Source organism: Phoenix dactylifera, chromosome 13 (genome assembly GCF_051530095.1).
Source record: "Phoenix dactylifera cultivar Ajwa chromosome 13, Ajwa_hap1_PhDact_Kaust_v1.1, whole genome shotgun sequence".
Lineage (NCBI taxonomy): Eukaryota > Viridiplantae > Streptophyta > Magnoliopsida > Arecales > Arecaceae > Phoenix > Phoenix dactylifera.
In genome coordinates this window covers 19,980,440-20,124,618 of record NC_143202.1, presented here as the reverse complement: position 1 = coordinate 20,124,618, position 144,179 = coordinate 19,980,440, and the positions used below count along the sequence as shown (strand labels likewise).

The 144,179-nt window shown below is 43.7% G+C and overlaps 6 protein-coding genes and 1 long non-coding RNA gene across 13 annotated transcripts; 4 read left to right on the top strand and 3 right to left on the bottom strand.

Moving 5' to 3' along the window:
* The first annotated feature begins 13,868 nt into the window (after window positions 1-13,868).
* Window positions 13,869-15,073, top strand: LOC103715855 (arabinogalactan O-methyltransferase 1-like). The gene has a single exon (XM_089927014.1). It carries the CDS (start codon window positions 14,050-14,052, stop codon window positions 14,899-14,901), a length of 852 nt encoding a protein of 283 aa, XP_089783140.1. The 5' UTR covers window positions 13,869-14,049; the 3' UTR covers window positions 14,902-15,073.
* Window positions 15,074-53,003: 37,930 nt separating this feature from the next.
* Window positions 53,004-57,900, top strand: LOC149751465 (uncharacterized). The gene is made up of 3 exons (XR_016398242.1): window positions 53,004-55,832; window positions 56,425-56,515; window positions 57,641-57,900. It is a non-coding gene; the product is annotated as an uncharacterized LOC149751465 (long non-coding RNA).
* Window positions 57,901-69,112: 11,212 nt separating this feature from the next.
* LOC103715842 (uncharacterized) lies at window positions 69,113-81,941 on the bottom strand. 5 transcript variants are annotated; one of them, XR_005513702.3, is made up of 6 exons: window positions 81,679-81,941; window positions 79,049-79,152; window positions 77,939-78,052; window positions 73,979-74,062; window positions 73,650-73,826; window positions 69,113-70,105 (listed from the first exon to the last, which is right to left on the bottom strand). XR_005513702.3 is itself a non-coding variant. In XM_026807995.4 (5 exons), exons 1-5 carry the CDS (start codon window positions 81,920-81,922, stop codon window positions 73,770-73,772), a joined length of 603 nt encoding a protein of 200 aa, XP_026663796.3. In that variant the 5' UTR covers window positions 81,923-81,941; the 3' UTR covers window positions 73,194-73,769. The 5 variants fall into 5 exon arrangements, 1 of the variants encoding a protein (XP_026663796.3); XR_003387316.4 differs by lacking the exon at window positions 69,113-70,105 and adding an exon at window positions 72,608-73,535; XR_003387317.4 differs by lacking the exon at window positions 69,113-70,105 and adding an exon at window positions 72,608-72,814.
* LOC103715843 (arabinogalactan O-methyltransferase 1-like) lies at window positions 71,363-72,618 on the top strand. Its single transcript, XM_008803610.6, has one exon. It carries the CDS (start codon window positions 71,702-71,704, stop codon window positions 72,536-72,538), a length of 837 nt encoding a protein of 278 aa, XP_008801832.3. The 5' UTR covers window positions 71,363-71,701; the 3' UTR covers window positions 72,539-72,618.
* Window positions 81,942-87,397: 5,456 nt separating the features above from the next.
* Window positions 87,398-109,474, top strand: LOC103715844 (oxidoreductase, 2OG-Fe(II) oxygenase family protein). The gene is made up of 7 exons (XM_008803611.6): window positions 87,398-87,733; window positions 87,826-87,983; window positions 89,909-90,267; window positions 106,216-106,354; window positions 106,495-106,561; window positions 106,647-106,768; window positions 108,354-109,474. The coding sequence occupies exons 1-7, from the start codon at window positions 87,639-87,641 to the stop codon at window positions 108,491-108,493; spliced, it is 1,080 nt and encodes a 359-aa protein (XP_008801833.3). The 5' UTR covers window positions 87,398-87,638; the 3' UTR covers window positions 108,494-109,474.
* A 3,296-nt stretch (window positions 109,475-112,770) lies between these two features.
* Window positions 112,771-126,785, bottom strand: LOC103715845 (uncharacterized). 3 transcript variants are annotated; one of them, XM_089927042.1, is made up of 7 exons: window positions 126,549-126,785; window positions 126,406-126,446; window positions 124,309-124,366; window positions 118,174-118,267; window positions 113,531-113,615; window positions 113,246-113,456; window positions 112,771-113,128 (listed from the first exon to the last, which is right to left on the bottom strand). In XM_089927042.1, exons 1-7 carry the CDS (start codon window positions 126,655-126,657, stop codon window positions 113,103-113,105), a joined length of 624 nt encoding a protein of 207 aa, XP_089783168.1. In that variant the 5' UTR covers window positions 126,658-126,785; the 3' UTR covers window positions 112,771-113,102. The 3 variants fall into 3 exon arrangements, with proteins under 3 accessions (XP_089783168.1, XP_088566151.2, XP_008801834.3); XM_088710025.2 differs by having other exon boundaries at window positions 113,391-113,435; XM_008803612.6 differs by having other exon boundaries at window positions 113,391-113,456; window positions 126,549-126,778.
* An 8,796-nt stretch (window positions 126,786-135,581) lies between these two features.
* On the bottom strand, window positions 135,582-136,915 carry LOC103715846 (ribonucleoside-diphosphate reductase small chain-like). Its single transcript, XM_008803613.6, has one exon. The coding sequence runs from the start codon at window positions 136,727-136,729 to the stop codon at window positions 135,698-135,700; it is 1,032 nt and encodes a 343-aa protein (XP_008801835.2). The 5' UTR covers window positions 136,730-136,915; the 3' UTR covers window positions 135,582-135,697.
* Between the last annotated feature and the right edge of the window lie 7,264 nt (window positions 136,916-144,179).

Genomic DNA, 144,179 nt, shown 5'->3' with positions numbered 1-144,179 from the left:
TTCTCGGAGATCACGTGCCCCAGGAATGCCACGCTGCTCAACCAGAACTCGCATTTGCTCAGCTTGGCATATAACTTTTTCTTCTGAAGGGTTTGCAGTACCATTCTCAAATGAATTTCGTGCTCTTCCCTGCTCCTTGAGTAAATCAGTATATCATCAATGAAGACTATCATGAACTGATCTAAATTCTGCTTGAAGACTCTGTTCATTAAGTCCATAAAAGCAGCTGGAGCATTGGTTAGTCCAAATGGCATAACCAGAAATTCATAATGTCCATACCTGGTTCGAAATGCAGTCTTTGGCACGTCATCAGGCTTGATTTTTAACTGATGGTAACCGGACCGCAAATCTATCTTGGAGAAGACTTGGGCACCTTGCAGCTGGTCAAACAGGTCGTCGATCCGGGGCAGAGGATATTTGTTCTTTATAGTTATCTTATTCAGTTCCCGATAATCGATGCACAGTCGCATGCTCCCATCCTTCTTTTTCACAAATAGTACTGGGGCTCCCCATGGAGACACACTGGGTTGAATAAACTTTTTATCCAAAAGTTCTTGTAATTGTGTCTTTAATTCTCTGAGCTCAGCAGGGGCCATTCGATAAGGAGCCTTGGAAATAGGTCCTGCTCCTGGTGTGAGGTCAATAGTGAATTCGACCTCGCGATTAGGAGGTAGTCCTGGTAATTCCTCAGAAAAAACATCCGGATATTCCCTGACTACCGGAATATCTTCTAGTTTGATCTCCTTTTGGGTATCCACCACACATGCTAGATAAGCCGTACACCCCTTTTTTAGTGCTTTGGCGGCTTGCAAGGCAGAAATGAAATGCAGTGTTGAATTACATTGAGGAGGTGTATCGTCATTCAGAAAGAAGAACTCCGGTTCCCCTGGCATCCGAAATACCACTTTCTTATGGTAACAGTCAATATGGGCGTGGTATTGGGACATCCAGTCCATTCCCAAAATAATGTCGAAATCATGCATGTCAAGCTGTAGAAGATTTGCCTCTAACTCCTTTCCTCCCAACTGAATTATGCAGTTCTTGTATTTAGTGTCGACTATTACTGTTTCTTGGAGGGGTGTGGCAAGATGCAATGGTTCTATTTTCTCAGATGTGCAATGTAACTGTTTGGAAAAACTAACCGACACAAAGGAATGTGTAGAACCAGAATCAAACAGAATAGAAGCATCAATCAAATTAACTGGCAGTGTACCTATCACCACTTGGTCGCTCGCACTGGCATCCTGGCGAGTCAGCGCAAATACTCGGGGGTTGTTCCTTAGCCTCTGGCCCTCGGGTGCAGGAAGTCTGGGGGCTCTCCTTGAGCAGTCACGTGCTATATGTCCGAGCTGCCCGCATGTAAAACAGGCCCCAATTTTCTTCAGACAGGGCCCACTGTGATGCTTGCCGCAGCTAGGGCAACCTCGGTTCTGTCTTTTCTTAATCATAGACCCCTTGATGCCCCTGGGCCTACTGCTCTGTCCTCCTGCTGGCCTGGCCTTCATCAGATCATTTCTTTCTATGTCAGGCCTCATCAAGTCGGCCTCAACCTTCAAGGCCCGGTCCAGTATGTCTCTGTAGCAGGTGAATAGGTGAGAAGATATCCGGGATCTGATCCTGTACCTCAGCCCCCGCTCAAACCGGCTTGCCTTACTCCTTTCATTGTCCATGAACTGGGGGCAAAACCGGCCCAGTTCGTTGAATTTGTTGGCATACTCTAGGACGGACATCTGCTCGGACTGCATCAGTGTCAAGAATTCATCTTGTTTCATCTGGCTAACCGAGTCCGGGAAATACTCTGTATAGAACAGCCTCGTGAAGTCCCTCCAAGTTATACTGCTGGCAGGGTATGCTGGTTCCATGGTTGTCCACCAAAATTCGGCACTTCCTATTAGCTGGGGAATGGCTAATCGGACCTTTGTTTCTTCAGGGAACTGGAGTGCTTGGAACATCTTCTCCATTTTCCGAATCCATGTCTCACCTGCTATCGGGTCCGGTCATAATAGGAGTTAGCTGGTGGGTTCAACCGTCGGAACCTCTCATAATAGGAGTTAGCTGGTTGTATTGCAGCCAGCTGCATCTGCTGCTGCTGCTGGAGTAACTGCGCCATCAACTGGTATACCCCAGCTAGATCTGCGTTGCCTGCCGCAACGCGTGGCGTATCCGGAGAGTCTGAGAGGTAGCCAGGATGTGGGGATGCTGACGGTACCCTCCTATCGTCATCCATATCTTACAGTGGTTACTGCAGTCAAAGTTTAAAGTAAGATCAACATATCTTGATAAGCCATAATATTCTTAACTACCCATTAACCCAGATGTTTACAGTTATAATCTTGTTAAACCTAGAGCTCTGATACCACGAGATGTCACGCCCCGAACCCGGATCCGTGACATGGCCGTGCTATTGCCGACTACCGCCCACAATAGCACGCAGCCTCATACATGAGTAACAGGGTAGTAAAAAGCAGTCAAACTTGCATATATCAAAATATGTGCATTACAACAGAGGCTATATATAAGGTACAGAGCTTCTACATAGTTTATATGCATAAAAGTATATTCATATCACCCCAAAAATAAAGAAGCCCTGTTGCAAAAGAAAAATGCTTCTAGCAACTGTCACTGGTGGTGATCTGAAAAAAAATGTAAATGAACAGGCATGAGCTACACGGCTCAGTAAGTAATCCTGCATAATTTTGTCGAATCAACTAAAAAAATGCTAAACATGCTTATCAGGGTTTGAGAAGCTGACATGTATACTATCTAATAAATCATCGTGATAAAATATCCATGCTGAGTAAATAATTCAGTGTCCTATATCAACAGGAAATCTCATAACATGAAATGCACATATAGAACCGTGCCTCCGGCATGCCGTGGTCATACTCTCAGATGCTACTGCGAAGTCATTATCGGCCACTGGCGGGGCCCGCTCAGTTATTAGGCGGCTACTGGCGGGGCTGGCTCAGTCATTCTCGGCCACTGGCAAGGCCGGCTCAGTTGCATTCGATCAGTAGCTCTTAAGAGTCCGTAAACAACACTTCTTGTAGGTAGTACCTCATGGATGCTACGGTGAATTCATTATCGGTCACTGGCAAGGCCTGCTCAGTTATTAGTCGGCCACTGGCGAGGCTGGCTCGGTCATTACCGGCCACTGGCAAGGCCGGCTCAGTTGCATTCAGCCCGTAGCAATATAAACCCATAAGTACCCTTTGCAAGCAGTGCACATAACTAGATGTAATTCATTATCTTATTTCATATGGATATCACAATTATATAGCAATGTAACCCAATTCATCTTGCATGCATAATAAAACTGCATAAGCTCAATACATGCATAATCATGCATTATATGGCTAAAACATACCACTTATATACATGATGCATAATTCATAACTCAAGATACATAATTCACAATAAAATTATGACAGATTAATTACATGCGTGATTCATAGAAGGTTAGGATAAGTTACTTACATACATGATCCACAACAAGATTAAAACAAGTTACTTACTGTGATTCGCTTTTTCCCAGGTCTCTCAGGTCCTGGTGATAGATCCTGGGTCACCTAAAATCATATCATAACAAGCATGTTATTTCCTTTTTATTTGTTTGGATCCTATCCTAAATTTAGCCCAAGTCTAATGCGTCCATATTGGAGCCTTGATTGGGTTCATATGGGTTAATTGGCCTTCTAATTGGTCAATAAGCTTAATTCCCAACTTAATTGGGTTTAATTCCGGGTTTAGGGTCACTGTGGTCTATTTGGGCCTGTGTTAGGGTCAGCCCGAGGTCAATTTGACCTACATCTATTAAATCGGGGTTTGAACTAGGCTTTCTTTATGATTAATTGGGCCTGCTGAGACCCACATACTCAATTGGGTTTGGACCTGGTTTAAATTGGGCTCGTTCAGACTTAGCCCAATCTGATTGGGCTCGGGTTCAGGTTCAATTGGCTAAACCAATTTCTTATTATTGGGCTTAACGGGTTTCGGACCCGAACCCGATTCCGACCCGTTAACCCACTCTTTTCTTTTCTCTCTTTTTTTTCTTTTCTTTTCTTTTCTTTTCTTTTTCTTTCTCTTTTTCTTTCTTTTTCTTCACTCTTTCTTTTCTTCTCCTTCCTGAAGCTTCTTTTCCTTCTCTCTTTTCCTTTCTTTCTTCCCTTCTCCTGATCCCTCTTTTCCTTCCCCCTTTCTTCTCCTGCAAAGGGAGAAAGGTGATCTCCGGAGGGGCCGAGCCACGGCCGGCGGTACCTGCGGCCGATGCCCGAGGCCGAGCCCACGGCGTCTCCGGCTGAGCCCGCGGTCGGAGCCGACGACTCCCTCGTTCCAACTGTGGTGGGGAAAAGAAACCCACCACCGCGGCCATGGCTGCGGTCGAACTCGCCGCGACCAAGGAAGGTGGCGGCCGAGCTCACCGTGCCCGAGGGAGGGGAGGAAGGGCCTCCGGCCGTCGATGCTGCGACCACGACTGCGGCCAAGGTCACCGCACCGGATCCATGGTCGAAACACCAGTAGGCTCCCCTCTCCTTTTTCTCCTTTTCTTTCTTTTTCTTTTCTTCGGTCCTTCCCTCCGGCACCACCACCTCTTGCCGGAGAGGAGGTGGTGGTCCGGCCAGGGCTGGCGGCCCTGTGGCCATGCCGGTTGCCAGCTCGGCCAGACCGGCGGCCCGGGGCTGCCCCCGAGCCCTAGGGTAGCCGCAGCCGAAGCTGCGGTGCCCTGCTCATCTGCAGCCGGGCTCGGCCCGAGTGGTTGTCGGGCCTGGGCCTGGGCCGCGGCCGTTCTCAGGCCGGCCTGCGGCCTGTGAGTCCGGCCCGGCCCGCGGCCGGTGGGCCCTACCTGTGGCCCTTTCTTCCTTCTGCCGATCTCCTCCTCTCTGTTTCACTGTTGAAATAGAGGGGAGAATACCCCACAGAGGGTTTCTCTACTACTTATAATTTCATTAACAGGGTCCTTACCTGGCTTTGGCCGGTTGCAGTCGGGCAGTACCACCCCTTGGTAGTCCCTCCTTCCTCTCCTAGAGCTTCAGGGCTTCTTCCGCCTCTAGCTCCAGGGTTTCGGCTCTCTGGTTTTTGTGTTCTAAGGGGTCAGGGAATAGAGGGCACAGTACTGGGGCTTAAATACTTTTTTTAAGGGATGAGGCCCCCTTCTGAGAGGTCCCATCCTCTCTTCCCCCTTGCTCCGGGGGCTTCCAGCTGCCCCCCCTATCTCAGGCCCGCCGGAATCGGCTGCCAGCAAGGGGGTGAGGTGGCGGCCCCCAGTTTTGCATGGGTGAGGGTCCCTCAGTGAGGTCCCATCTTTCCCTGTTCTCTGGTCCGGGAGCTCCCAGCTGCCCCCCTTGTCTCAAGGGCGTGCGGTGGCTCTCCCTCTGCCGGCCAGCTATGGCCCTGTCACTTCCCTTCTCAGCAGGAGGTGGCAACCCTTTCACGGTTGCCCCCTCTCAGTACTGCCCCTACAGTGAAATCGGGCCCCACTCCCCCCGTAACTGGGCCTTAAAATATTGGGCCCAGTTGGTAGTGGGCCCGACATTACACATTGGGTGTGGGCCTTACATGGGTTCAACTCAAACAAAACATGAGATGCTCAAGTTGACCAGGATCCAAATCTCATAGCTTACCTGATATATAAAATGGACTTTTATCTATAAATCTCTTACATATTTGTAAAACTTATTAATTATATAAATTGAAGCAAAGATATTAAAAATATAGATCTTAAGAGTAAGAAAAGAATCAAACTTTCCAAATAATAGTATTTGCTTTCAACTAGGCTAATCCTGATCAAACTCAAATCGGATCTCAAGCCATTCCTAATCCACCCGATAACTGCTATTCCGGCTGCTGCCTACACTTGAGTTGCATGCACCAAAAGCAGGCCTTGATCATACTTAATCCACATTCCCCTGGGTCATCCTTACCTTAATGTTTAGATTTTGGAACTTCAACCATTTCATGATGAAAGTCTCCATAAGCAAATCTGGTCGAAGGCATCGAGAATTTGGTATGCTAATGTAAATTTGGTTCCTCTAGAACATTGGGTGGAGTAAAGGCAACAAGTATACAAACAAGTAGTATGATGTAACTCTTGTTCAAGGAGGTGGCTTTTTTATTCCTAAGAGGAAAAGCTGATGCTCAATCGATCATAAAGCTCAATGTCCAAGTCAAATATGAGCTTAACATGTTTCATGAATCATACTTACAAAAATATAGGGTAGGCCAAGTTTAGTCAATATCAAATAACCAATATCATTCTCGAGTTTTTATCGCTAAAACAAAATATTAGGAGATTTTTAAAATTTTTATAGTTTATGGGCTCTTCTTGGGATATCTCAAATCAAAATTATCCATTAATTCTTCCAAGTGAAAAAAAAAATGATCAACAGTTGAAGTTTATTGTGATTGAGTCTATTAGAAATATAATCATACTGTGGTAAACCTAATGTGACTGATTCAATTATAATTATATGTTATTTGTAAAAATAATAATTGCTGTATACATTTTGCAACACTTCTCTGACAACATTTGGGTTTTAATTCTCTTGCAAAATCTTTCAATTTATCAGGATATATCTTTAATGAATTTGTAACTAATGGCTTCGGCAGAGATAAGGTTCAACCCAATGTAACCGGCAATTCGATCGGACCAGTCACCTGGTCTCAGTTCAACTTGACACTCCCAACTCAGCTGCTTTTAGCTCAAACCAACCACTTTGGAGAAAACCCCAAGCATAATCCTGCTTGCATTTATCCTGACCTCATGGAATTTAACTGACTGCGAAAGCCAAGAGTTGCCGACTCTGGAGATACGTGGGCTGGGCTCCACTGAAATGTAACCAGCCCAACTTGCAAGTTGGGTAGGGCCCAAGATTTTAGGAACGTGGGTGGGCTTGGGCTTAATATTCCTAAGGTCGAGATTCCTAAATTGGCTTATTGTTGAGTTTACAACTAACCAAAACTGCAACTCGGCTAAGCCCAACACTACACGGCCCAACTAGACCCAACCCGGAATAACCGAAATTATACTACTACTCATTTATAGTTTGCAGAAAAAGAAGAGAAAAAGTAGAGTTAACGAAAAAATGAAAAAATACCTTATATTTGATTGAAGTTTTTAAAGAAAGAAGATGGAAAAATAGCTATCCCATGGGAAGGGGGGATATGGAAAAGTCCAATTTCCCTCGGCTGGAATATTTTTTTTTTTTTTTGGCAAAAGTGCCCCTATGTTTTTAGATATAATGGGATAAGATTTTTTTCTTTATTGAGAGCAGGTATTTTACACAACTTCTAGAAAAATAGGTGCTCCACTAAACATAAGCCATATTGAAATGTGCCGCTTTTACATAATCAACCAAATATGCAAGACCACTTTTTCCAGCATCTACATATCAGCTTCCTAAGAAAATATTCTAGTGAAGAAAAAAATTTTCTATGAACCAAATGAACCTTTAATATTTTGGCTATACTTATATATGGCTCATTTAGTTATATACAAGGCAAAGAACTGTGCCATGCATGGGAATAACATAAAAGATAAACTTAATAGATAGATGTTGGATGTTTATATATCTTTAGTCCCTATGGATAGTTAGATCTATTCTTTTCATCAAGTTTTATCTATTTATGTGTACGATGATATATATTTTGTACATAGACAAAGGATTAAACACAAAATAGCCATCCGAAAACGAAGATCGGGATCTTCGATCAATCGGGACTCAATATACAGCGACAATGATTCTAGGCAAAGTTCGGATCAATTATTAACTACCAAACTGTTACAAAAGAATCTTATTGATGATTACTTTTAATCTTAATTAGTTCTCAATTTTTAGATTGCAACTGAACTAAAAAATAGTGGAGCGAACCTAACCCAAGTCAATCACGGTTGGATTAGCTCAAGCTGGTTCTCAAGATACCCAAAACTTTTAAGAAATAAATAGCAACAAATTCTTCTTATCTTTTTAATCTTAATTTCTTCTGAATTATTGGAAATGCCATTCAAACCATTTAATAATGGAACCAACGTTACCAGATCCAATCAAGATTGAGTTCGTTTGGCTCGTTATTGAGTTACATATTTGGAAAAAGAGAAAAAATAGAAAGAAACAACGAACGGCGCCCTATCCTCACATCGCCATCTCAAACCCATGCATAAGGACCATGGGAGCCACAACACTAGGTAATTTATAAATAGACCCAGCATCTTCTATAGTGCGATTTTTGCATTGCAGAGTACTGTATCACTATAGATATCCACCGTCACCTACCATAGAGATAGACGGGTCTTCTACATCTTCACGATACATCGTGTATCATATGGACGGCATTTACTTATATTTTTAAGATGAATGAGAGTCGTTTGTCTCCAAAATAAATAACATAGTGGTTAACGGATACGAATATGAATGTTAGTCGGATACAAAGATTCATATTTATATTTGTTTTAAATGAATACAGATACAAATCATATATCGAAAGTCTGGATATAAATATAGATATAAATCGAATAATTAAACTTTATAACCATAGAATCAAAGATATTACTAAGTGGATAATAAATCAAGTTAATAGCATGTTAATATAGTCATTTATTTTTCTTAACAGCTCATAAGTGCTATATAAAATTAAATAAGATTACAAATGAAATCGAATTTTCTGATATAAATCGGATAGTTATTTATTTATATTCAAATTCATTTTGCATTGATGGATACAGATACGGATACAAGATATTAGTTGAATGCTCAAATTTCTATCCATATCCAGATAGTTTCGAATATGAAAATGAATTTGGATAAATATTATCCGATCCACTTTTATCCCTAAATACTATTGGGACCATAAAAACCATGCATCTAATATTATCTTACATGACCAATTTAACCAAGCCCCTTGGTTGGGTTTATACTCAGCTTTTAGTTTATAGTTCTCATCTTATTGTAAATATGATTTTGATTATATATATAAAATTTTGATCATACAACATAAATGCCAGGTGTTATTCACTATATTTTTATCCATCTAAGGACCATATTTTTTGAATCAAATCTCTATGTTTAAATGTGAATAATTGTTCTTTTATTTGACCCATAATGACTAATGCAAGGAACAATCTTTTTATTATAATCCTTTTGGGTGGAAAATACCAACTATTATCCGCAACTTCCAGTTATAAACAATAACAACTATTATAAAAGCTAATATCAATTCTCAAAATGAACTCTAAGGTTGAGCTGGGTTTTTTTTTTCACATTGTTGCTTCTCTCACTACTAATTCACCGCAAATGATGGTGTAGGTGGGGGTCCATCAATAAAGGTTACTGGCATTGCAACCGTGGCTGTCCTTCACTTGCCCATTTCTTTTATTCGCCCTAAACCTCATCAAGCAGCCACAGTTCTCAATATTGGGAAGCCCAAACTCCAAAGCAGTAATGCCTGGACATACATGAAATCAGTACACAATATTGGTCATTGTCAGTGCCTGTTGATCTGTCCATTCATTTGTTTAATCTCATTGGATTTCATTATGGGTCACCTAACAACTAAAGTAATGACTCTATTTAATAATCCAACAACCTTGTTGACGCCCACATGAAATTACAAATATATATATAATAATGCATAATTTGCCTCGAAGTCCATGCTATCTACTTAATTAGGAGATGAAAGGCCATATGTCTAGGTGCAACACCTTTCATACCAGCAAAACAAGTAGGCTGGTGTAACCAAACAAGTAAAAAAAAGAAAGTTATTAAAGTATCAAACTAACAGAGAACAGCATAAGAAAGTTATTAACGGAGAGTTGTATTAGGTGTTGTAATTCATTCAATACTATATATATATATATATATATATATATATATATATATATATATATATATATGATATCGGAAGACAGACAGAACTACAGATTAAATGGTTTTTTATATTATAGAATATTTCAATAATGCTATATAAGAAAATTATTAATGGAGAGCTGTGTTAAGTGTTGTATTTCATTCAATACAATATATATATATATATATATTATCGAAAGACAGGCAGAGCTATAGATCAAATGGTTTCTTATGTTTTAGAATATTTCAATGATGCTACATAAGAAAGTTATTAACGGAGAGTTGTATTAGGAGTTATATTTCATTCAATACTATATATATATATATATATATATATATATATATATATATATATATATATATATTATATCGAAAAACAAGCAAAGCTACAGATCAAATGACTTTTATATTATAGAATATTTCAATAATGCTACATGAGGGGATGGTATCGATTGCAGTCTCATAATATTTTATTTTCTGATTTTGTCAAATATGATTCATCAGTTTGGCAATTTCTAGCTGTGGCTGATTCCCGTTGGCTCTGGACCGGAAATTAGGTTTGGAAGGAGCGTAGAAATCAACGAGTTTGAATATTTTTTCGAGCATGTGTCATACTTTGACTACTGCCACTAGCTTTGGCCGGCAACATAACATATTTTTTTTCTGTCTTAGGGCGGTACAAACGTAGTACAAAAACGTCGCAGTGGAAGGCCACCTAAATTTATATTTCATTCTTCCCTGCTCCCATTTGGCACCACAGAAGCTGCCAAACGAAGGACCATGCAAGTTGTTATTTTACTTCCATTGAGCGTGGGAATCTTGTGGTTTGTTTAGTTGGAATATATCAGATTATTTTCTAATCTGTTTTTAAAAAAAATTATTTATCTAAAATGATAATTATAAAAAAATAAATTTATTATATTTCGTTGATAAAAAAATAATAGGGGCGAAATAGATCGTTCAGCTCATAACAAAAGAGCCACCCAATTTCGGCCCAGTAAATGCTAACACCAATCAGATGGGTTCTCAGTCCGGCCTCGGACTCTGCCAAAAGCTCCTTCAACTTCGGATATTCTTTGACTCGCCCGATCAAGTTCAGGACATCTCCCATGTTCGCCGACCCACCCCGACCTAGCTCGGAGAGCCTCCGGCACTCGCCGACTCACCCCGACCAAGCTCGGGGCACCCTCTTCAGCAATACATCCCGACCCAAAAGCTCGGGGCGCTCCACCAAGCACACTTCGGAACTCGAAAAGCTGAGCTGATCTTACCAAACGTATGATGCGGCCTCTCAACGAGTTCGGCCTCACCAGCGACCGCACCAACATACGTGCTCATGCCCTCCTACGTTGCCGTATATTGCAACATCACACACCATGCTTTATTAGGTGGCCCTTGACAGTCAAAGGACAGCATCGTGACTATTCCAGCCATGCCCTGCTACGACTGTCAACATCTTACCACTCTCAAGAGCGAACAGTACCACGCGCCACTGGCCAGCTCGAGCTGCGCGCCATTCGACTTAGAGCCTTTCATGATGAGGGCGGACAATGCCTTTGCTACTTGGGCCATTCCACCGAGGCTATAAATAGCCTGACCAGGTAATTTCTAAAAACTTTTTGGCTGGACAAAAGATCCCCACTCTAATTTGATTGTCGGAGGACCCTCACCAGAAATACCGGTGAGGTTTTGTGCACGTCCGCCGCTGCCACGCAGGAGGTGACTCCAGTTTTCTTCCTCCACCAACCGACAGCTCTCTCGACTCCTCCGGCGTGGCCACCCTTGGGCCAAATTTGAACCACAACAAAAAATATTTTCAAAAATAATATAAAAATTATTTTATTTGATTAAGATAATTTTATATAAAAATATTGTCAAATTTTAATAATATTTTTAAATAAATAATTTAAATAATAATATTTTTTAATCTATTTGCTTGTTATTATTTATGACCCATTTACATAAATACCGTCAATATTAACTGGGGATTGATAACCTACTGTCTGTTATGGTAGGTTATCAATCTACCCATTTTTTATTGGACAAAAAGTACCCTTACTTTTTATATGTATATAGAGAGATGTATGTATATATATATAGATAGATATATGTATCTTTATATGTGTACGTGTGTGTGGATACCGAAGAGAGAGAGAAAGTATTAATTGGGAGTTGAGAGGGTGAGTTAATATGGGATTTTAAAAAGATATAAAATATCCTTAAGAGTTATAAAAAGTAAGAATATTTTTGTCTACGAAAATATGGGTAGATTGATAACTTACCATAATAGAGAGTGGGTTAGCAATCCCCATATTAACTATTTACATCATTAAAAAAATATAAATAAATTAAACATAAAAAATATTTATCTTATTATAAATAAATTTTATATATTTTGGTATATAAATAAATATATTAATGATTAATAAATTCTATTATAAATTTATTAATAAGAAACAAATGTCCATTGTTTTTTTTCAAAAACCTATGGTGCAACAACTTGCACTACTAGGAGTTGGCCACCCAGAGCCTTGTCTTGTTGCTCAAGACTGCTTTACTCGATTCAGTATTTTAATAGAACAAATGCATCCTGTGGTAACTTAATAGTAGCCCTTCCACTCTAGTTTATATCATTTCTGGAAAAAAAAAAAAAAATGAAAACTTTCTTGCATTCCCATCTGCACTGAGCATTTGTATTTCAATTTTTTTTTTTTTTGCTAAAAAGAATTTGTATTACTGATTTGTACCATACTCTCCACCTGCACTCGACTCCAGAACCCCCGAGTATCACCATCGTCGCTACCGTGTAGGGCCCAGTTCATAAGTGGGTGAGAATATGGGTGCGGATACAATAGGTGTCATGTACTGTCCTAGTTTTTTTACTTTTAATCGTGTTCCTTTCTCTAATAGAATCCCGGCACGTGGCTTTCCTTGATTCGTCGCCTTTTTTTTGGCTGGATCCCACTATCCGCCTTGAACAATTATCGGCCGACAAGTTACCTAAATCGGCCGTCCCAAATTTAGCACCGCGTGAGCTGTCGGAACACGTGTTACCATCTTGTCCTTCGACAGGATCCCCTGAAGTCCTTCCCCAATGACCATTTGGCCCAGTCCCCAAAATCTATTGTGCCTCCATTCAGATCTTTCTCAAAAATACCCTCTACCTCTAGTGGTGAAATATCTAGTACACCTGATAAGACAATTATTGAATTCTTATTCACATATTTAATTCTATTAGTAACTTTATTTAATTTTATATAATATTTATAATTTTAAAAAATTAAATGACTACACTAATATTCTATTCATTTGATTTACCTTTCACTTGCGATCATAAAGGTAAGCAAATATATGCAACCCTATCTTATTCTTATTGAAAGCAAAAAAAACTCCAAAAGGAGTAAACTCATCAAAGCATATTATTGAATTACATAAATAATAAAAACTTTCTGAAATTAGGTAGTGATTTATAGAAAACAATTCATCCAACTACATTAAACCCTAATTTCAGCACATCTCAATATTAAGACTGAAATCGAATCATATATGGATTGAATACCAGTATATCCATATCCATATTTATTTTATTTAAAGAAAAAGATACATAATAGATTCAAATATTTATTTTCATAATTATTTTAAATGAATACAGATATAAATTGGATACTATGAATATAAATATAAATATAAAATAATTAATTAAACTTTATGATTATAAGATCATAAAAATTACTAAATAAAAGATAAATTAAATTAACAATATATTAATATGATTAATTATTTTTTTAAAAAAATTATAAGTACTATATAAAATTAAATAAAATTATACATAAAATTAAATATTTAAATATAAATTAGATAGTTGTCTGTCTATATATATATATATATATATATATATATATATATATATATATATATATATATATATATATATATATATATATATATATATTAGATGCGGGTATTAATTGGATCCTTAAATTTTTATTGGTGTTTGAACCGATGGGTTCATCTCCTCCCATCCCATGGGGAGGGGCATTTTCGTTATTCAGAGATAAAATGTGACATCGTGCGGGCACCCTCGCTTATTTGTCTTCCATGGGAAGCTTTTTAGAACGGCGAAGAGAGAGCGAAATCACTGCTTGATAGTTTGAAGCTGAGGAGGGGTGAAAGAACTCGGCAAAAGATCGGCGAAGAGGAAAACGAAGCGATGCGGGCGGCGCTGGAGAAACCCCTAGTCGTCGCCGCCGCGGCTACGGCGCTGGTGGTGGGTGCCCTTCTCGTCTCGAGCTTCATCCGTGCCGGCGACCGCGCCCTCCTCTGCTCCTCCATCTTCTCCTCCTCCTCTTCCTCCTTCTCCTCCTCCTCCTCTTCGGAGCTCGCGGAGGCGCTCCTCCACTACGCCACCACCAACGTCGTACCCCAGCAGTCCCGCGCCGAGATGCGCATATCCTTCGACGTCCTCCGCCGCCGCGCCCCCTGCAACTTCCTCGTCTTCGGCCTCGGCCACGACTCCCTCATGTGGTCCGCCTTCAACGCCGGCGGCACCACCGTCTTCCTCGAAGAAGATCCCAAATGGTTCCAATCCGTCACCAAGGCCTCCCCGGCCCTCCGCGCCCACAACGTCCGCTACCGCACCCAACTCATCGAGGCCGACGATCTCATCAAATCCTACCGATCCGAGCCCTCCTGCCTCCCGCCGGCGGCGGCGCCACTCAAGAACAACCACCGGTGCCGGTTGGCCCTCGCCGACCTCCCCGCCGAGATCTTCGATCGGGAGTGGGATCTCATCATGATCGATGCTCCAAAGGGGTACTACAACGAGGCGCCGGGCCGGATGGCGGCGATCTTCTCGGCGGCGGTGATGGCGAGGAGCCGGCGGGGAGAGGGCGAGACCGATATCTTCCTCCATGACGTCAATCGGAAGGTCGAGAAGATGTTTGCGATGGAGTTTCTCTGCAAAAAACACCTCGTCGGCGGGACTGGCCGGCTGTGGCACTTCCGGATCCCGCCGGTGAGGGGAAACGAGTCCTCCGCCTCCGGCGAGAAGAGCTTCTGCTGAAGTTTTGAAATTTTAGATTTCCGAGGGGCTTTCTTGTTACTTTATTTTTGGGCTTGTACTTAATCTCTATTTTTGAATTTTACTTATACCCCTACTCTATCCGTTTGCATGGATTTGTGAATTTTGATTAAATTATAACAAATGAGCAGGGTGGAAATGGTAGTGGAGGCAATAACACAGAGTAAGTAATGGACTAGTATGTAAATTTTGTTGTTTATCTTTGATAGGGTAATACGAAGGAAGGTAAGGAAAATGTGATAAATTAGGATGAAAATTTAATTGGATTGGTAGTAGGGTGCTGGAATGAAAAATAACGTATGGTACTCTCATTCATGTTATGGATAGCTAGCTGGAATACAATAAAATCGCATTTTTGGCTAAATTGGAGATCATTACAAAACAGTTCGGGTTAAAATCCCATTTTTATTCTTGTTAATCATATGTGTGTATGTATAAATGTATGTATGTATAGATATAAATATGTGTGTGTGTGATATGTGTAGCTTTGTGTGCATGCCCGCGTGCATATTTACATGAATGTTTGTCCATATATATATATATATATATATATATATATATATATATATATATACACACACACATATATATATATACACACACACATATATATATACACACACATATATACACACACATATATATCTATATTTATATATATGCGGGTATATTATCTCCATCAGAGGACCGAAAGAAGCCTAAAGAAATAAATAATATTAAGAAATGAGCAAGGTAGTGAGTCTAGTTTGTAGGTGGTTTGGTGGAAGGGGTGCTGATCGGATCAAATCAAATCGGATGATATAAAAATCAGATCTGATGCGGAATAGATCAAAAATCTACCAATTTGAATCTCACCTATTAATAGACAATTTAACTCAATCTATAATAAGTTAAAACAAGCTAAATGGATTAAATGATTAAGCCCGTTTTCTATAGTTTAATTAAAGTGATTGTTAGTGGAGAGCACACGCCTATTGAATATTTTTTAATTTCTTAATAACATAATCTATTATCTCATTGGATATAGGTGAACTATAATACATAAACGGTGCATTGTGAGTAAATTAAGGTGTATGGCGGTGTGCCATTTAAAAGTATTTGGCTGGACTTCAAACCATGTGACTTCCACGGAATCAATCAAATGCCGTGAAGAGGGGCCGTGGTTGGAAGGTCAAGTATCTATTTAGAAATGAATCTTGGTTGCCCCTGCCTTCACGCCATGGATCTATCCATTCCTTTTATCACCAAGCTATAGAAGGGAATTTTGCATGAAAAATATTCTCATTTCCAAGTTGATATAGTTATTATTTTTTTCTTTTAAGGACTTTGTTTTTGTCATGAAAAAAATTAAACGATCCTATCCTAACTCTTATCTTCCGGTCTGATCGGTGATATCAAACTACATGAGCGTAGAAAAATCTAAAAAAAAAAAGAATTTGATGAGGTGTCCATTGTTTATCAGAGCATATTGTAAAAATCTTTGATATCAATGGTGGCCAAGGTTTTTAATTGGTAGCTAACAAGGTTTTTCTTTTTATTGGTTGTAAAGGTTGACAAGGTTCATTTTAATTTAGGTGCTGATATCCTCTTAGAAGTTGGCAGCTTGACTACTTGATGTGGCAATGGAAAGCCTGTGGCAATGGAAAGCCAAGTAGTGTCCCTTTGGGTCTGTCAAAGTATACTCTGATGACTTCAAATGCAAGTTGGTTCAGTAAATTAAAGTACAAGTAGATCTTTCTGAGTTAATTGCACCTCAATGGACAATCAAGTTATCTTTATAATAATTGGTGGTTGAACAACTTCTATGAGGTTCTTAATGAAAAGATATGCAGGCAAGCCCTTAGATACAAAGATTCATTTCTTTTTTACCTGCAGGGTAAAATCTGAGGTATTACTTAAAAAACAGAAATGAAGACTGGTAAATATATGCGACATGTTACATGCAATACATCGGGTCACAAACTATGGAATTCAGCATCATGATTTCATCAAATTAATCTTATTTGATGGGTGAAATCAAAATCATTAATTAAAAATTTTGCAAAAAAGGAGGAAATATAATAATCAAATTTGCAAAAGAATTATCATCTTTTTGGGATAGAGCATTTGTTTTCAATTTTTGTTCGCTGATTAGAAAATAACCTACGCTACGCGACAGTATTAAATTGAGTGACAAAGAAAGAAAATAGCAAGGAGATAGAGATAAGAAAGAGTTATAGTGGCATTGAACATTAGATGATATACAAATATAAAACTTAATTATGACTCCTATCTAGCTCAGACTCTTCAGCATGAACTGGTTAATTTCTGTTAATCTACCTTTCAATTGCTATAAGAGGTAGTTCAAACCACACATATGAGCAGCTTGCAAACATAAATTATAACTTAATTAACAAAATCCCATCAATATAAGAAAGAAGAAATCACTCGATTAGCCTGCTCTCTATGTGACAAAAATCAGATCATCAACACAACATATTTGAAGTCCATTAGCGGCATCCAATAAAGCATAACCAAATAAACATTGAAGAACAAATAACACAACAAAATAAATTTTAAGAAAACAAAAACAAACAAATCACAGAAAGTTTATTTATGAGTAGGGATCTGTTGGTGAAAAAATGGACCACCCCACAAATGTAATTATAGCACCCAAATCCGTCAGCAAGATCGAGCTCATCCAGGCCGAGCTTATGCAAGCTCATCTAAGTGCCCGGGCTCTTCCGCTCTCGAGCTCATCTAAGTGATCGGGCTCTTCCGCTCTCGAGCTCATCTAAGTGCTCGAGCTCATAGGCCGAGCCGAGCACAGAAGGCCGAGCACAGCAGGCCGAGCACAGAAGGCCGAGCACAGAAGGCTCAGACCAGAAGGCCGAGCTCCGAAGGCTGCGGAGCTCAGAAGGCCGAGCACAGCAGGCCGAGCTCAGAAGGCTGCCGAGCTCCGAAGGCTGCCAAGCTCAGAAGGCCGAGCACAGAAGACCGAGCTCAGAAGGCTGCCGAGCTCAGAAGGCCGAGCACAGCAGGCCGAGCTCCGAAGGCTGCCAAGCACAGAAGGCTGCCGAGCTCAGGAGGCCGAGCACAGCAGGCCGAGCACAGCAGGACGAGACCAGAAGGCTGAGCTGACCTCATAAGGCCGACCTCGTCGTCTATATGCTGCGGCCATGCCCTGCAGCAGCCTTACCGCACCATGTTATACTTGCCGGCCACGCCATGACATATTAATCAGGAACCATACTCTGCTATGACTGTCAACGCCTCATCATTCCCAAGAATGTACTGCACTGCGCGCCTCAAGCAAGCTCTGGCTGCACGCCATCTCCTCTCATGATGGGAACGGGCCATCCACGGCAACTCATTACTTCCACGCCCACGTCCAATCGTGACGGTAACCCATTAATTCGCCCAGTCACATCACAGGTAACCCTGCCACTCTCCCTATAAAAGGGGAGCTTCTCCCTCTAAAAAGGGGGAGGCTTCTTCCTCCCAAGGGGATTTTTCGGACTTCACATACAGTCCCTCTCTCTTCTCCAAAATTAAGCCCCCCTCTGACTTAGGCATCGGAGGGCCGGCGCCGGAAAAGCCCGGCCACCGGCTTCTTGCAGGTCCCCCGGAGGACGCTGCTCGCCGACGGATCGTCGTCCGCCAGTGTTCGCCGGAGCTCCTCCTCCTCGGTTCGCGGCCGCCCCCGGGTCCAATTTCCAGCAACAGTTGGCGCTAGAGGAAAGGCCCGAGTTGCGGCCATGAAACTAAGGAGCAGAGGAGTCTTTAACGCCTCTCAGCATCATGCTCCAAGTCCCAAACGCTCAGTCCAGAATTCACCACCAAGATCTCCGGTAGATCAAGTTCCACAAGTCCAACTCGAGCACTTCGATGCGCTAGTGTAGCAAGTCCAAGCGCTAGCCATTGCAGCCCAAAGCCTGCAACATGTAGAGGCCCCTCCTGTGCCGCCTCCACGGGATCATGTTAAGCAGAGGAAGAAACTTTCTCCCGACTCCCGAGCCATCTCGAATCAGGCATGGCTCCCGCTGCAACGACGTATGTGGGGGCAACCAGTGAGAAGTAATAGTCTAAGTCTCACGTCAACGAGTTGGGAGGAAAGAGAAATAAAAGCTGAGGTCTGGAGAAGGAGAGTTATGGAGCTTTAAAATGGGATTGTAAGCCTCTGTGACAAAGGGTACAGCCCCATTAAATCCCATTGTCTTTCCAAGTCTTCTGTCTTCCGGCAGCAAGCAAGAAACCAGCATGTACTCCCTCCTCACGGGCGTAAGTCCTTAGGATAGCGCCCGCGACGTTGCTCCCCTTCAGAGCGTCGCCATCACAGAAGCCCCCGCCGAGCTCATACAGGCCGAGCTCATGCAGACCGAGCTTAGAAGACCGAGCTCATGCAGGCTACTGAGCTCAGAAGGCCGCCGAGCTCATCCAGGCCGAGCTCATGCAGGCTGCCGAGGTCAGAATGCTGAGCTCAGAAGGCCGCCGAGCACAGAAGGCCAAGCTCAGCAGGCCGTCGAGCTCAGAAGCCCGAGCGCAGAACACCTCCCAGAAAATCGAGCCAAAGAAGGCCTGTGCTAAGCCAAGTCCTGAGGGACTTTGGAGCTCGGGAGCCATCAAAATATCTCCAAAAGGTACAGGACGCCACTTTGGCTTCAAATAATTTCAATATTTTATCTATTTTTAGGTCGGAGAATCCAAAAAACGACCTACGGGTATCTCTATCTCCAACGTCGCCCCGCTCCGAATAAGGGCGCACGATCGCCAACGAATGAAGTCCATCTCCCGTATGTCTCCAAGATCGGATTCCCGACCAAGCTCGGATCCCCCAGTTAAAGGGTTAACGTCATGCTACATCAACTATCGAGCTCGGCTCGATCTCCATCGGCTAATCGAGCTCGGCTCGATCTCCATCGGCTAATCGAGCTCGGCTCGATCTCCATCGGCTATCGAGCTCGGCTCGATCTCCATCGGCTAATCGAGCTCGGCTCGATCTCCATCGGCTAATCGAGCTCGGCTCGATCTCCATCGGCTAATCGAGCTCGGCTCGATCTCCATCGACTATCGAGCTCGGCTCGATCTCCATCGACTATTCGAGCTCGGCTCGATCTCCATCGACTAATCGAGCTCGGCTCGATCTCCATCGACCAATCGACTAATCGAGCTCGGCTCGATCTCCATCGACTATCGAGCTCGGCTCGATCTCCATCGACTATCGAGCTCGGCTCGATCTCCATCGACTAATCGAGCTCGGCTCGATCTCCATCGACTATCGAGCTCGGCTCGATTTCGGCTTGATCGCCAACAGACAAGGCCAAAGAAGGCCGCTGAGTCAACCTGGAGCACTTAATTCCAACTGCATGAGAGGTACACCCTACTTGGCACGTACATCTCTATACATATTTGGCTATATTACAGGATGATCGACGACTGGACTACTTCCTTCGTCCGAGCCAAAAAGCAGCTCGAACTCGGAAGTCGGGGGGTAGTGTTGGTGGAAAAATGGACCATCCCACAAATGCAATTATAGCACCCAAATCCGTCAGCAAGATCGAGCTCATCCAGGCCGAGCTTATGCAAGCTCATCTAAGTGCTCGGGCTCTTCCGCTCTCGAGCTCATCTAAGTGCTCGGGCTCTTCCGCTCTCGAGCTCATCTAAGTGATCGGGCTCTTCCGCTCTCGAGCTCATCTAAGTGATCGGGCTCTTCCGCTCTCGTGCTCATCTAAGTGCTCGAGCTCATAGGCCGAGCCGAGCACAGAAGGCCGAGCACAGCAGGCCGAGCACAGAAGGCCGAGCACAGAAGGCTAAGACCAGAAGGCCGAGCTCCAAAGGCCGAGCACAGCAGGCCGAGCTCCGAAGGCTGCCAAGCTCAGAAGGCCGAGCACAGAAGGCCGAGCTCAGAAGGCTGCCGAGCTCAGAAGGCCGAGCACAGCATGCCGAGCTCAGAAGGCTGCCGAGCTCAGCAGGCCGAGCTCCGAAGGCTGCCAAGCACAGAAGGCTGCCGAGCTCAGGAGGCCGAGCACAGCAGGACGAGACCAGAAGGCTGAGCTGACCTCATAAGGCTGACCTCGTCGTCTATATGCTGCGGCCATGCCCTGCAGCAGCCTTACCGCACCATGTTTTACTTGCCGGCCACGCCATGACATATTAATCAGGAACCATACTCTGCTATGACTGTCAACGCCTCATCATTCTCAAGAATGTACTGCACTGCGCGCCTCAAGCAAGCTCTGGCTGCACGCCATCTCCTCCCATGATGGGAACGGGCCATCCACGGCAACTCATTACTTCCACGCCCACGTCCAATCGTGACGGTAACCCATTAATTCGCCCAGTCACATCACAGGTAACCCTGCCACTCTCCCTATAAAAGGGGAGCTTCTTCCTCTAAAAAGGGGGAGGCTTCTTCCTCCCAAGGAAATTTTTCGGACTTCACATACAGTCCCTCTCTCTTCTCCAAAATTAAGCCCCCCTCTGACTTAGGCATCGGAGGGCCGGCGCCGGAAAAGCCCGGCCACCGGCTTCTTGCAGGTCCCCCGGAGGACGCTGCTCGCCGACGGATCGTCGTCCGCCAGTGTTCGCTGGAGCTCCTCCTCCTCGGTTCGCGGCCGCCCCCGGGTCCAATTTCCAGCAATAGGATCCATAATGAGAAGTGTGTGGTATGACTTTGAATATTTAATTTTTCCTCAAGGTGTTACTTTTGTCTTTCTCCATATAGTAAATGGAGGGAAAATTTACTTAGCTTTTATAAGCCATTTTCTCTATCTCAAAAAATTTATTAGCTATTTAACAAGTAACAAAGGCTAATCAGTAACCTTATTTCATTACATAACCTAGACTCTGATAGCATGCACCGGTAAGGCGCCGTTTTAGATCTTGATGTTCTCTCACTAAAATTTAAATCCAAACCAGCCCATTGTTCTCCAGTTTTTTGATCCCTCTCCCCTCTCCATCCATGGCGATGACCGCAGTGCAGGACGCAGAGGACGGGAGAAAAAAGAAGGTTGACTCTATGCTAGTCAGGGGTGCAAATTGATCGGATCGGATCAGATCCTGATTGATCCTGATCTAATCTGATTTTTTGTTCGGATCCTAATTTTATATCCAGATCCGATCTGATTGAAGATTGGATCGGATCGGGGCGGGTCCAAATCGAGTCCGGTTCTGAGTCGGATCGGGTTCGGTTCCGAATCGTGGGGAACAGAAAGAGATTGTGGGGAGACAAGATCCGACCATGTCAGTCATAAAGAAATCCAATCCGGCCCCGGAGTCAAGGATCCAGGAGGGCCCAGAAATACCTGATAAGGAATTAGGCAGCTTAGGGACTGATTTCCTTTCTTATCTTATTGTTGAGACAGGAAAGCAGGCAAAGTCAAGCAGTCAAGCGGGTCGGCATCTATCTGCAGTAGGAGTAGGACGTAGCGCATAAGAGGGTCTTAGGAATCGATCTAGATGCCCAGAAGACGGTCTCACTAAGGGTACTCAATCCTACACATGCTACTACTAAAAAGGCGAGTGTAGTTGCCCTGGCCTTACCTACTCTACTCTTATTCAACTGGAGTGGGTCGAAGTCCTGAATGAAACTCTCTCCTTCTACTAGCGCGAGGGACCGCCTGTCCCTCCGTGCACATGATCCTGCCCCCCGACGGGGGAAATGCATTCGGCTTCTATCAAACGAAGCACTCGGCTCCCACTTTGTTAACATAAGGAAGTTCTTTCAAACGGAAGGAACTCCCACTTCCTTCCTCAATTTGTTTTGTCCCACTTTTTTTTGCGCTTTTGGGAAAGAATTTGGGCAAACCTAATTTAGTCATATTATAACATTGAGGTGCTGGGTGACCCATGACTCGAAAGACTTGCAATTGACCTCCAGTCAGAACAGATGACCCATGACTTACTAACTAAGTCGGGCTACAAGCCAAATTTCATATCACACTATTTTTTATCTATATGACTGATTGGACGGAACTTGGTGTCTCCCTACTCCCCTCTCAGGAGGACAAAAAAAATTCCAGACCTTCTTCCAAAATCCAATTCCATTGCAGAAAACTGGCACATGACCCATATTCAGTTCCCGTGTTCCCTCACTTTCTCCCTTCAAAAGTTAAAAGAAATAAAAACCAAAAAACAGAAGGAAAAAAAAAAGCCAGCTACCGAGGCACCAGAGGTATCAACAGTGTAAGAGATCCAGAGAGAATCCTGACGGGCCGAGGTTCCTTTGGATTCTGTGCACCTATGCTTGTTGCCATCCTTCCACGCTTGAACCCTACTCCCCCTCCACCCCCCCCCCCCCCCCCCCCCACACACACACAAACTCTTTTTTGCTTTTCCCCTATCTCTCTCTCTATCTCTCTCTTTGGATCTATTCGGATCGGGTCGGATCTGTTCGGTAAATTCAGGCCTGACCCAAAAAATGATTTAGGTCCAATTTTAGGATCCAACCCGAACCCACAGATCTTAAAATTTAGAGCGGGTCGAGTCTATGCGGATCGGGTCGGGTTGGGTCACAGGTCGACCCGACTGATTTGTAGCCTTAGTGCTAACCATTTGAGTGCGAGGGAACGAGAACTAAGCTGAAGAAATAGAATTCACCCTAAGATGGATAATTAGGCCGAATGATTAATTCCAATCAATCTGATAAAGACCGAGGCAAATATACTAGTTTCAGATTTCCAAAAATGGAAAACTATTTTGTAGGCAAAATGAAAGGCCAACGAAACATGATTATTAACTTAGTAGTTGCAGAATATTTGTACTTGTACATAGTGGAGAGACGGTTAACGACAGTTATCAGAATCGTTTTAAGTGAAGAATCAGACGTAAGAAGCAACCGTCGGAATGTATAATTATTGTATTTGTGGGCAATTAGTATGTATCATTATACAAAAGTGAAGTTGTATTTTGTAAAGTACTCTTCGACAATCAATCGAGTCAATTTATTTTTATCTTTACCTCGGTCATATGTCATACAAGAAGTTATAACTTATTTTTTTACTGCAGCCCAGTGCTATACTCTTAGCATAGTCTAGTGTTGCATCTTTTTCACCATAGTCTATGCTAACCCACATCCATATCCATCTACTTCAAACAGTGATGAGATGATGATGAAATTTTTTGAATATTAAGATATTTAAATTCACACTATTCTTTATCCTCCATTTGGGCTATACTTTTCTGGCTAATTCAATACCGATGTCACATCTATGTACATACCCAAATCTTTTTCGATCAAAACAATTGATGATTCATTTTTCACCTCGACCAATCGAGTTTTTCGGAGATTTTGAGATTTCTAGCTAGATGCGAACACCAGTGAATCTGCGTATTCTCAAGCTCGTTGGTGGAGTTGGGGCCACAAGTGCGTGGATGATTGTTGATGGTTTTCCAAAGCTCGAAGGATTGTACGTCCATGCCGACGGCGTGGGCACATACAACCACAGGAGGTCCCCAAGGCCCTGCGCAAGGCCAAAAGTGGATTGTCTTCAAGCTGTCGTTAATGGAAGTCACGACACCCTGCCTAAAATTTCACTGTAGTGACGGAAACTCTCTCGAATACGTGCTCTTTGAATAAGACTGATGTGAAGTATCACCAAAGCTTGTTTTAAAGCTTCAAACTTTTCCGGTTGGTGCTAGCTTACCATTAGTGATAAAAGAGTTGCATTAGTGCTCCAATGTGGCATACATCTGTTTCATTAATTGCTCTCTAGTTTTATGCATGGTGTGGCATTTGTTGTACCAAGTTGGAGAGTTGTTGCTGGTTTAGATCGTTTCTTTTCTTGTTTTGAAGACAATGGTTGGTGTTTAGAGGGTTTAGTTTATAGCCATCTTATCTTGTATGTTTTTTTTTTGACATCCTTGACAATTAGTGTCTAACTTGTCGCATCTGAAATAAAATTAATGGTGGAGCAGCCAAAGAAACAAAAAGTATCTTTTCTTGTTAGGATTTAAAAAACTAGCAACCAATAGTTCATTTGATAAGGTTATGATATCGTGGATTATTGAAGATAATGGTTCTAGCATTATTTCTAGCTTTGAGCGGTTTACACTTGCATCTATTTCTTCAGAGCTAAAATGAAAGAGCGATATAACTTCTAGGGTTATCACACAACAAAAGGCTGTCAACTTGATCCGCGTCAAAGGATGATTCTAGCTCTAAAACTAGTTGTTTTTAGCTACCTAATGGCACCTGCATGGAGTGAGGGGAACTTGGGGGAAAGGAATCACCAGCCATGTCTTGCCCAAGGGAGAAACATGGGATATAAAATTGAATGAAATGACGTATCTAATTTTAAATTATATTCAACCAAGAGATGGGTAAAAGTGCCTCCCTTTATGACCTCCAGGTCCATCCTTAACAAAAGACTCTCTACTATTTTGATCCTTTAAAAATACAAGTAACATCTTAAATGAAAGCAAGATTTATGGATTTAGATGAGAGGCTTTGCTAGATGATGATTGTTGCTGGTGGTCCAAACCGAGAACGATTGGCACAGCGGTGTGAACGGGATTCCGTCTGAGCTGCCTTGGTTGATGTTGATTGTGCTCCACCTTCCACCGAGAAACCTGCAAGCAAGCCTCGCACCACCACTGGGGTAGTGGGGGCCCTCCGACGATCAAGTCAGAGGAGATTGGAGGAGGAAGAGAGATGATAATAGCAAGCAAGAGAGTGCTCTGGAAGATATTGCTTACCCCCCCTTCTCCCCCCAGCCGCATATATACCTGGCTGGGGGGTCTCTCAGGGGGGTTTGCCATCGTGGGGCGCGATGGAGTGGCCACTGACATGGCCGTTACAGGGCGTCGTGGAGCAGCGCTGGGTACGGCCATGACAGGGCGTAGTGGAGTTCCGCTTTGTACGGCTGATACAGGAGATCGTGGAACAGCATCGGATACAGCCGTTGCAGGGAGTAGTGGAGAAGGAGGCCTCGGCGTGCCTCTGGGAAGCAGCCTGTCGTTATCAAGAGATCTCCGACTCGGGGTCGGAGTGCTGGATCAGGGGGCAGCCGACTCGGGGTCGGGCTGCGGTGCTGAGGATATCCGACTTGGGGTCGGATTGCTAGATTAAGGGGCAGCCAACTCGAGGTCGGGCTGTGGAGCCGAAGATGTCCGACTCGGGGTCGGATTGCTGGATCAAAGGACAGCCGTAGTCTTCATGGGCGCGCGTGCCGGTCACGTGGAGCATGGCGGCTTAGTTCCCCCGTAACAGTAGCCCCCCACTTCCGAGCCTGGAACCAGAAGGGGAACGGGTGAAGGGAGTGATGCTTCGAGATTGCCGCCATCCCTCGGAGAGGTGCGCGCGCTTCGAGCTTCCCGCCTTCTTTATGGCGTATGGCGGTTGTTGCTGACCTGGCAGTCTGAGGATTTCGGCGGACATCCTTCCTTAATGGTGTCGATTCGCCTTTGGGGCGCGAGCGACCCTTCGGCGGCCAGACGTCCTCTGGCGTCATCGAGGCATCACCCGCCTTTCCGCCTATTTAACCGGGGGCCCTCCCCCGTCCGTCTTCCTCTTTTTTTTTCTTTTTAACTCTTGGCAGCGTCTTGCCGACTCCTGACTCTCGAAGTTCTTCCGGCCCTAAGCCAGGCATCCGAGGGTTAGGCCTCAGGAAATTCTTCCGGCACTAAGCCAGGCGTCCGAGGGTTAGGCCTCAGGAAATTCTTCCGGCGCTAAGCCAGGCATCCGAGGGTTAGGCCTCAGGAAATTCTTCCGGCACTAAGCCAGGCATCCGAGGGTTAGGCCTCAGGAAATTCTTCCGGCACTAAGCCAGGCGTCCGAGGGTTAGGCCTCAGAAAATTCTTCCGGCGCTAAGCCAGGCATCCGAGGGTTAGGCCTCAGGAAATTCTTCCGGCACTAAGCCAGGCGTCCGAGGGTTAGGCCTCAGGAAATTCTTCCGGCGCTAAGCCAGGCATCCGAGGGTTAGGCCTCAGAAAATTCTTCCGGCACTAAGCCAGGCATCCGAGGGTTAGGCCTCAGGAAATTCTTCCGGCACTAAGCCAGGCATCCGAGGGTTAGGCCTCAGGAAATTCTTCCGGCACTAAGCCAGGCATCCGAGGGTTAGGCCTCAGAAAATTCCTCCGGCACTAAGCCAGGCATCCGAGGGTTAGGCCTCAGGAAATTTCGCTCGTCGGTCGGCCAAGGCTGGCGCAAGCCGAGGCGACCGGTCGGGGCTTCAGGCTAGTCTGGTCCCGGGATGGTCATCGGGTTAGCCTGGCATCCGAGGGCCGAGCCTCGGGAGATTCCGCTCGTTGGTCGGCCGAGGCTGGCGCAAGCCAAGGCGACCGGTCGGGGCTTCAGGCTAGTCTGCTTCCGGGATGATCATCGGGTTAGCCTGGCATCCAAGGGCCGAGCCTCGGGAAATTCCGCTCGTTGGTCGGCCAAGGCTGGCGCAAGCCGAGGCGACCGGTCGGGGCTTCAGGCTAGTCTGCTCCCGGGATGATCATCGGGTTAGCCTGGCATCCAAGGGCCGAGCCTCGGGAAATTCCGCTCGTTGGTCGGCCAAGGCTGGCGCAAGCCGAGGCGACCGGTCGGGGCTTCAGGCTAGTCTGCTCCCGGGATGATCATCGGGTTAGCCTGGCATCCAAGGGCCGAGCCTCGGAAAATTCCGCTCGTTGGTCGGCCAAGGCTGGCGCAAGCCGAGGCGACCGGTCGGGGCTTCAGGCTAGTCTGCTCCCGGGATGATCATCGGGTTAGCCTGGCATCCAAGGGCCGAGCCTCGGAAAATTCCGCTCGTTGGTCGGCCAGGGCTGGCGCAAGCCGAGGCGACCGGTCGGGGCTTCAGGCTAGTCTGCTCCCGGGATGATCATCGGGTTAGCCTGGCATCCAAGGGCCGAGCCTCGGGAAATTCCGCTCGTTGGTCGGCCCAGGCTGGCGCAAGCCGAGGCGACTGGTCGGGGCTTCAGGCTAGTCTGCTCCTGGGATGATCATCGGGTTAGCCTGGCATCCAAGGGCCGAGCCTCGGGAAATTCCGCTCGTTGGTCGGCCAAGGCTGGCGCAAGCCGAGGCGACCGGTCGGGGCTTCAGGCTAGTCTGCTCCCGGGATGATCATCGGGTTAGCCTGGCATCCAAGGGCCGAGCCTCGGGAAATTCCGCTCGTTGGTCGGCCAAGGCTGGCGCAAGCCGAGGCGACCGGTCGGGGCTTCAGGCTAGTCTGCTCCCGGGATGATCATCGGGTTAGCCTGGCATCCAAGGGCCGAGCCTCGGAAAATTCCGCTCGCTGGTCGTGCGCCTGTCGCTCGCCGCCCGACGGAATTTTTTCATGGCCAGCTGCGATTGTATTTCTCCTCCTCTCCAAGCGTCGCCTGGGGAACACCAGATGGGCATTAAGTGCTAATTAAGGGGTTACCTGGGAAATCGGATCGCCAGTTGCTGCTTGCGAGGAGTGTCAGTTAAGCGGCCGCGATGCGCGCGTTCTTCGAGGCGGATGCGGCCTGGGCGCGAGCGGAGATATGTGGACCTAGGGGTACGTGCAACCCGGAGTGTCCTGCACAAAGAATGCGATTAAGGAGAATGACGCTTAGGAAATCGCGGGAAGATACGCCTCGAGAGCCAGAACGGCTTCGGATTCAATGCGTCCGCATTTATGGGAGCCACCCGCATCGGAACGACCGGGGGGCTGCAGTTTGGCTATAAATACAGGTGCAGGTGCGATGGAGTTTGCCAAGCCGGAGCTGTTCAAGTTGCCATCGATCGTGGACCTTCTCTCTGGCGCATGGCTGAGAGACTCCTGCCGAAGGAACGGGAGGCGCGCCCCTCGCGACTTCAGCCAACTAGCCGTTTCATCTGGGATCAGCAAGGAGGGTCTCTCCGGCGGAACTCCGCTCTAGGCGTTTCATCCGGGATCACATCTCCCCTCCTTGAAGTTCAGCCTCCCGATTGAGCTCCGCACCAGGTGCCTGATCCGGGACCGCGCCTCCATATGCTCTTCCCCCGTGTATTCCTTCTCTCCCCTAACACTGGGGAGGACCGGAATATCCCTTGGAGGTGGCGCTCCCCTGGAGGCAGCGGGAGCTTCGTCGGCGGCGGCTCCTCATCCTCTTCGTGGGGCGTGGATGGCGCCTCCGGTTGGAGGCAGTGTGGACTTCTCCTTCGTCCACTTCTTCTTCATCCGCGCCGGCTCTTCGTCTCTTTCGTGAGACGCCGATGGCGCCTCCGGTTGGAAGCACCCACTTCCGACGGGATTGCAACCGCTTCAGATGGAGGTTTCGGAATCCCAGATCTTCAGCTCCTCGGAGTCTCCACCTCTTCTTTACTTTTGTTGCTGGAAATTGGACCCGGGGGCCGCCGCGAAGCCGGGGAAGGAGGAGCTCCGCTGCTGCAGGAGGCGGACGGCGGTGCGCCGGCCGGCTGCGTCCTCCGCCGCGGGGGGTGTGCAAGTCCGAAGAGGGGTGGTGCGTCCAGTCCTGTCCCGTCCTGCAAAAAAGCCGGTGGCCGGGCTCCCCGGCGCCGGCCCTCCGATGCCTAAGTCAGAGGGGGCAAGTATGTGGAGAGAGCAGGGGAGAGAGTATGTGGAGAAGACAGAGAGTCTTGTGTTCGATTGTGTCTGTGCTGTTTTCCTTTTTCCCCCAGGTCTAGGAGGGTTCTCTTCAGCTCCGGGTTTTTTCTCTTGTTTTTGGTCCCCCCTCCCTTTTCCCCCCAGGTTTCCTTTTATAGGAGGATTTTTGTTACCTGGGAGGTGACAGGAGGTTTGTCCTGTTTTGTAATAATTGGGCACGATTTGGCCCATTAATGGCGTAATGGAGAACGGGACCGGATCAGACCGGAATCAGGGAGTTGTCACGGTCGATCGGACCTGTTGGAGTGGTTGAACCGCCGGCTGTGGTGGGCCTGGGGTCCGTGGATGGTAAGTGCATTTATTACCGAATGAACCGGCGGTCAGGGAGAGCCATACGTTCTGATGGTTCAGTGATCCGGAGATCGTCTTGGGCCGTGTTCATTAAATGACTGAGTGCATCGGAGACTTGAGAGAGTCTCGTGTATTAATGGCAGGTCGTGCCGAATACCTGCGAAGATCTTATGCCTTGATGGCTTAGAGATAGTGGCAGGTTATAGTGGAGTCGTCAGGTCCCTTAGAGGGTTAGGTGGAAATTGGATATTTGGCTAAGGCATGGGCTCGGCCTGCTGTGCTCGGCCTTCTGGTCTCGGCCTTCTGGTCTCGGCTCTCTGGTCTCGGCCTTCTGGTCTCGGCCTTCTGGTCTCGGCTCTCTGGTCTCGGCTCTCTGGTCTCGGCCTTCTGGTCTCGGCCCTCTGGTCTCGGCCTTCTGGTCTCGGCTCTCTGGTCTCGGCTCCCTGGTCTATGAGCTCGAGAGCGGAAGAGCTCGATCACTTAGGATGAGCTCGAGAGCGGAAGAGCCCGATCACTTAGGATGAGCTCGAGAGCGGAAGAGCCCGATCACTTAGGATGAGCTCGAGAGCGGAAGAGCCCGATCACTTAGGATGAGCTCGAGAGCGGAAGAGCCCGATCACTCAGGATGAGCTCGAGAGCGGAAGAGCCCGATCACTTAGGATGAGCTCGAGAGCGGAAGAGCCCGATCACTTAGGATGAGCTCGAGAGCGGAAGAGCTCGAGCTTGCTGATGGATTTGGGTGCTATAATTACATTTGTGGGGTGGTCCATTTTTCCACCAACACTACCCCCCGACTTCCGAGTCCGAGCTGCTTTTTGGCTCGGGCGAAGGAAGTAGTTCAGTCATCGATCGTCATGGTGCTGTGAGCGTTCTTACACCAAGGCGACTGAAGACGCTTTTTCTGCTCGGAGTCCGTTCTTTGGGGACGTCGGCAGAGAAGAATCCAAGTAAAGATAAATGAGAATGTAAAGACATTAAATGACTGGGTACCTTGTACCGTGTGCGTCCTTGCGCCGAGGCGACTGAAGACGCTTCTCTGCTCGGACTCCGTTCTTTGGGGACGTCGGCAGAGAAAAGTCCAAGAATAAAATAATGTAAAGACATTAAATGAATGGGTACCTTGTACCGTGTGCGTCCTTGCGCCGAGGCGACTGAAGACGCTTCTCTGCTCGGACTCCGTTCTTTGGGGACGTCGGCAGAGAAGAATCCAAGTAAAGATAAATGAGAATGTAAAGACATTAAATGAATGGGTACCTTGTACCGTGTGCGTCCTTGCGCCGAGGCGACTGAAGACGCTTCTCTGCTCGGACTCCGTTCTTTGGGGACGTCGGCAGAGAAAAGTCCAAGAATAAAATAATGTAAAGACATTAAATGAATGGGTACCTTGTACCGTGTGCGTCCTTGCGCCGAGGCGACTGAAGACGCTTCTCTGCTCGGACTCCGTTCTTTGGGGACGTCGGCAGAGAAAAGTCCAAGAATAAAATAATGTAAAGACATTAAATGAATGGGTACCTTGTACCGTGTGCGTCCTTACGCCGAAGCGACTGAAGACGCTTCTCTGCTCGGACTCCGTTCTTGAGGATGTCGGCAGAGAAATCCATAGATAAAATAAAATAATGCCGACAATAAATAAAATGCGTCCGTGCGCCGAGGCGACTGGAGACGCTTCTCTACTCGGACTCCGCTTATTGAGGACGTCGGAAGAGAAAAGTCCAAGAATAAAATAATGCCGACAATAAATAAAATGCGTCCGTGCGCCGAGGCGACTGGAGACGCTTCTCTGCTCGGACTCCGCTTCTTGAGGATGTCGGCAGAGAAATCCATAGATAAAATAAAATAATGCCGACAATAAATAAAATGCGTCCGTGCGCCGAGGCGACTGGAGACGCTTCTCTGCTCGGACTCCGCTTATTGAGGACGTCGGCAGAGAAATCCATAGATAAAATAAAATAATGCCGACAATAAATAAAATGCGTCCGTGCGCCGAGGCGACTGGAGACGCTTCTCTGCTCGGACTCCGCTTATTGAGGACGTCGGCAGAGAAATCCATAGATAAAATAAAATAATGCCGACAATAAATAAAATGCGTCCGTGCGCCGAGGCGACTGGAGACGCTTCTCTGCTCGGACTCCGCTTATTGAGGACGTCGGCAGAGAAATCCATAGATAAAATAAAATAATGCCGACAATAAATAAAATGCGTCCGTGCGCCGAGGCGACTGGAGACGCTTCTCTGCTCGGACTCCGCTTATTGAGGACGTCGGCAGAGAAAAGTCCAAGAATAAAATAATGCCGACAATAAATAAAATGCGTCCGTGCGCCGAGGCGACTGGAGACGCTTCTCTGCTCGGACTCCGCTTCTTGAGGATGTCGGCAGAGAAATCCATAGATAAATAAAATAATGCCGACAATAAATAAAATGCGTCCGTGCGCCGAGGCGACTGGAGACGCTTCTCTGCTCGGACTCCGCTTCTTGAGGATGTCGGCAGAGAAATCCATAGATAAAATAAAATAATGCCGACAATAAATAAAATGCGTCCGTGCGCCGAGGCGACTGGAGACGCTTCTCTGCTCGGACTCCGCTTCTTGAGGATGTCGGCAGAGAAATCCATAGATAAAATAAAATAATGCCGACAATAAATAAAATGCGTCCGTGCGCCGAGGCGACTGGAGACGCTTCTCTGCTCGGACTCCGCTTATTGAGGACGTCGGCAGAGAAAAGTCCAAGAATAAAATAATGTAAAGACATTAAATAAATGGGTACCTTGTACCGTATGCGTCCTGGCGCCGAGGCGACTGGAGACGCTTCTCTGCTCGGACTCCGCTTCTTGAGGACGTCGGCAGAGAAATCCATAGATAGATAAAATAATGCCGACAATAAATAAAATGCGTCCGTGCGCCGAGGCGACTGGAGACGCTTCTCTGCTCGGACTCCACTTCTTGAGGATGTCGGCAGAGAAATCCATAGATAAATAAAATAATGCCGACAATAAATAAAATGCGTCCGTGCGCCGAGGCGACTGGAGACGCTTCTCTGCTTGGACTCCGCTTCTTGAGGATGTCGGCAGAGAAATCCATAGATAAAATAAAATAATGCCGACAATAAATAAAATGCGTCCGTGCGCCGAGGCGACTGGAGACGCTTCTCTGCTCGGACTCCGCTTCTTGAGGATGTCGGCAGAGAAATCCATAGATAAAATAAAATAATGCCGACAATAAATAAAATGCGTCCGTGCGCCGAGGCGACTGGAGACGCTTCTCTGCTCGGACTCCGCTTATTGAGGACGTCGGAAGAGAAAAGTCCAAGAATAAAATAGTGCCGACAATAAATAAAATGCGTCCGTGCGCCGAGGCGACTGGAGACGCTTCTCTGCTCGGACTCCGCTTCTTGAGGATGTCGGCAGAGAAATCCATAGATAAAATAAAATAATGCCGACAATAAATAAAATGCGTCCGTGCGCCGAGGCGACTGGAGACGCTTCTCTGCTCGGACTCCGCTTATTGAGGACGTCGGCAGAGAAATCCATAGATAAAATAAAATAATGCCGACAATAAATAAAATGCGTCCGTGCGCCGAGGCGACTGGAGACGCTTCTCTGCTCGGACTCCGCTTATTGAGGACGTCGGCAGAGAAATCCATAGATAAAATAAAATAATGCCGACAATAAATAAAATGCGTCCGTGCGCCGAGGCGACTGGAGACGCTTCTCTGCTCGGACTCCGCTTATTGAGGACGTCGGCAGAGAAATCCATAGATAAAATAAAATAATGCCGACAATAAATAAAATGCGTCCGTGCGCCGAGGCGACTGGAGACGCTTCTCTGCTCGGACTCCGCTTATTGAGGACGTCGGCAGAGAAAAGTCCAAGAATAAAATAATGCCGACAATAAATAAAATGCGTCCGTGCGCCGAGGCGACTGGAGACGCTTCTCTGCTCGGACTCCGCTTCTTGAGGATGTCGGCAGAGAAATCCATAGATAAATAAAATAATGCCGACAATAAATAAAATGCGTCCGTGCGCCGAGGCGACTGGAGACGCTTCTCTGCTCGGACTCCGCTTATTGAGGACGTCGGCAGAGAAATCCATAGATAAAATAAAATAATGCCGACAATAAATAAAATGCGTCCGTGCGCCGAGGCGACTGGAGACGCTTCTCTGCTCGGACTCCGCTTATTGAGGACGTCGGCAGAGAAAAGTCCAAGAATAAAATAATGCCGACAATAAATAAAATGCGTCCGTGCGCCGAGGCGACTGGAGACGCTTCTCTGCTCGGACTCCGCTTCTTGAGGATGTCGGCAGAGAAATCCAGAAATGGAATAGTGGGCCGAGTTCGTTGGCTGAAGCCGGTAAAAAATGAGCCGAGCTTGCCTGGCCAATAAAGACAACATCCCAACGTATCGGGGCATCCCGGCCGAGGTCGGGGTGGGAGCACGAGCCGAGCTCGTCCGGTCAGAGGACCGCTACTCAATAATCGATGGAGCACGAGCCGAGCTCGTCCGGTCAGAGAGGACCGCTACTCAATAGTCGATGGAGCACGAGCCGAGCTCGTCCGGTCAGAGGACCGCTACTCAATAATCGATGGAGCACGAGCCGAGCTCGTCCGATCAGAGAGGACCGCTACTCAATAATCGATGGAGCACGAGCCGAGCTCGTCCGGTCAGAGGACCGCTACTCAATAGTCGGAGCACGAGCCGAGCTCGTCCGGTCAGAGAGGACCGCTACTCAATAGTCGATGGAGCACGAGCCGAGCTCGTCCGGTCAGAGGACCGCTACTCAATAATCGATGGAGCACGAGCCGAGCTCGTCCGGTCAGAGAGGACCGCTACTCAATAATCGATGGAGCACGAGCCGAGCTCGTCCGGTCAGAGGACCGCTACTCAATAGTCGATGGAGCACGAGCCGAGCTCGTCCGATCAGAGAGGACCGCTACTCAATAGTCGATGGAGCACGAGCCGGGCTCGTCCGTGGAGAGCGCACCATAAGCTCATGGACATCTTCAGGGAGTCCACGCAGGTACTCCATCATCCCGAGGTATCAGGGCATCCCAACCGTGGTTAGGGAAGAATAAACCTGATGCCATGAGATAATCAAGAAAATTGGTGAGCTCGGAATAAGTTCGCAATCCATCAGTTTACCGTGAAATGAAATTTATAGAGTGAAATTCATAAGATGAAATTTAATGGTTGAATGATGAGGGACCCCTTAGGGTTCTACTGGTGGTACACGCGGAGACTTTCAGAGCTCCAGCTCCGCGGAATGGGAGTCCCATCTAGAGACTCCAATTGATAAGCTCCGGGCCGGCGAATGCGCGTGATTCGGTATGGTCCTTCCCAATTCGGGGCCAGCTTCCCTCGCTCAGTTGGTCGGAAGGTTTCAGCTCTTCTTAGGACAAGGTCCCCTAGTCTGAAAGATTTGACTTTGACCCTGGCGTTGTAGTACTGAGCTGTCTTTTGTTGGTACCTCGCCATACGCACTCGGGCGACCTCCCTTGTTTCCTCGATCAAGTCGAGGTTGCCTCTGAGCTGCGAAGAGTTGGAGCTAGCATCGTGGTGCTCGACTCTTGGAGAGGGGAGCCCAATCTCTAGTGGAATGACGGCCTCCGTCCCATATGTCAGGTTAAAGGGAGTCTCGCCGGTGGGGACGCGGAACGTAGTCCGGTAAGCCCACAGGACATTGTATAGGTCTTCGACCCATTGTCCTTTGGATTTGTCGAGCCTGGTTTTGAGACCCTGCAAAATAGTACGATTTGTTACCTCGGTTTCTCCGTTTGTCTGAGGATGCGCGACCGAGGTGAAGCGGTGGTCAATGCCAAGCTCGGAGCAGAACTCTCTGAAATGGATGTTGTCGAACTGGCGACCGTTGTCAGAGATAAGGATGCGGGGAAGCCCGAATCTGCAAATGATGGACTTCCAAACGAAATCCCGCATCTTCTGCTCGGTGATCCGGGCGAGGGGCTCAGCTTCCACCCACTTAGTGAAGTAGTCGATGGAGACGACCAGAAACTTCCTTTGCCCGGTGGCCAGAGGAAATGGCCCGAGGATGTCAATTCCCCACTGGGCAAAAGGCCAAGGGGAGCTGATAGAAGTCAAAAGAGCCGAGGGCCGGCGCTGAACGTTGGCGTTCCTTTGGCACCGGTCGCATCTTTTGACGAAATCCATAGCATCCTTCTGGAGTGTCGGCCAATAATACCCTTGGCGCAGAATTTTATGGGCCAAGGCTCGTCCCCCCAGATGGTTTCCACAGATTCCTTCGTGGACTTCGCGCAGGGCATAATTAGCTTCCGTTGGGCGAAGGCATCTGAGAAGGGGAGAGGTGAAGGATTTTCGATAGAGCTTTCCCTCGTATAGTATGTATCGGGTGGCGAGGCGCTTGATTCGGCGAGTCTCCCGTACATCAGCAGGGAGAGTTTCGTCTTGCAGATAGCTGATGAGTCCATCCATCCAGCTTGGCTCGAGCTCGGTGCAGAGGGTCTGCTCGGTCTCGTCCGTGCTGGGCTTTTGGAGATATTCCAGGACTGCCCCTTTGGGAAGCTCGCTCATGCGAGAGGACGCCAGCTTTGATAGCCGGTCGGCCCTGAGATTCTCCGACCTGGCAATATGTTGGACGTGGAAAGAGTCCAAGGTCGAGGCGAGATCCCGTACCTTCTGGAGATACTTCTGCATGGTCGGGTCTCTAGCTTCGAAGTCGCCCACAATTTGGTTGACGACGAGCTGGGAATCACTGAAGGCCTTCAAGTCCTTCACTCCTAGCTCTTTGGCTAGCTTAAGCCCGGCGACGAGCGCTTCATACTCCGCCATATTATTGGAAGCAGGAAACTCGAGGCGCAGGGCCTGCTCGGCGACCACCCCCTCCGGGCTGGTGAGAATAAATCCTGCTCCACTACCCCCCGAGTTTGAAGAGCCATCGACATGTAGAGCCCAAGTAAAACTCGGGGTCTGCTCCAGCGGTGGCTCGGGTTCAGGCTTGACCTCATCTGGTATAGTGCACTCGGCCATAAAGTCTGCGAGTGCTTGTGCTTTGATCGCCTGCCTAGGCCGGTACTCAATGTCGAATTCCCCGAGCTCAATGGCCCATTTAGTGATCCGACCCGCACGATCCGATCTTTGCAGGATCTGCTTGATCGGCTGGTCAGTCAGCACAGCCACTGTGTGAGCTTGGAAGTAGGGTCGGAGCCTCCGAGCTGAGATGACCAAAGCATAGGCGGTCTTCTCAAGCTTGGAGTATCGGGTCTCAGCATCCCTTAAGACCCGGCTGGTGTAATACACCGGTTTCTGAAGTTTCCCCTCCTCTCGGACCAGGACCGAGCTTACTGCTACATGGGAGACAGCTAAATACAAGTAGAGGAGCTCGCCCTGTTGAGGCTTCGTGAGTAGGGGAGGGGAAGCCAGCAGGTGCTTGAGCTCTTCAAAAGATTGCTGGCATTCGTCCGACCACAAAAAGTTCTTCGGCTTCTTGAGGGCTGCGAAGAATGGAAGGCAGCGCTCGGCCGAGCGGGAGATAAACCTCCCGAGGGCTGCTACTCGGCCCGTGAGCCGCTGTATCTCCTTGACCGTCCTGGGAGACGTCATCCTTTGGAGGGCTCGGATCTTCTCTGGATTGGCCTCGATTCCTCGTTGTGTAATGATGAAGCCGAGGAATTTGCCGGAGGTGACCCCGAATGCACATTTAGCTGGGTTGAGCTTCATCTGGTACTTTCGGAGTGTGGAGAATACTTCATTGAGGTCGGCTATGTGGCCTTGCGCCGCCTTACTTTTCACCAGCATGTCATCCACGTAGACCTCCATGTTTCGGCCTATTTGCTCTTTGAAGATCCGGCTGACCAGCCTTTGATAAGTCGCCCCGGCATTTTTTAGACCGAATGGCATCACTTTGTAGCAGTAGGTTCCCCCGTCGGTGATGAAGGCTGTCTTTTCCTCGTCTTCTGGCGCCATGCGGATCTGGTTATATCCGGAAAAGGCGTCCATGAATGCCAGCAGCTCGTGACCCGAGGTGGAGTCCACGAGCTGGTCTATGCTAGGAAGTGGAAAGCTGTCCTTCGGGCAGGCTTTATTCAGGTCGGTGTAGTCCACGCACATACGCCACTTCCCGTTGGCCTTCTTGACGAGGACCACATTGGCGAGCCACTCCGGGTAAGCTATCTCCCGGATGAATCCAGCTTCAAGGAGTTTACTGACCTCCTCGGCTGCTGCTTGCTGTCGTTCAGGGGCGGCGCCTCGCTTCTTCTGCCTCACGGGCTTGCTGGTTGGCTTTACTTGGAGCCGGTGGACCATGATCTCTGGGTCTATCCCCGGCATGTCTGCAGGCGACCATGCGAAAACATCCATGTTGTCTCGCAGGAAGTTGACGAGGCGACCCCTCTCGTGCTCGCCAAGGCCGGAGCCGACCTGCACGGTTAGCTCGGGAGAGTTCTCACGTAGAGGAACCTGAATTAATAACTCACCGGGCTCTACCCGCTCTTTCTGGGGGTTGGCCCGTGCCTCCATAACCTCGGTTGAGGGCTGGTCAGTCGCTGGGGCAGGCACCTCGGCGGGTCGCTTTGCCTCGTGGGTCGCCAGGTAGCATCGCCTTGCCACCATTTGGTCTCCTCGGACTTCGCCGACCCCCTGGCTGGTGGGGAATCGCATCAACAGGTGGTGAGTTGAGACCGCTGCCCGGAGGGCATTGAGTCCTGGCCTTCCAAGGATGGCGTTGTAAACCGAGGGCAGGCGTATCACAAGGAAGCTCATACCCACGGTACTTTCACGAGGGGCGAGCCCGGCTGTGACCAGAAGGTCGATCTCGCCCTCTACTGGGACTGAATCCCCAGTGAATCCAACTAGCGGAGCATTCATCCTCCGTAGCCGTTCCTTTGTCATCCCCATTTTACAATAAGCATCAAAATACAAAACATTCGCCGAGCTTCCATTATCAACCAGGATGCGTTTTACATCAAATTTATTTATGATCATGGAGATGACCATGGCATCATCATGGGGAGTTTCGACTCCTTCTAGATCGTCGTCTGAGAAGGAGATTGCTTCAAATGTGCGCGGGCGCTTCGAGGAGGTTCCTTCCCCTGAGGCTTCTCCAGCCGAGGTCCCTCCTCGGATAGTGTTGATGACGCCGGCGATGGGCCTGTTGGCATTGGAACCTTCAGGCTGTGCTGCTCCTTCGGCTGGCTTCTTCCCTTCGCGCCGGCCTTGCACAAACCGATCGAGCACCCCTCGGCGAATGAGTGCTTCGATCTCATTTCGGAGCTGATAACAATCCTCGGTATCATGGCCGTGATCCCGGTGAAAACGGCAATACTTCCGGAGATCACGCCGGATTCTGGTGTCTGGCTTTGGAGGGGGGAGCCGGATGCAATCCCGATTCTCAATCTCCATGAGGATTTCAGCCCGAGGAGCATTGAGGGGAGTATACTTTTCATACTTCCCTTCATGTGCACGGGCCTGCAGTGGGAACCTCGGGCGGAGTGACCTCTGCTGAGGCGGTCCTCTCAACCGGGGCGGACTCTTCGGGCGGGGCGAATTCTTAGCTCGTCGTGGAGACGAGCTTCTGGGTCGGCCGCGTTCCTCGCGGCGCCTCTTCTTGGGATTCTGCTCGGTTCCACCCCGCCTAACTGCCACGGCCTCTTCCGCCTTGGCATACTTCCGTGCCCGAGCGAACATTTCGGTGAGGTCCGCTGGGAAATTCTTCTCAATCGAGAAGAGGAATCTGTAGGACCAGGCTCCAGTCTTCAGCGCCGACATGGCGATTGACTGGTCAAGCTCCCGGACTTCCCATGTTGCGGCGGTGAACCGGTCCAGATATTCCTTGAAGGACTCTCCCTCCTTTTGTTTGATGTCGAGGAGGGAGTCGGATGTCCGCCGCTGGGGCTGGCTAGCGGCGAAGTTGCCGGCAAACTGTCTGCCGAGCTGCTCAAAGGAGGAGACAGTACTTGGCTTCAGCCCGGTGAACCAAAGCCGGGCTGGTCCTCGGAGTGTCACCGGAAAAGCCTTGCACATCATAGCTTCCGAGGCTCCTTGTAGGGCCATCAAGACCCGGTAACTCTCCAGGTGGTCAAAGGGATCAGCCTTGCCGTTGTAAGGCTCCACCTGGGGCATTTTGAACCGGAGGGGAACCGGTTCATCTTCAATCTCCTGGGAGAAGGGCGACTTCGTATTGAACTCGAAGTCGCCGTTACGTCCCGATTTTTTCCCGTGGAGTGCCTGGATTTGGCGCTCCAGCTTTTCGATCTTCTTGTCGAGTTCGTCATTCTGGAGGATTGCTACAGCGGTTCCTCTGGGTGCAGGTTGCCCTGGAACCGACTCGGCTTCTGAAGGCTGTGGCCAGCCTCCGTGATCTCTGACTGGGTGCTCTCTCCAGAGGGAGGCCTGGACTTGAGAGTCCTGACCTCGAAGAGGAAGCCCGCTAGTAGGGGGCCCCAGTTGAACTGGAGCCGGGGGAGGCGGTGCTGCTGGGATGCCCCTGGGTTGCAAGCTTTGAACGGCGGTAGCCAACGCCTGCACTTGCTGCACCAGGGCATCAAATTGTTCCGGTCGAACTTGAGGTGCTGGCTCAACCGGGGGTGATGAGTTCCGAACGGAACATTCTGGGCTTGGTGGAGGACGTCGAGAGGCGTTGGAAGCCCCTTTGCTTCTTAGCTTCATGGCAGCGAACTCGGTCCCTTCCTCTAGCGCCAACTGTTGCTGGAAATTGGACCCGGGGGCCGCCGCGAAGCCGGGGAAGGAGGAGCTCCGCTGCTGCAGGAGGCGGACGGCGGTGCGCCGGCCGGCTGCGTCCTCCGCCGCGGGGGGTGTGCAAGTCCGAAGAGGGGTGGTGCGTCCAGTCCTGTCCCGTCCTGCAAAAAAGCCGGTGGCCGGGCTCCCCGGCGCCGGCCCTCCGATGCCTAAGTCAGAGGGGGCAAGTATGTGGAGAGAGCAGGGGAGAGAGTATGTGGAGAAGACAGAGAGTCTTGTGTTCGATTGTGTCTGTGCTGTTTTCCTTTTTTCCCCAGGTCTAGGAGGGTTCTCTCCAGCTCCGGGTTTTTTCTCTTGTTTTTGGTCCCCCCTCCCTTTTCCCCCCAGGTTTCCTTTTATAGGAGGATTTTTGTTACCTGGGAGGTGACAGGAGGTTTGTCCTGTTTTGTAATAATTGGGCACGATTTGGCCCATTAATGGCGTAATGGAGAACGGGACCGGATCAGACCGGAATCAGGGAGTTGTCACGGTCGATCGGACCTGTTGGAGTGGTTGAACCGCCGGCTGTGGTGGGCCTGGGGTCCGTGGATGGTAAGTGCATTTATTACCGAATGAACCGGCGGTCAGGGAGAGCCATACGTTCTGATGGTTCAGTGATCCGGAGATCGTCTTGGGCCGTGTTCATTAAATGACTGAGTGCATCGGAGACTTGAGAGAGTCTCGTGTATTAATGGCAGGTCGTGCCGAATACCTGCGAAGATCTTATGCCTTGATGGCTTAGAGATAGTGGCAGGTTATAGTGGAGTCGTCAGGTCCCTTAGAGGGTTAGGTGGAAATTGGATATTTGGCTAAGGCATGGGCTCGGCCTGCTGTGCTCGGCCTTCTGGTCTCGGCCTTCTGGTCTCGGCTCTCTGGTCTCGGCTCTCTGGTCTCGGCCTTCTGGTCTCGGCCCTCTGGTCTCGGCCTTCTGGTCTCGGCTCTCTGGTCTCGGCTCTCTGGTCTATGAGCTCGAGAGCGGAAGAGCTCGATCACTTAGGATGAGCTCGAGAGCGGAAGAGCCCGATCACTTAGGATGAGCTCGAGAGCGGAAGAGCCCGATCACTTAGGATGAGCTCGAGCTTGCTGATGGATTTGGGTGCTATAATTACATTTGTGGGGTGGTCCATTTTTCCACCAACAACTTTCTTTACACCCTAATTCCCCTCTGGGAATTCCTTGTAATCACACGAGCACGCCGTTGTAACCAGAAATTATTGAAATGCAAAATGTTATACATTTTTGAACTGTCTTTCTGGCATCGTCGTTCTACTGGTAATACATCCGCAGGTTAGCGGAATTCCAGCTCCTTAGAATTTCTCGACCATCTAGGGCCTCCAGGTAGATCGCCCTCGACAAGTTGTGCACGTCTGCGCCCACCAAGCGGGACAGCCTGTCGGCCCTGGCATTTTCGCTTCTTGGGACCTGCTGAATGTCGACACTGCCGAGGTCGGGAATGAGTGCTTGCACCTTCCAGACATAGCTCTGCATGGTCGGGCTCCGAGCCTCGAACTCCCCTCGGACCTGCCCGACCACCAGCTGGGAGTCGGTGAAGACCTTCAGACGCCGGATGCCGAGCTCCTTGGTGAGTTTGAGTCCTGTGACTAGGGCCTCGTATTCCGCCTCGTTGTTGGTCACTGGAAATCCGAACCTCAAGGCATACTCGGCTATCACTCCATCGGGACTGGTAAGGACCAGCCCGGCCCCTCCACCTTCGGGGTTCGACGACCCATCAATGTGAAGCGTCCAGATTGGGAGGTCGAGGCTGGGTGTTTCCGGCGGCCTAGGTTCCGCCTCCTGCACAGTGCACTCAGCGAGGAAGTCCGCGAGCACCTGGGCCTTGATGGCGGGTCGGGGCTGGTAGCGGATGTCGAACTCACCAAGTTCTACTGCCCACTTCACCAGCCGTCCCGCATTCTCAGGATTGCTGAGGATCTGCCGCAGTGGTTGATCGGTCAAGAGGGTGACAGGATGAGCCTGGAAATAGGGGCGAAGCCTCCTGGCCGCGGTGAGCAGCGCGAAGGCGATCTTTTCCGCCTTCGTATACCGCGTCTCGGCATCCCGTAGGACCCGGCTGATGTAGTACACAGGCTTCTGGAGCTTTGCCTCTTCCCGAACCAGTACTGCGCTGACTGTGGTTGGGGAGACCGCCAGATAGAGGTAGAGCATCTCCCCCTCTTGCGGCTCGGACAGCAGGGGAGGAGACGCCAAGTACTCCTTGAGTTGGTCGAATGCCACTTGACATTCGGCCGTCCAAAGGAAGTCTTTCGGGCGCTTCAACACCTTGAAGAACGGTTGGCAGCGTTCGGCCGATTTTGCCACAAATCGTCCGAGCGCGGCGACCCTTCCAGCGAGCTCCTGAACCTCCTTCACTTTGGTCGGAGGGGACATATCTTGGATGGCCTTGATTTTGTCCGGGTTGGCCTCGATCCCCCGCTGGTTGACAATGAAACCGAGGAACCTCCCGGCCGAAGCACCAAAGGCGCACTTCGCTGGGTTCAGCTTCACGCGAAACTTCCGCAAGGTGGCGAAAGTCTCCTCCAGATCCGCAATGTGCTGGTCTGCATGGCGACTCTTCACCAGCATATCGTCCACGTACACCTCCATGTTCCGGCCAATCTGCTCCTTGAAGATTTTATTGACGAGGCGCTGGTAAGTGGCGCCAGCATTCTTCAGACCAAAGGGCATTACCTTGTAACAGTACAGCCCCCGGTCTGTTATAAAGGCAGTTTTCTCCTCGTCCTGTGGAGCCATCATTATTTGGTTGTAGCCGGAGAAGGCGTCCATGAAAGACAGCAGCTGATATCCGGAAGTCGCGTCGACCAGTTGGTCTATCCGTGAAAGCGGAAAGCTATCCTTGGGGCACGCCTTGTTCAGGTCGGTGTAGTCGACGCACATCCTCCACTTCCCGCTCGCCTTCCAGACAAGTACGACGTTTGCCAGCCACTCGGGGTAGCTCACCTCCCTTATGAAGCCTGCATCCGAGAGTTTGTCTACCTCCTGGTCGACCACCCGGATCCGATCCGGGGCACAGTGTCTCTTCTTCTGCTTTACTGGTCGGTGGGTCGGGTCGACGTTGAGGGCGTGAGAAATGACCTCCGGGTCGATCCCAGGTACATCGGCCACCGACCAGGCAAATACATCAGCATTGGCTCGGAGGAATTCCACTAACCTGAGCCGAGCTTCCGAGTCGAGGTTGGCACCGACCCGGACCGTACGGTCCGGGCGACCCTCTTCAAGGGGAACTTCGATCACATCCTCGGCCGGCTCCCCGTGCCGCAAAGCCACCTCGTCTCTGGCGTCAAGGGACTCGACGCTTAGGGCCTCCACGGGCTTCTTCCCTTTGAGAGTTGCTAGGAAACATTGCCGCGCGGTCGGTTGGTCACCTCGGACCTCTCCAATCCCGGCCGCCGTGGGGAACCGCATTAACAAATGGTATGTAGAGACTACCGCGCGAAGGGCGTTCAGTCCGGGTCGTCCGAGGATAGCGTTGTAGGCCGAGGGAACACGGACGACCAAGAACCCGAGCCGCACCGTGGCTTCTGCGGGTGCAACGCCCGCAGTCACAGGCAGTTCAATGACACCTTCGGCCGAGATAGCGTCCCCAGTGAATCCTATGAGGGGGGTGGATGTTTTGAGCAACACTTGTCGGGACAAGCTCATCTTTTGGAAGGCCTCGTAAAACAAAATATCAGCTGAGCTTCCACTATCCACAAGAACACGCCTTACATCATAGTTCGCCATAGTGAGGAAGATCACCATGGCATCATCATGGGGGGTCTGAACCCCCTTTACATCCTCATCACAAAAGGTGATTACATTTCCGACCCGCTGCCTCTTCGCGACGGCCACCCCTGATGCTTCCACCGAGCCCCCTGCGTTTCTCACGGGCCGAGAGCAGCCCCCAGTGATGGTGTGGATTACGCCCGCGACGGGTCGATTCTGCTCCTGAGGCTCCTGAGGGGCCGGGTCGGCCGGACGCGGGTCTGCGGGGGGACGTCGGTCGTTTACATATCGACCGAGACGCCCTCGGCGGATGAGAGCCTCGATCTCGTCCCGAAGCTGTAAGCAGTCTTCGGTGTCGTGGCCGTGGTCTCGGTGGTACTCACAGTACGCCCGAGAGGGCCTCCTCCCAGGGATCTTCTTCATCTGTCTCGGGACCGGGAGGTCCTCTCGCCCCTTGATTTCCATGAGGATCTGGGCCCGGGGAGTCAGGAGAGGAGTGTACCGGTTGAAACGTCGGGGCGGAGAACGAGGGCGTAGGGCGCCGTGGTTCCTCGCCGGCGACGGGCTTCTGCGCCGACGTTGAGGCGTCGGGCTCCTCCTCTGGGGTGCCTCTTTTCGCCTTTTCTTTCCGAGCTTTAGAGGGGCCTCGGCGGCCTCCTTGTTCCGGTGGGCGGCTGCCTCCTCGGCGTCTGCATACTGGTTCGCCCGAGACAACAGCTCCGGGAAGCTCCGCGGCAGGCGTTTGTCCAGGGAGAAGGTGAGTCTGCCCTTCCGGAAGCCACGCTTCAGGGCTGAGAGAGCCACCTCCTGGCTCAGGTTCCGGACCTCCAATGTAGCCTTGTTGAAGCGGGTAAGGTAATCCCGCAGGCTTTCTCCCTCGTTTTGCCGGACATCAAAGAGGGAGTCGGAAACCAATCGCCGCCGGCTACTGACGGCGAAATGGCTGATGAAGAGGCGAGTGAACTGGTCAAAGGACTGGATAGAGTCAGCCTCCAGGCCGGCGAACCACGCCCTGGCTGGGCCACGGAGGGTCGCCGGGAAGGCCTTGCAGAGGAGGGGATCTGATGCTCCATGGAGGAGCATAAGAGTCCTGAAACTCTCCACGTGATCCCGCGGGTCCGCCGCCCCGTCATAGGGCTCAATCGCCGGCATTTTGAATCCCAGCGGATTTGGGGTCCGCAGGATCCTCGAGGCAAGCGCCGGTTGGGAGGAGATCTCCAAGTCGGCGAAGGGATCTTTAGAGTGGCCCTTCAGGACCTGGAGTGGTCGGTGGAGATCGTCCACCCGCCGGTCCAGGGAGCGCGACCGATGGGTGGGAGACAAGGAGCACCGAGAGGGGGACCGACTGGAGCGCGGGTTCCTTGAGGACTGGGGGGTCTGGGAACGCGCCCGGGCCCGCCTCTCGTACCCCGCGCAGCTTCGGTGGGACGGTCCCGGCAGAATGGACCGTGCTCGAGAATCTTCCTCGCGCCGGCGCTCCTCCCCATGGGAGAGGAAGGAGCGCGGGTTAAGGAGGACAGGTGAGCGCTCAGGGAGCAGCGGCTCCTGGGCCCGCTGCGGCGCTCGAGACATCACACCCTGCAGGTTCTGCACCGCCTCCGCAAGGGTGCGGACCTGCTGGGCTAACTGGTCGAACTGAGCGGCTTCGACCATCTGAATCGGGGGTGGAACGGTGGAGTGTTGCTGAGAATGTGTTGGAGACGCAGCGGCCTCCCGGCCGGAGGCGCGAGAGGCCCCGCGACCGGAGGCATTGGAAGCTCCACGACCACCTCGCCGTGCCATTACGATCGCTCTAAGATTCGGGCCCTTCCTCTAGCGCCAACTGTTGCTGGTGGTCCAAACCGAGAACGATTGGCACAGCGGTGTGAACGGGATTCCGTCTGAGCTGCCTTGGTTGATGTTGATTGTGCTCCACCTTCCACCGGAAAACCTGCAAGCAAGCCTCGCACCACCACTGGGGTAGTGGGGGCCCTCCGACGATCAAGTCAGAGGAGATTGGAGGAGGAAGAGAGATGATAATAGCAAGCAAGAGAGTGCTCTGGAAGATATTGCTTACCCCCCCTTCTCCCCCCAGCCGCATATATACCTGGCTGGGGGGTCTCTCAGGGAGGTTTGCCATCGTGGGGCGCGATGGAGTGGCCACTGACATGGCCGTTACAGGGCGTCGTGGAGCAGCGCTGGGTACGGCCATGACAGGGCGTAGTGGAGTTCCGCTTTGTACGGCTGATACAGGAGATCGTGGAACAGCATCGGATACAGCCGTTGCAGGGAGTAGTGGAGCAGGAGGCCTCGGCGTGCCTCTGGGAAGCAGCCTGTCGTTATCAAGAGATCTCCGACTCGGGGTCGGAGTGCTGGATCAGGGGGCAGCCGACTCGAGGTCGGGCTGTGGAGCCGAAGATGTCCGACTCAGGGTCGGATTGCTGGATCAAAGGACAGCCGTAGTCTTCATGGGCGCGCGTGCCGGTCACGTGGAGCATGGCGGCTTAGTTCCCCCGTAACAATGATAATATGTTTATGTTGTGTCAATGGAAAGAAGCCAACCAAATAGGTTTGATACTCAGACTCTTACCAACCTTTTAAGAGAAATAAGAAGCATCTAATGGTGGTGAGCAAAAAAATGAAAAGCATGGAAAATGTTAACTCGACTATGTAAAATATGAAAGAAATTTGAAAGTAGCAAGTGAACGAGTAAGGAAGGTAGCAAAAACAAAGTTAGCAAGCTCGGTTAATGAGTTAAAATTTGGAGAACTAGCAAGTAAATTAGCAAGTTGTTAGTGGAGCAAGTAAATAAATAAGCAAAGAAAAAAAAGTAAGAAAGAAGAGAGGAGAGCTAAGGTATGTAGAGCCCTTATTTTTGTTGTTGTTGATAATGAGGAAGATCTCCCTTAGATTCGGAAGTAAAGGCTAAGGGCTTCTTTCAAGCTCTAATAGGTGAAACTTATCTTCTCCTTGACAAAGGTTTCCTTCTTGTTAGATGAGTTTAGGTCTTTCGGCTTATAGGAGATAGTGGGAAGTTGGGTATTCTAAGGCTCTAAGGTTTTGGTGCTTGGTTTAAAGCTAGGATTTCTTCTAGGGCTAGCAAAAAGTATTAAGAGAAGGAAGAGAGCTAGCACTAAAAATTGGGGGTTTTTTTGCTTGGTCTTCTCTTCATGAATGGGGTTTCTTGGAGTCCTGGGTTGAAGTCACACTTGTGTGAAGATTTAGCTAAGCTGAGAGGGTTTGGGTGCATTGCTAGGATTGTATCTTATTGGTTAGTAAGAATTGCTTGGTCTCACTCAAGTGATGAGACTAGATATAAATCATAAGGTGGATGAAAAAGGAATATATATGGCTTGAATTAACTTATTTGAAATAAATGGGGAGAGGAGATGGTATAAGTTTTTTCGGTTCACCTAATATGTCCAAGTGGTTGAGTAGGGCTGTAAGATTAATGCATAAATCTTGTCGATATAAATTGTGCTTCACATAGGTTAATGAACTATATAGCTTCTAAATAGATTTTAAGTTAGTGGATCTGGAGAGCTAGCATGGCCTTGGAACCTTAGAAATATGGAAAGGGGTAAAGATGAATTTGGTTTGGTGCATGATGATTGGGGTAGTTTATTTTTCGAAGGATCAATTGGCATAAAATAAATCATGATAAGTCCATTTGAGCTTTGGATGAGGAAAAATTATTGTGTGCACTGCATGCACGGCCACGTTGGTGCATGCCACCAATCGCCGTAGTGTATTGCTGTGGGCCAATTAGTGAGACGAGTGCATGATGAATGGAACCTACGTTCAGGCATCTTAGTGATTGGTGGCATGTACTAGCATAGTCGTGCATGCCGTGCACACACTAATTTCTCTTCAATGAGGCTTAGATAGGGCTAATGTGTTGGACTGTTTATGTGGGTTGGGCATAGGTTGTTATAAGTTGGGCTTGGGTTATTCATGGGTTAGCCCAGGGTTAGTTATGGGCTGGTTTCCTACATGGGTGGGTATGGTTGGTTGTAGGTAGGGCTTATTTAGTTATGGATTTGTTATGGGTTGGGCAGATTGGGTTTAGGTTAAGTCTGTCGAGAAACAAATTATTGGATCAAGGGGAAGAACAAGGAGGCCCTGTTGCATCTATTATGTGAAATGATATATATAATGTTTTGTTATCTGGTACATTACATTCAAATAATGCTTTAATGCCTTAAGCTTTCTTCTGGATATCTTGTGATAGTGGTTTTCAACTGGGGGTTCTAGAAGTTTTAAGGCCTTCTGTCCATCGTATCTCCAAAATTCCCTCATCTCAAAATAGCTTTGTTGGTAGAATTGTTTCTTATTGCTTATTTGCCTCAATATCCACAGTTTAGCTTGCCATCAATTTGTAAATCTGCTTGGCATGAGCTCATTTTGTTATTATGATATTCCTTGTCCTGCTTGTCTATTTTTTTATTGATTAAATGTGAACATAGATATGAATAAGGCTTCTAGGAATGAGTAAAATTAAGGGACCCACTATGGTAGAAATTTTAGATAAAATATACACTGGTTAGCATTGTAGATAAACACAATGTGCTCTTCTTCATTTAATTATCAGATTACATAGGTTCATGACATGCACCAACAAAGTTTGCAGTCATTCAGTAATGCTGAGTAGTTTGAAATAAAATATATTAAAACATTGAGTAAAATGCTCACTGTATTGTGTATATGCTTTTTTGTTTCTTTTTTTTCCTTGATTGCTTTTGTATTATTCTTTAGGTATGTAAAATTAGTAAGTTTGAATCAGAGGCTCTTAGATCTGGAACAAAAACAGTTCTTGTACTTCTAAAATTTCTGAATTGCCAGACAAAAGTCTAATAGACTATCTGAAAGAAAAAAAATACTCAAATGACTTCATGATCGCTGAATGCTGCTAAGGCGTCGATGCACCACCACAAGATAATCCAATGTAAAAGTTTTCAGGTTTACAAAAATGAACCTAAAAGTAAGATGAAGAAACAAAATTTATGGCAGCATACAAAATCAATGAGGAAGGCATGTTGTATTCTTTATCCAGCTAGATAGAGTTGGAAACCAATTAGTGAAAGTGTTCATTAAAAAATTGATTTGTAAACTTTACTTTTACATCTGATATGATAGGTTGCACCACATTTTCTAAATATAATGTACAAAAGCTTTAGGATTTTCCAAGATGTTACTGATATGCTTCGCATTAAATGTAGAACTTTACCCATGCTAGTTAAACCAAGAGAACATCTTACAGCTCCCAATCAAATAATTAGTTAATATATGATGGGAGATATATAATGATCTGCAGTAGGAAAAAAAATGGAGTAATATGAAGATACCTTGGTGATATAGTCTTGCAAATGCTTTAGAGGATACCCAACAACAAGTAGAAGCTGATTAATTTAGTTCTGATCTAGACTAATCTGACCAAAATCCCTGCTTCAAGTGCTCCAGATTTAAACTCAGAAATGAAACAGATTTCACTTTGATACCGCAAAACTTTTATCATAGTTATGGTTGTCTAAAAGATTGGTATAAGTGGCTATCTTGAATGCCTAGGCAGGAACCTATTAGTTGTTTTAAAAAAATAAGATAAAATTAGTAACATAATCTTATATTGCTTGTTTTATATCCACGCGATACACAGGATTAGATTTAGAACCTTTTAGTCATAACACTTGTTGCTGGAAATTGGACCCGGGGGCCGCCGTGAAGCCGGGGAAGGAGGAGCTCCGCTGCTGCAGGGGGCGGACGGCGGTGCGCCGGCTGGCTGCGTCCTCCGCTGCGGGGGGGTGTGCAAGTCCTGCAAAGAAAACCGGTGGCCGGGCTCCCCGGCGCCGGCCCTCCGATGCCTAAGTCAGAGGGGGCAAGTATGTGGAGAGAGCAGGGGAGAGAGTATGTGGAGAAGACAAAGAGAATCCGGTGTTCCATTGTGTCTGTGCTGTTTTCTTCCTTTTTTCCCCGGTCTAGGAGGGTTCACTCCAGCTCCGGGTTTTTTTTCTCTGGTTTTTGGTCCTCCCTCCCTTTTCCCTCCAGGTTTCCTTTTATAGGAGGATTTTTGTTACCTGGGAGGTGACAGGAGGTTTGTCCTGTTTTGTAATAATTGGGCACGATTTGGCCCATTAATGGCGTAATGGAGAACGGGACCGGATCAGACCGGAATCAGGGAGTTGTCACGGTCGATTGGACCTGTTGGAGTGGTTGAACCGCCGGCTGTGGTGGGCCTGGGGTCCGTGGATGGTAAGTGCATTTATTACCGAATGAACCGGCGGTCAGGGAGAGCCATACGTTCTGATGGTTCAGTGATCCGGAGATCGTCTTGGGCCGTGTTCATTAAATGCCTGAGTGCATCGGAGACTTGAGGGAGTCTCATGCATTAATGGCAGGTCGTGCCGAACGCCTGAGGAGATCTTATGCCTTGATGGCTTGGAGATAGTGGCAGGTCGCAAGCCGTAGGAGTTGTCAAGTCCCTTGAACTTTAGGTAGAGGTTGAACATTTGGTTAAGGCATCGGCTCGGCAAGGGTGCCGAGCCGAGCTGATCGCCCAATGGGGCGCCCTGTGGCGGGGCTGCTTTGAGTACTCCTGGTCGGCGCCCTTTAGGCGAGCACCTTCTAGCAGAACGCCTCGGCGCTGTCTTTGGTCGGCACTTTCTAACCGAGCAGCTTATTTTGGTTGGGCACCTCTTGGCGCGCACTCTGGTCGGCGCCTTCTAGTCGAGCGCCTTCCTGGTCGGCATCCTTTGGCCGAGCAGCTTTCTGGTCGGCGATCTTTGGCCGAGCAGCTCTCCGTTCAGCACTCTTTGGCCGAGCAACTTTCCGGCTGGCGCTCTTCGGCCGAGCAGCTCTCTGGTCGGCGCTCTTTGGCTGAGCGCCTCCGTGGATGTATGACTTGGGGTTTTTCCCCCAACACTACCCCCCGACTTCCGAGTTCCAGTTGGCTACCAGCTGGAGCGCGGGAAGTAGCTTTAGTTGGGTCATTATGAATTCCGAAAATTTCGATTTACTGTGCGTTTTTAATTATCGGAAGCTTCGAGGTGCCTTTAATAGGCGGCGTCTCTTCCTTCCCGAAAAGCCTCATTATTGGGGCACTTTTTGCGAAGCGTCCTCGCGTCGTGGGCTCATGATGGGGCCGCACGATCCGATGGGGCGCTTCGATGTTCGAAGCGCTAGCCCTAATTAAATGCGTCGTTCTGTCTTTTAGACCGACACGTGTTATCATCTAACCGGGACGCAGCGTTTTCTTCGCTGATCCGGGCCGTTGGGGAGGTCTATATAAACTCTCCCCCGGCCCCCTGTCCTCTTTCTATTGCTTTCTGCTTCCAGCTTCCTATTCTTCCAGTCTTCCTCAGACCGAAGTCCCTTTTCTCCGGCATCTTCCCCAGGTCCCCCTTCTTTTTGACTTCTCTCTCTTGCAATGGGTTCTTTGCCTAGTGAAGTAGTGTCCACCATGAGTGTCCTGGAGGTCGAGATGACCGAAGAGTGGTTTTTCCCTCTTCACGGGTTCCGTTTGGAACCCGCCAGGCGAAGGGATCGGGTAACCGATCCTCCGGTAGGCTGGATCGGAGTGCACTCGGAGTCACTCTGGGCCGGCCTCCGATTTCCTCTTCACGGCTTTGTGAATGAGTTGCTGGCGGTATGCCAGTTGGTTCCGGCGCAACTCACTCCAAACGCTTGGAGGACAGTGATGGTGTAATAACCCCAAATATTTTTTTATATAAAAAGGGATAGAATAGTTCTTTAAAATTGATGTAAGGGGTAAAATTGGAAGGAATCAAAAGATAATGGCATAGTTGTAGATACGATAAAGTGGTAAGGGTAAAATTGGAAAGGAATCAAAAGTTAATGGCATAACCGTAGATATGTTGAAGTGTTAGGGGCAAAATGGGAATTTAATAATATTAAAAAAAGGGTGAATAGTATCTTGATGTGATTTAATTGGAGGGTTTGAGCTGGCTTTTGGAATGAAACCGAGAGAAAGAGGGAGGGGGTTCTCAGGCGTGAAACAGAGGAAAGAAAGAAAGAAAAAGAGAAGAAGAAGAAGAAGAAAGAAGAAGAGGAAGGGGATTCGAGGAGGAAAGGGATCCCGGTTGCACTTCCAGCTGAAGGGAAAAACGTAGATCTCCTTCCCCTCTACGCAAGGACCTCGATTTCCAAAAAGAAAAAGGTGAATGTCCATCCCTATCTAGTCTTTTGATGACATTAGGCTATACAAAGGGTGAATATAGTCTAGAGGGGTCGGATAAGGGTTGTAGAGGCGGTTAAAAGAGGAAGAATCGGATTTTGACAAATTTTTCCGGCACTACGGAAAAACTGTGTCGAAGTCCCAACTTCGGCGAATTATTTAGGGGGTCAAACGGCCTCCGATGATGATGCATGTTATCTCTTTGGAATCCTCTATGAGTGTAGAATGTTAGGTAAAAATTTCATCAAATTTGGAGTCCTGAAAGTGGATCAAAACCGGGATGAAGTAACCCACTATCGGTCCGGGTTACTGTTCATCCGGGTGGAAAATAAGGGATTTCATGCTATAATAGGGTATTAAGCCTAGATTAGGCTAAGGGAGACCTTGTACTCGTGCAAGGGAGTCCCTAATACACATAAATGGTGAGTTAATTAATTAAAAAGGAAAAGAAGAAAGAAAAGAAAAGATTTAGGGAACAGGGGAGTTGAATCAATTAAAGTTCTCTATGTTATAATTGGCACGTAGATTATAGCCCTTGATACAAGACTAAATGTATTGTAAATGCATGTCACAGTTGGGCAAGAAGCTAGGGAACAAGAAGAAGAAGTTCCCCACTGCCTGCTGTAGATTTTTGGAGGCGTATCAGGGCTGTGCCAGATTGACAGGTGAGTGGGAGCTTGTACTTTGCACCATGAGCACATTCCTTATTCATTTTCATGAATGTTGCCAAGTGTGACTTGATTCCACCTGAGCTTATTGATTAATTGTTGTAGTAGATTCCTCTATAATCTTGATTCTCCATGCTTGATTATTCTGTACATGCATTTGAGGGAACATTGAGAGGAATTACGAGGGGTTGATGAGTAATCAAATTGATTCCGAATTGTGAAATGATTTCTTTTGTAAATTGATTTCATTTCCTCTATTTCAAAGATTTGTAGAGCCTTTTTAGTGGTATATTGAGTTGTATTGCACTTCTTTGACCCTCACTTCTAACCCTGATGTTAGTTTATGATTGGGTCATGATCAAGTGAGTGGTAGCCTTGATTATACTCCTTTTTAGTAGAGTATTGGGAGGGTGCATTATGGCATTTATGCATGGCTTGGCAGTATTTGCAGGACACCTATAGTCGATGGGGGTTGAACATCGGCCTTTGTGCACATAGTAGCCTTCTGGGTGGGCGGAGCCCAGTCCCTTCCTAGGGGGGGACACGGCCCTAGGCGTAGGATCGGCCGGTCCTACGACTTATATTCTGCTTGCCGCCGGGCATAGTAAGACCCCGCGAGGTGCAGTATGGCTTTCCGCGGATGTAGAATTCCCGCGAGGTGCCGTTTAGTATGTAGATGTGAGATGGATTTCTGTTCTGGATACTGGCCGGCATTTACATTATCGATATGGTGTCTTATCCTGCATATGCATGTGATAGTAGGGAGTTGTTGCTGGTTCGCCTGGGGCGTAAAACCCACCTCCCGACAGCTGTCTAGTGATGATTTTAGCATATTGACACCTGATTTGTATGTTCCAGCATTATGATCTGTTGAGCATATTCATGAGTAGCATATATGTTTACTTGATTATTCCATATATGCTTCAGATGAGTGGATATTGATTGTGGTGATATTGATGATTTACTCCATATTCTCTATGTTGAGTTCATGTTCATGTTGTTATTGATCTTGAGATTTCATCTCGAGCCATGATTATATTCTGTCTCATGTGCATAGTACTCTCTACTCCACTCACTGAGTATTTATATACTCACTCCCCAGTTTGGTGTTTTTGATTGCAGGGCAGGTATTGTATAGAGAAGAGCAGGATTAGTGGTTGCCTGCTAGCTGTGCCGCTCCATAGTATAGTATAGTATAATGTAAATAGAGGTTTATACCTTTTGGTGTATTATAAACCTTCTATTGTATATAGTGCATAGTTACAGTCATAGATCCTGTTGTGGATATGGGTTTGACCATGGATGGAATGGGAACCAGATTTTTATACAGATGAGTTATATGCCTGAGATAATGTATTGATATATATTGTCCAGGTTCATTATGTGACGGATTATGTGATTGCTGCTCTGACAGGTAGTGTGTTGTATGTATTGAGATAATCCTGACAGGTCACTATAGAAAAAGTGATCATTTTGTGCATGTATCATGCCAAATTTTTCAAGATTTATTGATGATTGATAGGTAGTAGGGTTCTACGCGGTGGCTGGTGGCCTTATGCCTACCCGCACCCTAGGACCGTCGCGGCGGCCCGCCGGGAACGGGGCGGGGGTCGTGACAGAGATGGTATCAGAGCAAAGGTTAAGAAGAGTCCTGTCAGAGCAATAGGATGAGTCAGGATTAAGTATTGGATTATACTATGGAGCATAGGATTTTTCTGTATGTTATTTTATGAGTCATTTACAATTCAGTAAAATATATCATGACTCAGTGTGTAACGACCATCCTCTCTTTTTGACTTTTTTAGAGAGATATAAAGAATACCTCCAAGGAGAGGACCTACTCGTCCTGGAAAGAGGATGGAGCCAGATATAGCATTGGATGTGGGTTCCGCACATGTCGAGCCCCAAAGAGAAAAATCTCCTCCTGCTGATAGATGGAGGGTTAATGATCAAGGAGAGGTAGGAAGTAGAGATGCATTGATGGAACAGTACTGGCGGAGAATCAGGCTCTGAGGGAGCAGATTGCTCGGGGAAAATCTCCTGCCCCGTCAGTAGTATCCATCCCACCTCCTGTACCTGTGCCAAGAAGTTTGGCCAGGCGAGCTCTAGATGATGAGGGGATTACTGTACAGGAATTTCTGAGGCTCAGAACCTCGGAGTTTAATGGGATAGTACAAAAGCGAAGTATGTGTATCCTACCTGTGTGGTAGAGATAGAAGGTAAAACACTTCTAATTGATTTGATTTCCAATACCATACCGAGCAGAATATGAAAAGCAGATACACTCACCCCTTTGAGTAATCAGGTAATTTACTCTTTTAAATTCGAGGACGAATTTTATATAAGGGGGGGAGGATGTAATAACCCCAAATATTTTTTTATATAAAAAGGGATAGAATAGTTCTTTAAAATTGATGTAAGGGGTAAAATTGGAAGGAATCAAAAGATAATGGCATAGTTGTAGATACGATAAAGTGGTAAGGGTAAAATTGGAAAGGAATCAAAAGTTAATGGCATAACCGTAGATATGTTGAAGTGTTAGGGGCAAAATGGGAATTTAATAATATTAAAAAAAGGGTGAATAGTATCTTGATGTGATTTAATTGGAGGGTTTGAGCTGGCTTTTGGAATGAAACCGAGAGAAAGAGGGAGGGGGTTCTCAGGCGTGAAACAGAGGAAAGAAAGAAAGAAAAAGAGAAGAAGAAGAAGAAGAAAGAAGAAGAGGAAGGGGATTCGAGGAGGAAAGGGATCCCGGTTGCACTTCCAGCTGAAGGGAAAAACGTAGATCTCCTTCCCCTCTACGCAAGGACCTCGATTTCCAAAAAGAAAAAGGTGAATGTCCATCCCTATCTAGTCTTTTGATGACATTAGGCTATACAAAGGGTGAATATAGTCTAGAGGGGTCGGATAAGGGTTGTAGAGGCGGTTAAAAGAGGAAGAATCGGATTTTGACAAATTTTTCCGGCACTACGGAAAAACTGTGTCGAAGTCCCAACTTCGGCGAATTATTTAGGGGGTCAAACGGCCTCCGATGATGATGCATGTTATCTCTTTGGAATCCTCTATGAGTGTAGAATGTTAGGTAAAAATTTCATCAAATTTGGAGTCCTGAAAGTGGATCAAAACCGGGATGAAGTAACCCACTATCGGTCCGGGTTACTGTTCATCCGGGTGGAAAATAAGGGATTTCATGCTATAATAGGGTATTAAGCCTAGATTAGGCTAAGGGAGACCTTGTACTCGTGCAAGGGAGTCCCTAATACACATAAATGGTGAGTTAATTAATTAAAAAGGAAAAGAAGAAAGAAAAGAAAAGATTTAGGGAACAGGGGAGTTGAATCAATTAAAGTTCTCTATGTTATAATTGGCACGTAGATTATAGCCCTTGATACAAGACTAAATGTATTGTAAATGCATGTCACAGTTGGGCAAGAAGCTAGGGAACAAGAAGAAGAAGTTCCCCACTGCCTGCTGTAGATTTTTGGAGGCGTATCAGGGCTGTGCCAGATTGACAGGTGAGTGGGAGCTTGTACTTTGCACCATGAGCACATTCCTTATTCATTTTCATGAATGTTGCCAAGTGTGACTTGATTCCACCTGAGCTTATTGATTAATTGTTGTAGTAGATTCCTCTATAATCTTGATTCTCCATGCTTGATTATTCTGTACATGCATTTGAGGGAACATTGAGAGGAATTACGAGGGGTTGATGAGTAATCAAATTGATTCCGAATTGTGAAATGATTTCTTTTGTAAATTGATTTCATTTCCTCTATTTCAAAGATTTGTAGAGCCTTTTTAGTGGTATATTGAGTTGTATTGCACTTCTTTGACCCTCACTTCTAACCCTGATGTTAGTTTATGATTGGGTCATGATCAAGTGAGTGGTAGCCTTGATTATACTCCTTTTTAGTAGAGTATTGGGAGGGTGCATTATGGCATTTATGCATGGCTTGGCAGTATTTGCAGGACACCTATAGTCGATGGGGGTTGAACATCGGCCTTTGTGCACATAGTAGCCTTCTGGGTGGGCGGAGCCCAGTCCCTTCCTAGGGGGGGACACGGCCCTAGGCGTAGGATCGGCCGGTCCTACGACTTATATTCTGCTTGCCGCCGGGCATAGTAAGACCCCGCGAGGTGCAGTATGGCTTTCCGCGGATGTAGAATTCCCGCGAGGTGCCGTTTAGTATGTAGATGTGAGATGGATTTCTGTTCTGGATACTGGCCGGCATTTACATTATCGATATGGTGTCTTATCCTGCATATGCATGTGATAGTAGGGAGTTGTTGCTGGTTCGCCTGGGGCGTAAAACCCACCTCCCGACAGCTGTCTAGTGATGATTTTAGCATATTGACACCTGATTTGTATGTTCCAGCATTATGATCTGTTGAGCATATTCATGAGTAGCATATATGTTTACTTGATTATTCCATATATGCTTCAGATGAGTGGATATTGATTGTGGTGATATTGATGATTTACTCCATATTCTCTATGTTGAGTTCATGTTCATGTTGTTATTGATCTTGAGATTTCATCTCGAGCCATGATTATATTCTGTCTCATGTGCATAGTACTCTCTACTCCACTCACTGAGTATTTATATACTCACTCCCCAGTTTGGTGTTTTTGATTGCAGGGCAGGTATTGTATAGAGAAGAGCAGGATTAGTGGTTGCCTGCTAGCTGTGCCGCTCCATAGTATAGTATAGTATAATGTAAATAGAGGTTTATACCTTTTGGTGTATTATAAACCTTCTATTGTATATAGTGCATAGTTACAGTCATAGATCCTGTTGTGGATATGGGTTTGACCATGGATGGAATGGGAACCAGATTTTTATACAGATGAGTTATATGCCTGAGATAATGTATTGATATATATTGTCCAGGTTCATTATGTGACGGATTATGTGATTGCTGCTCTGACAGGTAGTGTGTTGTATGTATTGAGATAATCCTGACAGGTCACTATAGAAAAAGTGATCATTTTGTGCATGTATCATGCCAAATTTTTCAAGATTTATTGATGATTGATAGGTAGTAGGGTTCTACGCGGTGGCTGGTGGCCTTATGCCTACCCGCACCCTAGGACCGTCGCGGCGGCCCGCCGGGAACGGGGCGGGGGTCGTGACAGATGGGTTTCCTGTCACTGTGTTTACTACAGGGGATTCCTACCTCTGTCAACGTCTTCCGGCGACTTTTTATTTTCAAGTCGAACCCGGGAGACGGGGAGTGGCTCTACATCGCCCTCCGGGTGGGTCGGCCACTTTTTCATGGTGCCCCCTCATCCATTCATGGTTGGAAGGAGAAATTCTTCTTCCTGGGTTCTGAACGGTCCTGGGGGTTTGACCCCAGGTGGAGGCCGGCCCAACTTAAATCCATCAACAGGCCCCCCCAGCTTTCTCCGCGTGAGCAGGAGATCTTCGATACCATCCGCAGCCTTGGGGACGGGATTTTGCTGAACGGCCTCATTAGCGAGGACGCCCTGGTGAACGTGGGTTTGAGCTCGGCACGTCCTCAGGGTAAGGATAGTTACAGCAACTTCTTATTTCCTTATTGTTCTAATGTTCTAATTTTGCTCATCTTTGCAGACATCGCAAAAATGGTGACCAAGAGTGAAGTCCTTTACGCCCGCTTCCAGAAGAGGGCGGCCGAACTCTCAGGAGAACCGACCGAGCCGAGGAAGAAAGCAAAGACCTCGGCGAAGACCTCGACGACCACAACAATTGAGGCGCGCGCTTCTTGCCCCGTGCGCCCTGAGGCTGGTCGGGGAGAGGGCGTGGGCTCTGGCGGAGCCACGATGGCACTTCCGTGTCCGGTGCCGATTTCGCAAGTCACTGGTCGGCGGGAAGCTCCAAATTCCGACCAGGGAGGGAGGACTTCAACAGATCTGGCGCTCGCACGCCCCACCTCTACCACGCAGCGGTCCGGTCAGCCGTCTACTCGACCCCTATTCCCCAGCTCTGAGCCGGGGAATAGCCAAGAAGCAACGGGGTCGGCCGCACCCAGGCCAGCTGAGGCCGGTCTGGCGGGTTCTTCGGGTCCTCAGGAGCGGGTGCCTTACGCTCCTGGATGGGCTGTTTTCGAGGGCGACTCGGCCCTCGATAATGCACAAGTGGCGCGCGAAGTTCTTCGGGTCGCGCTGCTCCCGGCCGACCAGGCCAAAATTCGGTCCATGAACTACGGCGAGTTCATGGACTCCGCTATTTGCTCTTCCATCCGAGTAAGTCAGCTTTTATTTCTGTGCAAATTTGTGTTTCGGCTTAAAACTGTTTCTTACATGTCCCTCTTGCAGCGCCTCCACGAGACCGAGACGATGATTCACATCATCCAGGACTATCGGGACCGGGCCCGAAGGCATCAAAGGGGGCGCGAGGAGGCCGAAACAAAGTTTCTCGCGTCTGAGGCCGAGCAGAAAGTGCTTCAAGCGAAGCTAGGGGCGGCCGAAGACGAGGTTCGGACTCTGGTCGCCGAACTTAAAGAGGAGAAGGGCGCGCACTCTTTGACTATGTCTGAAGTGCGCGCCGCGGAGGCCCGCCGGACGGAGGCCGAATCGTCGCTCGCTATACGCGAGCAGGAGGTGGGGGAGGCTCGAATAAAGGTCCGAGATCTCGAGATCCGTCTACTTGACGTGCAATCTCTGCTCGCGGATCGCGAAAGAGAAATAAAGATTTTGGAGCGGAAGGCCGCCTACCACGAGGCTCGAGAGAAGGAGGCCCGGGAGCAGGCCCAGGACGCCGTCAAGCTCTTCCGCGAATCGGAAGAGTTTCGCGACTTGATGGAAGAGGAAGGCGTCAATGGTCTCATCCAGGGCTTCAAGGACTTCCGCAATCAGTTGCGGCGACTTCTCCCAGATTTCGACCTTAGCCTGCTTCAACCAGGCGCTGGGGTCGAAAACCCAGAAGCGGAGGCGGAGGTAGAGGTTCCAACCTCTGGCGGGACCGACCAGGAGGGTCAAGCTGAAGAAGGCGAGATCGCTCTCGAGGTCACCGAGGCAGCTCCCAAAGCCACCGTGGGGGCCTCGGCCGCAGAAGAGCCAACTGTTCCTGAAGTCGCCGGGCCTGAGCCCTTGGTGTAGTTTTCCCCCTTTTTCCTATCTTCTTTTTCTTTTTTGTAAGCCGGAGCGGCCTCTATACTTTGTTAAGGCCGGGTCCGAGCTCTTGTACTAGGCCTCCGGGCTTTTTGAAATGAATATTCGTTTGTGTGGAAACTCGTCTATTGTAGTTTAAGTTTCTCTGCTCGGATCTGTTTTAGGTTCCGAGGATATGGGCTCTAGGGCCTGAGCTTTTCCCGCCACAGGGTTTTGAGTTAGAGTTTGGCTTGCCGAGCTCCATTGCTCGGTTCTTCGACTAATGGTGTAGCAACGCTTGTGGTTACACCAAGGGTTTGGGCTCGGAACGTTTTTCCGAGCCTAGTCCAGAATTCGACTAAGCCCTAGGGCGGTCGTTAGGACTTGGGACTTCTTAATGCGGCGAATTTCGAATCCGAGCCTCGGGTTGCCAGGGCGAACCGGATTCTTTTCTTACAAATGGACTGCATACCCGTCAGCCCGTGACGGGGATTCACCGGACTTGCAACAATGTGTCGGTGTCATGAGCATCCAATAATGGGTAATGTAAAAACATTAAATAAATGGGTACCTTGTACCGTATGCGTCCTTGCGCCGAAGCGACTGAAGACGCTTCTCTGCTCGGACTCCGTTCTTCGAGGACGTCGGCAGAGAAATCCAATAATGGGTAATGTAAAAACATTAAATAAATGGGTACCTTCTACCGTATGCGTCCTTGCGCCGAGGCGACTGAAGACGCTTCTCTGCTCGGACTCCGTTCTTCGAGGACGTCGGCAGAGAAATCCAATAATGGGTAATATAAAAACATTAAATAAATGGGTACCTTGTACCGTATGCGTCCTTGCGCCGAGGCGACTGAAGACGCTTCTCTGCTCGGACTCCGTTCTTCGAGGACGTCGGCAGAGAAATCCAATAATGGGTAATGTAAGAACATTAAATAAATGGGTACCTTGTACCGTATGCGTCCTTGCGCCGAGGCGACTGAAGACGCTTCTCTGCTCGGACTCCGTTCTTCGAGGACGTCGGCAGAGAAATCCAATAATGGGTAATGTAAAAACATTAAATAAATGGGTACCTTGTACCGTATGCGTCCTTGCGCCGAGGCGACTGAAGACGCTTCTCTGCTCGGACTCCGTTCTTCGAGGACGTCGGCAGAGAAATCCATCGATGAAGGAACGAGCCGAGCTCGTTGGTTGAAGCTGGTAAAGAATGAGCCGAGCTCGTTTGGCCAATAAAGACAACATCCCAACGTATCGGGGCATCCCGATGAACTGGGGCGTCTCGACGTCTCGAGGCATCCCGGCCAAGGTCGGGGTAGGAGCACGAGCCGAGCTCGTCCGGTCAGAGGACCGCTATTCAACAATCGATGGAGCACGAGCCGAGCTCGTCCGGTCAGAGAGGACCGCTACTCAATAAATGGAGCACGAGCCGAGCTCGTCCGGTCAGAGAGGACCGCTACTCAATAATCGATGGAGCACGAGCCGAGCTCGTCCGATCAGAGAGGACCGCTACTCAATAATCGATGGAGCACGAGCCGAGCTCGTCCGGTCAGAGAGGACCGCTACTCAATAAATGGAGCACGAGCCGAGCTCGTCCGGTCAGAGAGGACCGCTACTCAATAATCGATGGAGCACGAGCCGAGCTCGTCCGGTCAGAGAGGACCGCTACTCAATAGTCGATGGAGCACGAGCCGAGCTCGTCCGGTCAGAGAGGACCGCTACTCATGTCTCGACGCCTCGAGCTTTCCGGTAACCGGGGCGTCCCGACGTCTCGGGGCATCCTGACCGTGGCCAGGGTAGGAGAACGAGCCGAGCTCGCTGATGGAGAGCGCACCATAAACTCATGGACATCTTCAGGGAGTCCACGCAGGTACTCCATCATCCCGAGGTATCAGGGCATCCCAACCGTGGTTAGGGAAGAAGAATAAACCTGATGCCATGGGATAATCAAGAAAATTGGTGAGCTCGGAATAAGTCCGCAAACCATCAGTTTATCGTGAAATGAAATTCATAGAGTGAAATTCATAGAAATGGAATTTAATGGTTGAATAATGAGGGACCCCTTAGGGTTCTACTGGTGGTACACGCGGAGATTTTCAGAGCTCCAGCTCCGCGGAATGGGAGTCCCATTCAGAGACTCCAATTGATAAGCTCCGGGTCGGCGAATGCGCGTGACTCGGTATGGTCCCTCCCAATTCGGGGCCAGCTTCCCTCGCTCAGTTGGTCGGAAGGTTTCAGCTCTTCTTAGGACAAGGTCCCCTGGTCTGAAAGATTTGACTTTGACCCTGGCGTTGTAGTACTGAGCTGTCTTTTGTTGGTACCTCGCCATACGCACTCGGGCGACCTCCCTTGTTTCCTCGATCAGGTCGAGGTTGCCTCTGAGCTGCGAAGAGTTGGAGCTAGCATCGTGGTGCTCGACTCTTGGAGAGGGGAGCCCAATCTCTAGTGGAATGACGGCCTCCGTCCCATATGTCAGGTTGAAGGGAGTCTCGCCGGTGGGGACGCGGAACGTAGTCTGGTAAGCCCACAGGACATTGTATAGGTCTTCGACCCATTGTCCTTTGGATTTGTCGAGCCTGGTTTTGAGACCCTGCAAAATAGTACGATTTGTTACCTCGGTTTCTCCGTTTGTCTGAGGATGCGCGACCGAGGTGAAGCGGTGGTCAATGCCAAGCTCGGAGCAGAACTCTCTGAAATGGATGTTGTCGAACTGGCGACCGTTGTCAGAGATAAGGATGCGGGGGAGCCCAAATCTGCAAATGATGGATTTCCAAACGAAATCCCGCATCTTCTGCTCGGTGATCCGGGCGAGGGGCTCAGCTTCCACCCACTTAGTGAAGTAGTCGATGGAGACGACCAGGAACTTCCTTTGCCCGGTGGCCAGAGGAAATGGCCCGAGGATGTCAATTCTCCACTGGGCAAAAGGCCAAGGGGAGCTGATAGAAGTCAAAGGAGCCGAGGGCCGGCGCTGAACATTGGCGTTCCTTTGGCACCGGTCGTATCTTTGGACGAAATCCATAGCATCCTTCTGGAGTGTCGGCCAATAATATCCTTGGCGCAGAATTTTATGGGCCAAGGCTCGTCCTCCCAGATGGTTTCCACAAATTCCTTCGTGGACTTCGCGCAGGGCATAATTAGCTTCCGTTGGGCGAAGGCATCTGAGAAGGGGAGAGGTGAAGGATTTCCGATAGAGCTTTCCCTCATATAGTATGTATCGGGTGGCGAGGCGCTTGATTCGGCGAGCCTCTCGTACATCAGCAGGGAGGGTTTCGTCTTGCAGATAGCTGATGAGTTCATCCATCCAGCTTGGCTCGAGCTCGGTGCAGAGGGTCTGCTCGGGCTCGTCTGTGCTGGGCTTTTGGAGATATTCCAGGACTGCCTCTTTGGGAAGCTCGCTCATGCGAGAGGACGCCAGCTTTGATAGCTGGTCGGCCCTGAGATTCTCCGACCTGGCAATATGTTGAATGTGGAAAGAGTCCAAGGTCGAGGCGAGATCCCGTACCTTCTGGAGATACTTCTGCATGGTCGGGTCTCTAGCTTCGAAGTCGCCCACAATTTGGTTGACGACGAGCTGAGAATCACTGAAGGCCTTCAAGTCCTTCACTCCTAGCTCTTTGGCTAGCTTAAGCCCGGCGACGAGCGCTTCATACTCCGCCATATTATTGGAAGCAGAAAACTCGAGGCGCAGGGCCTGCTCGGCGACCACCCCCTCCGGGCTGGTGAGAATAAATCCTGCTCCACTACCCCCCGAGTTTGAAGAGCCATCGACATGTAGAGTCCATGTCAAACTTGGGGTCTGTTCCAACGGTGGCTCAGGTTCAGGCTCGACCTCATCTGGTATGGTGCACTCGGCTATAAAGTCTGCGAGTGCTTGTGCTTTGATCGCCGGTCTGGGCCGGTACTCAATGTCGAATTCCCCGAGCTCAATGGCCCATTTAGTGATCCGACCCGCACGATCTGATCTCTGCAGGATCTGCTAGATCGGCTGGTCAGTCAGCACAGCCACTGTGTGAGCTTGGAAGTAGGGTCGGAGCCTCCGAGCTGAGATGACCAAAGCGTAGGCGGTCTTCTCAAGCTTGGAGTATCGGGTCTCAGCATCCCTTAAGACCCGGCTGGTGTAATACACCGGTTTCTGAAGTTTCCCCTCCTCTCGGACCAGGACCGAGCTTACTGCTACAGGGGAGACAGCTAAATACAAGTAGAGGAGCTCACCTTGTTGAGGCTTCGTGAGTAGGGGAGGGGAAGCCAGCAAGTGCTTGAGCTCTTCAAAAGATTGCTGGCACTCGTCCGACCACAAAAAGTTCTTCGGCTTCTTGAGGACTGCAAAGAATGGAAGGCAGCGCTCGGCTGAGCGGGAGATAAACCTCCCGAGGGCTGCCACTCGGCCCGTGAGCCGCTGTACCTCCTTGACCGTCCTGGGAGGCGTCATCCTTTGGAGGGCTCGGATCTTCTCTGGATTGGCCTCGATTCCTCGTTGTGTAATGATGAAGCCGAGGAATTTGCCGGAGGTGACCCCGAATGCACATTTAGCTGGGTTGAGCTTCATCTGGTACTTTCGGAGTGTGGAGAATGCTTCATTGAGGTCGGCTATGTGGTCTTGCGCCGCCTTGCTTTTCACCAGCATATCATCCACGTAGACCTCCATGTTTCGGCCTATTTGGTCTTTGAAGATCCGGCTGACCAGCCTTTGATAAGTCGCCCCGGCATTTTTTAGACCGAATGGCATCACTTTGTAGCAGTAGGTTCCCCCGTCGGTGATGAAGGCTGTCTTTTCCTCGTCTTCTGGCGCCATGCGGATCTGGTTATATCCGGAAAAGGCGTCCATGAATGCCAGCAGCTCGTGACCCGAGGTGGAGTCCACGAGCTGGTCAATGCTGGGAAGTGGAAAGCTGTCCTTCGGGCAGGCTTTATTCAGGTCGGTGTAGTCCACGCACATACGCCACTTTCCGCTAGCTTTTTTGACGAGGACCACATTGGCGAGCCATTCCGGGTAGGATATCTCCCGGATGAAACCGGCTTCAAGGAGCTTGCCGACCTCCTCGGCTGCTGCTCGTTGTCGTTCAGGGGCGGCGCCTCGCTTCTTTTGTCGCACGGGCTTGCAGGTCGGCTTCACCTAAAGTCGGTGGACCATGACCTCTGGGTCTATCCCCGGCATATCTACAGGCGACCAGGCGAAGACATCCATATTGTCCCGTAGGAAGTCGACAAGGCGACTCCTCTCGTTTTCGCCAAGGCCAGAGCCGATCTGCACGGTTAGCTCGGAAAAGTTCTCTCGTAAGGGAACTTGAATTAACAACTCACCAGGCTCTACCCGCTCTTTCTGGGGGTTGACCCGTGCCTCCATAACTTCAGTTGAGGGTTGGTCAGTCGTTGGGGCGGGCACCTCGGCTGGTCGTCTTGCCTCGTGGGTCGCTAGGTAGCATCGCCTTGCCACCATTTGGTCCCCTCGGACTTCACCGACTCCCTGGCTGGTGGGGAATCGCATCAGCAGTTGGTGAGTTGAGACCGCTGCTCGGAGGGCGTTGAGTCCTGGCCTTCCAAGGATGGCGTTGTAAACCGAGGGCAGGCGTATCACAAGGAAGCTCATACCCACGGTACTTTCACGAGGGGCGAGCCCGGCTGTGACCAGAAGGTCGATCTCGCCCTCTACTGGGACTGAATCCCCAGTGAATCCAACTAGCGGAGCATTCATCCTCCGTAGCTGTTCTTTTGTCATCCCCATTTTACAATAAACATCAAAATACAAAACATTCGCCGAGCTTCCATTATCAACCAGGATGCGTTTTACATCAAATTTATTTATGATCATGGAGATGACCATGGCATCATCATGGGGAGTTTCGACTCCCTCTAGATCGTCATCTGAGAAGGAGATGGCTTCAGAGGTGCGCGGGCGCTTCGAGGAGGCTCCTTCCCCTGAGGCTTCCCCAGCCGAGGTCCCTCCTCGGATAGTGTTGATGACGCCAGCGATGGGCCTGTTGGCATTAGAACCTTCAGGCTGTGCTGCTCCTTCGGCTGGCTTCTTCCCTTCACGCCGGCCTTGTACAAACCGATCGAGCACCCCTCGGCGAATGAGTGCTTCGATCTCATTTCGGAGCTGATAACAATCCTCGGTATCATGGCCGTGATCCCGGTGAAAACGGCAATACTTCCGGAGATCACGCCGGATTCTGGTGTCTGGCTTTGGAGGGGGGAGCCGGATGCAATCCCGACTCTCAATCTCCATGAGGATTTCAGCCCGAGGAGCATTGAGGGGAGTATACTCTTCATACCTCCCTTCAGGTGCACGGGCCTGCAGTGGGAACCTCGGGCGGAGTGACCTCTGCTGCGGCGGTCCTCTCAACCGGGGTGGACTCTTCGGGCGGGGCGGATTCTTAGCTCGTCGTGGAGACGGGCTTCTGGGTCGGCTGCGTTCCTCACGGCGCCTCTTCTTGGGGTTCTGCTCGGTCCCGCCCCGCCTGACGGCCACGGCTTCCTCAGCCTTGGCATACTTCCGGGCTCGAGCGAACATTTCTGTAAGGTCCGCTGGGAAATTCTTCTCAATCGAGAAGAGGAATCTGTAGGACCGGGCTCCAGTCTTCAGCGCCGACATGGCGATTGACTGGTCAAGCTCCTGGACTTCCCATGTTGCGGCGGTGAACCGGTCCAAGTACTCCTTGAAGGATTCTCCCTCCTTTTGTTTGATGTCAAGGAGGGAGTCAGATGTCCGCCGCTGGGGCTGGCTGGCGGCAAAGTTGCCAGCAAATTGTCTGCCGAGCTGCCAAAGGAAGAGACAGTACTCGGCTTCAGCCCGGTAAACCAAAGCCGGGCTGGTCCTCGGAGTGTCGCCGGGAAAGCCTTGCACATCATGGCTTCCGAGGCTCCTTGTAGGGCCATTAAGACCCGGTAACTCTCCAGGTGGTCAAAGGGATCTGCCTTGCCGTTGTAAGGCTCCACCTGGGGCATCTTGAACCGGAGGGGAACCGGTTCATCTTCAATCTCCTGGGAGAAGGGCGACTTCGTATTGAACTCGAAGTCGCCGTTACGTCCCGATTTTCTCCCGTGGAGTGCCTGAATTTGGCGCTCCAGCTTTTCGACCTTCTTGTCGAGTTCATTATTCTGGAAGATCGCTACAGCGGTTCCTCCGGGTACAGGTTGCCCTGGAACCGACTCAGCTTCTGAAGGCTGTGGCCAGCCTCCGTGATCTCTGACTGGGTGCTCTCTCCAGAGGGAGGCCTGGACTTGAGAGTCCTGACCTCGAAGAGGAAGCCCGCTTGTAGGGGGCTCCGGTTGAACTGGAGCCGGGGGAGGCGGTGCTGCTGGGATGCCCCTGGGTTGCAAGCTTTGGACGGCGGTAGCCAACGCCTGCACTTGCTGCACCAGGGCATCAAATTGTTCCGGTCGAACTTGAGGTGCTGGCTCAACCGGGGGTGGTGAGTTCCGAACGGAACATTCTGGGCTTGGTGGAGGACGTCGAGAGGCGTTGGAAGCCCCTTTGCTTCTTAGCTTCATGGTAGCGAACTCGGGCCCTTCCTCTAGCGCCAACTGTTGCTGGAAATTGGACCCGGGGGCCGCCGTGAAGCCGGGGAAGGAGGAGCTCCGCTGCTGCAGGGGGCGGACGGCGGTGCGCCGGCTGGCTGCGTCCTCCGCTGCGGGGGGGTGTGCAAGTCCTGCAAAGAAAACCGGTGGCCGGGCTCCCCGGCGCCGGCCCTCCGATGCCTAAGTCAGAGGGGGCAAGTATGTGGAGAGAGCAGGGGAGAGAGTATGTGGAGAAGACAAAGAGAATCCGGTGTTCCATTGTGTCTGTGCTGTTTTCTTCCTTTTTCCCCCGGTCTAGGAGGGTTCACTCCAGCTCCGGGTTTTTTTTCTCTGGTTTTTGGTCCTCCCTCCCTTTTTCCTCCAGGTTTCCTTTTATAGGAGGATTTTTGTTACCTGGGAGGTGACAGGAGGTTTGTCCTGTTTTGTAATAATTGGGCACGATTTGGCCCATTAATGGCGTAATGGAGAACGGGACCGGATCAGACCGGAATCAGGGAGTTGTCACGGTCGATTGGACCTGTTGGAGTGGTTGAACCGCCGGCTGTGGTGGGCCTGGGGTCCGTGGATGGTAAGTGCATTTATTACCGAATGAACCGGCGGTCAGGGAGAGCCATACGTTCTGATGGTTCAGTGATCCGGAGATCGTCTTGGGCCGTGTTCATTAAATGCCTGAGTGCATCGGAGACTTGAGGGAGTCTCATGCATTAATGGCAGGTCGTGCCGAACGCCTGAGGAGATCTTATGCCTTGATGGCTTGGAGATAGTGGCAGGTCGCAAGCCGTAGGAGTTGTCAAGTCCCTTGGACTTTAGGCGGAGGTTGAACATTTGGTTAAGGCATCGGCTCGGCAAGGGTGCCGAGCCGAGCTGATCGCCCAATGGGGCGCCCTGTGGCGGGGCTGCTTTGAGTACTCCTGGTCGGCGCCCTTTAGGCGAGCACCTTCTAGCAGAGCGCCTCGGCGCTGTCTTTGGTCGGCACTTTCTAACTGAGCAGCTTATTTTGGTTGGGCACCTCTTGGCGCGCACTCTGGTCGGCGCCTTCTAGTCGAGCGCCTTCCTGGTCGGCATCCTTTGGTCGAGCAGCTTTCTGGTCGGCGATCTTTGGCCGAGCAGCTCTCCGTTCGGCACTCTTTGGCCGAGCAACTTTCCGGCTGGCGCTCTTCGGCCGAGCAGCTCTCTGCGCTCAGCGGATGTATGACTTGGGGTTTTTCCCCCAACAACACTAAATCTTGTTCTCAACGTTTTTATATTAATTGAAGTCGTTAAAAAATCTTGAAAGTTTTAAGTTTCTTAAGTTATTTAGGGAACTTGCAAATCAAAGTTTAATTAAATACCTACCATAACGGTGAATATCAAGTGAAGAAAATTGATAGGCATTCAAAAGTTTGTGCACTCTCTTTCCATCATAAATTCATAACAATATGCGTTTATAACAATTTCTTTCTTCTTCTTTGTTTTTTTGAGAAAAGAGTTAATGAAGAAAAGAAATAATGGAAACGTTAATACATTTGGTTAAAACTTGATGCTTGTCGAAATGTTTTTGTGAAATGCATAAAATATTAATAAATTTTTGAGGAAAACACTTTATTTGTCTTCATACAGTTGGCTTTCAGATCAAGTATGATTTGTAAACATGTTAATTTTACATCTGGCTTGCATTTTAATTGCATGCTTGACAGATCGATGCTGAGCATTGTCAAGAGTTGCCCAAGACAACTTTGGAGTCTGCCTTGGAACCTTGAAATCCAACTGGTGGAAATGAAATCCTTTGCCATTTCTTAAGCTCTATAAAAAAGATCAACCTTCAAGACAAAAAAAACCTTGAGGAGGGAAGATAAAATGCATGTTATCTATGATGCAAAAGATCCAATATAGGGAATTGCATTCATCTGAGACATTATATACCCAAGATTCTAATTACAAGACTATCCAAGGGTACACCTTGTAAGACCTGAGTACCAATTGTTCAGAGCACACAACATATTATGTGCTCACCTCTACCTTGGAAACTACAAATACATTGAAATCATTGATGGCTAAGTCATAGAAACAGAATCTAATGCAAATAGGAAGATCATCACAGAACTGGTAGTTTTTCAGGGGGGGTTACAGTCGGTCATCAGCATGATCACATAGTTACAGATGATTACAGTTGCTTGATATATAATCTACCAACTTGCGCAAATATATGCCACCATAAAAGATGTCATGGAATATAGGGTACATAATGACAAGAGCCAGGGGGTCATTAAGGTTAGGAAGTTGGGGAGCCTAATAAAGTCTTTGAAGAAGAGAGCTGATCCTTCAGTGATGTGAAACAAGCTGGTAGTCCATAACAACCCTCCAGCATCTATTTTGTTTGTTCGACTTTAATTAAACTATTAACTTTGATGTTGAAATAATCGTCGGGAAGGTTCGATGAAGCTAAACGTAGGTCCAATTTTGGACCACATCATAGCCGTCCACAACCGCTTGAAAGTGATGCCTCATGCTGCATCTTCGCACACAATCGAATCCACCTGCATCATGGAGATCTTGTCTGATATGATGGTGCAATTGTTTAGACAGATTGATTAAGCCATACGAACCAAAGATTATTAGAGAAAAATGATGTTTGGGGCTGTAGAACATGTCCGTTACTTAAGGGACAAACAATTTGATATCTTAGCATGCCCAATATATTAGGTACAATATATATAATTTTTGTAAATACCCGTGCGGGCATGTGCTTAATCCTACATCAGTTATTCATTGAATAGATTTTGAATACTTATACAAGATCAAAAAACCCAAATAAGACCTTCCGGCTAGCCATTTTGAGTAAGATCCTGGATTGTTACCAATAGTATCAAAGCGGATCTAGCTCATAATCTATGTAGACTAGGGGACACTGCATCACAAATTCATTAGGACAGACTACGAGCCGATCATAGTGCTTGTGATTAGATTTGAATCCTTAACATAATGAGGACGTCATGGCTTAAACAGGAAGAGTATATGAGAACCTGTGCAGGCGTATGTTTAGTCCCACATTAGTTATTCGCTGAATAGATCTTGCGTACTTATACAAAATCAAGAATCTCTCCTAACAGAAATGAGTCCAAGCTACAGGCAACTGCCATCATCTGATCATAAGTACCTTCACTTGCATTGTGGGCAAAATGGATTTTTCCTCGATAAGCAACAAAAAAGTTAGCATGTTAAAGGCGCAAACATTTGACATGATTGCTCCCGGCATGCTTTGGCTATGTATGGCCCATCAGCTCAAGTTGTTAAGATGGCCACAGTGAGGTTAATGCTAGAACCTAACCACCCCATGTTGAGAATAGTTGACAAAATGGATGGTTAGTCACGGAAGTTGGTTTCCTATGAGCATCATTCCAGAATATTACGGCCAATGAACAATAAAAGAAATGAATTAAGAGCCAAAGAATGACTAATAAAAGAGAAATGATTAATATGGGGCCCTTAAATGAAGTAATTTTTGCAAAGCTTTTCCTTGTTGGTGCAATCACCAGAAGGACCCACATGTCTAGAATTTAGATGAGTCATCCGAAATAGGAATTCAAACTCAGGCTTTTTGCAATGAGTTTATTATATGGAATAAAGACCATCATCCAATTGACCAATTGAAAAAAGGATTTGCTAGAAGTGAGACCATCTCCTCCATATGTGATGGTATATGATCATGTCATTGCCAAGCCACCTGGGTCACCTTTAACTTGTGGAAGGGATTTATAAAAGTTCAACATCATTAACTGTTGCTCAGCAGCTACTCCTACACCTTTCTTTATATTCACTCAACTGCTCAACAAACCTGAAAAATAATTTATTTATTCTGGAAGAAAAGCATTCAGGATGCCAATCTTTTGCTGTTGCGCCCATTCAAGAAAGACCTCTTTAACAAGAGAAATCATCTCTCTTAGCTCTCAAGAAATCCAAAGGCAACCAACACACCCACCACAACAGTCAGAAGAAGTGAAGGCAAGAGTAGAAAAGAGAAGAAGACCAACTCACAACCATATGCAAGACCTGAAAAGCTTCCTGAGAAACATTGCAGATATGAAACAGCAGCAGGAGGAGGACATGAGAGGGTAAGAGGAAAGAGAAAAAAAATGACATGGAAGAATCTCATCTTCATCCTTTTCCTTATCTTCTCAACCATTTCCTTCCTTAGACTCTTCAGATTTACAAGCATTACTTCACCCCCTATCCTTCCCCCTTTTCCATTCCTTTCAAATTCATGTGCTTCCACAAATCCTGTACCTGTGAAACGCCTTCCTCATGTATTGCATACAGTGAAACCTTATGTCAGGCCACCTGCTGAAGACATCCTCAGATTGAAAGAGCACCAGCTCCTCAAAAATCTTATAACCCACAGAGCCCCATGCAACCTCCTTTTCTTTGGACTTAAACCACAATTCCTTGATCTAGCCATGCTGAATACTGAAGGCACTACTATCTTCCTAGAAGACGACCTCGAAAAGCTCAGAACTCGAAAACTCAAAGGCATGGGAGTCTACTTGGTTAAATACCATAAAAGATCTAGTGAAGCATATGAGCTACTTAAGCATGCTAGGACAAACCCTGCCTGCACACCACAAGCAGGTCTCCTCCATAGATCACACTGCAAGCTAGCACTTACTGGCCTGCCAGGTGTAGTGCGCAGGAGAAAATGGGACGTGGTGGTCGTCGATGGACCAAGAGGAGACCAACCAGAGGCTCCAGGCAGGATGGGGGCAATCTACACAGCTGCCATGGTTGCCAGAGCTAGTAAGATGACGGACGTTCTTGTCCATGACATAGATCGGATGATTGAGAAGTGGTACTCTTGGGAGTTCTTGTGTCATGAAAATTTGGTTTCTTCTAAGGGAAAACTATGGCATTTTAGAATAAAAGGAAACTCCAGCTCTACTAGGTTTTGCTCTGAGGCTGTACCTCTGATTCAGTAGGTATGTTCCTACTTTTCTTTTGCACCTTACAGATATGAAATCATTTATTGAATATGAATGAAACCATAGTTATATCAAAAGATATCTTCTTTGAGATGTATTGAATATCTTAGCCAAGGACAAACTTGATAAAAAAGATGCGAGAGCTGAAAGCACAATTACAGGAATATGAGCAAATTGCGCATTCTTGTTATTTCTGATTTCTGAGTCCAGGTACCTTAAGAGCACAAATGCATGGAAATCACCAAGCCACAAGTCTCTACCAGAGCAATAATGCTGCAAAAACAAATGGTGAAAGCAACCAACATTTTCTAATCTTAATATTTCTAGATTTAGCATAGAGATAATAAGGAAAACAAGTTAAAGGCTAGTTGATTCATGCCATAATTTTACATGATGGACAAGCATAGTACACAAAACTGAGAGCAGCTGGAGAAAGAGAGGTTTCCTAAGCTATGGTGAAGCTGAAGCATACATATTCATTAAATGTGATAAGTAGGTTGACTTTCATTCAAGATGTTTCACAACCAAGGACGCATCTATAAACTGAAGCCTTCCTATGATTTTACTTGATTGGAGATGGAGGTTGAAAGCTTGCTTAACCTGCAGCATTCCATAAAGGGTGCAGATAACAGTGCAGGAAAACAAACCAAGATGAGTTTAAGTAATAATTACTAATTTATAGCAAACCCAGCTATACTTGTTTAACCTTGGCATATAAGCTACTTAGGGGCTATTTGAAGTTCCATAAGTAGAGCCGCATGTAGCTCAAGTTATATGTACATGATAATCCCTTGTTTGGATGCATGCAAACCAAATTACAAAATACATTGAGTTGCTTGTTGGGCTGCAACTCAGGACTGTCTTGTGGTAGGTTGACTCGCGGTCAAAATGACCATCAGACATTTGAATATGTATTATTATTTTTTTTAAAAAAAAAGGTTTTTGTCCTTATTCCATCTTGATCAAAGCCTTGGCACCCCATCTCGTATCAAACCTTCCATAAAACAGGGAGTTCGGTGACAATGTGTTCACTCATAAGAGAAGATTCAAAGGAAATTACTACAACTAAAATTACATACAAAGCACCATAAAACAATGTCTGATGTACCTGAGACCTCCTTGCCCACATGACGGATTGCCATAGATTACCAACGCTAAAATGGAGCTACAGCAACACAAGAATGCCAAACCATGTGGACTGTTTCATGGATAAACATGCGAACATAGTCTACAAAAAATACTTCATTCTGTCATCCCTCCTCATGGCATTATATACAGCTTGGACCTGGAACAACCAAATCGAGTTATGGGTCAATAGATCATGCACCTTTTATAAAAGATCATAACCAGTAAACCAAACATTATGCATCCAGCTGATTGTCCTCAAAAAGTATGAAATGCAAGCTAAGATCTGCATAAAGGGGAGGGGAGGATTACCTGCTCACTGGAGACAACACGAATAGGTCCAATGTTTACAGACACATACCTGCCCCTTGAAGACAGTTTCTGAGTCACACGACCCTGCTCAGCATCCAATAAAATATGGTTATGATAGTAACGGATGAACATGAATATCATAACAATAATAATGACCAGAAGTTCAGAGCCACTATGTTCGATAAGCTCACTGGGGAAAATAAATTACAAAGAAAGCTAATCAATTATGTATATCATCCTAACCATTGAGCTATTTGGACACTAAAAGGAAATATCAGGAAATCATTACCAACACTAGAGTAAATTCAATTTTATCAAGAAAAAAATGGAGTTTTTGCAAATATGTTCACCAACAATTCACCAACAAAGATGTCTGAATTCCTGTTTTCATGCTTGATTCCTATCTCTACCTCATAGAGAGTAAAAGTCATCAATCTATATACAAAGCAAAAGTTCTTAGCCCCCAAGACACCAACTTATACAAAAGGTCCACATTTACTTTTTGGGTTGTATGACTTTTCAAAAATTCGATTTATTCCTTCTCAATTTGAGATTCGAGATCAATTGTTGTAGCATATTCTCCAGTATATTGGATCTTCCTGCGCCTCTCATATTAATCAATTCGCATCTACCATTAATCTTATTTACATGAGCTTCCAGAAATGATGATACAGACAAATGAAGAGGGAACACTTCTCAGCATGATTTCATTGAGGTTTGTGCTTTGAATTTATTTTATTCATCAAATAAAAAATCAAAAGTGAAATAAAAGGATGAAAAAGAAAGGTCCAAAAAGCAAAGATGGCAATTGGTAAGGCACTAACATATAGCAACAGGCACAACAGAACATAAGGGAAGGCGAGTATGACATCATAACAGCTTCCTTGAGCATTCAAACCCACAGCAGAATAATACCAGTGATTCTTCAATCAGATGTGAGTGATCTATGCAAGCAAACAACCAAGTAGTTGCCTATATGCAAGACTTGCAGGTAATGAGGGCAATTAACATATCAGAAAATTAATCATAAATTTATAACAATCACCTTGAGAAAGAAATTTATTAACACCAGACAGAACAAAATCAATTGCCAAGTCACAAAACAAAGATGGAAAACAAAAAGAAAATATATTATGATGCTCCTAGGAGAACTAGTTGACAACACAATATGTTGCAATAACCAAGGAGCAACATCGGTGGAACCGACCCAAACTGGCCGGTTCTGTCCATTTCAAACCATACGGGTGGCTCACCGGTATAGCTCCAACTCCAAAAACAGGACACGTTCCCAGAGCCGGAGAAGAAGAAGAAAAGAGAGAGCGAGCAGGGGAGGAAGGGAGAGGAGAGGATGCCAACGGCTCCACTCTCTCTCTTTTTCTCTCTCATTCTCCCTCTCCCCTATCTATTTCTCTGTGTCGGTACGGGCCCGGCACGGCACGGTGCGGGCCGGTACCGAGACGTCCCGCCAGAAAACCGGTACGGGGTCTGATATTGGTTCCTCCAACCTTGTCAAGGAGTGAAATCATATGAGCAGTATCGAAAGAAAATCAGGAACGATATTGGGAGCAGTGATGACATCAGAATGATAAGTTTTATACTACTCGCAGTTTAAAGCGGCAAAGGGAATGTGAGTAATAACAAAATCAAAGTCTAAGAATGGGTTTGTATGGTGGTTCCTACTTCTAGAAAACCGCAAGACAAACGACCATAGATAAAATACGCCTATCATATATAACTACTGGCAGCAGACCAACCTTTAAAATCAATTCTAGAGCTTGCTCAGCCTTCGAGTTTGTTAATAATTAAATGGGTAGCAGAATTTAACGTTTGCATTTAGGATATGTTTGGTTCGTGGTATGTTTAGTTGGAAGGAGCTGAACTCTAAAATGGGAATGAGAATGAGTGACTCCCATTCCAACCATTTGGTTGGGAAAGTCTCATTTCCGTTCCGATTCCAAGAAGGAAAGCGATGCCCCAATGCCCCAAAACCCAATTCCTATTCTCCTCTAATATTCAAATTTCATTCTAATTCTGATTCCGATCACGAACCAAACACGTAAGCAGATATGGTTATTTCGATTCTCATTTCAATTCATTTCGATTTTGACTCCAATTCTGGTCGTGAATCAAAGGCACGAATTGGAATGAAAATTGGAATGGCATATTTTCCAACACATTTGATTCGTAACTAGAATCGGAATCAAAATCGGAATGAGATTTGAATACTAGAGAAGAGTTGGGATTGGGTTTTGGGGCACTAGGGTATTCCCATTCTCCCTGGAATCGGAATGGAAATGGGACTACGCCGAACCAAACAGCTAGAATGGGAGTCATCATTCCCATTCCCATTATAGAGCCCAACTCTCCCTAACCAAACATGCCCTTAGAGTCAATTTTGTAATAGGTATAGATAATTGTTAAAGTATTGCACCTTATCGAAGGGCAGAAGGATTTTTAAAGCCATTGTCTATGGTTACCCACTTATCTAAAGAAGGGAAGCGATCTCAAGAGATTGTTAAGTGAACATTTTATCTTCTCAAGTCCTTCCCTGGAGTCTTCATAATCCAAGCATTATCCTGTCCTAATTTTGCATCCTATTTATGTATATCTAAGACAAGTGTTTAAATCCAAGTGCCAGAGCTCATCTTGATCTAGGACCATGCCAGTATGGTACCCAGATAGTAGTAGCATAGATCAAGAGGACCAAAACAACCATTAAAAACAAGAACAAATATAAAAAATAATAAATAATAAATTAAAAAATTGATGTCCCAGCAGGCCAGACCATCCAAGTGTTGGGACACAACAAACAATGGCCGTGATGGACCAAGACAACCTGGTATAGAGAAACCCAAGATCCCAAATGCATCCTAGGACCTAGTCTCTCTCCATTTGATATAGTATCGCTATGAGGTCAGTCCTCAATCATTGCTTTAAGGCTTCTTCTACCAACTCATTCATCACCATCAACCGTCTCCCATTTTAAAATTGCATCCATTTACATAAAGATTTAATTGATTGCCATTCATTTTATCCATTACCTTGCATTACTAATTAACTTGCATCATTGTATCTTAGGTCCAAGGATGGATCATCACCAACTAGAATAGTTTTTTGAAATTTTTGGCAAACCTCCTTGAATCCTTTTATGTTTTCTTATAGGAGTGTCTCAAGGCTTATTGGTAAAGTATAAGGTTTTCTTCTGGGGAAGAAAGGGCAGCTTTTGATTCTCCTTCCTCACCTTCTTGATTGCATATTTATCTTAAATTTTTTTTTTTTTTTTAACAAAATATTGCAAATTCATTTACTCATCCAAATCCCCCATGCTCTTTCTCTTTATCCTGTGAAAGCCTTACGCGAAGTACCCATATAACGAGAACGCTTATGTTATTTTTAGTATAACATTCCTAAGTTCCCCATCATCCAACCAGCTAAGGCTTTAACACAGAGAGCCTACCCATCTGCCTTCTCTGCTTGTCTGTCCATCATTTAACATCTCCAACTCACCCACAGAAAACCATCCCAGCAATCCCACCCATTAACTGTTTATTCCTCCTCCATGATTTCTTTTCTCTTTACCTCATATTTTTCTTCCTCTACTTCTGCAACCTATTCCAAGTATTCTTCTTCCTCTTTTTCTTAATTTACGTCTTGAAGAGCCTAAGTCATTGTTCAACCAATCTACGCACCATCTAGGCATTTAGGTGTTCCCACTGCCTAGGATTGCATAGACACCTTGCAACCTTGGCTTTTTTCATAAAAAACCCTTCAGAAAACATATTAAATGAAGAAGCATGAGTTTAGTATTTTCGGGATTACAACACTACAAAGGTATTAGTTTACATAAAATATGTGAAGCTAATGAAAGTTCACATGCATCTTTATAATTTTTAACTTCTTTTGTGCATACTATCAAAACAGACCAGTTTATTCAAAATTAAACATGATCTGTACACAAACCTTCGGAATTGGTTGCTGAAGTACAGATTCAACAGCAACAACCATTGCTTGGACAAAATCATCACCTCCAGTTCCTATTGCAGTGAACCCTCTCTTCATGGGATATGAGTTTACCTGTAAAATCAACAAATAACAACAAACAGGTTAACGGTACTAGCTCCTAACATGGTGAAGTATGAACTGCAAATTAAATTACTTATTCTTGGTAGTCTCCATACCAGCTCCTATTCTTCGGTAGTGCACATCTAAAAATTGGATTATCTACTCCAAATAAATTGGATTATTTACTTCTAATAAATCATTATTACCAACATAGATGCAACGATGGAAGAACCTGACCCACTCCCTGCAGCAGATAATGGTCTAACTAAAGCCTAATGCTGATATAACACAAACCCTAATAGGTCCGCCTTAGGTTTCGATGAACTTGATATAAAAATTGAGAATTATCTATGCTATAGCAGATGCTAATTTTACCAACACCAATTAAACCCTATGATAATTGGTAAAAGACGACCTAAAGGGATTGTCTTTATATGCTGTCAAACACCATGCCTGTTAGCCAGTGCTACTTGGTCACGATTCAAAAATGTTTCTGTCTATGCATCTACTCTGACCCAATTTGGGTGCTGCATATGCGTGCGTGCACATGCATGAGAGAGAGAGAGAGAGAGAGAGAGAGAGAGAGAGAGAGACCCCACGTGGTTTGGGGGTGGGGGGATGAAAGGATGAAAAAGATAAGCAATTCAGTTGGCCAATGAATGAGATTCATTATACATGGCAAGACCAGCCAACTCCAGTTAAGATATTTTCCATCAAAAGAAAAGAATCTGGATCGAACAGCATAGAAACAAAAGAAAATGGATAGCAACAACAAGCCCGATGGCAGCACAAGATAAACATCTAAAATAAAATAAAAGCAACAGTGGCTGAGCGTGGTTTTGAATTTCACTAAGGGGACTCAGCAGGTACATTCTAGACCAATTCATGAATACATGCAAGTAGGCACATAGACCAGGCAAGACCACCAATACATGGATGCAACGCAAAGTCCACAAACATGCATAAGCATTCAGACGCGAACCACAAAGAGAGCGACAAATACCATACCTTCTGATCTAGAACAAGCCATTCATTGCTAGCATCATCTGTCACTGTACCACCAATGACAATATTTGTGGTTTGAGCAACCCTTCCTTCCGACTTTGATACTTCTGGATACGATGCCAATACAAGTTAAAACAGAAACAGAATATGACAACTTTAATAAAGATATTATTCAGTATTTTAAAGTTTAAACTAATAACAATCAGCAAACTGTTCAGTCCTAACACAAGTGACATTCACGGTAACCTGCATACTATGGAAAATCCATGATTCCATTCATAGATGTCCCATTTATTGCATTGAATGTCAAGGTTTACATTTTCTTCTATTTGTTGCTCCGCATTATAATATACATAATGACCATACATAGTATCACTGACTACCAGCTTGTCTCCATAAAACTTCCAGCTTTATGACTAAAAAATGTGCTTCCTGGTATTTATGGTGAGATGCTCCTGCTGAGAGACAGTGGGACTCAAATAGTGCTTATGTCAGCAAAATTTCTCATATAATTTCAATTATATACCTAAAAAGTACAGCTTCCAGTCAAATGGTAGCAATACCCCCTCACTTGGAAGAAGTTGTTTGAAGAAGGCTTGGTTCAAAACAAGCAGTGATTATATCAGCAAGTCAGATAAACAGAGTTGATTGCACATTGCATGTCTATGGATGGGGCATGTCTCTGACAGGCATCAATATGCAAGTATTGGGACATGAGTATGTGTGTATGGGGGACCTTGACAAAGCTTCCACTGCCTCCCTTACTTTGACAGCTGTTTGTGCAGCAACACCCAGCTCTGCCTCGCCAGAAAACTTCCCAGGCCCCACCACCAGGCCCACTTAAAGCCATTTATGGCCAACAGTCCATGCCTAAAAAGAAAATGGACTATTACAGGTTTATGTGATCCTCCATATGATCATATCCTGTTTAGTCCTGTTCCACACAGCACATTCAGGTACCTCTCTCTCACACACACACACTATCCCAAGCAGGTTAAGAGAGTGTTTTGTCAATATCATGTTTCATAAAGAATTTAAAAGGAGAAAGGGTTGTTTATTTTGTTTGTTTTATTCATGTTATATGGTTATATTGATATTTTTCTTTCTTCCTCTTAAATCTTATGATTAGACAGGTGTTGCTTGCCATAAAATTTAAAAAATATTTATATAATTTTTAATGTTGTTTTTAGTGTCTCTTTTTCAAAGTTCAATACCAATTGACCAAAATTTAATTCATTATAGATAAGAAAATGAAAACACTTTGTCATTATCTCCTAAAAACTACTGAGAACAAAACTTCAAGAGAAGAGGACATATTCGCTGGACCGTATCCTCTTTTGGCATTGTTATCTAAATGCGGTGCTATGGCTGATGCCCTTAACGTGAGATACCTCTCGGGTGCATGGCTCCATATGCACTTCTTTGGCAGAGCCATTCATTGGTCCACCAACATTCATATGTGAAAATCTCAATACATCATTAATTCAATATGAAAATTTTAGCTCCCCAGAATAAAAGGTCAATGTTGATTAATAGGATATTGTTCCCATACTGATTTATGTCAGTCCACCTAGTAAGAGAATTATACCATATGAAAAGATCTTATTATATATTGCTTAGATGGCCTATACCAGAAGTGGCAATCATAAGGTGATATAATTTATTGTTCTTTTGCAAATGTGCAAGTTAAAGAGTGAAGCTTGGTCACACATTATCAAGCTTCACCTATGCTCAATTGCCCTTTTTCATATACCAAGCTGAGCCTGAGCAGCGTCCTGCTCAACTCGGCTCCAGTCAGCTCATTTGCACAGCAAGTAGTGGAAGAGGAAGACTTATGCAAGAAATTAAAATGAAGAAAATAAGCTGTCAAAAGTTAGTTATCCATTTATAAGGTTGTTCATCCCAAGTAAAAAAGAACGATGCATCCCAATTCTGGAGAAAAAGAAAGGGAAAAGAAAATTCGTTTTATTAAGAAATATCAATTGCTGCAATCAAGCATAATTCAAAATCCAGAATTTTATCTTATTTCAAATCACTTCTCCATGTGTGATATAAAACGTATGAGTGGTTTTCTGTTTTAAGTATATAAAGTAAAATTAACCCAAAAGAAGTGCAGATATTACACATAAATTATGCATCAGTGAACCAGCCTATCTCAAATGGGTTTAGGTAGCTGATCACTGATCATCATTGTTAAATCTTATTTCACATAGTCTTATTCGAACTGATTGCTTGACAAGAATTCTCAATACAATTCCAAAAATTAACATATCCAGTCTCCATCCTAACAACAACATCAGTATGGAGATCATACTATAGCAAGATTCATCTCTAAATTCTACCATCACAAATAGCAACTCCAATAACCAATATTAATTTCAAACATTTTATTTCATTTTTCTTCCATGCCGTGCATCAGCTAGTTCCTACCTTTCCACAAAATAAACCTGTTAAGTAGATGCAAAAAAGATAGATTTTTTTTTTTCAATAATTTGCTTTCCAGTCAATGCGCCCCATCGCTCCAGAGAAGAAGACGTAATCAAACACAAGTGATTACAGTACAGCGGTAAAATCGGATTCAAGGTATCATATCATTCCATTGTATTTGGGGGATAAGGGGTGAGGGGGCTCACCGGAGATGGCCTTGAGGACGGCCTCCTGGGGTGGGCCCTGGTCGTCCTGGGGAGAGGAAGAAGAAGGGGAAGAGGCGGGCGACGGCGCCTCGCTATGAGAGCATCGAAGAGGGGAAGCTCCGTAGAAAACCGTAGCCCTAGAAGGTCGAAGAAGGGGAGGCGGAGGGCGGTGGAGGGAGGGGGGCCGCCATGGCCATGGCTCCCAGAGGAGGACGGAAGAGCGCAAAACGGTTCGACACGGCATCGCGGATATTTTGCGGGGTTTCCTTGGAAGCCACATTTGCGCCCGACAACTTATAGCGGCTTCCGGAACTCCGCGGTTGGCACATGCTACAGCGTTTACGACACCGTGAGGGCACGCATTGTGGACTTCAAGAGTCGCGTTCTTGTTTCGTTCCCATGATACGGGGGATTTTATCCAATTGCCCGCTTAATCTGTACTTTTATGAATTCAAGCTTCTTATATTTTATTTTTTCCCCTTTAATAAAATGTTCAAGTTTTGAAAATTTCAATTGTTATTGCGTCTGGTCCATTTTTAACATATAAATTTATCCAAATATATATATATATATATATATATATATATATATATATATATATATATATATATTATTATTATTATTATTGAAACAGATATTCTAGTACAAATACATCTAATATTGTCATAAAATATCAAATTTTGGAGCGCTCTAGGCATCTCCCCTCTCCTAGCCTACAATGTGTTTCCGGAGTGATTAGTCACATACGAAGCCACCCAGTCCGTGGCTCAGTTCGCCTTTCTGAAGACATGCTTGGCCCGAAAGGCTATGCCACCGCTTAACATAGCCCAAATGTCTCAAAGCAAGGGGTGCCCCCTCCAACGTTGCTGGTATCACTCTGTGTGCATTTATTATAAACAATATATGTATTCAACTGTGCATAGACATATAAAAAATTTAAATATTTTTAAAACTCGACTACCTCTCCAAACAAAATAATGAAAATGCTGAAAAACTAATAAAAATATACAAAGTACCTTCTTTAATTAAAACTCCCAGTTCCCTCTCCAAGAGTTGCTATTACATCGCTATTTATCGCGAACTAGCATTTTGACATCGCATTAGACATTGTCTGTTCAAGATAAAAGAATATTTAGTTGGTAATCATAATCCCACCAATTAAAGTTGTTTTCTTTTTATTTTTTGGGTAATATATGGAGGAAAGCTAAAGTTCAGATCGAGTACAAGCATATATAATTGAGTTAAGTATTAGCAAGGCAACGACTACACATAAACCGATAAACAACACAAACCAATCATAAACGCAGAAACCCAACGTTCAACCCTTCAGCTATCAGAGGTTGGAGATAAAGTAGACCTTTCTATAATGATGAAATCCCCTTTAAGCAGTTGATTCACCAAGAAATCTGCCACTTGATTACCTTCCCTATATACCCGAAAGGAAGGCCACTTAGTTTTCCAATCAAGAATGTCCTTCATCGAAGGAGGCTGACATTACTTCTTGTCCAAGGATTTTGATGCTATTTGACCATAATTAAAGAATCTCCTTCCAACCACATAGTTTCCGGCTGATAAACAGATATAGCATGGTGCAATCCCAACCACGCTGCAGTCAATTCTACATATAGCATAGAGGACAATAGCAATTCGGCTACAGTGATCGACTGAATCCAAAGCGGGTGTGCCAGGACAGATTTGCACCCTCTAGTCAGTGATATTTGCCATCTTCTCGAGGAGTTTGATTCCTTTAGTGTTATACATGTAATTCGAGAGACAAACAGTACGGCGGACTGGATCGCTTCCTTTCGTCACATGGGGGCATTAGAGCATGTGCCGTTGGCACTAGAGCATATTTTGTACGGTGAGTATTCCGGATGTACTCACGGTCGTATGTAGGGAGACGCTAATACACCAAAAAAAAAAAATAGAGGACAATAGCAGTAGTTCACCTTCTCCTCTAATCATCTACCCCATATGATTACGTATAACAAATCCTACTGCAACTGTGAGGAGTCATGCGAATGTATATTTAGTCCTACAATGGTTATTTACCGAGGAGATTTTAAATACTTATACAGGATCAAAGAATCTAAATAATATATAGAATACTAAGGTACTATATATCATTAAAGATCCAAATCGCCTCAGAGCACTTTTGTTTGGTACTATTCAGAACTTCTTGACTCTACTTCAAATACCAACTTAGAGGTGGACTGGAAGGTAATGTTCAGCAAATACCAAATAAACCTCAGTGATTTGGAAGAGAAATTTTCTAAAGAAGAAATTAGGAATGCACCCTCTAGCCCTGCGAAAGACAAGGCTCCAGGGCCTCATGGTATTCGAGCAACATTTTATCAGCGCTTCTGGATGGTGATAAAGGATGATCTGATCAGATTGTTTGATGAAATTCGCAACAATAGTGCAGATACTTCAAGACTAAACTTCAATTTTATCACCCTTGTTCCAAAGAAACAAGAATGCCTTGGTTCAAGGAATTATTAAAATCTCCTCCAAGATACTGAGTGCAAGACCTGCCAGGCGCATGGATGCCTTGATAACTGAGTCTCAAGCGGCATTTATTTTTTTATTTTTTTTGGTACATCGGCGGCTCACACTTGACAAGTGTGAAAACAACCAACAAAATCAAAAAACAAAATACTGTGCAAAGGCATAGGCACAACCTCATAATCTAGCCAGAAAAAATTTCTCGAGTAATGAGCCGCAAAGAAAGCAACCCAGTCTGCAGCACCGTTCGCCTTTCAATATACGTGCATGGTCTGGTAGAAGCCAGCCTTCTCCAGTACTCTATGAATATTGTGGAGCAGCGGCCGGTCCTCGACTGAGCACCCCCATCCTCGGATCCACTTAATCACCGTGGTCGAATCTCCCTCGAGGAGGATGCAACCAGCATCTAATACCTACCTCGCATAGGAGACACTCTCTCAAGCCGCCCGAAACTCAGCAGTCACTACTAACGAGTCAAAAATCCTCCACCTACCTGCCGCCACGAGTCTGGCGTCGTGATCCCTGATGACAAATCCCACATTTCTACAACTCCCGTCCTCTGCTACGCTCCCATCGAAGTTCACCTTGAGAAAGCTAGGGGGTGGGGGCACCCAGGATACCAATATCGTCCTGGACACTGCAAGAGCATAATGGGGGGCCCAGATATCCCTGGCCAACCTAGTAGGTGAAGCTTCAATGGTGCCGGTGATCTCTACCGCATGCCGTAGAGCTTAGTCTCCCACCACCTTCGGGTGGGGGTTGTCGCCGTCGAAAACTCATATATTCCTATCCAGCCAGCAATGATAGGTCAGATAGGCATCACGAGTCCTCCTCTCCTCCTGTCCGGACCCTCGAGTTGAGGCCTCCAAATGCCATAGGAACTCCTACAGCAAGATTAACGATAGCTACATTAGTGCAATGGAAATCCTCTCTTACAGCAAGAAGCATAAGGAAAAGGGGCTGCTATTTAGAATAGATTTGGAGGAGGCATTTGACAACATAGACCGGGGATTTCTTTTATCTCTGCTAGAGGCCTGGGGGTTTGGAAGTAAGTAGTGTAAAGCCTAATAACTTGATAAGAAGGGTCTCAAAACAAGGAGACCCGCTGTCTCCTTTGCTCTTCATATTAGTGGCCGGCATTTTCAATTGCCTTCTCAAGCATGTAGCTAGAAATAATATGATTAGAGGAATAGGCACACTTAACAACATCGGAAGCATATTATCTACGGATAAAGGCTACGTGCAAAATCTAAAATTTCTCCTATATTTATTTAAATTGTTAACCGACGTAAAGATAAATTACAACAAAAGCTCACTTTTTGGCATTAGGCTTGACCCGATCGCTGTTGAGGCTTGATCCCATCCAGAAAAGATAGAAAGCAAAAAGTTGAAGAGTAAAAGAACTTTATTTGTGAAAAAAACTCTCAAAAGATAGAGTATCAATGAGAGAGAGATTGAATTGTTTTTTTATTAATCTTAGAAGAGTCTATTTATAGACTTTATTCAGAAGACCGAAGAGATGCGTCTGAATATATGTAATATTTCGGAAACATCTGACACGTCTCACAAAAGGTATTTTAAAACATTTAAGACAACTAAAATTTAGGGGATAAGAAAATTTAAATTTTTTTTACATTAAAACTCCAACATATTCAACAAATACTTTCTACAAAAGTGGTGGTGGAGATATTCTGAAAATCAGGATAGGCTGTGGCAACAATTGGCAAACAAGGTGTATTACAAGGCGAAGTTCCACATCAACCCAAAGCCTTCCCAGAGCCTCTTCAATGGGGAAGGACATTAACCCGGCAAGAGACTTATTTTTCAACAGTATCATCGTCAAACATGGAAATGGGAAGCAAATAGCGTTCTGGAATGATTCTTGGATCAGAGAATACCCATTGAAATCATATTTTCCAACTTTGTATCCCATCACCACAAACCGGAGCATGTCCGTTAGTGATTTCTTAGCCGTTCCAGTTCAAGAGAATCTCTTCCCCTCCTCGCTCCTCTTTAAGACGAAGGGAGGAGTCGGAGAGGCTCGCAAACCTTCTCAGCACAGTAAACATGATCAACTCTGAAGATAAGATATCATGGAAATGACGTAGCTCAACCAAATTCTCAGTTAAAAAGTACTACAACTTCTTCAACCATGGAGGTGCAACTTCCCATTTCGCAGCAGTCAATTGGAAGTTACATTTGATGGAAGAAGTGAAAGTGTTTAGGAGAATGAAAAGAGGTGTAACAGAAGATAGATAGATAGAGATAGAGAGAGAGAGAGAGAGAGAGAGAGAGAGAGAGAGAGAGAGAGAGAGAGAGAGAGAGAGAGAGAGAGAGAGAGGGAGAGAGTTTCCAGCATTCATAGTGATGTTTTTTGTCATGGAAAATTTAATAGAAATAGCAAGAGACAACGAACTGGGAGTAAAACAACAGCAAACATTTTTGCTGATGGCAATGAAGATAGCACGAGCATGAAGTCAAACTGAAGCAAGAGAAGAGAGAAACAAAATAGAACGAGTATTGAAATATGTTCATATTGTAGAAAAAGACTTGCATCACAAATACATAGCAATCATCGTGAAATCCGAACAGATGGCTGGATGTATGGATCCAATACCCTTGTAGATTGCACTAACCCTGAAATTACATTATGGAATTGTGCAAAACACTCGACATTCTACAACCTACAACCTCTTATAACCACAACCGACCCTGCAAGTTGGAGTAATTATTGGTTGAACTAGATCCACGAGTTGGTGGATCAGTCCAACCATGAACCAACACGCATAGAGACTGAAAGAATGCAATACACACATATTTGTGCATGTTGCTTCATAGTTGAACTGGTCTATTAGCTCAACAATAGATCCGATCCAACTAAAAAATAGCCCTACAAACAAGGTCTGCTGAACTGAGTTGAAACGCTCGATTCAAGCATTACCAAACTGATCCGGTTCGTCATTCATATTCGATTCCGGCCATAACCGGTCCTTTACTGCCTGGAACCTGCTAGAACTTGTCGGTTAGGTGCGAACCGGTCTGTTCTCACCGAGTCAACCCGGTTTCGAACCGAATTGGATATGGACCACTTGCCGCTATCCTACCGATTCGGTCCGATACCGAGCCATACCGAGCACCGATAGATATGGATTTTGGTACTAGTTCGGTGGATTTTATCTACAAATGGTTATAACATACTGGTTTTGTGTGGCTGATGGCTACCACAATATTTTTCTTGTTTCTCATCACCTCAGGTATCTTGACTGCATCACAGGATCGAGGCAATTGGCAGGCTTATGGGTGCCAAACCTAGTTGCGGAAGTCACCGTTACGGCACCACCTCACTCGAGCCATAAACTACTGTTATAAGCGCGATTCGTTTCGGGTCGGCCGGTTGCCGCCTCAAAGCTTCAAACAACTCCATACGTCGGCCAGAAGAGCCCGGCGGCGCCACGATGTACGGCGCCGAGCCGGCGGAGTCGGAGCGGACCGCGTTTCGGCGGACCGAGAAGCGATACAAGCTCTACAAGACTCCCAACCCCAAGTCCAGGTCCCTCCCGCTTCCCCTCCGAAACCCTAACCCCTCTCTGTCCAGGGTTCCCAATTCCGATTCTGATTCGAATTCGGTGCATTTGATTGCAGGAAGAAGCTGACGCACAGGACCACCGATCTGTCGGACGTCGTTGATTTCCACTCTATTCTCCAATCCTTTGAGCGGAGCGGAGATCCCCCTCCGGGGATTTATGGATTCCAATGCCCTGGTTTCAATCGCCCCGTCTTCTGCTTTGCTGATCGACCTGGTATCGATTAGAGTTCCATCTCGATTTGGGACGTTGTTTCGTTTCTTTTGTTCACTTGATTTTATAGTAGATAATTGGATATATCTGTTTTCTCGTGGAATTTGTCATGCATATATATTTCTAATTATGATTTGAAATGTTGGCATTTTCATAGTCGACTTAGATTTCTGTTTGGATTTATCTAGTAAATTGGTAAAGCTATTTTTTTTATTGTTTACTGGATCAAGAGGAGGTAAAAGCAGCGACTAAATTCGATTGAATACTTGAGCATTTTGAGTTGTTCATAGCGCTTGCTCTGTGAAGTGCATATTAGAAGGCCAAGTTAAAGGAAAAAGTTGAATCCAGTGATAATATACTAATGTTAGTCTCCTCACTTTTTCTATAGCGTTGTAGCAAAATTTTAAACAATGCTTATTGCATGTGCATGCACTTTTACCTGTTATTTGTCAAACCAATTTTCTTGATTTGTTATGACTTAATGGGCCTTGAGTTTTCATTGTCATTTTTTTGCAATCATTCTTTTATGATTTGTTTGTCCATGTGATCCAAACATTGCTAACATTGGCTTTAGTGACTTGCCACCATGTCTAAAACAATGTTACCATTGTCTGGTGTTACAATTAGTGCCCAGGTTCCTAAATCGTCTTGTGAGCTTAAAAACTGCAGTATAAAAGCATAGGAGCTGGTATCATTTTTGGGAAAAAGTGAGAGCTGTCAGCATGTTATATTAAAATCACTATGTTTCTGTATAAGTCGACTGGAACATAAAAACTAGCTTACCTATAAACCCAAGATACAACAAAACAAGGTGGGAACTCACCAGATGCATTTTAATTGGAAAAATGAGGCGGTAAAAATTGGAGGTAACACAAAACCACTTATTGTCCAACACCAAGTTGCACAAAAGAAACAATTGAGAACCCATCTTGAAGGAGAAAGGGCAAGATTTTCGAGGAAAATTATTACCAGACCCAAGAAGAAGAAAAGGGCATCCAAATATTTAAATAGGAATAGAGTAATTCTTTCTTTAAACTCTAGCTTTGTCAGTAGAGTGTGTATCATCCAACCAAATGGAAGCATATGCCTTAAATAGGGTTTGAGCTTGACATATGACCAGAATAAATGCACTATACGAAGACCATAACTTTTGGATGGTCTTAGTAGAAGTTTGTCTTGGAAATTTACAATTATTTTGAAGATAATAAGAACTTGGTCATTAAGGATGTTGTATCTTATAACTCATCTTGGCAGGTATTCTAAGGGGAGGAGACAGTAGATTTTATGACAAAAGGAATTTTCCTAATCTCCTTGCATCTACACTTTTCTTGGTTTCTTTCTTCTTCATCTCTCTATTTTCTGTTTCATGCCTCCTATTTCTTCTACTTTACCATAAATAGAATAAATACAACGAAGCATAAGGAATGAATTGGCTTGTGCATAATGTCTCCTGTGGAGTGGTCATCCTGTAATCTTTGATCTCGTGTTTAACAATAGATTCTGGCCTTGATGGATAAGCAGTTGGCATCTATTCCATTTTTTTTTGGATGATGATTTAAGGAAGGTGTCTATCTATATTATATAAAACCACCTGGTCATGAATGCTGTGTCTTCTATGATGAAATATTGACCATTACTGTATGATACTTTCATCAAGCCAGCTGAATATATAACTCAATGAATGCTGATGAAGGATTTTAAAGCTTATGCCTCAAAGTTGGCAAAAGGCACTCTTGGTTTTCTTAATAAAATTTTCCTTTTGATTAGTAGTGTGTAATGTGTTGCTGGCAAGCAGAAGGGGCCTTCTGTTATCATGTTGTTTCCTTGCATTGACTGAAGAGTTTGCTCTCTCCTAAATTAACATAACCTTTGTGCTCTAATTCTGAACATGTCTCATAGAGTTTCATATATTTTTTTCTTTGGTGTAGGATTTTATTTTATTCCAAGTGCATTGACTGTTGAAGAACAATGCCACTGGATCAGAGAGAGTTTGACAACCTTTCCTCAGCCTCCAAATAGAACTAGTCTAACTGCCATATATGGTCCTATTGCTGACCTATTTGATGCTGCTCAAAACCAGAAAGTTTTGATTGAAACAAAAAGTTTAGCTGCAGATATTGAACATGAAACGAAGAATGGTGAAAACAGTCTGCATACCTCTAAGTACATATTTTCTGAAGCACCTGACGATGCTCGTAGAGGGGAGTCATGCAAACCAATTGCGGCATCAGTTCTCTTGCAAAAACTCCGCTGGAGCACTCTTGGTTTACAATTTGACTGGTCTAAGGTATCCAAGCAATTATGCTTTTTATTTTTTATGGTTGGACTAAGAGTAAAACCATTGAGATAATCTGTCTTCTTTGCTTTTTAGGTTCAGATATTTGAGGTACTAATTTTATGCTTGTCTGCTATACAAAGAATTTTACAACTTCACTTAGAATTATTGGTTATTGTCTTTGATTACAATGGAAGATGTACCCTGTAGAAGTGAAATCCTATTGTAGAGTCAGATAAATCATGGGAGTAGTAAATGTAGATTCATGAGTAAAAGATTAGATGTAGAAAGTGTAAAATCAAGATAAAAACTTTTTTTGGACTTTACTTTAAAAACCCTAATAATGAAGTTCCGCCAAATTTTATTCAGCTGAGCATTTGATAAAGGAAGTTTTAAATACCCACTGTTTTCTATCAGTTTTTATTTTCTGTTGAATTATCTTAGATAACATCTTAAACTTATTAACAGAAAACAATAACAAATTCAACAACTTCTCAGCAAAAATATGTATCCAACATGTGCATGGAAATTGGCCATTTTTCCATATCTCTTGTAGTCAATGACTGATGAATTATCTTTATCCTATTATCTCATTGTTGCTTAGTCTCATCTTGATCATTGGAATTTTCTCTTAGGTATTTTGTTACTTGGATATCAAAATATTCAATTTGAATTTCCTTCATTAATTCGTGCACTAGTATGTTCGCTTCCCATTTCCAATACTCCAATTTTCTACAAGGTCAGAAATCATAGTTGTAGTAAATACTATGTAACGTTGACTTTGACAAACAACTCATCATAAAAAATTAAACCCATTGTATATATAGATCCAAGCTGCATCTAGGTAATTTTTTAACTAAAAAAAAACAGGAGACGTAAGCTTTAGAAAATCCTCTCCATTGTCAAAATAACTTATTTAAATTTTAGCATTTATTGAAAACATGAAGATTATGAGAGCAGGGAACCTCTCACGGATGAAAAGGAATAGATACAACTGGTAGCTATATCTCCTACTTCGTAAAAGTAATGAACATATGTGCATTGCCATCAGGTAATAAATCCATGGCAAGGACCAAAGGAGCATGGATCCTACCAAGCTGTGCATGTGCTGAAACTTTGTACAAATGTCACAATATACAGTCCATGTGCATACTTGCAAGTATTGAAATGACACATGTCCATGCCATTATAAACATGCATAAGCTATTTCGTATGCAGTACATTTTATTTCACAAATTTTGGCTAGCATCTCCCTCAACTCGAGATGGTTCATATATCAAGATTTGCTGCCAGAAAGATACATTAACTACAAGTTGTATTATGTTGATAGGAACAGACAGTCTATGGGAGGTAGTATTAATGTGAAAGGGTGGCACCTAAGATGCTGATTCTAAAAGATGTTTCAGAAAGATGACTCACAATGCTACATGAGGATGAATGAAGTCCTGAGCATAAAGAAGCATCAATCTAGCTAATGAGCAAAAGCAACAATGATGTGACAATGATGCCATGTATATAAGCAAGCTAAAATGTTAGTAAGAGGGGTTGCAAAGATTATGATTGGTCATTATAAATCATGGTGCAATAATGAAGGTGACAAGATTGAAATTGCTGCTGGTGTTATTTTGATTCTAATAGATAATTTAAGTAGTATGACTGGGAATTGACTTGTATTAATTATTGTCATGAACAATATAAAGACCTGATTGGAGTAGTAACGTGTTCATGCCATGAAGTTGACTAGTTGATGAAGTCTACTGGCAACAAAGTTGGCAGGTTGATGGTATTGAGAAGACAATGCAGACTGACTGCAAAGTCACGAGATGTGTCATATATCTGCGAAAAAGATAATGGTGGTGGAATCTGAGCTACTAACAGTGTTTGCACGTTAAGATGATTGACAAGTCTCGTAGTAGATAGCTTAAAGATGATTTCAACAAAAAAGGATAAAAAAGCTTAAGAAGTACAAGTTATGAAGGATGTTGTTATTCATGAAATAGGAGTTCTTGGTCATGAAAATACAACGTTCTTAGTTGGGGGCAGTTTTGTTGATGCAGATCAAATATCTAATGAATGAATGATAATAGGATGAAAAAAAGTGAGGTCCCATGTATTATTAGCTAAGTGAGGCAGAGCCAGTTGTAGTAGTGTGACTAAATATGATAGTCTTGACTGAAAAAAGGTTTTCTTTATTGACTTGGGAGTGATGACATATGCATAAGGCCAGTATATAGAGATCTCGAGCAGAGGAAGGCCGAAGAACAACACAGAAGATATAATGATGCAGCAAAGAAGATTGTTCTTACTCAAGAACATCAAGAAGATTCAAGGATTTCACTAGTGAAACACAAAAAATAAGAATATGGTAGCAATAGATAAAGTAGGTTTAAGGAGAGAGAATTATCATCTCAAAAAGGTTGATCAAAGAAGCTAATACAGCCTTACAGTGAAAGGAATTGAGTGATGCAGAAACAATAGTTGTGCAAAACATGTACTAAAGGTGAAACTGCCAGTTCAGCACAAATGACAGTGATGTGTGGCCAGAAAAAGGACCAAAATGTTAAATTTGATTTGGATGGAATAGAATGACTGACTATTGGTAGGAAAACTTGGTTTCTGTGAAACCAGATTTTTACAACAGTGGGTGGTCATGATGGTATTGTCTTTAGAAATGAGAAACAACAGAATGAACAACACCAAGAATAATAGAATGTAAATAATTCAATAGTTCTACTTGGCAACATTCGCCAATTCACCCGTATATAGGCATGGTGATTAGAATGTAAATAATACAATAGTTCCACTTAGCAACATTTGCCAATTCCCCCCCCCCCCCCCCCCCCCCCCCCCCCCCCCGCCCCCGCCCGCTTCGCCGCCGCCGCCGCCACGAGATTGAAATTTACATATACACCCTTTATTTCATGTTACAAGCACTTTTATTTAAGATCTATCAAACTGGGCCGAACCACCCGGTTCAGCTTGTACCGAGCCGACCTGGTGGAGGATCGAGTCGGGTCGTCTCTTTTATTCGAGATTAGTCCTGAACCGGCCGGAACGGGCTGGAATCGGTCCGAACTAGCTGGTTTCATGCGGAACCGGATGGTTCGCACCAAGTCGGGCTGGTTCCAAACCGCCCCCCACCTCTCCTTTTGTTATAAAGAATTGTTGGGAAGGCCCGAGAAGTTTCTAAGGCCTTCCCAACGTTTGGATTAGTTCCCCCTTTCCCATGGCAAAAATTATAGTGATTCAGCACGATTAAAGAAAGATCCAACCCTAAATAAGGTGTGCTTTCTCTTTTCTATCTTCTTTCCTCTCTTTTTTTTTAGGCTCAAAAAAATAGCTCGAAATTTGCAAAATAAAAAGGGATCATGTCAAAATTTTTGATTATGGCTTGATTTTATGATATATTCTAGATCTATGGATGATCTACAAAATTTCACAAAAATTTTTAATTTTCAAATCATATATAATTTTTAAAAATTAAAAATATATTTTCGAATTAAAAAATAAATAAAAATTTTAAAAAAAGTAAAATCAGAAGCATATTTAGGCGCATGCAAGCTACTCTCCAGCTAAATTGGTGTCTATTTATTCAAGTTTTAATGCGATTATGTGCATAGTGATCTAGGCCAAAATTTGAAAAAAAAATGAGAAATAAGTAGCCTTTGATGCATGCCTATGGGCCTAGAAAAAATATATAGCATCAATTGTTTGGTTCCATATGGATCTGAGCTGAAATTAATTTTTTAAAATATTTATATTTAAAATTTATTTTTTAATTAAAAATTAATTAAAAATATATAATTAATACAAAAAATTATGAAAAATAGTAGTATGTAATACATATTTCAGAAGTATTTTCTGAAGAAAAAATATATTTTTCTAAATTTTGATATTTAAAGTTAAAAAGTATTAAAAAATATAAATAAATAGAAAATAAAAAATTAGTATTATGTATTAGATAAATCATATGCATTTTTGAAGTAAAAAATATTATCGTAAATTTTTTTTGCTATTTTTAAATAATTAATAAACTGACGTATTTGATCAACCTGTAGGAATGAAATCATAAAAAAAAGAAGCCAGAGTGTGACATTGGTTGGGATCATGGGCAAATGCTCTTGGGCAGGCACTATTGGAAGTGCAGCTGGTGCAACACAAAATTCAAAGGAGGGGTAACTAGGTTGAAGCAGCACTTAGCTAGTAGTTACCTCAACTTATCTGTACCGAAAATGCCCACAGGAGGTTCGACAACTGATGAAGAAATATTTACTGATTTCAGAGCAACGAAAGAGAGGATTTTCAAGAAGAAAGTAGAGGTGGATCGCCGAGCGACAGAGTCATCTTTCTATCACTCCAGAAAGTCAGAAGAGACATCTGCTTTAGATGAAAAGGAGGCACAGATCCAAATTGCCATTCAGATGAGTCTGGATGATAAATGGTAGCAGGATGAGGTGGTTAGGCATAGGGCTTGATTTGGGCCCTCATACTATGAGTCGGGCTCCGGTTCTGCGAGCAGTAGGACAGATCCAGAGCTTAGGAGGACCTTCTCAGTTAGAGAGTCCGTCGGTAGAGGCAGTGGTTATATTGCATCTATGCTGCTGGGGGCTTTTGCTAGCAAAAAGAAGTCCTCTAGAAAGATTCCACTAGAAGCCGCCATTCATGATTTAGATCTGAAGGAAAAATTTCTCGAGTTGTCCGATAAAATCGGACGCCAGGCATGAAAAATCAGTTTTAAAATTTTTATTTATAACAATTATAAATATTAAACATACTAATATGTAAAACATACCTCGATCCCGCAGCAGAAGTTGGATGAGGTATGCCGGATCTGGATCCCTGAAGGTAGCTCTACGAGGCCTGGATTTGCAAGCCCTCTACTTCGCACGCACGTCGAGCTTCGTAGGAAGGTAGGATGACTTTGATATTCGTGCAAAACATCTTTTGCAAAAGGGACCGTAGAAGAAAAGATATTCCCTTTTTCTTTTCTTTCTTCTCCTTTTCCCTAACAACAAATCATTGTTTTCTTTTCTCTCCCGTTTTTCACGGCACGCCCGAGAGCAGTGACGCCTGAGTTTGATCCCGATCACAGAGGAAGAGGGAAGGCAGGAGAGAATGCCGGATTTGAGCCGGACTCCGTACCACCAGAGAGAACTTCTTCCTCTCTCTTCTTCTTCTTCACTGAATCAAGACTACCTCTCTCTGTCTGACGTTTTCTTCCCAAGAAAAAAAATTCTCTCTTCATCTCCTTCTTTGAGGAAACGGTGGCCTACAAATAGGCCAATGCTGAGAGGAGTTAAGAGGCGTAAATGGCCGAGCGTTATTGTATTCATTTGTTATCTAATATGAATGAATTTCATAACGTTTGTTTCAAAAACAACCATGGGGAAAAAACAGCAATTAATGCTGTATTTCAAAAATCAAATTGAACTGGAATGTAGCCGGTTCAAAACCGGACATTCCAGTCCAAACGGCAATCCAAATGGAGTCCGGATGGAGATGTGGCGTGGCTTTGAAGCATCGGCGGAAAGTCCTTTATTTTCTCCCAGACTTTTTCCCATCGCGGCTCACAGGACACTTCTTAAGGGTCCATAGCTTTTATCCATCGCGGCTCATAGGGGATGCTTAAGGGTCCATAGGAGCTTAAGGGTCCACGGGTCCATAGGTTATTTAAATTGGGATTGGGTCAGCAGTTCAATCAATTGGGTTAGCCTACTTGGTTCTAAACCAAATTGATGGCCCAATTGAATGGTTTTTGACCAAAAAAAATTCCACATGAGTCCGACTCATGGGAGGTTCAATTGGGTCCAATCTCGGCTCGATCCAAGTCCGACTTAGATCAAAACAATACGAAATTAAATTCCAATTAAATCATGATCGAGCCCAATTACTTTAATTGAGACCCAATCAAACCCAATCTCAACAATTGAGTCCTGATCAAGTTCAATTGCATTAAATGAAACTTGATTGACCCTGAATACAGACTTAATTAGTTGTTCATCCATGAAATTTAGCATGTACCTCATGTTCAGTGCTAGCTGAACATAGACAACCAAATTCCAAATGATCCATAATTTAATTCTTAATTAAATTGGGTCAAGATCTTCCTACTTAGCTTGACTAATATGCGTGACTCCGATAGGTTCGAACACTAAGCCGGTAGTACATAGACTACTCCATGCGCTAATCGAGGTGACCATCTAGCAATGATACCCAACGTCTGAATAGGCCCAATATGCAAAGCAACATTCAAGAACCTAGACGTATGGTTATTGCATAATTCATCCCTATGACCATCGATGCTCAAGATGACCTCAGAGTGGACTGTCGAACTCTGGGTCCGATCATCCATAGTGTATTTCAAATAATCAAATCAAGTCACCTATCACTTGGTTTACCCTGGCCAAGGTTTTAATGAATTGAAATACAACGAGATATCAACTCGTATAATCTGGAGTAGTCAATCCCATCTTGACTCATACACAGACTTCGCGAGTACTTGACTGCACCCAGCATCCTTCCGATCCCTGAATTAGAAATTCAGGTCGTCCAGTGCCTAAGTACAGTGAGTTGCTTGCAAGTCACCGTGATAGTCTCAGGTCTAAGGGGTACTTATGCCCATACGCTTTGCTAGCTAACTTCCGACAGTGGAGTGCTACGCAGGTGAGTCACTGTTCAGTGACGATGTACTTCTACATCTCACCTGTATGCCATACAGTGTCTCCACACTCCTTGGTTTAAGAGGACAACCAACTAAATGGCACACAACAACCTATACTTGACATAGCTATCGTCCAATTGACAGCTCATCATTTGGTCGCGAACTGGTTTAAGGACTAAATGATAAAACCTCCTTTATTCACTAAATTAGTCCTAAGGACTTCATCACAATACACAGGAGTTCAATTTGAAGATGTAACACTTGTGATGAATAGAAAAATGCCAGAATAAATTTTTATTCATTTTAATAAAACATATACATACATCAATTTCTTACAATTAAAAAATTAGTTTTGGGACACAATTCCCGACAAGATCCACATGTCTTCTCCAACAAGGATTCGAAGCAGCAGAGGATTGACACAATACTAAAGAAGGATAAGAAGAAGGATATGTGGCGAACTATTGGATCCTAATTTCACTTTAGTCACATTTCAACGAATGTGACAGACAATACGTACTATAGGTCTATCATGTTCACCATATAGATCCTCCAGGACTGAAGGACATCTACGGTAACTTTATTGACAATAATAAGGAGCTAGAGAAGTGGATTGCTTCATACAGACTGACAGTGATGTGTGATGGTTGGACCGATCCTACTAAGTGGAGCATTATTAACTTTTTGACATATTGTGATATGGAGACTTTCTTTTATTAGTCGGTTCATGTTTTCAATCAGGTGCACGACGCTATATGCATTCTCAGATTGATGGAGGAGGTGATTGAGCAAGTAGGAGAGAAGAATGTTGTGCAGGTCATTACTAATAATGGGCTACAATATAAGGCCACCAGGAGATCTTGATGGAGCGACAACCACATACTTTTTGGACCCTATGTGTGTAATTTGTATCAACCTCATGTTAATCAACATTGTGAAGATTCATAGGATGCAGCAGACAGTGGAGACAATCCAAACCATCACCAGATATATTTATAACCATACATGGGTCCTATAATTAATGAGGAGCTATGCAGAAAAATAGATCTTGAGACTGGGAGTGACATGGTTTGCTACCAATTACGTTACACTTAATAGCCTTCTTAGAAAGGAAAGTAGTCTTACGTCAGATGTTTGTCGATCTCGAGTGGCAGAAAAGTAAATTTGCGAAGGGCGGTCACTGAAGGGAGCACTGTCGAAGACTTGGTGACGAGGTAAAAATTCTGGCAGCAGGTCGAGAAGATAGTGAAGGCCATCAAACCATTGTACGAAGTGCTTCGGGCCCTGGACAATGAGAGGTACCTCTAGATGGGCTTCTTGTATTATATGATGGAGAGGGCAAAAATGCAGATCAAGGAGGCACATTCCACATATGCCTAGGAGTACATCGACATCATTGAGCCATGGTGGAACTACCAGATGGGTAGGAATTTGCATCTAGTAGGTAAGCAAGAACATTAAAAATTAGATTGCTTCTGTGCTTGTACAATATTACTAAGACAATTACAAACTCTATCTGCAGCATACTACTTGAACCCGAGGTTTCAGTACACCATACTTGTAATTGATATGGATGACAAACTTCTGGTCACTCTGCGTAATGTGATTTACAAGATGGAGCCTAATGTAGAAGTCGCGATCCTATGTCTAGAAGAGGTAAGTTAACTTAAGTGACATGTGTAAGTTAACTAGTATCTTCAATTATTAACATATTACAATACGGTTCTTTTTCACAGAGCAAAATATTTAAAGAGGGTACTGACAGCTTTAGAGTCTCGGTAGCTGTCGTAAGTAAGAAAAGTATGAATCCAAATATATTACACATCAGAAGGATATTTATCTGACGTTAGATGGTTACTAATATGATACTATCTTATATATAATTTTTTTCAATATTTTTACAGTTGAATGATGAATTCGTTTTGATTTGTCTGCGAGAAATCTTAAGCAACTAGCTATCATGATCCTTTCGCAGACTGCCTTTTCGAGTGGTTATGAGCGCAACTGGTCCACCTTCGCTCTTATTCACAACAAGCAGAGGAACCGTCGACATAGAAGCACCTCAACGACCTTGTATATATTCACTGTAATCTGAAGTTGAGGCTGGAGTGCATTCAGAAGAAAGTGGAGCTGAAGTACAGAGATTCGATCCATAAAGCTTTCATTGACGATGAGGATGATCCTATGATCGGATGACTTGTAAGCCAACAACAAGAGCCGGAAGCTTAATGAGCGAGGATTGTCTCCATGACCGGCCAGTTTCATGATCAGCGAGGTTAGGATCCATGTAGGGCAATGGGCAGATTGCAATATTCTACACATTTTGCCAGCTAATCAGCCACAGCCACAAAGACCACTGGAGAGCCGATCATTATATAACTCTTTGTCCGAGACATCCTCTTAGAGATATGACCGAGAGATGCTTAAAGAAGGCCACTATGCTACTCGGTCAACTCGGTCGGAAGGGCGACATCAATTCTCTCAATATAGCCAGGCAGAGAGGGGCACGAAGAGTAAACAGGCAGATAAGGGCACGAAGGATAAGTAGGTAGCGTTCAGCATACACACACAAAAAAAAGAAAAGGCACCTACAATCCCATGGAGAGTGTGGAGTTAGTTCACCCAGATTCAGAGACCAGGAGCAGCAACGATGACAGTTCTACTGATCATAGATTTGTTGGCCAGAGAGGAAGGATACATTCGTAGGGTGGTCTTCGATTCATCGATGAGTTTCATTTTATACATGCTATACAAGATAGGGATCATGATGCACGATCTGGTAGAGCTCGCGAGGATACGATTGCATATAGGAGACGGGCTTCTCAAGGTCATTCAGGAGGACACGATGCAGCTGCAAATGATCTCACATATGGAGTAGGATCTATAGACATATCAGATTTCAAATCGTATACTAGATCCTATTACCCGCAGCCACATGCAGCCTATGACCCATATGAATATGGTTATGGATATGGTGTGTATGAGACATCATCTTTCGGTGGCTACTATCTTACGTAGTCCGAAATATTTTACGGATCGAATTTTGTTACTGGAATATTCGGATGGGCTCCTCCACAGTCGTATTATCAGCTAGAGGACATCTTTTAGAACCAGAGCTTCAACGAGAAATTCGAAAGTGCTTATAACCCAAAAATTCCTTATGAGATAAACATACAAGACTACAATACCGCTTGGTTAGAGGGGTAGGCTGATATGCCTCTTGACTATGTTAATGATTCGGATATCTATAAGAGGTATCGCAACTCGATGAAATTTTAGATATCGGTATGTTTGTCATATTTTAAATATACGTAAGTAATTGTATTATTTTATATTTTTCATCTCGCTAGTTGATTTGAGGATATTTCATGTTGCTTCTTGTAGTATGCAACATCTCACTAATTATTTTATATTTTGTATCACTTTAAAACAACAAGATGCATCGTTTAGGTTAAATCGTCATTATAGAAACATCAAAATACATCAAATTATACTAAAAATTATTTAAAAATTTGAAAAAAAATGATTACCTATGAATCAAACTTGAAAATTTTTTAAAAAAATTGGGCATGCCTGTTTCGGTACGGTACTGGTTCGGTATTGTACTGATTCATTCGCCGACCGGTATGGATTCAGTACCAGTTCGGTGGACCTCGCTTCTATTAGTTTAACCTTAGGTTGGCTAGGTGAGTATTGAACTCAACAATTGACTATTTTGCCCATATATATATACTCTTTTTTTGGGTAAAAGCGGCTACACATTTCATATAACTCTAACGTGAGTACAACCTACTAAATCACGGGTCCATATATATAGTTTTCAGAATTTGGAGATGCATATCTAAATATACATGTCATGTGTTGTATCGTATATATGTTACATGTTTTTGCATTTATGTGTATTTAAATGCTCATGCACTTGCACATTAGGATAAGCAACTAAGCACTTTCTGGACAAGATATATGCAAAAACCCTTGAAGGAATGAAATAGTAAATTAATAGGTGATGATCCTTTACATTTGGATGATGTCATCTAGTTCCAGGAACATATATGCAAATTTCAGACTTTTAGAAGGATATGCATGCACTTCTTGGGTTTTGAGGGTTAAGTAAGCATGTGATCACTTTTTAATATTATATGCAAAAATCCCATAATTTTATGATCTTGTAGCCTAGTTAGAGTTGGAGGAAATTTTGGAGTCTTCTGAGTAGATGGGTAAAACAAGGAAGAGTTGGCATGTGGATGGAACTATCATCAAGAGTAACAAGAGCAAGAGATTGTAAATTTACTTCAAACATATATTTGTCTTTATTGCTTCTCAGCTGGTGCAAAGCTCCTGAATCTCTGGCTTAAGATATGGATCGACTAAAGATCATGAAGGTGGAGAAAATTTGGGGATCAATGGAGGATAAAGACTGGTGGAAGACAACTGCTAGTTATTTCCACTGCCATCAGTTGTGTGTGCCTGATTGGCCCTAGTGATGTTGCCATGGAAGTCCTAATAAACCTTATTCGTCTTGATCCAGAGATAAGAACGTATGTACTTGCTGTTGCCCATCCCTCTAGTTGTGACATCCCACTCTACCACGCCCCTCATTGTCGTTTCTCTTGAATTGGTGGCCGCCTTGAATTCGTCTATGTACTTGCAGCTGGCAACTCTCCATGTCACTTGAGAGAGGCTGGTAAGCATACAATTCATAGGAGTACTGTAGTATACCTGTAGGCTCGTCAACTTGTTACACATTCGGGAAAATGAAGAATGTACAAAAATAATCTCACTGTGTTTTTTACTAGAATAATTTTTGCAGGACGTATGTCCTTGTATGTTAAAGTAAATGTGGCTGGAATTATTGTTGGCTTCTGTGCTATTCCATAATCATGTTGTGACTTGGGAATCTTTCTACTCCAGTCTTCCTCCTTTGCATCCTCACTCCTGAGGGAACAACCTTATCTTTCAAGCACATGCACAGTGACGGATCGTTTGAGCCGAGATAAGTTTTCCTTTTCAACTTGATAGAGCTTAGTTCAGTCTGACCATCAATCATTGTGGTATCTGGTGATAATTACATTAAATGCAGTAATCAGATGGCAGATATAGGAACCAAAATATGTCCTAAGTCTAGCATAGTTTATGACAGAAAACAAAACAATCTTCTTATTATGGGCAAAGTTATTGCAATGGAGAAGCTTGTTCTGCAATTTTTTCTGCATATATATGTGCATTACTTTGGTCATTATGGTTGAAAGTCATAGATGGGACGTCTGTAGATTAACTTTGCTGAAATTTGGGACTGCATGAAGAGATTGCCATGCCAAATTCATAGTGCAAATGTAGCACATGCAGTAAACAAATATATCTTTCTGGATAAAGCAATCAAGGTTTTCTCTTAGAAAAAAGATCCAGAGTGATCTTGATCTAATTAGACATAGAAATCTTCAACTGCTCCATCCATTTAATGTCACAAATAAAAAATGATCATGCTCTTAAGTATTGGACCCTACTGGTTAGTACCGGGCATTACCATGCTAGACTATCAGGGATCCTATACACTGTATGCCTTGAGACTAGGTACCAGACTGGCCTAACATACCAACACTTAGTATGCCTGTACTGAAAGGGGTGCTGCTAAAGGTATCAGTGCCGTACTTAAAACTACAGGAGCTCTTAATTGGAAAAGCCAGAGAAAAACTACATATGCCCATGCACAGGATGAAGGGGGTTCACATCATCCACGAAAAAATGTTGAAATTATGAGCATGAAATTTTAGTTGATTAATTAAAAAATCATGCTCAGGCACAAAACTGAAAAGAAAGTTGGCTTGACCTGCATAGGTAGAAGAACAGAGATTACACCTCTAAGGTAAGCTATTGGAAATGATGAGATTGGTTATCAATTAGTTGTGAGGGTTTAGTTAATAATAACTTTTCTTAAACTTTTTTTTCTTTTGAGTTTTAATTATTATTACAATATTATTATGAAATAACCTTCTAGGCTACGGAGCTGTATACTTGTTATGTCCCTAATTCAGTTTTCTGATATTGGCATTTAAAGGCATAAGAAACTCTAAATATTAAATCATCATGTCAATCTATAATTTGGTAGATAGATTGCTATCTTTTCTTTCAATGATTCAAATGCCTTGGAGAGGGGTGTCTCGGTTTCCCCATGAAATAGGATGCGATACATCCCGCCCCGTCCTGGCGATCACCCTATCTTGGAATGCTCTTTTTTATTTTGTAATTTTTTAACTTTATCTTAAAGGTTTTGTTATTTTATTTATTTTTAAATGTATTTGGACTTCGAAAATAATGTATTTAGGGTAAATTGGCCCTATTTAGTGTACTCTGAGGTCAGATACTATGTAAATGTGTCTGTATCTATTTTTTCCTTTTGTTTTTATTAATTTTTGTTAAAATTTTAACAGTAATCTTCAATAAACTTTATTAATTATATTAGCTATTAAGATATATGCTAAGCTAGAATGGTGCCTATATTAGCCTTGGTTATTAAAAAAAGTATCAAATGGAAGCATAATTAACTATATGCTGCCTAATGAACTGTATTTCAATATTACACAAACTAAATTCATGAGTTTAAGTTAAACATTTCAGACATTGCTATTTCATGTGGAATGTCTATGGCGCTCATATACATTCGAGTCCTGTTCATAGATAGGTCCTTGAATTTAATGCCAATCTAGATGTTGGGCCCATTCTTGTTGCTTGTACCATGTCCGGTGTTGTCCTGGATAACCTCTTGACAAAACGTCGAGTAAAAGATGGGCCATCTTTGCTTGGGGTGATGGGAGGTGACACCATACTATCTTTGGAATGTAATCAAAGCAAAATAGGAATGTACCCTTCAGGATTTGATTACTGGGGTATACATTTAAATCATATGTAGAAGAAGAAAAAGGATAATGCTATGCGCTTTGATTATCTGATGCGCCAATGGGTCCTATAGTGCCCCTACTACACCAGAGCCACCAACCCTCTCGAGCTAAGTGTCCAAACCACCCACTATGCGTCATAACCTCGTCCTGTGGACACTGCTCCTCGATAGAGGCCCGTGCCTCCATATCATCAGGATTAGAATCTTGATCATCATCCAAACCTTTGCGAACAAATCTATCAAATTCCTGATGATCCAGTGCACCCCTTTGAGCTTTATTTACCATCTTAGCCTTCCTCAGTTGCATATCTAGTGGTGCCGACCCCCCCCCCCCCAACATTTTTCTATGATGCCACCCAATATCTTTCTTTTTACTATCGAGCTCTGTTTGGTTAGGAAACATATGACAATTGGTATAATTTTAATAACAAAATTTCAAGCATAAGTTATGGTCTATTTGAAATCTTGGTTGTTCAATTTATTGTTTCTTATTTTTCTAAAATTAATTATCTAATTAAAATTTCAGAGTAAGATAGATGTTCGCGACACCGACCATCATTCGTGCCTCTAAATTACGTGGGGATATAGCTTAAATTTCCCCCTCAATTTTATATTCATTAATTTTAATTTTAAATAATTATTTAATTAGTCATTATAATTTAATTTGATTATTTTAGTTATTTGCTAAAATATCTGATAAATACCTAGAAATTAGCTTCAAATTGCCTACACTTTTTCGAACTTTTTACATTTATTGTAATTGATTATAATTTTTAAATATTTTTTGTTCAAAAATTGAATAAAAAATAAAAAAATTGAAAAATAACAATTCATGCCTCTAAACTATGAGAGGATGTATCTGTATTTTTCTCGACTTTATGTTCATTAACATTTTCAGATTTTAAATAATTATTTAATCAATAATTATAATTTCTTTTGATTATTTCCAATAATTATTAAAATACATAATAAGTACCAAGAAATTAGCTTTAAGTTGACTACCCTTGTTCCAACTTTTTTAGATTTAATATTTAGTGTAATTTTTAAATAATTTTTATTTATAGGTTAAATTAAAAATCATAAAAATTCTGAAAAATAAATTTGCTTAAGGGCTTTCTACGCACCCATACATGTATTTTGTACGTTTTTTCCAACTTGAATAATAGCATTTTGGTCCGAATAATTGAAGTCAATTTTGATTTTGGGTGTAAGCTTAGTTGCTAATGAATGCAGATGAAATTTATTTAAAACAATCTAAACACGCTACATTTTTTTCTTACAAAAATTATTTTTTATTATTTTTAGTGATTAATTTATCTTGGTAAATATTATAATTTTATAAAAATAGGGTATATATAAAGATAAAAATTACAATGTTTTTACCTTCATCCTTGCCCTACATTATATCATAATTTCATGCCAAATAAAAAAAAATTGGCATGATCTCTTCAGTTTTCCTTTATTTTGGTCAAATTAATGGCAAAAAATTATTTTTTAATTTTTAAATTATTAATTTATCTTGAAAATATTATAATTTTATAAAAGTAATATATTTAGAAAATAAAAACTATAGTCTTGGAGCTTGATCCTTACCTTACAATATATCATAATTTCATGTCAAAAAAAATGGCTTGATTACCTCGGTTATCCTTTATTTTGGTCAGATTAATGAAAAAAAAAAATCAACTTAGCTGAAAGCTTCTCAATGTTGAACTAACCATGGTCATTGAAATCCCACATCATGAAGCTCTCCTTCCCTTCCTCTCTTTCTCTCGGTTAGTCAACTTAGCCTTCAGTTCTAGCCACTAGGGTGATGCTGTGATGGGCATCACAACAGCCATTGATGCCTAAAAATGACATCGAGACATTAGGTGTGGGACTCGGTTCCACTTTTCCTTGGAAAAAAATAATCAATGCACAAGGCTGAGAGGAGGCTCGTCACAGTTTAACCAAGGACTCGGGCTTCAGGAGGCCAAAGCTAGAAGAGTCAGGGGGGATCCATCTCATGAGACCCTTGAGCTTGAGGGAAGTATCATGGCTCCAGTATAGATTACCACTAATAACACCAAGACCACTACAGGCTGGAGCGAGGGATTCAGGTCCCACTCTTATCCTAGGTCCTGCTTTCTCACAAGAACAAATCAGGATGGCCGGGACACCCCCCTATCTGATTTTTAAGTCATTGCTTTCTTTAAATTGTTCCGATTTGCTCCTCCTAATTTTTAAAAACCCTGAATTCTCCGTGTTTAAAGCAGGAACTTCATTATATCTCCATTATTTTTTGCTGTGGCTGCCAACTTCCTGCATATAGCATCCTCTTGACCTTTATTTACATTTATTTCATTGCATGGTTAGTTGTTCCATCATTATTTATATATTTTTTTGTTTTTTTCTGGTGGTGTAGCGCAACTATGATGTGTCTCTCCCCCACAACAAGATACCAGATGCACTCTGTCTGCTTGCTAAAAAAATGGCTGTACCTGCCATGTCATCAAGGGAAGAGTTTCAGCCAGAAGCTGCAATAGTAAACTATTTTGGTCCAAGTATGCCAGTAATATAACTGAGATCTTGTGCTTATGCTAGCTGCTGTAATCTGCAAGTACAGTATATATTGGTATCAAAATGAAAATAGCATCATCTATGAGTTCGTGAACCAAAGGTCATTTTTTTCTTCAATTTGCAGGTGATATGCTTGGTGGTCACCTTGATGACATGGAAGCAGATTGGAGTAAGCCTATAGTGAGCATAAGGTGTTGCCATTTTTAATTTGCTCATGCTAATAAGCTTTTAATACCATGCTCCAAGAATAGCTTATTTGTATACCTTCTTTTGTAGCCTGGGCTGCAAAGCTATCTTTCTCCTGGGAGGAAAATCTAGAGAGGATAACCCAATAGCCATGTTCCTGCGCAGTGGCGACATTGTGCTTATGGCTGGGCAAGCAAGGGAATGCTTCCACGGTCAGTTGGTGTTTCATTCAAACTATTGTTTCATTTTTGTTTACTTCTCTTTCTTTGAATTATTATGAAAGTCTTGTTATTTCAAATTGTGCAGCCTCAGGACTTGGATAAACTCTCTAGCAGTATATTAGCTTTGAGTAATGTTTTTATAAAAATGAAATCATGAAGTTTGCAATTGATTGTGTTAGTCACTTGGCCAATCTGTCCTGCCAAATAAAGATGTGTGGCAAGAACCATGCTAAAGCTAAGAGACTACTGTTTGTGATAGTTAAATGGATAGTTCTTGTCCTTTTCTATTTACTTCAACATGTTGTTGAAGTTTGTGAACCATCTTGTGCTATTTTCTGATGATATGAGAAAAATTTCACACCAATTCATATAAACGTTATTTAGCATAGTACATGCCTTTAACAAGATATAGGCCCATTGTGATTTTTTCTCCATACTGAGAGAGACAATTGAAGTGCATCTCACAAAATTGAAGTGTATGTATTACTCCTCGCTACCAAGTCCTGAAACTGAGGGAAAAATTGGACCTGAGAGAAGAGGCAGCACTCCTGGATGGATGTGGAGTTGCAGAGAATTGTGCCAAATTGAAATGTGTATAAAAGTTCTCGTTCCCAAATCATTAGGCTGAAAACAAATTTGGAAAACAAAGGGAGAAGCAGAAAACCTGGATGAACTTGGATTACACTGTATATTATATTTACTAGTAGCTGAAGCTAAAAAGATTGTTTTCTCTGTTGTCTCTTCTCTTGCATTCATCTCACACTGTAGTTAATTAATAGCAAAAAAATTAAGAAGATTGTTTTCTCGGTCGGCTCATATCTTGCAATAATCTATCACTGTAGTTTGTATTTAATAGTAGAAAAAATTAATTAGATTGTTTTCTCGGTTGTCCCCCATCTTGCATTGGTTTCACAGATTTAATGAACCTTCAAACTGCAATGACTTCTCCTAGAAATGAAAATTTCAAAAATTCCATCACTGATAGATATGTTCTTTTAACAGCATATGGTTGTTTGACATTTTCATGGCCACAGTTCTTGTTGGCCAATAGAAATGTAAAGGTGGTAGAACCCTCATATATTGCACCTTGTGCTGCATACCTGCAGCAGCCGCGGTCTGAACATCATGACTTGTCTTGGGAGTGGATTCCAGAACTCACTGCATTCCAGGAACTGGCTCAGGCATAGAGAGAACCCATGTTGTCTCTTTAGAATATGCTTGTCCGATTGCTAGTTTTATGCTGGTGTTTGTGGTATTTTTCCTGCAATGCTGGATTTCATTCTTAAAAAGATTATAAGGCAGGGAATCTCTAAAAGGAAAGGAGACTAGTATTCCCTCAGGCCCCAATCATAACTGTATTGCTTTCTGTTGAACAACTAAGAAATGTATCTCAATAACCAACCCTATTTTTGTGTCTCTTTTCTAAGCTGTGGTAGGCTTTGATGCAAACTATGACAGAATAAAATTGTAAACATAAATTCGAAGAGGCTATGGACCACATTACTAAGCGCTGCTTTAATTCATTATTATTTTTCACTCATGTAATAAACTACCTCCTTGGCTTCTGTTTTGGCAGGAGTACCACGAATCTTCACAGGTGATGAACATGCAGATGTTGCTACTCTCTTGTCACATTTTTCTGACAAAGATAACTGCTGCTTCATGGATTACATCAGATATTCAAGAATAAATATCAACATCAGACAGGTCAATTAGATTCAGTTATTGTGATTCCTACATTAGAACATTCAACTATTTCCATCATTAGGCAATATACCAATTTGAGTGTTAGATAGAGTTGTTTAACTTCTTCTTGAAAATGGGAAGAAGAAAGTGGTGAAGAAATTGGGATAGGAGAGAAGAGAATATTTGTCCTTTTTACGACTTGCCCATGCCTTTCAATTTGGGGATATGAACTTGGAACAGTTAATTGGGAGAATAATGAGATCATGATCATTAACCAGGAAACAAGAAAAGAGCCTGGGGCAGAAATCTTGTAAGAGTTGTACTATGGCCGAAACCGTTGCCGACAAGCCTGGCAGGTGATCTCCATGCAAGTGGAATTGATCCTTCTGGTGGCCACCTCCTTCATCCTCTCCACCTTCTCCACCTCCTCTCGGGCTCGCTCCCACACCAGCCTAGCTCGTGTGAACTCTTTCTCTGCCAGCTCCAGCTCTCTTCTTGTCAGCTCCCTCACTCGCTCAGCGTAAGCCTCGTCTACAGCAGCAAGTCGGATCTGTTCTGCAGTTTGTTGCTTCAGTGCTTGCGCGTCTCTCATGTTGCTCTTAGCCTCCTCATTTGAGGGCGGTCTCCGTGGTCCAACGCACATCGATAGGCTTAGGTCAAGCGGTGGATGATCAGAAGGGTCGGTTATCACTGGAAACTTCGATGCCTCGCAGGGAACATGAGCCGAGGAGGGTGCAGGGAGTAGTAGCTTTAGTTCTCTCACATCATCTTCTTCCATGGAAGGAGACTTACAGGGGAATATTGAACAAAGATGGTGAGTGGCTGCAAGGGTTGGTGACGTTTAGTCTTTATATAACTGTTTTCCTGATTAGCTAATTTACCAGCATGCCCATGCTATCAGGGGGTGTCCTTTGCACCTTAAAAATCTAGCTACTCTTTGTTCTTGTGATAGAGTCTCTGTCAATTTTGTGCACTTACAAGTTACAATGCATGTGGGTTTCAATTCTTCCATTTGGTCGAGTAGACCGGTCGATTCAAATATTTTTTGACCAAGAGCTCCTATCAGCCCTCTGTTCTCTCATCCCTTTTTTTTTCTGAAATATATTTCAGCTTAATCCAATTACACATTTCTTCTTGTGGGGTGTTTAAACTTGGCCCCAGGATGTGGTTGGTTCATTCTGGCTTGGATAGGACTAGTCCATTTTGAATCCCTCGCTGATTAGATCTATTGGCAGCGAGGGCAGGCTCCCTTTTCTTGCTGCCTTTGTTTCCACGTTCCTAGCTTGGGCCTTTTTGGGTTGGCAAATGGTAGAGGGTGCAATAATTGCAATGGCACTTGTGTGAGTTGGTGTTGTTTCATAGGAGTCTCCTCTGTCGGTAGGCCTAGGTTGTCGGCCCCGTACAGATAAACCTAACATTTTAGTTTGGTGGGATCAACTACTTTGAATCCCTTTTTTTTTTTTACCAATAGCCAATCTATGGCACTCTTCGAGACAGATCTGTGGTACTGTTTGTCATGGAATCTTTTTGGGTTTCAGAAGTAATATCCCAAAGAGAGGAACAAGTCTATTTCTACAAGATGTTCATCCTTGATCAATTTCTCAAAATTGGTGTTTGTTTGAACCAAGATACATATTTTAGAATGTATTCAATTCAGTCTGTCCATTTAGTATCAAATATTTGGTACTTGTCGGAATAGATTCCTAGATATATCGCATTTGCATCATGCATTTGTTTTGCAATGCTTTGGCAAGCTCTAAACTAATTGTTTGCATTAATTTTTTTCGCAATGGATTAAAGTTTATATCTAACACTAATCAGGACATCGCATATCAGTCGGTCCCATCCTCTTTTTTTAGAGTTTTGAGGTTGGAGTCCTTGATGTGGATAACTCATTGAGTTGGCAAAGGATGCAGGTTTGGCGTGGTTTTGTGCCAATATGTTCAGCGTTGCTGCCCATCTATCACTTTCATATATAACCCTTTAAACTTGGAGGTAAAATAAATTATATGTGGTCCCACTAATATTAGATGCATTTTTTGAATATCTACAGTAGATTTTCACTAGTATACAAGCATTCCTAAATTTTTGTTCTATGTGGTGTTACCATAAATTATCTTCTCCTGAAACCTATGTAAGATGATGGATGTACCATAAACCAAAAGCAATTAAAGTCAGGTTAAATATTATCTTCTTTTTTTCTTTTTTTTTTTCTTTTTTTTTGAGAGAGAGAGAGAGAGGGAGGAGTGGGAGAACCACACCTAAGTTAAAAGGGAAGTTCAAGTATTATTTTATCATTCACATAAAATATCTTTTTCTTGATCCATCTCATAGTGGACAGGAGATCAATAAGTCTAAACAAATCCCAACAGTCCTCAGCAGAAGCAGGCTTTCAGAGGAGTACTGTAAAGGAGACTGAAGATAGTGATTGGCATGAGCACTGAAATCAAGACTCCCAATCACAGCTCGAGTTTGTCCACAAGAGCATTAACTTAGTGCAAAAAACCATGTGAGGTGACCCTAATCACCACTGCTTTGCAAAACAATCTGCTACCATGAAATCATCACGTCACATCTACAAGAGAAAAGCTGCCATGTTTCCCTACCTGACCCCTGGCATCTCCTTGCCTGCATCCAATATCTTCATAGGTTGGTGGCTGGTTAATTTTTTTCATTGGAAATCCTTTTGGATCCAAGGAGACACAAAGCATGTGTGAAGAGAGGTGTTCCACCATTTAGCTCAGCTTTTGGCTGATGCTCTCGGCCACAAACCACAAGTCCTGTGCCTGTGATGTGAATGGGGTGGATAACTTGCACTCTCTTTAGACACTGATTTATATATCATTGTCTCCCACCATTGCAGAGGAGCACCCACCAGAGATCTTTGGTCCCCATCAGCTTAGCCTTAAAAGTGAAGGCCTGGTCATGCTTCAGCCCTGCAAGAACCTGTTAGCTAAAACAGCAATACACGACCATTTGGTATACGTGTGATACGACAGTCTTGATCGATAACCCACTGTTGATCAAACATCTTGCTCGACGACGATGCATCAGTGGCTAGTCAATAGGGCTGATCGGCTGGCTGCATCCATCTGATCATGGATCACATTTAGGTTTTGTGTCATCATGGAGACTGCTGACTGATATAAGTGGGGTTGCATGGTGGGATTCCTGGTGGACCACTGCTATATTACTGTGGTCCTGAGACAGGACTCATGTCTTCAGCCAAACTCAGGAAGAGAGGGCTTTCCTTGATGGATTTGATGTGCTACCAACCCTTAAGTATAGATTTAATTATGGAGGTGGAGTGAATGATTCCTTTGCTCATGAGACCCATGGGTTCCTGATGGATGAACTGTCAACCACATGATCAACATGTCGTATACTAGAGTGTTGCCATGGAGACAGAAGCAGTGGTCCTTGCAATCTGGATCTATGCACCCTTTTCTTCTCTCTTTTTTTTTTTCCGAGAAAAATGGTATTCAATATGTACTGCACTTGGACACAACCTCGATGACAAATGGGGCTGGACCAGCATTACATCCATGGTAAAAGATCACTTCTTGGCTTGGGTTTAACCTTGGCATAGGAAAATCATGAGAGTTGAAAGGAATTTCGTGTGCTTCGATTTATATGTTAGATTACTGAATCAAATTTATAACATAATTTCTACCATAAATGTGGAGGACATCAAATGAAGAAAACCAATAAATGTTCTCACAGTTACATCACCATAATTTATTATAATATGATATGAGAATTAAAAAAGTTGATTCTATTCGAGATATATGTCTGCAGTGAAAATAATATTTGGTAGATACTAAGTAAAAAAAATTACAGATTTTTTTTCTCAAGATTTAATCACTTCTTTAAGAGCCATGAAAAATTAGCAAATTTGTGAAAAAATTCAGAGAGATACGTTACATCATCATCCTCCCATGCTTTTAGGGTGAGTGGGTGGGTGGTCTTAGTGTCTATAGCAGTGCCCTACTGCAAAAAACATGCATGATCCAGCCAAATCTCCCAACAAAGATCTCTGATGGCGAGCCATATAATGACCCATGACCAGTAACAATGACCTTTTTCATTTTCTTGAAAGCCAAAATTGGATAACTATCCCCAATTGTTTTGCATCATCTATAACCTTGATGACAATTGTTGTATCCTATACAAGTTAAGCCACTAAGCATCGCTAACGCAGTCAGATGCGCTGGCCAATGTTTCTCAGTACAACCAACTTAATTAACATTCAAAATAATAAAAAAATTATCAGAATGAAGCAGCTAAATAATCATACCTCACAACCATCCAATCAAAGCATGCGGTCAAAACTTAAATAACCAAACAACTGAATCTGGACAAGAATCAAGAATACAGGGGTAAGCTTTAGTCCATGGCTCACCTAAAAGACAAGAGTATACAATGCGGTAAAAGATTACAGCTATGGAGATAAAAAAACATATGTATTTGAATCACCAAACCGTTGATTCTTCACACTAACAGCTACAAAAGGCCGAAGAGTAAAGACAAAAGAAACTGGAAGAAGCACGACCCCGATGTCTTGGCAGAGGATGAGGTAATTCTACTAACCACCTCTTGAATTTGATCTGGTGCAAGAACTGCAGCACTACTATCAAAATTAGCACTCTCCAACTGTTTGTGCAGCTGCATCAGGACAGAATTGAAAGAATCCATCACTAAAGTCAAGCTTGTCTAAGGTACCATAACGCAGGAGACAAGTGAGAAACAGGACCAAGCAAACAGAAGATATGTCCTACCTACCTTCACAAATGGACCCATCTTTAAATTTCAAATGCAGCAATGTAAAACCCTGGGCATAGGTCCACTCAAACCTCACATTGCACGCTTGCACATTCACGTGACGTGCGCGTGCGCACACAGAAGAGAGAGAGAGAGAGGAACATACATTTTCAAGGATTGCAGATTGCTCGTCTGGATTATACTTCCGGATCTGCTTTAACATCTCCAATTGCTGCAATGTGTTCATTTACAACTGGAGTCATTTCTTAATTACAGATCTTAGATGACAACTGATATATAATCTACCTGCTCTTGCAGTTTTTGCTGAGTGAGCATTTTTTCTGCAAACTCACTTGGCTCAAGCTCAGCCTCATCAATGGCCATCTCTTCCCTGTTATTATTGACATCAGAATCTATGATGGTATGCTTTCAGTTTATAATCACATGCTTGCTTGGGTAAAATATGTAAGTCCAAATATGATGGATTGATCATGGAATCAAAATGGAATCAAATATGCAACAACAAATAGACGGGATAAGGTCAGTATTCTGGTTACAAGAACGTTCTAGTGCAGAAAAAACCTTGTGGCAATTGCTTCGGAGAAGCTTAAGGGCAGCAAGGTCGTTCCTGTTTTCATTTATTCCAATTGACACCAACTTCCAATCTCAGAAATAATATGAGTGTGCTTGGTTCTTAAGTGAAATTTAATTAGCATTCTTGTAGACCAACATGACATCATTAGAGACCCACATTGCCCTCATCTCCTACCTCCTCTCATTCCAGATATCTGCTCAAGATTGGATTACCACACTCGAGTGGGCATTCGAGGCAGTGGAGATGCAGCAGAATTCTGGGCCTATTAGTTGGGCTAGGCTGAGCTGTTCAGCCCACTCGGACTTGGTTAGGTCTTGGCCCATCTAGGCTATGGGCCGATCTCAGGTTCAGGCTTGGGTTGGGTCAGGCCAAAGTTTAGAAAAAAATTTTGGGCCTAGGACTGGCCAGAAGCCCAAAAATTTCTTTGGGCTGAAGCAGGCTATAGGCATACCAAACCCAGCTTGACCAGTACTACCTCTACTTATTCTACTATCAGAAAAGGAAACTGGAAAAAATATGCTCTCGTATAATATTATACATAATGTCAAAGGATAGGGTAAACATTACACAAGAATGCAGAATTGGACAAATTGAGAATAAAGTGATGAAAGCTGATGCAGCTGGCATAAGTAATGTGCAGAAAAGATCTCAGACCTCAATGAGAGAGGTACTTGGATTTATGCCAAAATGTCGGAAATAAGGAAAACATAGGACAACATGGGAAGGTGAGCCTTGATGCAATGGTAAGGCTGCTCTATTGAGACCAGAAGATCAAGAGTTTGAAATACGGAAATAGCATCTCGGCACATGGGGCAAGGCAGCATACATCTGAGCCTCCCCAAACCCTGCAATAGCGGGAGCCTTGTTCACTAAGCCCCCCCTTTTTGTAGGACAACATGAATGGAAGTTGTGGAAAAGATTTTGAAAAATTTTATACTAAAGCTAAATGTGATTTATAATTAGAATGATTGGTGATGGATTTGTTAGATGGCACCAAATAGTTGGGACAAGATCAACACTTATAATTGTGGTATTTTAGTATATCTATAGTGTTGCCACTAGCCAGCAAACAACCTTATGTACATATCCATAACCAAACAGTTATTTCTTGCTTCTTTTCCCTCTCTGGCTCTCTTACTTTTTTTACAGTTGTTTCAAGTAAAGGTTCCATATTAAATTTCGTTATCCAACATTTGGAAGCTACATGTAATATCTTTAAATTAAATGAGAAGCATTCATCCCTTTGTTATAATAGTGTATTTGTATAGTCAGTTATCTTACAATCAAAACAAGAAATTAAAAAAAAATGATATAATAGTAACATATTATGAGATAGCTGTTAAGATTTGCCACTTGACAAAAAACAAACTGGGTTCCTCTTCATGACGGATAGGTCTCCAATCAAAGTACGCGGAACGGACCGAAGCGACGTACCGGTGAAGATCGATACCGGTTCGGTACCGATTCGGAACTGGTTCTGAAAAAAAAACGCGCGGACGCGCGCGTCCACGTTATGCTGCAGAGTGACATTTAATGCCACTTTGCCGCATTAAAACCGGCCACATGGGGCAGCGTGGGGACTCGCTGCCCTGCACGGCGAGCTCGCGTAGGGAATCGCGCACGCATGGACCGCGATTCCCACCACGTGGAACGCGCACGAGCATGAGTCGGGGGACGCGTTTCTCCACTCGCGCCCGCGTCCCCACGCGCAGGCGCGCTCCCCGCGGCCTCTCTCTCTCTCTTTTTTCTTTTCTTTTTTTTCCTCCTCTTCTTCTTCCCTCTCTCCTCCTCTCTTCTTCCCTCTCTCCTCCTCTCTTCTCCTCTCTTTCCCCCTTCTCCTGCGAGCAATGGAGCTCTTCTTCCCCGCGAGGTGCTCCGGAGGAAGAAAGAGGCTCGGTAGCGCAAGAGGTCTTCTTCCCCTCTCTCCTCCTCTCTTCTCCTCTCTTCCCTCCTTCCCCGCGAGTACCGATGCAAACCGGTGCGGTTCGCACCGGTACGGGTAAGGAACCGTTCGATTCTAAATTCCACCGCTGTACCGTACCGGTGAAGGCCGGTACCGGTACGGTACAGGCTGAACCAGTCGGTTCCAACTGGTTCAGCAGACCGTGTCTCAAACACTAGTTTTTGAAGTGATTGAACCAAAAAATTTACTGGATTATGACAGGTAGGGTAGCTGCAGTTGGAAGAAGATGCTAAAGTCAGAGCTTAATAGCAGGACACTTCTATTTAGAGTGTTGTACCTGCTTGAGAATCTATCACGAAACTTGTCCCCGAGACTCGTTCTCACGTTCACTAAAAGTCATTTTATATTCTAGATTTTGAGAGTGAGTGAGAGAGAGATTTGCTTCCCCATACATACACAAATATGTTCCTGCAACCAAATATCGTTAACCAAACGATGAAGGGCAGAGAAATGGTAATTGGGTTGAAGATGTGAAAAAGATTTTTCCACTGTATGAGGGGTGGCTCTGCCTGGACTTATTTGTTTAGCCCAAGCCCAGCCCAAAAAAGTAATTTGGCCTTAAGTTTCAGGCCCAAACTGACCAGACAGGCCAAAAACCCTTGCATAGGCCCGTCTAAAATTGGGCAAGCAGGTCAGACCATGTGGACCGCTCCAGATATGCTTAGGTCTAATCTAAAATGGCATTTCCAGGTGTTTCTCTGAAAAAATAATTTGTTTTGACTTTGCGTGGTGCAGAAAAAGCATAAGCATTAAGAAACATAATTGCGGCATCTTGTCCATCAAATACAAATTTCCATGGGAGCTGGTCTCTCATAAGATAAGTAACCCATGCATTTCCTAAAGATCTTGTTTTCCTGAAGTACTTATCTCATAACTTGCTTTCAGATTTGTTTGCCACTTTAGCAAATATGATTTTTCCCATGTGCTGATAGATTTTAATTTTACCCATCTTCTTACCCATCTTGCATGTGACACTTCCAATTGCCAACCAATTTGGATTTGAACAGAAGTAATCTCGGTATCTCTTTCTAAAATTTCATATGGTGCAGGATAATCATAGTTTAGTTTGAATTTTTGTTAGGGGATCCATAGTTTTGCTCCTACTATGATGAACTGCATCTTTTGGTTTAGTATGCTAAGAAATCTCATACTCCCAGGATTCGTATAGTCCCCATAAAACAAAGAGATGAAATAATAATTAATACCAAGTCAAAAAAGATTCAATCCTACTATCCAATATAATCAAGAAGAAATAATTATGGTTACCCAAAAGTTAATCTTAATTTGGCATTTTATATATCTACGTGCTGACTTTCGGTTTTAGAGACAATGCATTACTTATAAAACTTGATTACCTATAAGGCGACAACTTCTCAAAATATTACAAGATGATATAGCATGCTTAAGCATTCAAACTTTATCATACAAGAAAAAGTTCTCTACTATAATAACTTCAAATGCAAAAAAAAAAAAGCATAATCCATTTAGGCCATAAGGTTTTTTTTAGATTTTAACAAGTTCTTGCATACAACCTTAATAAGTTATTCTCGATGAAACAAAATTTCAAATAGGCTAATAATATCTCCCAAATCACACAAATCTTGAGTACATACTGAGAAATCTCCAATATCATTGGATATAATATTCCATATTTTGTTTCCCCAAAACAATTAAATTCTCTTTTATTCAACAGAGAGTGGCTACTGGTCACCATCAAATCTGATCTGGCATTCACAAACCACATCAAGATTTAGGTTACTTGGTCCGATGTAGAATGGGATGGCCATTTGCATATATAAGAAAACACAAATCAGACTTTAAAGAGCCAACCTTAAATGCATGGAATAAGGTATAAGGTTTCTGGTTATTCTTCGAGCAAATAATAGATTAAACTATTGAATATTTATCTATTTTTTCATTAAATTATCTATGCATGAATAGATTATGTTAATAGTTACTTATGTGAAATTTATCTTATCTTAATGATTCTCTAGGATTAGAGAAAAACATTTATTTTCATATCCATATCCTTTGACTTTCCACTAGCAAATTCATCTTCTATTAGATTGTATAAAATTCTAGACTCTTAAGTCTTACCACTAAATAAGGAAAATAGCAGGCAAGGAATAACCATTTTTTCAGTACGTCCAGGTAAAAGAATTTCTATCATAATAGTTAATAGAAGTTTACTCAGTTTACTCATTTCTTCCTTTTCCTTTTGCATTTTTCCCTACTTATATTAACAACTTCAGCAAGAAAAATGACTAGTTGAAAAAAAAAACTCTTTTCTAAATTACTTTAATACAACAACATGTGGAATAACAAAATATATAATAAGAGAAAATGGTCTTAATTGCAAGTCCAAGGTCCAGGTTAGGGAAACACACTTACTTTGCAACAAACCGGTAAAACTGGATCATCAATTCCATGTCATTCTCATAAACTGTGTTTACCTTTCCCAAGCAAGCAATCCCATATCTTGGATCTGCAGCAGGTTAAAATGGTAAAACTTATGACCTTGTGTCAAATAAGACATTACCAACAAAGATAGGGTGGGGGAAGGAAAGAGGAGGGAGGGAAATAGAGTCACCTAAAGTAAAAGATATACCTCACGATAAAGGATAAAAAGTGTGTGCTTTCTTTTCATGTGTTACATGAGTTCGACAGCTGAATACAAAAAGATGATATAGACCCTTCATCTACTACAGCAATGATGAATAAGTACCAAGAGCTAGAAAGTGTGCAACTGTGCATTATTCCATGACACTACCGACTAGGGAAGCAAGAAAAAAAATTGGACTTACAACGTTAATAAGCCACTAGTTCTTTTAACGCATGTAAAACTCTGGCGTATCCACATACATGAAAGGTAAATACAGGCATATCAATCATCCATACCTCATAGAACTAATCTTGGAATAAAAATGTGCCAATAGATGCTAAATATTAAGAAGTATGTGACAGAATAAATCTGTGAGGACACGTCGGAACCCCATCCATATGTGCTGGCATTTTTGCAGCATGGCCAAGCAATGATTGTAAATGAATAGTAGGACTCAACATATTAATAATTGATCTCCAATATATCCTACATGCTCATGAAAGGTCAGATTGTCTACTGCTTGGATAATAGTCCATGTATCACAATTAGACCTATTCATGAGCCGAGCAGCCTGACCACCTACTCAAGTGCAAGGCTTTTCAGATGAGCCTGAGCCTAGATTTTGAGCCCAATAGGCCGAGTCAAGCTTGAAAGAGATAGTCTATTAAACAGACTAGACTTGGGTTTAGGTATTGAAGCCTGACCCGACCCACATTATAAATAATATGTTAATCCTAGGGCAGATTTGCCACCTCTTTTAATTCCTGGATTAAGAGGAGTCCTGTTCTCCTCTCCTCTTTGATCGTCCTCTTCTTTCTTTTCCAGTAACCACCAATGGCCACTTCTCTCTTCTTCTTCTTCTTCTTCTTCCATCGAAGTCGTCGCAGCCACCCATCTCTGGTCGATTATGGCCGTCTTTGATGGTGCTTCACTTGTGTCATTGTAGCGAGGGCCATGCTGGCATACACCGACCATCGGAATAGTCACAATAGGGACTTCTCGTATATTCAATAACTTTCCCTACTACAAAGAGGATGTACAAGGGAGGGTAATATAGACCGCTACAGCACTAGATAGCCCAGAATAAGAATTTGAGATCAACAGAGGAGGGGCTTGGATTACCTTAAGAGGAAGGTATCGCAGTTGCGGAGCTCTTTTGGGATTGAGGGTGGTTGGTGAGTTTGGGCTAGTTTGAGGGGATGGATATGAGATAGAAATAGAGGAGTGCCAAGGGAAGGAGGGCATAGAGAACCCAAGGTATGAGCTTCTTGGTGAGGAAAGTGGTGGGTTGGTGATGGTGGTAGGTAGTCCCCATCCATGTTTTGTTGTGGCAGTTTGGATTATGAGATGGTGGGAGAAGCTAGGGGATGGGAATGGGAGGTGGGGTTGAGAAGGAGGGCAAAGATGGACCCTTTCTGATTTCTCCCTCTTTCCTCCCACATCCACCCAAAACCCTCTCTCACTTCCACCATTGTTGAGATGGACGATGGTGAAATCTATAAATTTGACAAGCATTGGCTACTAAGCCCCATATTTAGCGGTTGAACGAGCATCCATATTATAGTGCTAGATAGCATCATCAACACAAACTCCTTCACCCTAGCCGTCTTTGTAGGCCCGGACTTCGACCCCTCCATAGTAGTCTCGCCTTCGACGACTGCACCACCAGGAATTAGATGGTGGAGGACCGGGTCTCCTTCTATGTCTTCACCTTCGCCTCCTTCCTCTGCTCCTGCCTCATCGCCTTCTGCCTTAAGCTTTTTTCCAAATTAAAAAAAGAAATTAAGGAAGTCCAAGAGTTGGCCCAAACCTGAAGTTCGAGTAAATGTTGGGCTTAAGCATGGGAAGTAGGACTGAAGGCTGAGCTAGGTCAGGCCCAAGCCCGACTAATTTTAGTTATACCTTGGCTTGAGCCAGGTCTAGCCCCACCCTATGAATAGGGCTAATCACCATAATAAGGAGCAATAATGAAGCCCATCTTAGGAAGATGGAAAAGAAGCTAGACAAAACTTCCATAGATATATGAGCCATCAAAGAATGCAAATCTTAGATGCTAAAAATGGAAAAACAATTAATATTTCTTATATTCACAAAATAATGTTGAAGCAAAAGCCAGTTGTTGAAATCAATATGTTAGACCACCTGCACAATTAGCACCACTCAAGATTCAATCTCTTGTATGGGGGCAAATAAAGAAGCAAGAGAGATGGGAGTTCAAGCATATTGCAAAATGCTTAAGAGATGGGGGAAAAAGAAAGAAGTATGAGTGGTAGGAGTTAGACTGCTAGAGGGGATTGAAAAATGCTTAAAAGAGTGAAGTAGAAAAATTTATCAATGATGGCTGACTAGGCATTCTTCCTTAGGCACTTAGGCAACCCAATTACCTACATGTCTCATGCTTTCCCAGGTTTCAACTAGAACAAACATCTAAATGCTTGGGCTAGTTTAAATGTAATCCTCTGATGTTTTTTTAAAAGAGCTAAATAAGTAGGAAGTAAGGCATACCCTAAAAATCATTTGGCATATTTAATACATTATTTTGAGATATCTCATGGGTATCTCTCCTAAACAGTCATAACCAATAAAAGAGTTGTTCGCATGTGGGCCCTTGAGCCAAAGAAAAGCCCGCTGGTGTCACTATTAGACAGAATGACCAAGTGGACAATTGTGTATTCAATAGGGAGGACTGGATCATTTTGGACACTTAGAAATTATTCACAGCTATGCGTGAGGTAGGACATCACGCTCATATGACTGTCTTTGTGTACAATATCATTAACAGATTAGAGTCACTATTTTTCTCATAATCGTTAGAGTAGATGACTTTGCATTGGCACAATGGGTCTATTTCATACTAAACGGCCAATGATACAAGACCACCTCTTGGAAATCACTATCAAGATTGGAGATGTTGATCTTGTTTGAACAACATGCAAATGATCCCGTGACCTAAGGGCACGATTACCCACTATGATTTTGGTTCAATAAATTTAGGGCCAAACCCGTGTATTGGCAATGACACGCTAGATTCTATCCTCGATAAGGAGCATATAGATTCATTGTGCTTTGTCAAGATTGGGGAAAAGAAAAGTTCCAACAAGGAATCACTTATGACATTTTATCGATATCAGAACAAAGAGACATCAAACACAGAATCCTGGTACGAAAGAATGTTTTAATCAAATTGGTTCCATATTATAATTATTATTTACTTTGAATATAACAAATTGTTACTTGAAATTGGTTTTGCACATCCATTGGTTGTCTATCATGCCTACCACATGATCTAGCATTCTGATGGGCCATGAAATCAATGGGCTATAGGATTGACAGTGCTAATATTTTTCCTACAATCAATCAAGGATAAAGGAAGGTGGGAGGACTGAATTGCAAGAATTGTTATGTTGCATGAAGGGATTCATTTCTGTCCATTATATTTACCAAGAATTAGCACAATATACATCTTTATGCACAAAGAGACAAGTCAACCTTGCTTCATTGTGGCTATGGCATATACATCGAAATAGGACATCTTATATTAGAATGCAAGATAACCTCGAGGCCCTATCCAAGGTTTTTGGAACCGATGCCGGGATCCATACCAACCAACGACCGGCATGGAATGGTACAGGTCCGTACCATACCATGCCGAGGGTGTTTCGGCCTCTTTATGTTTTTTATTTTTAAATTTTGAACTGAACTCAGCATACGGTTTGCTGACTTCAATCCAAAATTCGTAAATAAAAGAGAGAGAGGGAGGGGCCAAGGCGGGTTCAAAACAAAGGAAGCATTTAAAGAGAGAGGGGAAGAGGAAGGAGGAGGGAAGGAGGGAGGGTTGGCGTCCGATTAAAAGCCATGATGCTCCACCTCTCAAGACAATTGAGTTCCCTCAAAGGGGGGAGTTATAGAGAGAGGGAAAAGGAGGGAGGGAGGGAGGCGGTCAGCATACTTGGACAGTCGACGGCCAGTGAGACGAGCAAGGGCGAGATGCATGAGAGTTGATCGAACAGAAGAAGGAAAGGAAGAAACGAAGAAGCAGAGCCCTAAACCAAATTTATAGCATGAAAAGTGCTGATAACCGACTGGTCCGATTTGATACGCCCCGAATCTGCCGGTTCGGCATGGTTTAATATTTTCTATCCTATACCATCACCTTGACTTTTTCTCGGATCTTTCTCGAGCCCTCACCAGACATAGGTTCAATATATTTGAGTGTATTTGATCCCGCCCTTAGTATAGGAATATTGGATTAGTTAGGCTAACCTATTTTAATTAATTGGTTCATTGTACCAATCCAAACCCTGACCCATGTGACTAGCTCATGCCTAGAGCTTACTAGGCTAGTCCAGCATGTGGGCCTAGGCGGCCTACTAGGGTTGCCAACCAAACCATAGGGCATCCTAGGTGGCCGGCAACACTTGAGCGCTAGGGTTTTAACCTTAGGTGGCTGCTAGCCTAGGGTTTCCTAGGTGGAGCATCCCACCCTCTCATTAAGGGGTTGGGACCTAGGGATCTAGGGGATAATGAAAGAGCTACAGCTAAGGTAGGAGTGCCAAAGAATTGGCACGGAAACCTAGAGCTTACCCAAAACACAGAGAGAGAGAGAGAAGGAAGGAAGGAAGGAAGGAAGAGACAAGGAGGAGACCGTGGTGTGATTCTTGAAGGGCTTGTCGGGTGCGAAAACTCTATCTGGTGCCTAAAGAAGTCTTCTTCCATCTTCTTGTATTATCTAATCATGTCTGCAAGTATTAATCTATCTTGCTCTGCATGTAATCTATATTTTATTGGTGATTTATTGAAAAAGAGTGACCCGGTTCCTATTCTCCCACTGCATCACGATGTTGTATTGTATTGTTGTCTATCAAAATAATGGTGAATGAAGAAAATATATTCCTATGGATTGCAATGCAATATAGAATACAGTCAAGGTTCAAGGACTATGTCAATAAGAAAAAAGTTTAAAACCAACTTTATCTAATAAAAAATGAAGACATTCTCAAATACATTAAAACAAATGGTATGCAGAATAATCTCATATGACTATAAGATTATCCACTGTCAGATTACTTGAGCTATATGGATGAGGATGCTTGAATGAAGAGGGCATGCTAGCAAACATGAGCATAACAACTATGAAGATGTTGAAGTGGCTATATGGTGTAACTATAGACTTAAAAATAGGTACATTTGAAGAAGTTTCGCAATAGCAATAATAGAGGATAAAGTAAATTAAGCTACGAAAAATTAGTAAATTATATCCATCGAGATGACACAAAATTGATGGCACGAGACTTGTCAATTATGTTTATGTACAGTGATTTGATACATCAACTAGTTTTTAGTGGTCTGCCCATCCGTTTGGTGCAAAATAGTTGGTTTCTAGTGTCTGTATGCTTTTCCTTCTTGGTCCGTACCCTTTCACCCTAATGATAAAAGCTAATACATTTTGTCAAGTTCCCATTCTTGCGATGTTGTTCTCAAGAAACCTGTCTAAAATGCAGCAATTATTTTGGTACAGAAGATACAGCAAGGAAAATTAGGGATATTGTCAGCGGTGCAGAAAATGTTAGTATTTTCAGTGTTAAAATGAAACCACTAGCTAATTGGTATCACTAAGAAAGTTAGAGCTACCAGTGGAAGCAAGCAAGCATTTTAGGAAAACACGGGCAAGAGAGTTGTTCCAGGTACTGATCTCATGAACAAGACTCCTCCATTATTTTTTCCTTACCGTGTCATTAGAGCATATATTGAATGCAGTACTGCTGCTTAAAAAAATTATCCAAATCAGCAACATTTTTATTGATAACAAGGCTTAATAAAGTGTAAAGAGAGTGCAGCTACAAACAAAAAACAACATAAAACAATTTAACCCACAGCAGATCATCCAAGAACATAATCATTTTGTTACTAAAACACCAACCTACCAATTCCCATTTCCCGAAATATTTCCTCTTGGATGGCTGTAGTTACAGCTACCGCCTCCTGCAAAAGAAAACTATGTAAGTCATAACTTTTGTTCCACTTTTGAAAACGTAAGAATTCATAGTTTATATTAATAAAAAAAAAGAGGACACTCTAAGTTTTCTTTTGAACCTTTTTTATAGAGTAACATATATAGCCATTCCAAAGATGCTTAACATGCTCTCAAGCATACCAGGTTTAATAATGAATTTGATGTTTAATCCATCAGTACAGAAAGAAAATGATGTATTTGTGTTAAGTGTCAATTATATTGCTGATTTATCTTCCAAGGTTTCAATGCCAATGAAAACTTTCAAGGTACAACTAGCTATATTGCAACCTATTTCTAATTTTTTTGTTATTTAATAGCCTGCTCAATATGTGATTCTAATAAAGATTCCATGTTAACTTTAAATAAGTTCTATCATGGCTCTAAGGAAAGGTGTCATTTCTATATTTTTATCATTCACCATATTAGTTTTAAGCAAAGGTTCTATGGATTACTATATAATTTCTTAAGCTTTTAAGTAAGAAGTGATTGGTTTTCATCTTTATCTCTCATCCATATTTTTTATAACAAGTGTGTGGCTAGGCAAAGAAAATGAATAGAAGATGCCCATATCTCTCTCTCTCCCCCTCTCCAAATAGTTGTCATCTAAATTAACTTTCAAACTTTTCCTATTATCATTTTGGTCCCTATGCATGCAGTGTCTTCTCTTCTCTTCTTTGTGAATTTCAATTAAAAAGAATAATTATATGGATCAATTTAGCTCTCCTGTTACATGGAATTAATTGATCAGGTGTTAATTTACAGAGGACAAGATTTAATCTCACATTGATTTTTATTATGATACATTATTGTATAACTCTTCATAAGCATTACGTGTTAATTTAAAAGAATTATTTTATTTCTACTTTCTTTGTTCTTATAATAAGATATAGGTTTCAAGATTTTCTTTTCTCCACCCCATTAAATTTTAGTAAATATTTCATATTCTACTAGGTAATTTATCAAGTCTTGATCATGAAAGCAATTAATTTCTGTCTCTATCTCTCCCTCTTATCCCTCATTATGGTATGTACAATTTTTCTTTTTCTTTTTTTTAGGTGAAAGTATCAATGATTATTTCTTAATGATTAAAATTAAATATATTGATGTTTAACTTTGTTCATATTATTATTTGACTTCTCATTGCAACTTACTTCATGTTTGTGAGATCTCATTCTGTTTGTTGTGCAAGCATCTTCTTCGCTTTTAAGCAAATTTCTTGCTCCCCTGTATTCTCCTCCAACTATTCTTAAGCTTGGGTAAGAGAAAATCATGTCATGTGATCCATTACTACATGCATAACAGAAAGCACATGATCAAACATTCAGAATTGTAAGTTTTGCAAGAAAAATGATTCAATGGGGATTTATTTTTTTACTACATTATTTGCATTTGTTTCAAAGGAAGAAACCCAAAAAGTTTTTATGGAAAACTGTTAGTTTTCCAACAGGAATACAACTATGATTGAAATTGGAATTACTCAAGAAAAGTTTAAGTTTACTTTAGAATTAATCAGTTTTATAGTTCGTCAGTGTTTAATGGATAAAAAAATACTGCAAATTATACTCTCGCTTACCCTATTATCGCTATCAGTATCCTCTTTATACATGTACGATCAATATATGTACTGCTAAGTGAGATATATGAACAAAAATACAAATTAATTATCAGTTGCTGATACATGTAATGTCCATGGCAATGGCTGAATGATAGTTGTTGTATCCTTATTAACATAGTTCCGACTTAAACCATTATTCCCCCAAAACCTATCTATCTACCGACAACAATGATCGAGCAGTTAATCAGCAACTGATATCCGCAGTCTGTCATGGTAATTAAGGAAACAAGGGGGTAAAAGGAAAATTTGAAAAAAAAAAAAAAAGCTCGTTGTAAGAGTTATCAATAAAAAAAAATAAAGAAAGATTTTAAAGTAACAGAAGGTAGAACTCAAGAACTCACATTTAGCAGAAAATTTATAAAGAAAATCAAGTGACGATTATAAAAAACATACCTGCTTGTCCTTTACGGCATTGGCTATCCGTTTCTTGACATCTGAAGATCCAAAGATGCATCAAAACGGGAAATCAGAAAGGAAAACACACGCAGAGGGGGACAACCAGAGAGGGGGGGAAACGGGAAGAGGAGGGAGCGGACCGGGTTGGGAGGTGAGGACCGAGAAGCGAGCGAAGAGGTGGAGGAGCTGGTCTCTGGAGAGCATTTCCGAGCTCTGGAGGGCCCTCGGAGGAGCGGAAGCGCTCGCCATGGCTCAGAGAAGAGAGGAGAGGAGGGAGATGGAGGCCGAGGACGAGAACAGCCGATCGAAGCGGCGAATAACAGCAGCACAAAGGAAAAAGAGACGCCACTAGAGCTTGGTGGGCGTACCGTTGTCGCCGATATCCTCCACATAAACGGATTGTGTTACGAATAACGGCCGTTATAGACACACTCCAGCTCGTTTGGCAGCCAAGTATTTTATTTTAATTTTTCCTTAGGAAAAGGAAAAGCGAGGAGGAAGGAATAAGCCCACCCCTGCATAGCAGCTCCCACACTCCCACTCCGGTAGGAGAATGTTCGATGCGGGTAGAATGACCATGTATTGGGCATCTAGGCCGGTTTTACTCATACCCTTTCCATCCATAGGCCCGGCTTGGTTATCCCTATAGGCTCTGGCACAAATTCTCTGTATGAGTACGTCACACCTGGCACCACCGAAGCTATCAGAGGACCAATAAGCCCTCCCACCCCCAAATGTCCGAGCGGGGAGCATCTGGGCAACTGTTACGAACGCCAGGATAACTCATTATAACGAAAAATAATAATATTATTCATTTAAATCACTGTTTAGACAATAAATATTATTTTTTAATCAATCCGCTCCACTAAAGTTTTTTTATATCTATATTTATTTATATCATGAAACAATTTACAATATATGTCCATCTTATTGATACATTACGAAAAAAAACTTCCTGATATCTAGGTATAGTTTAGAGCTGATCAAAACTCGGGCCGGGCCGGGCTCTACAGCAGAAATTAGGCCCGATGGCTATGCCCAGGCCCGGCCCGGCCCGACTGTCAGGCTTAAATTTTTGTCCAGGCCCGACCCGACTTTATAAATATGGTTCTAGGCCCGTCTAGCCCAGTCCGACCCGATAGGCCCGATCCGACAGGCCCGATTTTTTCTTTGTTTGGAATCTGGAAATGGGCCAGAATGGCCCGACCAGGCCTGGCCCGATTTTTTTGGTCGGGCCGCTTTTCTTGCCCAGGCCCGACCCATGGGCCTTTTTTTAATGCCCAAGCCCGAAAAATTCGAGTCGGGATGGACGGGCCAGAAGGCCCGTGATCAGCTCTAGTATAGTTGAACTAAATACTTTATGGATCATGATTTATATCTTAAAATATGAATAGATTTAAATTTATTAAATTATAGTAAAGCATAGTATTATGCTATTAAAACTGTTAGTTTTAATACTTGTTTGATACTTAGAGACCACAAACATATAAATGTTGGTCTCTAAATATTTTTTGTAATATAGATCATATAATGATTTAAATCTTGAGTTTAGATAATTTATCATTGATTTTGAAGGAGTTGACATAAAATATGTAGTCTAACTCATATATGCATACGTATCTACGTACATACATATGCATAAATATTGCATATGAGAAAGAGAAATATAGACTATGCTAATCTTGCCGATAGAGGTTTTCCACTATTCTCAAATTCAAAATCAATATCAGGTAAACAAATCGAAGATTTGATTTATATCAATAAACTTACTTTATTAATTTCATTACATAAAGAAAAAGAAGTGAGTCTAAATGAATCTTTTTTTCGCGAGACTAGCAAATCAAACTAGAGAAAGTCCCAGAGTTATTTGTTCACTTTCACTCTCCAACAAGAAAAATCACAAGAATCTCATTTCCATAAATATTTCACTCATTAAAAATATAATATTTCTCTAATAAAAAAGGTTACAACCATTCATATATCTTATCAAGTGATTTGGACATGTGAGACACTGGTTGAAATAATATGAATAATTTTCATACTTAAAAAACCCATTATGTATAAGATTATAAAGTCTAGCAACAACTATAGAAACCTTAATATAAATCTTGAATTAGAGAGAGAGATAGTCATAAAAGGTATTCAGTGATCTACAACTGGGATTCTTTTATCTAGGTGTGCCTTTAATGTGTGGTCCTAATTACTGGTTGGTTAGAATATGCCTCGAAGGATAATGACATGAATCCCCTGCTCCTCCACTATATGAAGTTTTTAGACTCTCTAAACCTTAATTGATTTCATTGCTCGAGCTGATTGTCATCTTCCTCCAAATTTAAGTCAAAAATCATGCATACTTCAACGACTCAATAGGATAAGGCTTTCTTGAAGAATAGTTATTCAGAGAAAGCTATTTTTCTTTTTACTACACCCATGCTTTCTAGAAGCTCCCGAGACATTTCTAATATCCTATATATTTTTCATACATATCTTGTATGTAGTGATATTTTAAACATTCTAATCATCACATGTATGATGCATAGCACAATCCTAGCCACTCTAATACATAATTGAGCTCTATATATAAGGGAGGGATCTTTGTTTGCAACCTAACTCTGAAAAATTCTAATCTCCATTTTCTAATATATACAAAAACTTTCATTCACTATGCATTCTCACTCTCTCTTGCTCTCCTACTTTTCCTAAATAAATAAAAGGATTGGATCCCAAATTGCCAAGGGTGTGGCACTAGATTGATTAAGACATATCTAAATAAAGAAAGGCTAACCTGGTTATGCATAGGTAGTCCAGATGCTGCATGAGTTTTGGATAAGGTGCAAATCTTAAATCAGTGACATGATGCTCAAGAGCATTTAGCATTTCAGTGTAAAAATTTAGGTGCGACCTACATGGTAACATGAGTGGTAGGTGGAATAGCTAGGAGTTAACTGCAATATCTTCGTCCAAATGACAAGATCTTAGAGTCACTATAAACAAATTTCTCATGCTTGGTGTCATCTTGCTTGTTGATACATGCCAAATTTCTATTAAATATTGGGATGTTAAAAGATTAAATCAATTTTTAAATAAAACAAATCAACATCCAATTTGAAAGCATAACTTGATAGATAGGTCCCAACTCTAGATGTTTGAGAATCCATTTTGAAGCTAATTTTGATTTGTAAATGTTTTTCCTTTTCTAATTGATTTTAACGTAAGTGCTTATATTATAATCAAGTTTGAGTATAAAACTCTAGCAGGGTTTGATTTGCAATAAAAAGATTTTTCAAACTTTTAGAAGAAATCAAAGAGTTTTATATGTTATAACTTTTTAACAATTTATATTGCAGAGATAGCTAGGCGCTTATGATATCTTTGGCAACATCAGATTAAAAATGAAATTCTTGACACACAATATCATCCAAGTCTTAGTCCATGATTAAAAGTGATGGAGATAGACAAGAATTCAAGGCTTATTATCACCATCGAAAATAGAGTTGACATTTATGAATTGAAATAAATATATGCATGGCTGATTGGTAGTTTTCATGGATAATGAAGATTAAACTACAAGTTCTTAAGACTTTTGAGGCCTTAATCTTATTATATGGGTCACCCTAATTAGACATTTGTCATTTTTATTATTATCTTTCATTTCCTGTTACTTAGTTCATTACGTCGCTACTTTAGTTCAAGCAATTTTTTTAATTGGCAAATCATCTAAGATGGTAATAAAGCCATTTTGCTTTAGTGTGAAGCAACTTTATCGTATGTTAAGATTACTTGGTCTACAAACCTCTTTACTTGGTCAATAGGTTATTTGGGCATAAAGGGCTACCTAGTAATTATCTTTTCATGTAGAGGTATATATGTCATGACTCATAAGGTACCTTTAAGTTGCTCTATAAATAGAGGATGCGCTTCCTCTCTTGGGTTCTCATATAACATAAAGGAATGAAATCACTTTTCTTTATATGAGCTTCCTTCATGCAATACGAAGTTGGTGTGAGACCCTCCAGTAATTCCAAAGTTCTTCGTCTCTATTCCATCCTCTCCTACTTCTCTATTCCAAATATTTTCTTTTTGAGCTATTTTTCACCACCTTCGCTTGAAAAAAAACCCATAATGCAAGACTTTAATCCCATAATGCAAATTCATGACCTCCAACAATTTGAGCTCTGATACTATTTAAACTAACCAATTTATCCCAAAAGTTTAAGTTGATAAAAAAATCTATCAAGCTTAACAAAAAAGAAACCAGCTCATAAAGATTCAAATTTAGCTTTGACTTCCCAAAGTGTCCATGTTGCAGCATTGTTTGTTCGGCATCCTGAAAGAACAATATGATCCCATTTCCCACATTCTCTCGAAAAATGACACATTTTTACATTAGATATGCAATTCAAGTTCTATCTTGCAGTGCATTATTATTTTATAGTCAGAAACAATAGGTTGTGCAAGTGCTGAACAGAAAAATTGGAAGTGAAATGGAGGACAAGGAGAATCATCAAAAATCTTTTTTACGAAAAAAAATGCAGAAAAAATAAATCATGCAACCTGCAATCATAAGACTTCCTTGTTAAGCAAGTCAATTAGGTAGAGCTATTTATGCTCAAATTCAGATCCTTACAATAAGGGAACCACATAAAATCAATCGTCACGACATTGAACTACAAGGCAACTAGGTCTCAATGCTTTGCACTTTGCATCTACTACATAAAGTTATTCCATCCTTCACACCTATATGAACAATTAGAACACCTAGTGCTTTTCTAGTTCTAATTTCATTTTTGAGGGGGGAAACATTGGAAATAACACATTCCCAGTTTCACCAAAAAAGAAAGAAAGAAACAAAAAATCGCATTTCTGGTTCAAACTTGGAACCACTCTGTGGCAAATGCACTGAAGAAAGGGGTGCCAACTGGCCAGACCGACTTAAAGATGGGTAATTGAAACATCTCCATAACTACTAACTGCTGTGTTCCAAAACAAATTAAATGTAGATCTAAAGAGAATTGAACATCTTAAGATGCAAGCTTAGATCTTTCAGGTATAGAACTTGCTAATCTATAATAATGTCGTCAGGTTTTCTAATATGACATCCCAAGATGTTCTATCAGGCATGTTTAAATGTTTAAGCACATGTCCATCGAAAGTTGTTAAAAATAAGAATTTGTAGTGGATTATCCTTCCTGAAGAAACACTATTTTGATGGGTCCGTGCTGGATGGTGGCACGAGAGGTGGAGCGGATTTTGTTATTCGGGACCCGACCTCCAGGGTAGTGGCAGCAGGAGGCTGTCAGGTATTTGACTGTACGGTCCCTGGAGCGGAGCTGAGAGCTGCCTGGACGGGTCTTCGACACGCTCAGCATGTGCTCTCAGCTAGATCAGTCATCTTGGAGGGTGACTCGGCTACGGTCATTAGTTGGATCCAGGGGAGTCTGAGAGCCGGTGCTGCCGACCATCCCTTGCTCCGCGATATTGGATTGATGACGAGGGACGGAGGGGTGGTCCAGGCGAAGCATGTGTTTAGAGAAGCCAACGGGGCTGCGGATTGGGTGGCCACGTATGTGGCTAACCATGCCGGTAGCACCTTATGGGCTGGGGACGGGGAGCTGCCTCGGGAGCTCCGGGATGTTTTGTTTTCCGATTTTATTGGGTGTATCCGTACACGTGTGGTATAGATCGCCCGGTTTAGCAAAAAAAAAAAAAAAACACTATTATCTATATACAGATATGTGGAAGTAGATTCATCAATGATATGAAACAGAATTGGATTTTATCCAAAACAGTTCCTGAAAAATACTATTTCTACATTCATAAATATATGGAAATAGATTCATCGGTGATCTGAACAAGTTGATGTAAAGATCACAAGGTCTAAAAATCAGTGCATATCCAAGTCATATTTACACATAGATATTGCAGATAGATGAAATAAAATGTGTATGACAACATATGCAATTTCATGAGTTAACACCAAATTTCGGGTAAAAGATTTGGGCTACCGATTTTTTCCAAGTGGATTGGCAGAAAGCATACTAAAAAATAAGATTCTTATATTTGAAGCACTCTTCAACCTATATTAGAGAAGAAATATGAACATCATATTCACCCAAGAAATAGCTAAATAACTGACATCTCTTTCAATCAAATGAAGATTTCTTCTGATGGCCTGGTGAAAAGCTCTGATATCCAAGTATTGCATCTGTATAGAAGCAAGAAACACGTCAAAGCATGTAGAGGAGAAATAAGCATTCTAAAGACAACCAGTTGGCATTTCTCTACCCATGTGAGGAACCCAAGGTTCAAACCTTGGCGATGGCACAAGCACACCATATTTCTTTAAAAATAATTAAAAACAGAAATGCTAGAACAAACCCAAGAGATAATTCATACGAGTTACTGCTGATCTATGGCTGGTAGTATCACATTCTTTAAAAATAATTAAAAACAGAAATCCTAGAACAACCCAAGAGATAATTCATACTAGTTACTGCTGATCTATGGCTGGTAGTATCACATCAGAAAATCCCTCAGCATACTTTGTGCGCTGTTCAGCATGACAAATTCAAGTGCTCATGTGGATACATGTAAACCTAGTGCAATTTTCAAAATAATAACAATTGGAGATATTGCTCCCAAACAAGAATGGACAGAAGGACAGAAGTAGGAGGTCGAGATAGAGGTGCAAACAAGCTGAAAAGAGCCAAGTATCAGGCTGCTTGGCTAGGCTTAATATATACCAGGATTGCTCAAGCTCAGCTCAAGCTCAAGCAGAGCTAGCTAAAGTTGTTCAAGTTCAGCTTGTACAAGCTCTTATCTGAGCTTTATTGAGCCAAACCGAGCTTCCCAAATTTCTGCAACCAGCTCATTTTCAATCACAAATCATTTATGAGCCAATCTCTCGAAACAGTTTGAGCCCAGCTCGCCTTCTGAGCCAAACCTGAATAGCTGTTGTTGAGCCGATCTCGAGATGCTCATGAAACACATGGATTGTTTGCAGATGTAAAGGGAGAGTGCAGACATACAAGTCCCATTTAGAGATCAACATACAAATCTCTTTGAAAATCCACTTTACTCATACGTGAGAGTAAGCAGCAGACTAGTATCAAGAATAGCACAAAGGACATAGGCATGCTTCTGCATAAGCAACAAGAGAAAGAAGAGATTCATTAATAGTACAAGATTCTAAACTAACAATCATGTGTATTGCATTTCAAATAATCTGTGGGAAGGGCATGTAAACACTAGATGCTTGAAGCTTCTATCTTGGACTAACACATATTCAGCTGATTTTATTCTCACATGGAATTGAACGCCCGCAGCTAGTTAAAAGCACTCACACAGGTTGAACTTTTACAGAACAAATAAAATGGATACTTAATCATCACCAAACAGAACAATGCAAGTTTAAAATTTGAGCTATTTGAGTTTACTTCTTCTCAAATATAAGGAAATATTATTTTTATATTCATAAGGAAAGGTATTGCACAACCTCTGTAATTAAATCATAACAAGACAAAGAGATGCTGATTAGCAAGTTACTTTATGGATATGAAGGTTATACATTAAATTCACTAAGCAAATAATTGCGTAAATGCAACAAGTCAACCAAAAGCAAATGATTTTTCCTTCAATTTTTCTGAACTTCAGAGTTATTTCTGCTAAACTTGTGATGTAATTAACTCGTAAATTAATTGCACATTAATTCCTTTGAAGTTTGAGCAGATGAGTGCAGTGCCTGGAAAAAAAAGAATGTTTCTAATTTTACCGATCAGACATGCAAATTCTTATATTAGCATCAGTTCATTACAGACTACTTTTCTGTGGCATTTCTTCTTTTTGGTAGAATCTATGGCATATCTTCAGTGTCCAGATGTGAGAATCCAACCAAAAAAGACGCACCATAGAATTAGGTCAATCTCAATTGCCGGTTTCTTTGGGCTGCCAACTATAAATGTAATATCCTACTAAAATATTATCTCTGTGATCACATTACATAACAGATTATTTCACCCTCTTAACAAACAGGCACAGATGAAGACAGATAGAGAGGATTTATTCAACAGACATGATGAAGCTATTAAGATATGAGAATAAACATGAAACTCCATGCAAACAATTATATGCTAATTTCATATAACTCATAGCAAATACGCATTAATGTGTTATGAATCCATGATAGCCATAAGCAGTTGTTGTTGATTGACTGTTGGCGAGCATAAATCTGAAACAAAACAAAAATATTTAAATGTACCAGATATGGACTGTAAAATCTTCATGCCATATCCCTCAGCAAGATTTATGCTAATTCACGAGCCGTCCTAATAATCCACAACTACATAAACAAAAACTATTGGAAAAATATATCCACATGAAACTGCAGCAGAATTTGCTTATGAGAACTCAAGAGAAGTATATGACACCAGAAAACGCATTGCATATATGAAAAGATAAAATTGGAAGAGAAAATTTCCAGAGCATGTTATTGTAATGAAGATTGTTAAACTGAGCTACTGAGAGAAAGTACAACACAATAGTCATTATTACCTCTTACCGTAGTATCTAAAACCATAGACAGAATGCCATGCGGCCCATGTCTAGTAAGAGTAAGCAAATTCATCGCCAATTTATGAAAGACATCAAAAAGAAAGTGTAAAATTGAACATTTTTTTGTTCCCACAGCATAGATAAACTCACGCATAATGACACAAAAAATCAAATCAAAGTCAGACACAATCAGTCAAATCAAGCTTCGATCACATAATCTGCTCATGATTCATAGTGATTGCCATGTACACTAAAATTTCCTTCACTGTTCTAGGAGAAGAATTGCATTAATTTAATTCCATAAAAGGCACTGCTGTACTCACCTTTAACCCACAAAAGTCTATGATGAGGTGTGCAAACAAAAGGCTAACATGACAAGTCCAAGAGTATACCTCCCACACCAACCAAAGTGATGCTATATCTCCAGTACCATCCTCCAAAGATCACTTACTTTTCTCTAGTAATAAACACAGGAATCTCCTTCATGATAAACCTTCTCCCTCAGACAGCCCACGATAAACCATCAACAACATCTCTTAGGGGCATTATTTCAAACACAAAAGACCTCATTGGAATACACCATTCCATACTATACAAACACAAAACAAAAGACAATCTATGGCTTTCCAAAAGATCATTTATAGTATATTAGACTTCTTATAAACATACATAAACCTTCAACCAAAGCAAACTCACCTGAAAGAAAGCAACAGTGAAATTATTACAGAGAAAGAATCATTCAGAAATCCTCGTCTAACTTGAACACATGGTTCCCTCCATGGCCATTCCCATTCAAGCCCGACATCACCGCTGCCTTCTGGTAGTCCCCGACCCTCTTCTCGAAAAAATTAGTCTTCCCTTGGAGCGATATCAGCTCCATCCAATCGAACGGATTCGCTGCCCCGTACAACTTCCCGCATCCCAACGCCCCCAAGAGACGATCCGCCACGAACTCGATGTATTGGCTCATCAAATCCCCATTCATCCCCACAAGCGCCACGGGCAACGCGTCGCAGACGAACTCCCTCTCGATGTCGACAGCGTCGGCGATGATCGACTTGATGCGGTCCTCGGGGAGCTTGCGGTTGAGGAGGGAGTAGAGGAGGCAGGCGAAGTCGCAGTGGAGGCCCTCGTCGCGGGAGATGAGCTCGTTGGAGAAAGTGAGGCCCGGCATGAGGCCTCGCTTCTTGAGCCAGAAGATGGAGCAGAAGGAGCCGGAGAAGAAGATCCCTTCAACAGCGGCGAAGGCCACGAGGCGCTCCGCGAAAGAGTCCGAGGACTGGATCCACCGGAGCGCCCACTGGGCCTTCTTCGCCACCGCCGGAACCGTCTCGACGGCGCGAAAAAGGCGGTCTTTTTCGTCAGGGTCTTTGATGTAGGATTCCAACAAAAGAGAATACAACTCGGAGTGGATGTTTTCGATGGCTATCTGGAAGCCGTAAAAGGCGCGGGCCTCGGCGATCTGGACGTCGGACATGAAGCGGGCGGCTAGGTTCTCGAGGACGATACCGTCAGAGGCGGCGAAGAAGGCGAGGACGTGGGAGATGAAGTGGCGCTCGTCGGGGGTGAGGGTGTGGAGCCAGTGGGGGAGGTCGGCGGAGAGGTCGACCTCCTCGGCTGTCCAGAAAGAGGCGACGGCCTTCTTGTACATCTCCCACACCTGGGGATACCGGATCGGGAACATCGACAGGCGGTCGGGGGTCGGGGCGAGGAGCGGCTCCTCCAGCTCCTCGACGGCGCCGGCGCCGGCGCCGGCAGGCATCGACGGCATGGCCAGAGAGGAGATTCTGGGAAGAAGAAGAAGAAAATGTAGAGATAGGGGCGTTTTGGGAATTCGAGAGGGGAATATCTGGTAGGGTTTTTGGCGTGGATGCTGATTGAGTGGGGGTATTTTTATAGAGAGATTTCGGGAATGGAGAGGGCGGGGAGTTCTAAATTTGGGGACGATGATTGCCGGGGAGGGAGAAGGGATCGGTCCACCGGGAGGTGAGTTTGAGGAAATTGTTACCGCATGGATTAGATGTTCTGGTTTCTAATAAATTCTGGAACGACGAATCGACGATTGGACTGGACGGCAGAGTGACCGCCATGACGGATGTGACAGCCGTTATCTGCCCGCTTAAGCCTCTAAATTGATTTTTGGAGAATTAAAAGAAAAACTGTAGTAAAAGGTTTAGGCCCATTGGCTGAACGGTTGGTTTATAAAAAATTATTTATTATTTAATAATTATATTTTTAAAGAGCTGTAAAATTTTAATATGTATTTAATAAATAAACTAAAAAATATTTTTGGTATGACAAAATGACCATAAAAAATATTACATAGCATTATATAACAGAGTATTATAAAATATAATCTATATTAATATATAAATATATGATATAGTATAATATTACTATAATATAATATAATATTATTATAATATAGTAATATAATATTATGTACTGTAGCATAATATGCAGAAAGAATTCAAGAATTCTCATTGATAGACTTTTTAATCATTTCTATAAAAAAAGGTAGAAAACTGAGAACAAAAGGGATACAATAGTGAGAATACCCGTATTCAAGGATCAAAGATACTCAGCATTTATCTTCAGAAAAAAATGAATTAGACTCTGCAGTATGGCCCACACCAATCACTTTTGAAAATTCTGAGAGAATTAACAGAAGAAATTATGGACATATATAACATAATTTGATATTATATAACATAACATATTAATATATTATGATATAATGTAATATAATATTATACTTATAGTATAATACAGTAATAAAAATATAAAATATTATCATTATTATCATTATATATTAATATTTTTATTTTTTATAATTATTATATTTTATTATGGGTATTTTGGTCTAAAAAGAAAAAAAATTATTACTCAAAATAGCTTTCAAAGCTAAAACAGCTTTCCGTTTTTTTTTACCAAATACTCCTATTCCATCTAAAAATACTTTTAGAAAGCTAGAAAGTGCCAAAAATTTTGCCAAAGAGGCCTTAATGGACCATAATGTGATCTTTATGCATCACTAGTTATATAAGAATATAAATTATTTTCTAGATTATAAGAATTTAACATTATTATTTGTCTTACTACAGTTGTAAAGATTAAATAATGACTATTACTACTATATAGTATCAAAATATTGAAAAAGAAGAATAAGAGAGAAGAGAATTATATTTCTTTTGTCTTTACAATGTACATGAACAGCCTTTATATAGACTAGGAGACTGACAAAATTTAGTAAGGCCGACTAAGTTTGACACAATCAATTACAAATCAATCAAGGTGAAGTTTAGTAAGGCCGACTAAGTTAGGCATAATCAATCAATCAATGGACCTAATCAATCATATGATTTTAACATCCCCTCAAACAGTCAAACTTAAGGTGGTAAAGTTTATCTTGCGATCTCTTGTTTCCAAACTCAAGTCAGTGGCATGGGCGGAGCCCGTCCTCCTCTCCGCCGGATCGTGGCGCGGTCGGCGGCGGCGTGACGGATCTCTGCCTTGGTCGTGGCCGGTCGGCAATGGGGTTTTCCCCTTCCTCCACTAGAGAGATCGGAAGAACAGAGGAGAAGGCTTGGAAGGGAACAGGAAACCCACATGAAAGGGGGAAGAAGAAGGTGTTTTTTTTAAAAAAAAATTAATGAGAGAAAAAAAACACTATAGCTCTCTGAGCACCGTTCGATTGAAAGTCAAACAAAAAATAAAAAAAAAATAAAAAAATAATTAAAAAGAGAAAAAATGGCTAAAATTTTATCAGAGAAGAGAGTTTTGAAAGCTACTGAGGCCGAAGCTCCGATAACTCTCCAAACGAGATAGGAGAAATGGAGAATCTGCGAGCGACGACGATGACCACAAAAAAACGAAAGAGAGGACGACAACAAGTTACGTAATCGGTGGCTCTAATACCATGTTGAAAAAGAAGAATAAAAGAGAAGAGAATGTCTGTCTTTACAATATGCATAAGGGGGGCGTTTGGTTTGGGGTAATCGTCCTAGGATCAAGAATGATGTGGATGGAGGTGATGAAATCACCGCATTTGGTTGTACCACGATGATCCTAAATCGCCTCTACTTCTCAAATCACCATCCAACTCGGTGATGGGATACCCGTCCTTGAGGTCGGAAATCCAAAATCACCTCAGAACCGTGATTCTGAGTTGAAAGTTAAAGACAAAAATATCCCTCAATTTAACAGAAAAATTGATATATCAGTATACCATCAATATATTATGTCCACGTTATATATATATATATGTAATATTATGTTGATATTATATATTATATTAATGATATATATATATGTATGTATGTATATTATATTACTAATCATATTATTATCCTATTATTATTGAAGGATAATTTTAAATTATAGTAGAAATATATTATTATATTTTATATTTATATAATGAAAATATTTAATATATTACTCCTTTTTACCTTATTTTCCTAATCAAAATTTTATTAGTATTAAAAAAATTATTATAAGTATAAATAAAAATATTAATTCTATAATGAAAAATAACATATTTTTATAAGATTAATAATTTATAGGAGTAATAAATATTTTTTATAGAATGTATTATTAATTAATATATTGATAAATATATTAATATTTTATTATAATATATTTTATATGATATTTAAATAAATATATCTTAGATCACTGAAGATCAAATCACCCCAGCATTCGAATCACCGGAGATTGTGGTGATCCTATTGGGGTTACCAAACGCTCTCGAATAGTCTTTATATAGATTAGGAAGCTGACGAAATTTGGTAAGGCCAACTAAATATGGCACAATCAATCACAAATCAATCAAGATGGAGTTTAGTAAAGCCGACTAAATTTGGCGTAATCAATTAATCAATGGATCTAATCAATCATTTGGTTTTAACACAAAATATATACAAAATATTATCTAAAGTATCTAATTTTTGTACGTTGAACAGGCCTATAAAGAAAGCATTGCAACAGCCGTTATGATAACGGCATGATGCCGTTAGTCAAGCTTCTCGGCCCTAGCCATTACGCGTTTGATGCCGAGGTGAGGGATCGTGGGGAATTTGAGGGGATTTGTTTTGGCATTGGGGAAGGATAATTTTAATTTTGGCGGGAGGTTTGTTTCGGAAATTGGAAGGCGCGCGCGCGAAGTTGGGGCGGGAATCTTGAAGGCCTTTGCGGAGGCCGATCGCGAGTTTGCCGCGTGGACAATCACTGGACGTACGCGTGGATCTATCAGTAGGGCGCGTGGATCCAGGTGGATTCCGTTATTTCGACTCGTGCGGCAAGGGGCGTCGTGGACGGAGCGAGAGCTTGACTCGAGAAGAGATGGAATTAGCTCGATTCGTAGCTAAATAAACCAAGCTTGGACAAACTAATTTCAAGCTAAGCGAAAACTTGGTCCACTTCAACCAAGGTCTGCCCGATAAGGCCAATATATGTACATATTTTATATAACATAGATAATAGACCATGCATTTAATGCAATAATTAGTACATCTTTTTATCCTTTTAATCATTTAATTCTTCATTTAGGTTTGAACCAAGCTCTAAATCAAGCTTCATTCGGCATTTTAATTTAAGTTTAAACCGAGCTTGAATCAAGACTGAATTAATTTGAGATCAATTTAGGGCTAACAAGTTGATTGATTAGGCTCATATTAGGTCTAGTTCAAAAGTAAGCATGAATTGAGCTTGAAATTATGGTAAAAAAAACAAGCTTGTTCCAAAGGGTTCAAACTTGAAATTAATTTTGAACTAAGCATTATTAGACCCATGCTCAATTAAGCTTAATTTGATTACACCCTACTAATTACACCATATTCCAACCTACAATGTATATTTAAAAAGGCCAGTTGGATTGGAGCCATGTGAGCAATCCGAATGGGCTGAAGGAAATGATTGGAAACTCAACTAATTAAACAACCATGTAACGTCTAACAGACCGACGACATCTAAATAGTGTTAGCCAAATCGGGTTGAGGAATCATTTGAAGTGCAGATCAAGTTTTAAAAGATCGCAAGCATAGGCCAAGTGAAGGCAGCCTATCCGAAAGGCTAACTCTAGAACTTGAGATAGATCAAGTCTTGCAACTTCTATAACTTAAGCTATCTACCTAGTGAAAAGGCTGTGACATTGATATGGAATGCTGGTTGTTGGGGGAATATGGTTTTCCCCCAGCGACATAATTACCCCTAAGGAGTCGCACAACCGCCGACCTTAGACAGCCGAAGTCGGCGTCCGACCTTGAAACGTCCGACCTCAGAACCTCCGACCCGGAAAACTTCCGACACCCGAGGTCTGTTTTTATCGACCACCTACTACGGCTGTACCCCCCGAGGTCCGGCCGAGGGCCATATCCTGCCACTGCCCCGGCATTTATTGCGCATGGTCCCTGCAAACCTCCGGCTTACTCCACAATTAATGCGGATCTCCGGCTTACTCCACAATTAATGCGGATCTCCAGCTTACTCCACAATTAATGCGCGTGACTCCTGTTATCTACGGACCCGCAGCTCTCCACGGCAAGTCAGCTCCGCAGAGTCCAATCAACCATCATAAGTCTCTGATCTCGGCTTTACCTCCGACATCAATGCAATGATTCACTCGATCACGCGCCAGCTCGGGTCGTACGACGACCTCACCTCCGACATCAATGCGATGATTCACCCAATCGTGCGCCGATCCGAGCAATATGCCGAGCCGTACAATAGCCTCGCCCCATCACATCACAGGTAAACTGACCTCCCCCCTATAAAAGGGAGCCCTTGCTTCTCAGAGGGGGGAGGGAGACTCCGCACTCTACAAATACTGTTCTTCTTCTTTTCTCATACAATTTGCCCCCCCTTCTGACTTAAGTGTCGGAGGGCCGGCGCCGGAAGACCCGGCCACCGGCTTTCTTGCAGGTACCCGGACGGAGGATGCTGCCTGCCGACGGACCGCCGTTCCCCTGTGAACACCTGCCGCTCCCTCTTTTCGACCGACGATCGCCTCCGGGTCCAATTTCCAGCAACAGTTGGCGCTAGAGGAAGGGCCCGAGTAGCGATCATGAAGTTGAGAAGCAAGGGAGCCTCCAACATCTCCCGGCGTCCCCCACAGAGTCCTGAACATTCCGTCCAGAATTCACCTACTCCGGCTGACCCAGTTCCTCAGGTCCAGCCGGAGCAATTCAATGCTCTGGTACAGCAAGTCCAGGCCCTGGCCGCCGCCGTCCAAAGCCTGCGACGCGTGGAGGCCTTACCAACGCTCCCCCCGCAAGCCCAGGTCCAGCCGGAGTTTCCTTCCAACGGCCCGGTTCTCCCAAGCCCGAACTTTCATGGCTCCTCCAGAGCCAACAATGAGGGGCGAACCTCTCCCCAGGAAGAGCTACCGGGGGAAGGTCTTAGCAGAAGACCCCAACCCTCTGAAGCTGAATCAGCCCCGGACCACCGTGAGCCGGAGCAAACCACGGCGACGATTCCACGGGTTGGGGAGCTCGACAAGAAAGTTGAGCACTTGGAGCGCCAGATCGAAGCGCTCCACAGTAAGAAAGCAAGGTAGGAGGGAGATTTTGAGTTCACCACCAAATCCCCCTTTTCCCGCCAGATCGAGGATGAGCCAGTCCCCATGAGGTTCAAAATGTCTCAGGTAGAGCCCTACAGCGGAATCACCGACCCCCTCGACCACTTGGAGAGTTACCGAGCCCTCATGGCCCTACAAGGATCCTCGGAGGCCGTACTTTGTAAGGCCTTCCCGGCGACTCTTCGAGGGACAGCTCGGCTTTGGTTTTCTGGGCTAAAGCCGAGCACGATATCTTCCTTCGAGCAACTTGGCAGACAGTTTGCTACCAATTTTGCTGCCAGCCGACGCCAACGGCGGACGTCAGACTCCCTCCTGGATGTCAAGCAAAAGGAGGGAGAATCTCTCAAAGAGTATCTAGACCGTTTTACTGCCGCCACGTGGAAAGTTCGCGAGCTGGACCAATCAATAGCCATGTCGGCTCTAAAAACTGGGGTTCGCTTTTATCGATTCCTCTTCTCTATCGAAAAGAGCTTTCCGGCCGACTTCACCGAGATGCTGGCTCGAGCTCGGAAGTATGCAAAGGCCGAGGAGGCAATCGCCTCCAGGCGGGGTGCGATTGAGCCCACCTCAAGGAAGCAGAAGAAACGCCGCAAGGAGCGCGGCCGACAAAGAAGCCGATCCCCCCGTCGAGGAAAGAACCTTCCCCGACTGAGGAGCCCACCTCGGCAGCGGGGACAACCTCAACGGAGGACCCCACCTCGACCAAGGTCTCCACCATGGCCTCGGACGTACCCAGGGAGGTACGAAAATTACACACCTGTCAATGCTCCCCGGGCCGAGATTTTGATGGAAATCGAAGGTCGGGATTTCTTCCGACCTCCTCCTCCTATGCGGGATACGGGAGTTCCCCGCAATCCCAGGAAGTACTGCCGCTTCCATCGAGACTGTGGGCACGACACGGAGGATTGCTTCCAGCTCCGGGACGAGATAGAAGCGCTCATCCGTCGAGGAGTACTCAACCGGTTCGTGAGGAACCGATGTGAGGAAGGGAGGCCGACGAAAAATGTCACGCCGCCCGAAAACCCGGACGACAACAGGCCTATCGCCGGCACCATCAATATGATCGGAGGAGCCTCGGCAGGAGAAGCAGCCCAGGGAGCCTCTCCGAAGCGCCTGCGCACTGATAAAGTCATCTCGTTCTCGGACGAGGACCTGGAAGGGATTGAGACCCCCCACGATGACGCTGTGGTCATCTCTATGATTGTAAACAGGTTTGATGTAAAACGTGTCCTAGTTGACAATGAAAGTTCAGCCAACGTTTTATATTATCATGCCTACCAAAAAATGGGGTTGCCAGAAGGACATCTCCGGAAAATCAATACCCCACTGGTTGGGTTCACCGGGGACTCGGTCCCAGTTGAAGGCGAGGCTAGCTTCCTTGTCACAGTTGGCCTTGCTCCCCAGGAGAGCACTGTGAGGACGGACTTCCTTGTGGTCCACCTGCTCTCAGTTTACAACGCCATTCTTGGGCGGCCAGGGCTAAACGCCCTTCGAGCCGTGGTCTCAACCCGCCATCTGCTCATGCGGTTCCCCGCCGGCCAAGGAGTAGGCGAGGTCCGTGGAGACCAGCTGGTTGCCAAGCAGTGCTACATGGCGGCCTACCGAGTAAGGCAACCAACCGAGGCGCCGATTCAGCCAACGGGCCCCT

Bases quoted from the DNA above. Each gene is read 5' to 3' on its own strand.
- LOC103715855 (XM_089927014.1), top strand. From the start codon at position 14,050: ATGCGGGCGGCGCTGGAGAAACCCCTAGTCGTCGCCGCCGCGGCTACG.
- LOC103715843 (XM_008803610.6), top strand. From the start codon at position 71,702: ATGACATGGAAGAATCTCATCTTCATCCTTTTCCTTATCTTCTCAACC.
- LOC103715842 (XM_026807995.4), bottom strand. From the start codon at position 81,922: ATGCCGTGTCGAACCGTTTTGCGCTCTTCCGTCCTCCTCTGGGAGCCA. The intron at 79,153-81,678 runs GTGAGCCCCCTC...CATCGTATCCAG, and splicing joins CGTCCTCAAGGCCATCTCCG to AAGTATCAAAGTCGGAAGGA. The intron at 74,063-77,938 runs GTTTGTGTACAG...GATGCTGAGCAG, and splicing joins TTCAGCAACCAATTCCGAAG to GGTCGTGTGACTCAGAAACT.
- LOC103715844 (XM_008803611.6), top strand. From the start codon at position 87,639: ATGTACGGCGCCGAGCCGGCGGAGTCGGAGCGGACCGCGTTTCGGCGG. The intron at 87,734-87,825 runs GTCCCTCCCGCT...ATTTGATTGCAG, and splicing joins ACTCCCAACCCCAAGTCCAG to GAAGAAGCTGACGCACAGGA. The intron at 90,268-106,215 runs GTATCCAAGCAA...CTGGTGGTGTAG, and splicing joins TACAATTTGACTGGTCTAAG to CGCAACTATGATGTGTCTCT.
- LOC103715845 (XM_089927042.1), bottom strand. From the start codon at position 126,657: ATGGCGAGCGCTTCCGCTCCTCCGAGGGCCCTCCAGAGCTCGGAAATG. The intron at 118,268-124,308 runs GTAGGTTGGTGT...AACCTGCTGCAG, and splicing joins ATTTCGGGAAATGGGAATTG to ATCCAAGATATGGGATTGCT. The intron at 113,616-118,173 runs GTAAGTGTGTTT...CAATAATAACAG, and splicing joins TTTTACCGGTTTGTTGCAAA to GGAAGAGATGGCCATTGATG.
- LOC103715846 (XM_008803613.6), bottom strand. From the start codon at position 136,729: ATGCCGTCGATGCCTGCCGGCGCCGGCGCCGGCGCCGTCGAGGAGCTG.